Raw genomic sequence first — 132,753 nt, 5'->3', positions numbered from 1 at the left:
CTATGCCTTTCCTCGCCTATTCTGTCAGCTTTAAAATTCTCTTTCAGTTGCCACCCTCACAGATGGATTAGGAAACTCTTTCCGGTGCACTCATTAGTGAAATGACCTCAATGAAGCTGGAATCCAATATCTAATCGCCGATTTTTAGCGAGTCCACACGCCAGGGGGGTCGGGGTCCAATGCAGCCCCGGCCAGGCCCAGGCCCCTAGGACTGGGCCACAGGAGGACACAGAGGAGGGTCCCGGCCCCCACGGTCGCGTTGCCGGCAGTTCTCCAAGGGCTTGGGCGTTTTCCAGAGGTAGGAGATGGAGGGGACTGATTTCTTCAGCGCCCCACTAACCACGCCACCCCACCCATGGGACACATCCCAAGAGAGAGAGAGAGAGACGCCCCATACACTCGCTCCCCTCCCCCATGCGCTGTGCCCCAGCCCGGGCCCGGGGGAATAGGCGGCAGCCCACCCACAGGGTGGGGGGCGCAGCTGAGAGGGGTTGTCGGGGAGGGCGGCCCCTGCCTGGGGTCAAAGGGCGGGCGACCCGCGCGTGCGCAATCGGCGGCGGCGGCGGCGGCGGCGGCGGCGGCGGCGGCGGGGGCGGCCACGAGCTGGGGGTGGGCCAGGCGAGGAGAGGAAGGGGGCTGGAAGGTCTCCACCTTGGCGAGTCCAGCCGTGGAGGCGCATCTTGTGTGAGTGTGAGTGAGTGAGTGTGAGTGTGTGTGTGTGTGTGTGTGTGTGTGTATAGAGAGACAGCCCCCCACCCCGGCCCGCCGCTCCCTGCCCGCCCCGCCCCGCCCCGCCTGTCACCCCCGTCCCTCGGAGCCCGCCGGACCCGGCCGGTGAACTCAACAGGCCCGCCCGGTGCGGGTCAGCGCCGGCGCGGGGCCTGGGGCGGGAGGAGGCGGCGGGGAAGCGCAGAGAGGCTCGGCTTCTTGAGCGGGGCAGGGGCGCCCTCCGCCGTCTAGGGCCACACCACCCTGAACGCGCCCGATCTCGTCTGGTCTCGGAAGCTAAGCAGGGTCGGGCCTGGTTAGTACTTGGATGGGAGACCGCCTGGGAATACCGGGTGCCGTAGGCTTCTTTTTTTTTTTTTTTTTTGTTTTGTTTTGCCTCTTGTTCTGTCCCCTCTCTGGGAGCGAGGCGGCGGCCCGGGGCGGGGGTCTCCCCCACCCTCAGCGCCCGCCGCGGTGCCTGGCGCCCCAGCCCGCACCGTGGGGCCTCCTCTTGTCCCAAGCCGCGACACCGCCGTCACGCGGCAGCATGCGTGGCTTCTGGACTGTCAGGTCTCAGACCAAAGGTCTGCTCTGTGGGAACCGACACGCTGGAGGAAACCTTGAGAGTCTGAGAGGGGAGGGAGTTCCAGAAGAAGGCCAGGATGTCATTTTGAGGGAGTATGTGACCAGAACTCGTCCCGTTGCTTTTGGGGTTCTATGGGCTACACGTAGGAATCTTTGGTGGTGGCACCTGATGTTGGGGGATCCGGAGTCACACCCAGACCTGCTCCACAGGCCTCCTTTTACTTTTCTCTTCGGATTCATTATGTTTAAAAAGTGTCTCTTATCTCTATGATTGCATTTTCTTTTCTCTCTCTTTTCAAGCAGATGATGGGAGTCCAAGTATTAAGGTGACATGTGTTGCCCGTGCCCCCCTCCCCCCTGTGTTCTTATTCATTAACCTCTGATGTTGTTCCAGCGTATTGTGGGGGTACCAATGTTAAGGTCGGGTACGTTGCCCTCTCCCAGCCTCCCCCCTCGGGTCAGAGCCTCAAGTGCGCCCATCCCCCAGTCGGTGCGCACCCACCCCATTCCTAATGGAGGTGTATGCCCATCCCCTCCCCCCACCCGCCCGACACCCACCCGATGAAGGTGATTCCTCTGTGTCCACTTGGGTGTCCGTCGGTTCGTACCCATTTGCTGGTGAGCGCGAGCACGTGGTGCTCGTGTGTCCATTCTTGGGCTACCTGGCTTACTGGAACGGGTTCCAGCTCTGGCCAGGAGAACCACGAGAGGTGCCCTCTCACCGCTGCTCCTCCTAGCTGAATAGCACTCCGTGGTGTCCACGCGCCACATTTCATTTACGCACTCGTGGGTCGATGGGCACTCGGGTCGCTTCCAGGTCTTTGCGATTGTGACTTGTGCCCTGACTCTAACCCTAACCCTTACCCAGCCCCGTCTCCTCCTCGGCCCCTGCCTGACTGACTCCTTCCCGCCCGGCCTGTCACCTGTCACCGTCCTCTGCCCCTGCCTGACACGCTCCTCCCCGCCCGGGCCGTCACCGTCCTCGGCCCCTGCCTGACGGGGCTCCTCCGTCGCCTGGGCCTTCCAAGGGCTTGGTGTGGACGCTGGTTCCAGGACGCCCTCCCAGGAACCCGGTAGCAGGGCGGCCGCAGCGTCTCGCGCCACCCAACCGTCCGCCGGCCGGCGGCCGTCGCTAAGTGGCCTGCGGGGGACGTGCCCCCACTGTGGGGCGGGCGCCCAGCCTGGTGTCTTCTCTGAGGCCCCGTGGCTGCTTTTCCCCCCCGCAAGGGGAGAGCCGCGGAGGTGGGGACCGCCTCCTCGTGGGGACGTACACCCAGCTCTCCACGTCGGATTCCGGGGCTCTCTGTCCTGCCAGAAGGCCCAGCTGGCCTGCGGGTCCTTAGAGTGGCAAAAACATCCGAAAACTGAGATTGAGGGTCCGGTGGTTGTCTGCACTTTTGTGCTGGGCACCCCAGGGAGGCCCGGGGGCTGGCTGGACAACGCGGTCTGCTGGGCGGGGGGGGGGGGGTTTGGAGGAGCAACTGATGCCCTTTGCACTTTGGGTAGCAAGTGTCTGAGGTGTCTCTGAGCCCTGCGCCATGTCGGGGGTGGGGGTGGGAGGTCGGGGGGGGGGGTGGAGGAGCAGGAGGAGGAGGAGGAGGAGGAGGTGGGAAGGGCCGTGGCCTGCAGTCGTGTTCCCGGGGTGGCTTCTTCCACAGGCTGCTTGGCCTGGGCTCCCTGCACCTGGGCCTTTGGAGGACTGGCCCTGTGCTTGCCAACGCTTCCCCTGCAGGGACCCAGAGCTGGGAGGTTGCATCTCTCAGCCCTGGGTCGGGCAGAGCCCCAGCGGGCCATGCCCACAACCTCTCTCAGCACGGGTCCCCCAGAAGGCTCCTTTGGGACCAGGATTCTCTTGCGGGTGACTCTTTAAGGTCTGGCCCCTGGATGGAGGGGCACCAGGAGTAGAGGAGCAGGAAGGGGAAGGGGGTGGCCGTGCGAGGGGACACTTTCAGGCCAAGTCCCAGCTTCAGCCTGATCCTCCTGGGAACCCCGGGGTGTACGTCACACCTCCTGGTTGTCCCGCTCTGAGACAAGGAGCCGGGCTTCGCATTCCCCCAGCAGCCAGTCGTGGGCTGAGGACACCTGGGGCGTTGGGAACTCCCTGGCTTCTCCTTGGCTTAACATCTGGAGCTGCTTGTGAATCGTGCCGCCACACACACCCGAGTGCAGGTGTCTTCTGCACAGACTGCGGGCCTCGCTCTTCTGAATGCCGCTAGCTCGCCACCCACCCACGGGTGAACCTGGTCAGGGTACTTTCTCTCGGGGGCAGACTCTGATCCTGGCGGGCTACCGGTGTCTCTGTTTGCTCCTTTCTTTCTTCCATTTCGGGAAAGGCTTCCTTACTGGGTGTGGAAATCTCCTATGCCTTTCCTCGCCTATTCTGTCAGCTTTAAAATTCTCTTTCAGTTGCCACCCTCACAGATGGATTAGGAAACTCTTTCCGGTGCACTCATTAGTGAAATGACCTCAATGAAGCTGGAATCCAATATCTAATCGCCGATTTTTAGCGAGTCCACACGCCAGGGGGGTCGGGGTCCAATGCAGCCCCGGCCAGGCCCAGGCCCCTAGGACTGGGCCACAGGAGGACACAGAGGAGGGTCCCGGCCCCCACGGTCGCGTTGCCGGCAGTTCTCCAAGGGCTTGGGCGTTTTCCAGAGGTAGGAGATGGAGGGGACTGATTTCTTCAGCGCCCCACTAACCACGCCACCCCACCCATGGGACACATCCCAAGAGAGAGAGAGAGAGACGCCCCATACACTCGCTCCCCTCCCCCATGCGCTGTGCCCCAGCCCGGGCCCGGGGGAATAGGCGGCAGCCCACCCACAGGGTGGGGGGCGCAGCTGAGAGGGGTTGTCGGGGAGGGCGGCCCCTGCCTGGGGTCAAAGGGCGGGCGACCCGCGCGTGCGCAATCGGCGGCGGCGGCGGCGGCGGCGGCGGCGGCGGCGGGGGCGGCCACGAGCTGGGGGTGGGCCAGGCGAGGAGAGGAAGGGGGCTGGAAGGTCTCCACCTTGGCGAGTACAGCCGTGGAGGCGCATCTTGTGTGAGTGTGAGTGAGTGAGTGTGAGTGTGTGTGTGTGTGTGTGTGTGTGTGTATAGAGAGACAGCCCCCCACCCCGGCCCGCCGCTCCCTGCCCGCCCCGCCCCGCCCCGCCTGTCACCCCCGTCCCTCGGAGCCCGCCGGACCCGGCCGGTGAACTCAACAGGCCCGCCCGGTGCGGGTCAGCGCCGGCGCGGGGCCTGGGGCGGGAGGAGGCGGCGGGGAAGCGCAGAGAGGCTCGGCTTCTTGAGCGGGGCAGGGGCGCCCTCCGCCGTCTAGGGCCACACCACCCTGAACGCGCCCGATCTCGTCTGGTCTCGGAAGCTAAGCAGGGTCGGGCCTGGTTAGTACTTGGATGGGAGACCGCCTGGGAATACCGGGTGCCGTAGGCTTCTTTTTTTTTTTTTTTTTTGTTTTGTTTTGCCTCTTGTTCTGTCCCCTCTCTGGGAGCTAGGCGGCGGCCCGGGGCGGGGGTCTCCCCCACCCTCAGCGCCCGCCGCGGTGCCTGGCGCCCCAGCCCGCACCGTGGGGCCTCCTCTTGTCCCAAGCCGCGACACCGCCGTCACGCGGCAGCATGCGTGGCTTCTGGACTGTCAGGTCTCAGACCAAAGGTCTGCTCTGTGGGAACCGACACGCTGGAGGAAACCTTGAGAGTCTGAGAGGGGAGGGAGTTCCAGAAGAAGGCCAGGATGTCATTTTGAGGGAGTATGTGACCAGAACTCGTCCCGTTGCTTTTGGGGTTCTATGGGCTACACGTAGGAATCTTTGGTGGTGGCACCTGATGTTGGGGGATCCGGAGTCACACCCAGACCTGCTCCACAGGCCTCCTTTTACTTTTCTCTTCGGATTCATTATGTTTAAAAAGTGTCTCTTATCTCTATGATTGCATTTTCTTTTCTCTCTCTTTTCAAGCAGATGATGGGAGTCCAAGTATTAAGGTGACATGTGTTGCCCGTGCCCCCCTCCCCCCTGTGTTCTTATTCATTAACCTCTGATGTTGTTCCAGCGTATTGTGGGGGTACCAATGTTAAGGTCGGGTACGTTGCCCTCTCCCAGCCTCCCCCCTCGGGTCAGAGCCTCAAGTGCGCCCATCCCCCAGTCGGTGCGCACCCACCCCATTCCTAATGGAGGTGTATGCCCATCCCCTCCCCCCACCCGCCCGACACCCACCCGATGAAGGTGATTCCTCTGTGTCCACTTGGGTGTCCGTCGGTTCGTACCCATTTGCTGGTGAGCGCGAGCACGTGGTGCTCGTGTGTCCATTCTTGGGCTACCTGGCTTACTGGAACGGGTTCCAGCTCTGGCCAGGAGAACCACGAGAGGTGCCCTCTCACCGCTGCTCCTCCTAGCTGAATAGCACTCCGTGGTGTCCACGCGCCACATTTCATTTACGCACTCGTGGGTCGATGGGCACTCGGGTCGCTTCCAGGTCTTTGCGATTGTGACTTGTGCCCTGACTCTAACCCTAACCCTTACCCAGCCCCGTCTCCTCCTCGGCCCCTGCCTGACTGACTCCTTCCCGCCCGGCCTGTCACCTGTCACCGTCCTCTGCCCCTGCCTGACACGCTCCTCCCCGCCCGGGCCGTCACCGTCCTCGGCCCCTGCCTGACGGGGCTCCTCCGTCGCCTGGGCCTTCCAAGGGCTTGGTGTGGACGCTGGTTCCAGGACGCCCTCCCAGGAACCCGGTAGCAGGGCGGCCGCAGCGTCTCGCGCCACCCAACCGTCCGCCGGCCGGCGGCCGTCGCTAAGTGGCCTGCGGGGGACGTGCCCCCACTGTGGGGCGGGCGCCCAGCCTGGTGTCTTCTCTGAGGCCCCGTGGCTGCTTTTCCCCCCCGCAAGGGGAGAGCCGCGGAGGTGGGGACCGCCTCCTCGTGGGGACGTACACCCAGCTCTCCACGTCGGATTCCGGGGCTCTCTGTCCTGCCAGAAGGCCCAGCTGGCCTGCGGGTCCTTAGAGTGGCAAAAACATCCGAAAACTGAGATTGAGGGTCCGGTGGTTGTCTGCACTTTTGTGCTGGGCACCCCAGGGAGGCCCGGGGGCTGGCTGGACAACGCGGTCTGCTGGGCGGGGGGGGGGGTTTGGAGGAGCAACTGATGCCCTTTGCACTTTGGGTAGCAAGTGTCTGAGGTGTCTCTGAGCCCTGCGCCATGTCGGGGGTGGGGGTGGGAGGTCGGGGGGGGGGTGGAGGAGCAGGAGGAGGAGGAGGAGGAGGAGGTGGGAAGGGCCGTGGCCTGCAGTCGTGTTCCCGGGGTGGCTTCTTCCACAGGCTGCTTGGCCTGGGCTCCCTGCACCTGGGCCTTTGGAGGACTGGCCCTGTGCTTGCCAACGCTTCCCCTGCAGGGACCCAGAGCTGGGAGGTTGCATCTCTCAGCCCTGGGTCGGGCAGAGCCCCAGCGGGCCATGCCCACAACCTCTCTCAGCACGGGTCCCCCAGAAGGCTCCTTTGGGACCAGGATTCTCTTGCGGGTGACTCTTTAAGGTCTGGCCCCTGGATGGAGGGGCACCAGGAGTAGAGGAGCAGGAAGGGGAAGGGGGTGGCCGTGCGAGGGGACACTTTCAGGCCAAGTCCCAGCTTCAGCCTGATCCTCCTGGGAACCCCGGGGTGTACGTCACACCTCCTGGTTGTCCCGCTCTGAGACAAGGAGCCGGGCTTCGCATTCCCCCAGCAGCCAGTCGTGGGCTGAGGACACCTGGGGCGTTGGGAACTCCCTGGCTTCTCCTTGGCTTAACATCTGGAGCTGCTTGTGAATCGTGCCGCCACACACACCCGAGTGCAGGTGTCTTCTGCACAGACTGCGGGCCTCGCTCTTCTGAATGCCGCTAGCTCGCCACCCACCCACGGGTGAACCTGGTCAGGGTACTTTCTCTCGGGGGCAGACTCTGATCCTGGCGGGCTACCGGTGTCTCTGTTTGCTCCTTTCTTTCTTCCATTTCGGGAAAGGCTTCCTTACTGGGTGTGGAAATCTCCTATGCCTTTCCTCGCCTATTCTGTCAGCTTTAAAATTCTCTTTCAGTTGCCACCCTCACAGATGGATTAGGAAACTCTTTCCGGTGCACTCATTAGTGAAATGACCTCAATGAAGCTGGAATCCAATATCTAATCGCCGATTTTTAGCGAGTCCACACGCCAGGGGGGTCGGGGTCCAATGCAGCCCCGGCCAGGCCCAGGCCCCTAGGACTGGGCCACAGGAGGACACAGAGGAGGGTCCCGGCCCCCACGGTCGCGTTGCCGGCAGTTCTCCAAGGGCTTGGGCGTTTTCCAGAGGTAGGAGATGGAGGGGACTGATTTCTTCAGCGCCCCACTAACCACGCCACCCCACCCATGGGACACATCCCAAGAGAGAGAGAGAGAGACGCCCCATACACTCGCTCCCCTCCCCCATGCGCTGTGCCCCAGCCCGGGCCCGGGGGAATAGGCGGCAGCCCACCCACAGGGTGGGGGGCGCAGCTGAAAGGGGTTGTCGGGGAGGGCGGCCCCTGCCTGGGGTCAAAGGGCGGGCGACCCGCGCGTGCGCAATCGGCGGCGGCGGCGGCGGCGGCGGGGGCGGCGGGGGCGGCCACGAGCTGGGGGTGGGCCAGGCGAGGAGAGGAAGGGGGCTGGAAGGTCTCCACCTTGGCGAGTCCAGCCGTGGAGGCGCATCTTGTGTGAGTGTGAGTGAGTGAGTGTGAGTGTGTGTGTGTGTGTGTGTGTGTGTGTATAGAGAGACAGCCCCCCACCCCGGCCCGCCGCTCCCTGCCCGCCCCGCCCCGCCCCGCCTGTCACCCCCGTCCCTCGGAGCCCGCCGGACCCGGCCGGTGAACTCAACAGGCCCGCCCGGTGCGGGTCAGCGCCGGCGCGGGGCCTGGGGCGGGAGGAGGCGGCGGGGAAGCGCAGAGAGGCTCGGCTTCTTGAGCGGGGCAGGGGCGCCCTCCGCCGTCTAGGGCCACACCACCCTGAACGCGCCCGATCTCGTCTGGTCTCGGAAGCTAAGCAGGGTCGGGCCTGGTTAGTACTTGGATGGGAGACCGCCTGGGAATACCGGGTGCCGTAGGCTTCTTTTTTTTTTTTTTTTTTGTTTTGTTTTGCCTCTTGTTCTGTCCCCTCTCTGGGAGCGAGGCGGCGGCCCGGGGCGGGGGTCACCCCCACCCTCAGCGCCCGCCGCGGTGCCTGGCGCCCCAGCCCGCACCGTGGGGCCTCCTCTTGTCCCAAGCCGCGACACCGCCGTCACGCGGCAGCATGCGTGGCTTCTGGACTGTCAGGTCTCAGACCAAAGGTCTGCTCTGTGGGAACCGACACGCTGGAGGAAACCTTGAGAGTCTGAGAGGGGAGGGAGTTCCAGAAGAAGGCCAGGATGTCATTTTGAGGGAGTATGTGACCAGAACTCGTCCCGTTGCTTTTGGGGTTCTATGGGCTACACGTAGGAATCTTTGGTGGTGGCACCTGATGTTGGGGGATCCGGAGTCACACCCAGACCTGCTCCACAGGCCTCCTTTTACTTTTCTCTTCGGATTCATTATGTTTAAAAAGTGTCTCTTATCTCTATGATTGCATTTTCTTTTCTCTCTCTTTTCAAGCAGATGATGGGAGTCCAAGTATTAAGGTGACATGTGTTGCCCGTGCCCCCCTCCCCCCTGTGTTCTTATTCATTAACCTCTGATGTTGTTCCAGCGTATTGTGGGGGTACCAATGTTAAGGTCGGGTACGTTGCCCTCTCCCAGCCTCCCCCCTCGGGTCAGAGCCTCAAGTGCGCCCATCCCCCAGTCGGTGCGCACCCACCCCATTCCTAATGGAGGTGTATGCCCATCCCCTCCCCCCACCCGCCCGACACCCACCCGATGAAGGTGATTCCTCTGTGTCCACTTGGGTGTCCGTCGGTTCGTACCCATTTGCTGGTGAGCGCGAGCACGTGGTGCTCGTGTGTCCATTCTTGGGCTACCTGGCTTACTGGAACGGGTTCCAGCTCTGGCCAGGAGAACCACGAGAGGTGCCCTCTCACCGCTGCTCCTCCTAGCTGAATAGCACTCCGTGGTGTCCACGCGCCACATTTCATTTACGCACTCGTGGGTCGATGGGCACTCGGGTCGCTTCCAGGTCTTTGCGATTGTGACTTGTGCCCTGACTCTAACCCTAACCCTTACCCAGCCCCGTCTCCTCCTCGGCCCCTGCCTGACTGACTCCTTCCCGCCCGGCCTGTCACCTGTCACCGTCCTCTGCCCCTGCCTGACACGCTCCTCCCCGCCCGGGCCGTCACCGTCCTCGGCCCCTGCCTGACGGGGCTCCTCCGTCGCCTGGGCCTTCCAAGGGCTTGGTGTGGACGCTGGTTCCAGGACGCCCTCCCAGGAACCCGGTAGCAGGGCGGCCGCAGCGTCTCGCGCCACCCAACCGTCCGCCGGCCGGCGGCCGTCGCTAAGTGGCCTGCGGGGGACGTGCCCCCACTGTGGGGCGGGCGCCCAGCCTGGTGTCTTCTCTGAGGCCCCGTGGCTGCTTTTCCCCCCCGCAAGGGGAGAGCCGCGGAGGTGGGGACCGCCTCCTCGTGGGGACGTACACCCAGCTCTCCACGTCGGATTCCGGGGCTCTCTGTCCTGCCAGAAGGCCCAGCTGGCCTGCGGGTCCTTAGAGTGGCAAAAACATCCGAAAACTGAGATTGAGGGTCCGGTGGTTGTCTGCACTTTTGTGCTGGGCACCCCAGGGAGGCCCGGGGGCTGGCTGGACAACGCGGTCTGCTGGGCGGGGGGGGGGGGTTTGGAGGAGCAACTGATGCCCTTTGCACTTTGGGTAGCAAGTGTCTGAGGTGTCTCTGAGCCCTGCGCCATGTCGGGGGTGGGGGTGGGAGGTCGGGGGGGGGGTGGAGGAGCAGGAGGAGGAGGAGGAGGAGGAGGTGGGAAGGGCCGTGGCCTGCAGTCGTGTTCCCGGGGTGGCTTCTTCCACAGGCTGCTTGGCCTGGGCTCCCTGCACCTGGGCCTTTGGAGGACTGGCCCTGTGCTTGCCAACGCTTCCCCTGCAGGGACCCAGAGCTGGGAGGTTGCATCTCTCAGCCCTGGGTCGGGCAGAGCCCCAGCGGGCCATGCCCACAACCTCTCTCAGCACGGGTCCCCCAGAAGGCTCCTTTGGGACCAGGATTCTCTTGCGGGTGACTCTTTAAGGTCTGGCCCCTGGATGGAGGGGCACCAGGAGTAGAGGAGCAGGAAGGGGAAGGGGGTGGCCGTGCGAGGGGACACTTTCAGGCCAAGTCCCAGCTTCAGCCTGATCCTCCTGGGAACCCCGGGGTGTACGTCACACCTCCTGGTTGTCCCGCTCTGAGACAAGGAGCCGGGCTTCGCATTCCCCCAGCAGCCAGTCGTGGGCTGAGGACACCTGGGGCGTTGGGAACTCCCTGGCTTCTCCTTGGCTTAACATCTGGAGCTGCTTGTGAATCGTGCCGCCACACACACCCGAGTGCAGGTGTCTTCTGCACAGACTGCGGGCCTCGCTCTTCTGAATGCCGCTAGCTCGCCACCCACCCACGGGTGAACCTGGTCAGGGTACTTTCTCTCGGGGGCAGACTCTGATCCTGGCGGGCTACCGGTGTCTCTGTTTGCTCGTTTCTTTCTTCCATTTCGGGAAAGGCTTCCTTACTGGGTGTGGAAATCTCCTATGCCTTTCCTCGCCTATTCTGTCAGCTTTAAAATTCTCTTTCAGTTGCCACCCTCACAGATGGATTAGGAAACTCTTTCCGGTGCACTCATTAGTGAAATGACCTCAATGAAGCTGGAATCCAATATCTAATCGCCGATTTTTAGCGAGTCCACACGCCAGGGGGGTCGGGGTCCAATGCAGCCCCGGCCAGGCCCAGGCCCCTAGGACTGGGCCACAGGAGGACACAGAGGAGGGTCCCGGCCCCCACGGTCGCGTTGCCGGCAGTTCTCCAAGGGCTTGGGCGTTTTCCAGAGGTAGGAGATGGAGGGGACTGATTTCTTCAGCGCCCCACTAACCACGCCACCCCACCCATGGGACACATCCCAAGAGAGAGAGAGAGAGACGCCCCATACACTCGCTCCCCTCCCCCATGCGCTGTGCCCCAGCCCGGGCCCGGGGGAATAGGCGGCAGCCCACCCACAGGGTGGGGGGCGCAGCTGAAAGGGGTTGTCGGGGAGGGCGGCCCCTGCCTGGGGTCAAAGGGCGGGCGACCCGCGCGTGCGCAATCGGCGGCGGCGGCGGCGGCGGCGGCGGCGGCGGCGGCGGCGGCGGGGGCGGCGGGGGCGGCCACGAGCTGGGGGTGGGCCAGGCGAGGAGAGGAAGGGGGCTGGAAGGTCTCCACCTTGGCGAGTCCAGCCGTGGAGGCGCATCTTGTGTGAGTGTGAGTGAGTGAGTGTGAGTGTGTGTGTGTGTGTGTGTGTGTGTGTATAGAGAGACAGCCCCCCACCCCGGCCCGCCGCTCCCTGCCCGCCCCGCCCCGCCCCGCCTGTCACCCCCGTCCCTCGGAGCCCGCCGGACCCGGCCGGTGAACTCAACAGGCCCGCCCGGTGCGGGTCAGCGCCGGCGCGGGGCCTGGGGCGGGAGGAGGCGGCGGGGAAGCGCAGAGAGGCTCGGCTTCTTGAGCGGGGCAGGGGCGCCCTCCGCCGTCTAGGGCCACACCACCCTGAACGCGCCCGATCTCGTCTGGTCTCGGAAGCTAAGCAGGGTCGGGCCTGGTTAGTACTTGGATGGGAGACCGCCTGGGAATACCGGGTGCCGTAGGCTTCTTTTTTTTTTTTTTTTTTGTTTTGTTTTGCCTCTTGTTCTGTCCCCTCTCTGGGAGCGAGGCGGCGGCCCGGGGCGGGGGTCACCCCCACCCTCAGCGCCCGCCGCGGTGCCTGGCGCCCCAGCCCGCACCGTGGGGCCTCCTCTTGTCCCAAGCCGCGACACCGCCGTCACGCGGCAGCATGCGTGGCTTCTGGACTGTCAGGTCTCAGACCAAAGGTCTGCTCTGTGGGAACCGACACGCTGGAGGAAACCTTGAGAGTCTGAGAGGGGAGGGAGTTCCAGAAGAAGGCCAGGATGTCATTTTGAGGGAGTATGTGACCAGAACTCGTCCCGTTGCTTTTGGGGTTCTATGGGCTACACGTAGGAATCTTTGGTGGTGGCACCTGATGTTGGGGGATCCGGAGTCACACCCAGACCTGCTCCACAGGCCTCCTTTTACTTTTCTCTTCGGATTCATTATGTTTAAAAAGTGTCTCTTATCTCTATGATTGCATTTTCTTTTCTCTCTCTTTTCAAGCAGATGATGGGAGTCCAAGTATTAAGGTGACATGTGTTGCCCGTGCCCCCCTCCCCCCTGTGTTCTTATTCATTAACCTCTGATGTTGTTCCAGCGTATTGTGGGGGTACCAATGTTAAGGTCGGGTACGTTGCCCTCTCCCAGCCTCCCCCCTCGGGTCAGAGCCTCAAGTGCGCCCATCCCCCAGTCGGTGCGCACCCACCCCATTCCTAATGGAGGTGTATGCCCATCCCCTCCCCCCACCCGCCCGACACCCACCCGATGAAGGTGATTCCTCTGTGTCCACTTGGGTGTCCGTCGGTTCGTACCCATTTGCTGGTGAGCGCGAGCACGTGGTGCTCGTGTGTCCATTCTTGGGCTACCTGGCTTACTGGAACGGGTTCCAGCTCTGGCCAGGAGAACCACGAGAGGTGCCCTCTCACCGCTGCTCCTCCTAGCTGAATAGCACTCCGTGGTGTCCACGCGCCACATTTCATTTACGCACTCGTGGGTCGATGGGCACTCGGGTCGCTTCCAGGTCTTTGCGATTGTGACTTGTGCCCTGACTCTAACCCTAACCCTTACCCAGCCCCGTCTCCTCCTCGGCCCCTGCCTGACTGACTCCTTCCCGCCCGGCCTGTCACCTGTCACCGTCCTCTGCCCCTGCCTGACACGCTCCTCCCCGCCCGGGCCGTCACCGTCCTCGGCCCCTGCCTGACGGGGCTCCTCCGTCGCCTGGGCCTTCCAAGGGCTTGGTGTGGACGCTGGTTCCAGGACGCCCTCCCAGGAACCCGGTAGCAGGGCGGCCGCAGCGTCTCGCGCCACCCAACCGTCCGCCGGCCGGCGGCCGTCGCTAAGTGGCCTGCGGGGGACGTGCCCCCACTGTGGGGCGGGCGCCCAGCCTGGTGTCTTCTCTGAGGCCCCGTGGCTGCTTTTCCCCCCCGCAAGGGGAGAGCCGCGGAGGTGGGGACCGCCTCCTCGTGGGGACGTACACCCAGCTCTCCACGTCGGATTCCGGGGCTCTCTGTCCTGCCAGAAGGCCCAGCTGGCCTGCGGGTCCTTAGAGTGGCAAAAACATCCGAAAACTGAGATTGAGGGTCCGGTGGTTGTCTGCACTTTTGTGCTGGGCACCCCAGGGAGGCCCGGGGGCTGGCTGGACAACGCGGTCTGCTGGGCGGGGGGGGGGGGTTTGGAGGAGCAACTGATGCCCTTTGCACTTTGGGTAGCAAGTGTCTGAGGTGTCTCTGAGCCCTGCGCCATGTCGGGGGTGGGGGTGGGAGGTCGGGGGGGGGGGTGGAGGAGCAGGAGGAGGAGGAGGAGGAGGAGGTGGGAAGGGCCGTGGCCTGCAGTCGTGTTCCCGGGGTGGCTTCTTCCACAGGCTGCTTGGCCTGGGCTCCCTGCACCTGGGCCTTTGGAGGACTGGCCCTGTGCTTGCCAACGCTTCCCCTGCAGGGACCCAGAGCTGGGAGGTTGCATCTCTCAGCCCTGGGTCGGGCAGAGCCCCAGCGGGCCATGCCCACAACCTCTCTCAGCACGGGTCCCCCAGAAGGCTCCTTTGGGACCAGGATTCTCTTGCGGGTGACTCTTTAAGGTCTGGCCCCTGGATGGAGGGGCACCAGGAGTAGAGGAGCAGGAAGGGGAAGGGGGTGGCCGTGCGAGGGGACACTTTCAGGCCAAGTCCCAGCTTCAGCCTGATCCTCCTGGGAACCCCGGGGTGTACGTCACACCTCCTGGTTGTCCCGCTCTGAGACAAGGAGCCGGGCTTCGCATTCCCCCAGCAGCCAGTCGTGGGCTGAGGACACCTGGGGCGTTGGGAACTCCCTGGCTTCTCCTTGGCTTAACATCTGGAGCTGCTTGTGAATCGTGCCGCCACACACACCCGAGTGCAGGTGTCTTCTGCACAGACTGCGGGCCTCGCTCTTCTGAATGCCGCTAGCTCGCCACCCACCCACGGGTGAACCTGGTCAGGGTACTTTCTCTCGGGGGCAGACTCTGATCCTGGCGGGCTACCGGTGTCTCTGTTTGCTCCTTTCTTTCTTCCATTTCGGGAAAGGCTTCCTTACTGGGTGTGGAAATCTCCTATGCCTTTCCTCGCCTATTCTGTCAGCTTTAAAATTCTCTTTCAGTTGCCACCCTCACAGATGGATTAGGAAACTCTTTCCGGTGCACTCATTAGTGAAATGACCTCAATGAAGCTGGAATCCAATATCTAATCGCCGATTTTTAGCGAGTCCACACGCCAGGGGGGTCGGGGTCCAATGCAGCCCCGGCCAGGCCCAGGCCCCTAGGACTGGGCCACAGGAGGACACAGAGGAGGGTCCCGGCCCCCACGGTCGCGTTGCCGGCAGTTCTCCAAGGGCTTGGGCGTTTTCCAGAGGTAGGAGATGGAGGGGACTGATTTCTTCAGCGCCCCACTAACCACGCCACCCCACCCATGGGACACATCCCAAGAGAGAGAGAGAGAGACGCCCCATACACTCGCTCCCCTCCCCCATGCGCTGTGCCCCAGCCCGGGCCCGGGGGAATAGGCGGCAGCCCACCCACAGGGTGGGGGGCGCAGCTGAAAGGGGTTGTCGGGGAGGGCGGCCCCTGCCTGGGGTCAAAGGGCGGGCGACCCGCGCGTGCGCAATCGGCGGCGGCGGCGGCGGCGGCGGCGGCGGCGGCGGCGGGGGCGGCCACGAGCTGGGGGTGGGCCAGGCGAGGAGAGGAAGGGGGCTGGAAGGTCTCCACCTTGGCGAGTCCAGCCGTGGAGGCGCATCTTGTGTGAGTGTGAGTGAGTGAGTGTGAGTGTGTGTGTGTGTGTGTGTGTGTGTGTATAGAGAGACAGCCCCCCACCCCGGCCCGCCGCTCCCTGCCCGCCCCGCCCCGCCCCGCCTGTCACCCCCGTCCCTCGGAGCCCGCCGGACCCGGCCGGTGAACTCAACAGGCCCGCCCGGTGCGGGTCAGCGCCGGCGCGGGGCCTGGGGCGGGAGGAGGCGGCGGGGAAGCGCAGAGAGGCTCGGCTTCTTGAGCGGGGCAGGGGCGCCCTCCGCCGTCTAGGGCCACACCACCCTGAACGCGCCCGATCTCGTCTGGTCTCGGAAGCTAAGCAGGGTCGGGCCTGGTTAGTACTTGGATGGGAGACCGCCTGGGAATACCGGGTGCCGTAGGCTTCTTTTTTTTTTTTTTTTTGTTTTGTTTTGCCTCTTGTTCTGTCCCCTCTCTGGGAGCGAGGCGGCGGCCCGGGGCGGGGGTCACCCCCACCCTCAGCGCCCGCCGCGGTGCCTGGCGCCCCAGCCCGCACCGTGGGGCCTCCTCTTGTCCCAAGCCGCGACACCGCCGTCACGCGGCAGCATGCGTGGCTTCTGGACTGTCAGGTCTCAGACCAAAGGTCTGCTCTGTGGGAACCGACACGCTGGAGGAAACCTTGAGAGTCTGAGAGGGGAGGGAGTTCCAGAAGAAGGCCAGGATGTCATTTTGAGGGAGTATGTGACCAGAACTCGTCCCGTTGCTTTTGGGGTTCTATGGGCTACACGTAGGAATCTTTGGTGGTGGCACCTGATGTTGGGGGATCCGGAGTCACACCCAGACCTGCTCCACAGGCCTCCTTTTACTTTTCTCTTCGGATTCATTATGTTTAAAAAGTGTCTCTTATCTCTATGATTGCATTTTCTTTTCTCTCTCTTTTCAAGCAGATGATGGGAGTCCAAGTATTAAGGTGACATGTGTTGCCCGTGCCCCCCTCCCCCCTGTGTTCTTATTCATTAACCTCTGATGTTGTTCCAGCGTATTGTGGGGGTACCAATGTTAAGGTCGGGTACGTTGCCCTCTCCCAGCCTCCCCCCTCGGGTCAGAGCCTCAAGTGCGCCCATCCCCCAGTCGGTGCGCACCCACCCCATTCCTAATGGAGGTGTATGCCCATCCCCTCCCCCCACCCGCCCGACACCCACCCGATGAAGGTGATTCCTCTGTGTCCACTTGGGTGTCCGTCGGTTCGTACCCATTTGCTGGTGAGCGCGAGCACGTGGTGCTCGTGTGTCCATTCTTGGGCTACCTGGCTTACTGGAACGGGTTCCAGCTCTGGCCAGGAGAACCACGAGAGGTGCCCTCTCACCGCTGCTCCTCCTAGCTGAATAGCACTCCGTGGTGTCCACGCGCCACATTTCATTTACGCACTCGTGGGTCGATGGGCACTCGGGTCGCTTCCAGGTCTTTGCGATTGTGACTTGTGCCCTGACTCTAACCCTAACCCTTACCCAGCCCCGTCTCCTCCTCGGCCCCTGCCTGACTGACTCCTTCCCGCCCGGCCTGTCACCTGTCACCGTCCTCTGCCCCTGCCTGACACGCTCCTCCCCGCCCGGGCCGTCACCGTCCTCGGCCCCTGCCTGACGGGGCTCCTCCGTCGCCTGGGCCTTCCAAGGGCTTGGTGTGGACGCTGGTTCCAGGACGCCCTCCCAGGAACCCGGTAGCAGGGCGGCCGCAGCGTCTCGCGCCACCCAACCGTCCGCCGGCCGGCGGCCGTCGCTAAGTGGCCTGCGGGGGACGTGCCCCCACTGTGGGGCGGGCGCCCAGCCTGGTGTCTTCTCTGAGGCCCCGTGGCTGCTTTTCCCCCCCGCAAGGGGAGAGCCGCGGAGGTGGGGACCGCCTCCTCGTGGGGACGTACACCCAGCTCTCCACGTCGGATTCCGGGGCTCTCTGTCCTGCCAGAAGGCCCAGCTGGCCTGCGGGTCCTTAGAGTGGCAAAAACATCCGAAAACTGAGATTGAGGGTCCGGTGGTTGTCTGCACTTTTGTGCTGGGCACCCCAGGGAGGCCCGGGGGCTGGCTGGACAACGCGGTCTGCTGGGCGGGGGGGGGGGGGTTTGGAGGAGCAACTGATGCCCTTTGCACTTTGGGTAGCAAGTGTCTGAGGTGTCTCTGAGCCCTGCGCCATGTCGGGGGTGGGGGTGGGAGGTCGGGGGGGGGGGTGGAGGAGCAGGAGGAGGAGGAGGAGGAGGAGGTGGGAAGGGCCGTGGCCTGCAGTCGTGTTCCCGGGGTGGCTTCTTCCACAGGCTGCTTGGCCTGGGCTCCCTGCACCTGGGCCTTTGGAGGACTGGCCCTGTGCTTGCCAACGCTTCCCCTGCAGGGACCCAGAGCTGGGAGGTTGCATCTCTCAGCCCTGGGTCGGGCAGAGCCCCAGCGGGCCATGCCCACAACCTCTCTCAGCACGGGTCCCCCAGAAGGCTCCTTTGGGACCAGGATTCTCTTGCGGGTGACTCTTTAAGGTCTGGCCCCTGGATGGAGGGGCACCAGGAGTAGAGGAGCAGGAAGGGGAAGGGGGTGGCCGTGCGAGGGGACACTTTCAGGCCAAGTCCCAGCTTCAGCCTGATCCTCCTGGGAACCCCGGGGTGTACGTCACACCTCCTGGTTGTCCCGCTCTGAGACAAGGAGCCGGGCTTCGCATTCCCCCAGCAGCCAGTCGTGGGCTGAGGACACCTGGGGCGTTGGGAACTCCCTGGCTTCTCCTTGGCTTAACATCTGGAGCTGCTTGTGAATCGTGCCGCCACACACACCCGAGTGCAGGTGTCTTCTGCACAGACTGCGGGCCTCGCTCTTCTGAATGCCGCTAGCTCGCCACCCACCCACGGGTGAACCTGGTCAGGGTACTTTCTCTCGGGGGCAGACTCTGATCCTGGCGGGCTACCGGTGTCTCTGTTTGCTCCTTTCTTTCTTCCATTTCGGGAAAGGCTTCCTTACTGGGTGTGGAAATCTCCTATGCCTTTCCTCGCCTATTCTGTCAGCTTTAAAATTCTCTTTCAGTTGCCACCCTCACAGATGGATTAGGAAACTCTTTCCGGTGCACTCATTAGTGAAATGACCTCAATGAAGCTGGAATCCAATATCTAATCGCCGATTTTTAGCGAGTCCACACGCCAGGGGGGTCGGGGTCCAATGCAGCCCCGGCCAGGCCCAGGCCCCTAGGACTGGGCCACAGGAGGACACAGAGGAGGGTCCCGGCCCCCACGGTCGCGTTGCCGGCAGTTCTCCAAGGGCTTGGGCGTTTTCCAGAGGTAGGAGATGGAGGGGACTGATTTCTTCAGCGCCCCACTAACCACGCCACCCCACCCATGGGACACATCCCAAGAGAGAGAGAGAGAGACGCCCCATACACTCGCTCCCCTCCCCCATGCGCTGTGCCCCAGCCCGGGCCCGGGGGAATAGGCGGCAGCCCACCCACAGGGTGGGGGGCGCAGCTGAAAGGGGTTGTCGGGGAGGGCGGCCCCTGCCTGGGGTCAAAGGGCGGGCGACCCGCGCGTGCGCAATCGGCGGCGGCGGCGGCGGCGGCGGCGGCGGCGGCGGCGGCGGCGGCGGCGGCGGGGGCGGCCACGAGCTGGGGGTGGGCCAGGCGAGGAGAGGAAGGGGGCTGGAAGGTCTCCACCTTGGCGAGTCCAGCCGTGGAGGCGCATCTTGTGTGAGTGTGAGTGAGTGAGTGTGAGTGTGTGTGTGTGTGTGTGTGTGTGTGTATAGAGAGACAGCCCCCCACCCCGGCCCGCCGCTCCCTGCCCGCCCCGCCCCGCCCCGCCTGTCACCCCCGTCCCTCGGAGCCCGCCGGACCCGGCCGGTGAACTCAACAGGCCCGCCCGGTGCGGGTCAGCGCCGGCGCGGGGCCTGGGGCGGGAGGAGGCGGCGGGGAAGCGCAGAGAGGCTCGGCTTCTTGAGCGGGGCAGGGGCGCCCTCCGCCGTCTAGGGCCACACCACCCTGAACGCGCCCGATCTCGTCTGGTCTCGGAAGCTAAGCAGGGTCGGGCCTGGTTAGTACTTGGATGGGAGACCGCCTGGGAATACCGGGTGCCGTAGGCTTCTTTTTTTTTTTTTTTTTTGTTTTGTTTTGCCTCTTGTTCTGTCCCCTCTCTGGGAGCGAGGCGGCGGCCCGGGGCGGGGGTCTCCCCCACCCTCAGCGCCCGCCGCGGTGCCTGGCGCCCCAGCCCGCACCGTGGGGCCTCCTCTTGTCCCAAGCCGCGACACCGCCGTCACGCGGCAGCATGCGTGGCTTCTGGACTGTCAGGTCTCAGACCAAAGGTCTGCTCTGTGGGAACCGACACGCTGGAGGAAACCTTGAGAGTCTGAGAGGGGAGGGAGTTCCAGAAGAAGGCCAGGATGTCATTTTGAGGGAGTATGTGACCAGAACTCGTCCCGTTGCTTTTGGGGTTCTATGGGCTACACGTAGGAATCTTTGGTGGTGGCACCTGATGTTGGGGGATCCGGAGTCACACCCAGACCTGCTCCACAGGCCTCCTTTTACTTTTCTCTTCGGATTCATTATGTTTAAAAAGTGTCTCTTATCTCTATGATTGCATTTTCTTTTCTCTCTCTTTTCAAGCAGATGATGGGAGTCCAAGTATTAAGGTGACATGTGTTGCCCGTGCCCCCCTCCCCCCTGTGTTCTTATTCATTAACCTCTGATGTTGTTCCAGCGTATTGTGGGGGTACCAATGTTAAGGTCGGGTACGTTGCCCTCTCCCAGCCTCCCCCCTCGGGTCAGAGCCTCAAGTGCGCCCATCCCCCAGTCGGTGCGCACCCACCCCATTCCTAATGGAGGTGTATGCCCATCCCCTCCCCCCACCCGCCCGACACCCACCCGATGAAGGTGATTCCTCTGTGTCCACTTGGGTGTCCGTCGGTTCGTACCCATTTGCTGGTGAGCGCGAGCACGTGGTGCTCGTGTGTCCATTCTTGGGCTACCTGGCTTACTGGAACGGGTTCCAGCTCTGGCCAGGAGAACCACGAGAGGTGCCCTCTCACCGCTGCTCCTCCTAGCTGAATAGCACTCCGTGGTGTCCACGCGCCACATTTCATTTACGCACTCGTGGGTCGATGGGCACTCGGGTCGCTTCCAGGTCTTTGCGATTGTGACTTGTGCCCTGACTCTAACCCTAACCCTTACCCAGCCCCGTCTCCTCCTCGGCCCCTGCCTGACTGACTCCTTCCCGCCCGGCCTGTCACCTGTCACCGTCCTCTGCCCCTGCCTGACACGCTCCTCCCCGCCCGGGCCGTCACCGTCCTCGGCCCCTGCCTGACGGGGCTCCTCCGTCGCCTGGGCCTTCCAAGGGCTTGGTGTGGACGCTGGTTCCAGGACGCCCTCCCAGGAACCCGGTAGCAGGGCGGCCGCAGCGTCTCGCGCCACCCAACCGTCCGCCGGCCGGCGGCCGTCGCTAAGTGGCCTGCGGGGGACGTGCCCCCACTGTGGGGCGGGCGCCCAGCCTGGTGTCTTCTCTGAGGCCCCGTGGCTGCTTTTCCCCCCCGCAAGGGGAGAGCCGCGGAGGTGGGGACCGCCTCCTCGTGGGGACGTACACCCAGCTCTCCACGTCGGATTCCGGGGCTCTCTGTCCTGCCAGAAGGCCCAGCTGGCCTGCGGGTCCTTAGAGTGGCAAAAACATCCGAAAACTGAGATTGAGGGTCCGGTGGTTGTCTGCACTTTTGTGCTGGGCACCCCAGGGAGGCCCGGGGGCTGGCTGGACAACGCGGTCTGCTGGGCGGGGGGGGGGGGGGTTTGGAGGAGCAACTGATGCCCTTTGCACTTTGGGTAGCAAGTGTCTGAGGTGTCTCTGAGCCCTGCGCCATGTCGGGGGTGGGGGTGGGAGGTCGGGGGGGGGGGTGGAGGAGCAGGAGGAGGAGGAGGAGGAGGAGGTGGGAAGGGCCGTGGCCTGCAGTCGTGTTCCCGGGGTGGCTTCTTCCACAGGCTGCTTGGCCTGGGCTCCCTGCACCTGGGCCTTTGGAGGACTGGCCCTGTGCTTGCCAACGCTTCCCCTGCAGGGACCCAGAGCTGGGAGGTTGCATCTCTCAGCCCTGGGTCGGGCAGAGCCCCAGCGGGCCATGCCCACAACCTCTCTCAGCACGGGTCCCCCAGAAGGCTCCTTTGGGACCAGGATTCTCTTGCGGGTGACTCTTTAAGGTCTGGCCCCTGGATGGAGGGGCACCAGGAGTAGAGGAGCAGGAAGGGGAAGGGGGTGGCCGTGCGAGGGGACACTTTCAGGCCAAGTCCCAGCTTCAGCCTGATCCTCCTGGGAACCCCGGGGTGTACGTCACACCTCCTGGTTGTCCCGCTCTGAGACAAGGAGCCGGGCTTCGCATTCCCCCAGCAGCCAGTCGTGGGCTGAGGACACCTGGGGCGTTGGGAACTCCCTGGCTTCTCCTTGGCTTAACATCTGGAGCTGCTTGTGAATCGTGCCGCCACACACACCCGAGTGCAGGTGTCTTCTGCACAGACTGCGGGCCTCGCTCTTCTGAATGCCGCTAGCTCGCCACCCACCCACGGGTGAACCTGGTCAGGGTACTTTCTCTCGGGGGCAGACTCTGATCCTGGCGGGCTACCGGTGTCTCTGTTTGCTCGTTTCTTTCTTCCATTTCGGGAAAGGCTTCCTTACTGGGTGTGGAAATCTCCTATGCCTTTCCTCGCCTATTCTGTCAGCTTTAAAATTCTCTTTCAGTTGCCACCCTCACAGATGGATTAGGAAACTCTTTCCGGTGCACTCATTAGTGAAATGACCTCAATGAAGCTGGAATCCAATATCTAATCGCCGATTTTTAGCGAGTCCACACGCCAGGGGGGTCGGGGTCCAATGCAGCCCCGGCCAGGCCCAGGCCCCTAGGACTGGGCCACAGGAGGACACAGAGGAGGGTCCCGGCCCCCACGGTCGCGTTGCCGGCAGTTCTCCAAGGGCTTGGGCGTTTTCCAGAGGTAGGAGATGGAGGGGACTGATTTCTTCAGCGCCCCACTAACCACGCCACCCCACCCATGGGACACATCCCAAGAGAGAGAGAGAGAGACGCCCCATACACTCGCTCCCCTCCCCCATGCGCTGTGCCCCAGCCCGGGCCCGGGGGAATAGGCGGCAGCCCACCCACAGGGTGGGGGGCGCAGCTGAGAGGGGTTGTCGGGGAGGGCGGCCCCTGCCTGGGGTCAAAGGGCGGGCGACCCGCGCGTGCGCAATCGGCGGCGGCGGCGGCGGCGGCGGCGGCGGCGGCGGCGGGGGCGGCCACGAGCTGGGGGTGGGCCAGGCGAGGAGAGGAAGGGGGCTGGAAGGTCTCCACCTTGGCGAGTCCAGCCGTGGAGGCGCATCTTGTGTGAGTGTGAGTGAGTGAGTGTGAGTGTGTGTGTGTGTGTGTGTGTGTGTGTGTATAGAGAGACAGCCCCCCACCCCGGCCCGCCGCTCCCTGCCCGCCCCGCCCCGCCCCGCCTGTCACCCCCGTCCCTCGGAGCCCGCCGGACCCGGCCGGTGAACTCAACAGGCCCGCCCGGTGCGGGTCAGCGCCGGCGCGGGGCCTGGGGCGGGAGGAGGCGGCGGGGAAGCGCAGAGAGGCTCGGCTTCTTGAGCGGGGCAGGGGCGCCCTCCGCCGTCTAGGGCCACACCACCCTGAACGCGCCCGATCTCGTCTGGTCTCGGAAGCTAAGCAGGGTCGGGCCTGGTTAGTACTTGGATGGGAGACCGCCTGGGAATACCGGGTGCCGTAGGCTTCTTTTTTTTTTTTTTTTTTGTTTTGTTTTGCCTCTTGTTCTGTCCCCTCTCTGGGAGCGAGGCGGCGGCCCGGGGCGGGGGTCTCCCCCACCCTCAGCGCCCGCCGCGGTGCCTGGCGCCCCAGCCCGCACCGTGGGGCCTCCTCTTGTCCCAAGCCGCGACACCGCCGTCACGCGGCAGCATGCGTGGCTTCTGGACTGTCAGGTCTCAGACCAAAGGTCTGCTCTGTGGGAACCGACACGCTGGAGGAAACCTTGAGAGTCTGAGAGGGGAGGGAGTTCCAGAAGAAGGCCAGGATGTCATTTTGAGGGAGTATGTGACCAGAACTCGTCCCGTTGCTTTTGGGGTTCTATGGGCTACACGTAGGAATCTTTGGTGGTGGCACCTGATGTTGGGGGATCCGGAGTCACACCCAGACCTGCTCCACAGGCCTCCTTTTACTTTTCTCTTCGGATTCATTATGTTTAAAAAGTGTCTCTTATCTCTATGATTGCATTTTCTTTTCTCTCTCTTTTCAAGCAGATGATGGGAGTCCAAGTATTAAGGTGACATGTGTTGCCCGTGCCCCCCTCCCCCCTGTGTTCTTATTCATTAACCTCTGATGTTGTTCCAGCGTATTGTGGGGGTACCAATGTTAAGGTCGGGTACGTTGCCCTCTCCCAGCCTCCCCCCTCGGGTCAGAGCCTCAAGTGCGCCCATCCCCCAGTCGGTGCGCACCCACCCCATTCCTAATGGAGGTGTATGCCCATCCCCTCCCCCCACCCGCCCGACACCCACCCGATGAAGGTAATTCCTCTGTGTCCACTTGGGTGTCCGTCGGTTCGTACCCATTTGCTGGTGAGCGCGAGCACGTGGTGCTCGTGTGTCCATTCTTGGGCTACCTGGCTTACTGGAACGGGTTCCAGCTCTGGCCAGGAGAACCACGAGAGGTGCCCTCTCACCGCTGCTCCTCCTAGCTGAATAGCACTCCGTGGTGTCCACGCGCCACATTTCATTTACGCACTCGTGGGTCGATGGGCACTCGGGTCGCTTCCAGGTCTTTGCGATTGTGACTTGTGCCCTGACTCTAACCCTAACCCTTACCCAGCCCCGTCTCCTCCTCGGCCCCTGCCTGACTGACTCCTTCCCGCCCGGCCTGTCACCTGTCACCGTCCTCTGCCCCTGCCTGACACGCTCCTCCCCGCCCGGGCCGTCACCGTCCTCGGCCCCTGCCTGACGGGGCTCCTCCGTCGCCTGGGCCTTCCAAGGGCTTGGTGTGGACGCTGGTTCCAGGACGCCCTCCCAGGAACCCGGTAGCAGGGCGGCCGCAGCGTCTCGCGCCACCCAACCGTCCGCCGGCCGGCGGCCGTCGCTAAGTGGCCTGCGGGGGACGTGCCCCCACTGTGGGGCGGGCGCCCAGCCTGGTGTCTTCTCTGAGGCCCCGTGGCTGCTTTTCCCCCCCGCAAGGGGAGAGCCGCGGAGGTGGGGACCGCCTCCTCGTGGGGACGTACACCCAGCTCTCCACGTCGGATTCCGGGGCTCTCTGTCCTGCCAGAAGGCCCAGCTGGCCTGCGGGTCCTTAGAGTGGCAAAAACATCCGAAAACTGAGATTGAGGGTCCGGTGGTTGTCTGCACTTTTGTGCTGGGCACCCCAGGGAGGCCCGGGGGCTGGCTGGACAACGCGGTCTGCTGGGCGGGGGGGGGGGGTTTGGAGGAGCAACTGATGCCCTTTGCACTTTGGGTAGCAAGTGTCTGAGGTGTCTCTGAGCCCTGCGCCATGTCGGGGGTGGGGGTGGGAGGTCGGGGGGGGGTGGAGGAGCAGGAGGAGGAGGAGGAGGAGGAGGTGGGAAGGGCCGTGGCCTGCAGTCGTGTTCCCGGGGTGGCTTCTTCCACAGGCTGCTTGGCCTGGGCTCCCTGCACCTGGGCCTTTGGAGGACTGGCCCTGTGCTTGCCAACGCTTCCCCTGCAGGGACCCAGAGCTGGGAGGTTGCATCTCTCAGCCCTGGGTCGGGCAGAGCCCCAGCGGGCCATGCCCACAACCTCTCTCAGCACGGGTCCCCCAGAAGGCTCCTTTGGGACCAGGATTCTCTTGCGGGTGACTCTTTAAGGTCTGGCCCCTGGATGGAGGGGCACCAGGAGTAGAGGAGCAGGAAGGGGAAGGGGGTGGCCGTGCGAGGGGACACTTTCAGGCCAAGTCCCAGCTTCAGCCTGATCCTCCTGGGAACCCCGGGGTGTACGTCACACCTCCTGGTTGTCCCGCTCTGAGACAAGGAGCCGGGCTTCGCATTCCCCCAGCAGCCAGTCGTGGGCTGAGGACACCTGGGGCGTTGGGAACTCCCTGGCTTCTCCTTGGCTTAACATCTGGAGCTGCTTGTGAATCGTGCCGCCACACACACCCGAGTGCAGGTGTCTTCTGCACAGACTGCGGGCCTCGCTCTTCTGAATGCCGCTAGCTCGCCACCCACCCACGGGTGAACCTGGTCAGGGTACTTTCTCTCGGGGGCAGACTCTGATCCTGGCGGGCTACCGGTGTCTCTGTTTGCTCCTTTCTTTCTTCCATTTCGGGAAAGGCTTCCTTACTGGGTGTGGAAATCTCCTATGCCTTTCCTCGCCTATTCTGTCAGCTTTAAAATTCTCTTTCAGTTGCCACCCTCACAGATGGATTAGGAAACTCTTTCCGGTGCACTCATTAGTGAAATGACCTCAATGAAGCTGGAATCCAATATCTAATCGCCGATTTTTAGCGAGTCCACACGCCAGGGGGGTCGGGGTCCAATGCAGCCCCGGCCAGGCCCAGGCCCCTAGGACTGGGCCACAGGAGGACACAGAGGAGGGTCCCGGCCCCCACGGTCGCGTTGCCGGCAGTTCTCCAAGGGCTTGGGCGTTTTCCAGAGGTAGGAGATGGAGGGGACTGATTTCTTCAGCGCCCCACTAACCACGCCACCCCACCCATGGGACACATCCCAAGAGAGAGAGAGAGAGACGCCCCATACACTCGCTCCCCTCCCCCATGCGCTGTGCCCCAGCCCGGGCCCGGGGGAATAGGCGGCAGCCCACCCACAGGGTGGGGGGCGCAGCTGAGAGGGGTTGTCGGGGAGGGCGGCCCCTGCCTGGGGTCAAAGGGCGGGCGACCCGCGCGTGCGCAATCGGCGGCGGCGGCGGCGGCGGCGGCGGCGGCGGCGGCGGCGGCGGCGGGGGCGGCCACGAGCTGGGGGTGGGCCAGGCGAGGAGAGGAAGGGGGCTGGAAGGTCTCCACCTTGGCGAGTCCAGCCGTGGAGGCGCATCTTGTGTGAGTGTGAGTGAGTGAGTGTGAGTGTGTGTGTGTGTGTGTGTGTGTGTGTATAGAGAGACAGCCCCCCACCCCGGCCCGCCGCTCCCTGCCCGCCCCGCCCCGCCCCGCCTGTCACCCCCGTCCCTCGGAGCCCGCCGGACCCGGCCGGTGAACTCAACAGGCCCGCCCGGTGCGGGTCAGCGCCGGCGCGGGGCCTGGGGCGGGAGGAGGCGGCGGGGAAGCGCAGAGAGGCTCGGCTTCTTGAGCGGGGCAGGGGCGCCCTCCGCCGTCTAGGGCCACACCACCCTGAACGCGCCCGATCTCGTCTGGTCTCGGAAGCTAAGCAGGGTCGGGCCTGGTTAGTACTTGGATGGGAGACCGCCTGGGAATACCGGGTGCCGTAGGCTTCTTTTTTTTTTTTTTTTTTGTTTTGTTTTGCCTCTTGTTCTGTCCCCTCTCTGGGAGCGAGGCGGCGGCCCGGGGCGGGGGTCTCCCCCACCCTCAGCGCCCGCCGCGGTGCCTGGCGCCCCAGCCCGCACCGTGGGGCCTCCTCTTGTCCCAAGCCGCGACACCGCCGTCACGCGGCAGCATGCGTGGCTTCTGGACTGTCAGGTCTCAGACCAAAGGTCTGCTCTGTGGGAACCGACACGCTGGAGGAAACCTTGAGAGTCTGAGAGGGGAGGGAGTTCCAGAAGAAGGCCAGGATGTCATTTTGAGGGAGTATGTGACCAGAACTCGTCCCGTTGCTTTTGGGGTTCTATGGGCTACACGTAGGAATCTTTGGTGGTGGCACCTGATGTTGGGGGATCCGGAGTCACACCCAGACCTGCTCCACAGGCCTCCTTTTACTTTTCTCTTCGGATTCATTATGTTTAAAAAGTGTCTCTTATCTCTATGATTGCATTTTCTTTTCTCTCTCTTTTCAAGCAGATGATGGGAGTCCAAGTATTAAGGTGACATGTGTTGCCCGTGCCCCCCTCCCCCCTGTGTTCTTATTCATTAACCTCTGATGTTGTTCCAGCGTATTGTGGGGGTACCAATGTTAAGGTCGGGTACGTTGCCCTCTCCCAGCCTCCCCCCTCGGGTCAGAGCCTCAAGTGCGCCCATCCCCCAGTCGGTGCGCACCCACCCCATTCCTAATGGAGGTGTATGCCCATCCCCTCCCCCCACCCGCCCGACACCCACCCGATGAAGGTGATTCCTCTGTGTCCACTTGGGTGTCCGTCGGTTCGTACCCATTTGCTGGTGAGCGCGAGCACGTGGTGCTCGTGTGTCCATTCTTGGGCTACCTGGCTTACTGGAACGGGTTCCAGCTCTGGCCAGGAGAACCACGAGAGGTGCCCTCTCACCGCTGCTCCTCCTAGCTGAATAGCACTCCGTGGTGTCCACGCGCCACATTTCATTTACGCACTCGTGGGTCGATGGGCACTCGGGTCGCTTCCAGGTCTTTGCGATTGTGACTTGTGCCCTGACTCTAACCCTAACCCTTACCCAGCCCCGTCTCCTCCTCGGCCCCTGCCTGACTGACTCCTTCCCGCCCGGCCTGTCACCTGTCACCGTCCTCTGCCCCTGCCTGACACGCTCCTCCCCGCCCGGGCCGTCACCGTCCTCGGCCCCTGCCTGACGGGGCTCCTCCGTCGCCTGGGCCTTCCAAGGGCTTGGTGTGGACGCTGGTTCCAGGACGCCCTCCCAGGAACCCGGTAGCAGGGCGGCCGCAGCGTCTCGCGCCACCCAACCGTCCGCCGGCCGGCGGCCGTCGCTAAGTGGCCTGCGGGGGACGTGCCCCCACTGTGGGGCGGGCGCCCAGCCTGGTGTCTTCTCTGAGGCCCCGTGGCTGCTTTTCCCCCCCGCAAGGGGAGAGCCGCGGAGGTGGGGACCGCCTCCTCGTGGGGACGTACACCCAGCTCTCCACGTCGGATTCCGGGGCTCTCTGTCCTGCCAGAAGGCCCAGCTGGCCTGCGGGTCCTTAGAGTGGCAAAAACATCCGAAAACTGAGATTGAGGGTCCGGTGGTTGTCTGCACTTTTGTGCTGGGCACCCCAGGGAGGCCCGGGGGCTGGCTGGACAACGCGGTCTGCTGGGCGGGGGGGGGGGGTTTGGAGGAGCAACTGATGCCCTTTGCACTTTGGGTAGCAAGTGTCTGAGGTGTCTCTGAGCCCTGCGCCATGTCGGGGGTGGGGGTGGGAGGTCGGGGGGGGGTGGAGGAGCAGGAGGAGGAGGAGGAGGAGGAGGTGGGAAGGGCCGTGGCCTGCAGTCGTGTTCCCGGGGTGGCTTCTTCCACAGGCTGCTTGGCCTGGGCTCCCTGCACCTGGGCCTTTGGAGGACTGGCCCTGTGCTTGCCAACGCTTCCCCTGCAGGGACCCAGAGCTGGGAGGTTGCATCTCTCAGCCCTGGGTCGGGCAGAGCCCCAGCGGGCCATGCCCACAACCTCTCTCAGCACGGGTCCCCCAGAAGGCTCCTTTGGGACCAGGATTCTCTTGCGGGTGACTCTTTAAGGTCTGGCCCCTGGATGGAGGGGCACCAGGAGTAGAGGAGCAGGAAGGGGAAGGGGGTGGCCGTGCGAGGGGACACTTTCAGGCCAAGTCCCAGCTTCAGCCTGATCCTCCTGGGAACCCCGGGGTGTACGTCACACCTCCTGGTTGTCCCGCTCTGAGACAAGGAGCCGGGCTTCGCATTCCCCCAGCAGCCAGTCGTGGGCTGAGGACACCTGGGGCGTTGGGAACTCCCTGGCTTCTCCTTGGCTTAACATCTGGAGCTGCTTGTGAATCGTGCCGCCACACACACCCGAGTGCAGGTGTCTTCTGCACAGACTGCGGGCCTCGCTCTTCTGAATGCCGCTAGCTCGCCACCCACCCACGGGTGAACCTGGTCAGGGTACTTTCTCTCGGGGGCAGACTCTGATCCTGGCGGGCTACCGGTGTCTCTGTTTGCTCCTTTCTTTCTTCCATTTCGGGAAAGGCTTCCTTACTGGGTGTGGAAATCTCCTATGCCTTTCCTCGCCTATTCTGTCAGCTTTAAAATTCTCTTTCAGTTGCCACCCTCACAGATGGATTAGGAAACTCTTTCCGGTGCACTCATTAGTGAAATGACCTCAATGAAGCTGGAATCCAATATCTAATCGCCGATTTTTAGCGAGTCCACACGCCAGGGGGGTCGGGGTCCAATGCAGCCCCGGCCAGGCCCAGGCCCCTAGGACTGGGCCACAGGAGGACACAGAGGAGGGTCCCGGCCCCCACGGTCGCGTTGCCGGCAGTTCTCCAAGGGCTTGGGCGTTTTCCAGAGGTAGGAGATGGAGGGGACTGATTTCTTCAGCGCCCCACTAACCACGCCACCCCACCCATGGGACACATCCCAAGAGAGAGAGAGAGAGACGCCCCATACACTCGCTCCCCTCCCCCATGCGCTGTGCCCCAGCCCGGGCCCGGGGGAATAGGCGGCAGCCCACCCACAGGGTGGGGGGCGCAGCTGAAAGGGGTTGTCGGGGAGGGCGGCCCCTGCCTGGGGTCAAAGGGCGGGCGACCCGCGCGTGCGCAATCGGCGGCGGCGGCGGCGGCGGCGGCGGCGGCGGCGGGGGCGGCCACGAGCTGGGGGTGGGCCAGGCGAGGAGAGGAAGGGGGCTGGAAGGTCTCCACCTTGGCGAGTCCAGCCGTGGAGGCGCATCTTGTGTGAGTGTGAGTGAGTGAGTGTGAGTGTGTGTGTGTGTGTGTGTGTGTGTGTATAGAGAGACAGCCCCCCACCCCGGCCCGCCGCTCCCTGCCCGCCCCGCCCCGCCTGTCACCCCCGTCCCTCGGAGCCCGCCGGACCCGGCCGGTGAACTCAACAGGCCCGCCCGGTGCGGGTCAGCGCCGGCGCGGGGCCTGGGGCGGGAGGAGGCGGCGGGGAAGCGCAGAGAGGCTCGGCTTCTTGAGCGGGGCAGGGGCGCCCTCCGCCGTCTAGGGCCACACCACCCTGAACGCGCCCGATCTCGTCTGGTCTCGGAAGCTAAGCAGGGTCGGGCCTGGTTAGTACTTGGATGGGAGACCGCCTGGGAATACCGGGTGCCGTAGGCTTCTTTTTTTTTTTTTTTTTTGTTTTGTTTTGCCTCTTGTTCTGTCCCCTCTCTGGGAGCGAGGCGGCGGCCCGGGGCGGGGGTCTCCCCCACCCTCAGCGCCCGCCGCGGTGCCTGGCGCCCCAGCCCGCACCGTGGGGCCTCCTCTTGTCCCAAGCCGCGACACCGCCGTCACGCGGCAGCATGCGTGGCTTCTGGACTGTCAGGTCTCAGACCAAAGGTCTGCTCTGTGGGAACCGACACGCTGGAGGAAACCTTGAGAGTCTGAGAGGGGAGGGAGTTCCAGAAGAAGGCCAGGATGTCATTTTGAGGGAGTATGTGACCAGAACTCGTCCCGTTGCTTTTGGGGTTCTATGGGCTACACGTAGGAATCTTTGGTGGTGGCACCTGATGTTGGGGGATCCGGAGTCACACCCAGACCTGCTCCACAGGCCTCCTTTTACTTTTCTCTTCGGATTCATTATGTTTAAAAAGTGTCTCTTATCTCTATGATTGCATTTTCTTTTCTCTCTCTTTTCAAGCAGATGATGGGAGTCCAAGTATTAAGGTGACATGTGTTGCCCGTGCCCCCCTCCCCCCTGTGTTCTTATTCATTAACCTCTGATGTTGTTCCAGCGTATTGTGGGGGTACCAATGTTAAGGTCGGGTACGTTGCCCTCTCCCAGCCTCCCCCCTCGGGTCAGAGCCTCAAGTGCGCCCATCCCCCAGTCGGTGCGCACCCACCCCATTCCTAATGGAGGTGTATGCCCATCCCCTCCCCCCACCCGCCCGACACCCACCCGATGAAGGTGATTCCTCTGTGTCCACTTGGGTGTCCGTCGGTTCGTACCCATTTGCTGGTGAGCGCGAGCACGTGGTGCTCGTGTGTCCATTCTTGGGCTACCTGGCTTACTGGAACGGGTTCCAGCTCTGGCCAGGAGAACCACGAGAGGTGCCCTCTCACCGCTGCTCCTCCTAGCTGAATAGCACTCCGTGGTGTCCACGCGCCACATTTCATTTACGCACTCGTGGGTCGATGGGCACTCGGGTCGCTTCCAGGTCTTTGCGATTGTGACTTGTGCCCTGACTCTAACCCTAACCCTTACCCAGCCCCGTCTCCTCCTCGGCCCCTGCCTGACTGACTCCTTCCCGCCCGGCCTGTCACCTGTCACCGTCCTCTGCCCCTGCCTGACACGCTCCTCCCCGCCCGGGCCGTCACCGTCCTCGGCCCCTGCCTGACGGGGCTCCTCCGTCGCCTGGGCCTTCCAAGGGCTTGGTGTGGACGCTGGTTCCAGGACGCCCTCCCAGGAACCCGGTAGCAGGGCGGCCGCAGCGTCTCGCGCCACCCAACCGTCCGCCGGCCGGCGGCCGTCGCTAAGTGGCCTGCGGGGGACGTGCCCCCACTGTGGGGCGGGCGCCCAGCCTGGTGTCTTCTCTGAGGCCCCGTGGCTGCTTTTCCCCCCCGCAAGGGGAGAGCCGCGGAGGTGGGGACCGCCTCCTCGTGGGGACGTACACCCAGCTCTCCACGTCGGATTCCGAGGCTCTCTGTCCTGCCAGAAGGCCCAGCTGGCCTGCGGGTCCTTAGAGTGGCAAAAACATCCGAAAACTGAGATTGAGGGTCCGGTGGTTGTCTGCACTTTTGTGCTGGGCACCCCAGGGAGGCCCGGGGGCTGGCTGGACAACGCGGTCTGCTGGGCGGGGGGGGGGGGGTTTGGAGGAGCAACTGATGCCCTTTGCACTTTGGGTAGCAAGTGTCTGAGGTGTCTCTGAGCCCTGCGCCATGTCGGGGGTGGGGGTGGGAGGTCAGGGGGGGGTGGAGGAGCAGGAGGAGGAGGAGGAGGAGGAGGTGGGAAGGGCCGTGGCCTGCAGTCGTGTTCCCGGGGTGGCTTCTTCCACAGGCTGCTTGGCCTGGGCTCCCTGCACCTGGGCCTTTGGAGGACTGGCCCTGTGCTTGCCAACGCTTCCCCTGCAGGGACCCAGAGCTGGGAGGTTGCATCTCTCAGCCCTGGGTCGGGCAGAGCCCCAGCGGGCCATGCCCACAACCTCTCTCAGCACGGGTCCCCCAGAAGGCTCCTTTGGGACCAGGATTCTCTTGCGGGTGACTCTTTAAGGTCTGGCCCCTGGATGGAGGGGCACCAGGAGTAGAGGAGCAGGAAGGGGAAGGGGGTGGCCGTGCGAGGGGACACTTTCAGGCCAAGTCCCAGCTTCAGCCTGATCCTCCTGGGAACCCCGGGGTGTACGTCACACCTCCTGGTTGTCCCGCTCTGAGACAAGGAGCCGGGCTTCGCATTCCCCCAGCAGCCAGTCGTGGGCTGAGGACACCTGGGGCGTTGGGAACTCCCTGGCTTCTCCTTGGCTTAACATCTGGAGCTGCTTGTGAATCGTGCCGCCACACACACCCGAGTGCAGGTGTCTTCTGCACAGACTGCGGGCCTCGCTCTTCTGAATGCCGCTAGCTCGCCACCCACCCACGGGTGAACCTGGTCAGGGTACTTTCTCTCGGGGGCAGACTCTGATCCTGGCGGGCTACCGGTGTCTCTGTTTGCTCGTTTCTTTCTTCCATTTCGGGAAAGGCTTCCTTACTGGGTGTGGAAATCTCCTATGCCTTTCCTCGCCTATTCTGTCAGCTTTAAAATTCTCTTTCAGTTGCCACCCTCACAGATGGATTAGGAAACTCTTTCCGGTGCACTCATTAGTGAAATGACCTCAATGAAGCTGGAATCCAATATCTAATCGCCGATTTTTAGCGAGTCCACACGCCAGGGGGGTCGGGGTCCAATGCAGCCCCGGCCAGGCCCAGGCCCCTTGGACTGGGCCACAGGAGGACACAGAGGAGGGTCCCGGCCCCCACGGTCGCGTTGCCGGCAGTTCTCCAAGGGCTTGGGCGTTTTCCGGAGGTAGGAGATGGAGGGGACTGATTTCTTCAGCGCCCCACTAACCACGCCACCCCACCCATGGGACACATCCCAAGAGAGAGAGAGAGACGCCCCATACACTCGCTCCCCTCCCCCATGCGCTGTGCCCCAGCCCGGGCCCGGGGGAATAGGCGGCAGCCCACCCACAGGGTGGGGGGCGCAGCTGAAAGGGGTTGTCGGGGAGGGCGGCCCCTGCCTGGGGTCAAAGGGCGGGCGACCCGCGCGTGCGCAATCGGCGGCGGCGGCGGCGGCGGCGGCGGCGGCGGCGGCGGCGGCGGCGGCGGCGGCGGGGGCGGCCACGAGCTGGGGGTGGGCCAGGCGAGGAGAGGAAGGGGGCTGGAAGGTCTCCACCTTGGCGAGTCCAGCCGTGGAGGCGCATCTTGTGTGAGTGTGAGTGAGTGAGTGTGAGTGTGTGTGTGTGTGTGTGTGTGTGTATAGAGAGACAGCCCCCCACCCCGGCCCGCCGCTCCCTGCCCGCCCCGCCCCGCCCCGCCTGTCACCCCCGTCCCTCGGAGCCCGCCGGACCCGGCCGGTGAACTCAACAGGCCCGCCCGGTGCGGGTCAGCGCCGGCGCGGGGCCTGGGGCGGGAGGAGGCGGCGGGGAAGCGCAGAGAGGCTCGGCTTCTTGAGCGGGGCAGGGGCGCCCTCCGCCGTCTAGGGCCACACCACCCTGAACGCGCCCGATCTCGTCTGGTCTCGGAAGCTAAGCAGGGTCGGGCCTGGTTAGTACTTGGATGGGAGACCGCCTGGGAATACCGGGTGCCGTAGGCTTCTTTTTTTTTTTTTTTTTTGTTTTGTTTTGCCTCTTGTTCTGTCCCCTCTCTGGGAGCGAGGCGGCGGCCCGGGGCGGGGGTCACCCCCACCCTCAGCGCCCGCCGCGGTGCCTGGCGCCCCAGCCCGCACCGTGGGGCCTCCTCTTGTCCCAAGCCGCGACACCGCCGTCACGCGGCAGCATGCGTGGCTTCTGGACTGTCAGGTCTCAGACCAAAGGTCTGCTCTGTGGGAACCGACACGCTGGAGGAAACCTTGAGAGTCTGAGAGGGGAGGGAGTTCCAGAAGAAGGCCAGGATGTCATTTTGAGGGAGTATGTGACCAGAACTCGTCCCGTTGCTTTTGGGGTTCTATGGGCTACACGTAGGAATCTTTGGTGGTGGCACCTGATGTTGGGGGATCCGGAGTCACACCCAGACCTGCTCCACAGGCCTCCTTTTACTTTTCTCTTCGGATTCATTATGTTTAAAAAGTGTCTCTTATCTCTATGATTGCATTTTCTTTTCTCTCTCTTTTCAAGCAGATGATGGGAGTCCAAGTATTAAGGTGACATGTGTTGCCCGTGCCCCCCTCCCCCCTGTGTTCTTATTCATTAACCTCTGATGTTGTTCCAGCGTATTGTGGGGGTACCAATGTTAAGGTCGGGTACGTTGCCCTCTCCCAGCCTCCCCCCTCGGGTCAGAGCCTCAAGTGCGCCCATCCCCCAGTCGGTGCGCACCCACCCCATTCCTAATGGAGGTGTATGCCCATCCCCTCCCCCCACCCGCCCGACACCCACCCGATGAAGGTGATTCCTCTGTGTCCACTTGGGTGTCCGTCGGTTCGTACCCATTTGCTGGTGAGCGCGAGCACGTGGTGCTCGTGTGTCCATTCTTGGGCTACCTGGCTTACTGGAACGGGTTCCAGCTCTGGCCAGGAGAACCACGAGAGGTGCCCTCTCACCGCTGCTCCTCCTAGCTGAATAGCACTCCGTGGTGTCCACGCGCCACATTTCATTTACGCACTCGTGGGTCGATGGGCACTCGGGTCGCTTCCAGGTCTTTGCGATTGTGACTTGTGCCCTGACTCTAACCCTAACCCTTACCCAGCCCCGTCTCCTCCTCGGCCCCTGCCTGACTGACTCCTTCCCGCCCGGCCTGTCACCTGTCACCGTCCTCTGCCCCTGCCTGACACGCTCCTCCCCGCCCGGGCCGTCACCGTCCTCGGCCCCTGCCTGACGGGGCTCCTCCGTCGCCTGGGCCTTCCAAGGGCTTGGTGTGGACGCTGGTTCCAGGACGCCCTCCCAGGAACCCGGTAGCAGGGCGGCCGCAGCGTCTCGCGCCACCCAACCGTCCGCCGGCCGGCGGCCGTCGCTAAGTGGCCTGCGGGGGACGTGCCCCCACTGTGGGGCGGGCGCCCAGCCTGGTGTCTTCTCTGAGGCCCCGTGGCTGCTTTTCCCCCCCGCAAGGGGAGAGCCGCGGAGGTGGGGACCGCCTCCTCGTGGGGACGTACACCCAGTTCTCCACGTCGGATTCCGGGGCTCTCTGTCCTGCCAGAAGGCCCAGCTGGCCTGCGGGTCCTTAGAGTGGCAAAAACATCCGAAAACTGAGATTGAGGGTCCGGTGGTTGTCTGCACTTTTGTGCTGGGCACCCCAGGGAGGCCCGGGGGCTGGCTGGACAACGCGGTCTGCTGGGCGGGGGGGGGGGTTTGGAGGAGCAACTGATGCCCTTTGCACTTTGGGTAGCAAGTGTCTGAGGTGTCTCTGAGCCCTGCGCCATGTCGGGGGTGGGGGTGGGAGGTCGGGGGGGGGGGTGGAGGAGCAGGAGGAGGAGGAGGAGGAGGAGGTGGGAAGGGCCGTGGCCTGCAGTCGTGTTCCCGGGGTGGCTTCTTCCACAGGCTGCTTGGCCTGGGCTCCCTGCACCTGGGCCTTTGGAGGACTGGCCCTGTGCTTGCCAACGCTTCCCCTGCAGGGACCCAGAGCTGGGAGGTTGCATCTCTCAGCCCTGGGTCGGGCAGAGCCCCAGCGGGCCATGCCCACAACCTCTCTCAGCACGGGTCCCCCAGAAGGCTCCTTTGGGACCAGGATTCTCTTGCGGGTGACTCTTTAAGGTCTGGCCCCTGGATGGAGGGGCACCAGGAGTAGAGGAGCAGGAAGGGGAAGGGGGTGGCCGTGCGAGGGGACACTTTCAGGCCAAGTCCCAGCTTCAGCCTGATCCTCCTGGGAACCCCGGGGTGTACGTCACACCTCCTGGTTGTCCCGCTCTGAGACAAGGAGCCGGGCTTCGCATTCCCCCAGCAGCCAGTCGTGGGCTGAGGACACCTGGGGCGTTGGGAACTCCCTGGCTTCTCCTTGGCTTAACATCTGGAGCTGCTTGTGAATCGTGCCGCCACACACACCCGAGTGCAGGTGTCTTCTGCACAGACTGCGGGCCTCGCTCTTCTGAATGCCGCTAGCTCGCCACCCACCCACGGGTGAACCTGGTCAGGGTACTTTCTCTCGGGGGCAGACTCTGATCCTGGCGGGCTACCGGTGTCTCTGTTTGCTCCTTTCTTTCTTCCATTTCGGGAAAGGCTTCCTTACTGGGTGTGGAAATCTCCTATGCCTTTCCTCGCCTATTCTGTCAGCTTTAAAATTCTCTTTCAGTTGCCACCCTCACAGATGGATTAGGAAACTCTTTCCGGTGCACTCATTAGTGAAATGACCTCAATGAAGCTGGAATCCAATATCTAATCGCCGATTTTTAGCGAGTCCACACGCCAGGGGGGTCGGGGTCCAATGCAGCCCCGGCCAGGCCCAGGCCCCTAGGACTGGGCCACAGGAGGACACAGAGGAGGGTCCCGGCCCCCACGGTCGCGTTGCCGGCAGTTCTCCAAGGGCTTGGGCGTTTTCCAGAGGTAGGAGATGGAGGGGACTGATTTCTTCAGCGCCCCACTAACCACGCCACCCCACCCATGGGACACATCCCAAGAGAGAGAGAGAGAGACGCCCCATACACTCGCTCCCCTCCCCCATGCGCTGTGCCCCAGCCCGGGCCCGGGGGAATAGGCGGCAGCCCACCCACAGGGTGGGGGGCGCAGCTGAAAGGGGTTGTCGGGGAGGGCGGCCCCTGCCTGGGGTCAAAGGGCGGGCGACCCGCGCGTGCGCAATCGGCGGCGGCGGCGGCGGCGGCGGCGGCGGCGGCGGCGGGGGCGGCCACGAGCTGGGGGTGGGCCAGGCGAGGAGAGGAAGGGGGCTGGAAGGTCTCCACCTTGGCGAGTCCAGCCGTGGAGGCGCATCTTGTGTGAGTGTGAGTGAGTGAGTGTGAGTGTGTGTGTGTGTGTGTGTGTGTGTGTATAGAGAGACAGCCCCCCACCCCGGCCCGCCGCTCCCTGCCCGCCCCGCCCCGCCCCGCCTGTCACCCCCGTCCCTCGGAGCCCGCCGGACCCGGCCGGTGAACTCAACAGGCCCGCCCGGTGCGGGTCAGCGCCGGCGCGGGGCCTGGGGCGGGAGGAGGCGGCGGGGAAGCGCAGAGAGGCTCGGCTTCTTGAGCGGGGCAGGGGCGCCCTCCGCCGTCTAGGGCCACACCACCCTGAACGCGCCCGATCTCGTCTGGTCTCGGAAGCTAAGCAGGGTCGGGCCTGGTTAGTACTTGGATGGGAGACCGCCTGGGAATACCGGGTGCCGTAGGCTTCTTTTTTTTTTTTTTTTTGTTTTGTTTTGCCTCTTGTTCTGTCCCCTCTCTGGGAGCGAGGCGGCGGCCCGGGGCGGGGGTCACCCCCACCCTCAGCGCCCGCCGCGGTGCCTGGCGCCCCAGCCCGCACCGTGGGGCCTCCTCTTGTCCCAAGCCGCGACACCGCCGTCACGCGGCAGCATGCGTGGCTTCTGGACTGTCAGGTCTCAGACCAAAGGTCTGCTCTGTGGGAACCGACACGCTGGAGGAAACCTTGAGAGTCTGAGAGGGGAGGGAGTTCCAGAAGAAGGCCAGGATGTCATTTTGAGGGAGTATGTGACCAGAACTCGTCCCGTTGCTTTTGGGGTTCTATGGGCTACACGTAGGAATCTTTGGTGGTGGCACCTGATGTTGGGGGATCCGGAGTCACACCCAGACCTGCTCCACAGGCCTCCTTTTACTTTTCTCTTCGGATTCATTATGTTTAAAAAGTGTCTCTTATCTCTATGATTGCATTTTCTTTTCTCTCTCTTTTCAAGCAGATGATGGGAGTCCAAGTATTAAGGTGACATGTGTTGCCCGTGCCCCCCTCCCCCCTGTGTTCTTATTCATTAACCTCTGATGTTGTTCCAGCGTATTGTGGGGGTACCAATGTTAAGGTCGGGTACGTTGCCCTCTCCCAGCCTCCCCCCTCGGGTCAGAGCCTCAAGTGCGCCCATCCCCCAGTCGGTGCGCACCCACCCCATTCCTAATGGAGGTGTATGCCCATCCCCTCCCCCCACCCGCCCGACACCCACCCGATGAAGGTGATTCCTCTGTGTCCACTTGGGTGTCCGTCGGTTCGTACCCATTTGCTGGTGAGCGCGAGCACGTGGTGCTCGTGTGTCCATTCTTGGGCTACCTGGCTTACTGGAACGGGTTCCAGCTCTGGCCAGGAGAACCACGAGAGGTGCCCTCTCACCGCTGCTCCTCCTAGCTGAATAGCACTCCGTGGTGTCCACGCGCCACATTTCATTTACGCACTCGTGGGTCGATGGGCACTCGGGTCGCTTCCAGGTCTTTGCGATTGTGACTTGTGCCCTGACTCTAACCCTAACCCTTACCCAGCCCCGTCTCCTCCTCGGCCCCTGCCTGACTGACTCCTTCCCGCCCGGCCTGTCACCTGTCACCGTCCTCTGCCCCTGCCTGACACGCTCCTCCCCGCCCGGGCCGTCACCGTCCTCGGCCCCTGCCTGACGGGGCTCCTCCGTCGCCTGGGCCTTCCAAGGGCTTGGTGTGGACGCTGGTTCCAGGACGCCCTCCCAGGAACCCGGTAGCAGGGCGGCCGCAGCGTCTCGCGCCACCCAACCGTCCGCCGGCCGGCGGCCGTCGCTAAGTGGCCTGCGGGGGACGTGCCCCCACTGTGGGGCGGGCGCCCAGCCTGGTGTCTTCTCTGAGGCCCCGTGGCTGCTTTTCCCCCCCGCAAGGGGAGAGCCGCGGAGGTGGGGACCGCCTCCTCGTGGGGACGTACACCCAGCTCTCCACGTCGGATTCCGGGGCTCTCTGTCCTGCCAGAAGGCCCAGCTGGCCTGCGGGTCCTTAGAGTGGCAAAAACATCCGAAAACTGAGATTGAGGGTCCGGTGGTTGTCTGCACTTTTGTGCTGGGCACCCCAGGGAGGCCCGGGGGCTGGCTGGACAACGCGGTCTGCTGGGCGGGGGGGGGGGGGTTTGGAGGAGCAACTGATGCCCTTTGCACTTTGGGTAGCAAGTGTCTGAGGTGTCTCTGAGCCCTGCGCCATGTCGGGGGTGGGGGTGGGAGGTCGGGGGGGGGGGGGTGGAGGAGCAGGAGGAGGAGGAGGAGGAGGAGGTGGGAAGGGCCGTGGCCTGCAGTCGTGTTCCCGGGGTGGCTTCTTCCACAGGCTGCTTGGCCTGGGCTCCCTGCACCTGGGCCTTTGGAGGACTGGCCCTGTGCTTGCCAACGCTTCCCCTGCAGGGACCCAGAGCTGGGAGGTTGCATCTCTCAGCCCTGGGTCGGGCAGAGCCCCAGCGGGCCATGCCCACAACCTCTCTCAGCACGGGTCCCCCAGAAGGCTCCTTTGGGACCAGGATTCTCTTGCGGGTGACTCTTTAAGGTCTGGCCCCTGGATGGAGGGGCACCAGGAGTAGAGGAGCAGGAAGGGGAAGGGGGTGGCCGTGCGAGGGGACACTTTCAGGCCAAGTCCCAGCTTCAGCCTGATCCTCCTGGGAACCCCGGGGTGTACGTCACACCTCCTGGTTGTCCCGCTCTGAGACAAGGAGCCGGGCTTCGCATTCCCCCAGCAGCCAGTCGTGGGCTGAGGACACCTGGGGCGTTGGGAACTCCCTGGCTTCTCCTTGGCTTAACATCTGGAGCTGCTTGTGAATCGTGCCGCCACACACACCCGAGTGCAGGTGTCTTCTGCACAGACTGCGGGCCTCGCTCTTCTGAATGCCGCTAGCTCGCCACCCACCCACGGGTGAACCTGGTCAGGGTACTTTCTCTCGGGGGCAGACTCTGATCCTGGCGGGCTACCGGTGTCTCTGTTTGCTCCTTTCTTTCTTCCATTTCGGGAAAGGCTTCCTTACTGGGTGTGGAAATCTCCTATGCCTTTCCTCGCCTATTCTGTCAGCTTTAAAATTCTCTTTCAGTTGCCACCCTCACAGATGGATTAGGAAACTCTTTCCGGTGCACTCATTAGTGAAATGACCTCAATGAAGCTGGAATCCAATATCTAATCGCCGATTTTTAGCGAGTCCACACGCCAGGGGGGTCGGGGTCCAATGCAGCCCCGGCCAGGCCCAGGCCCCTAGGACTGGGCCACAGGAGGACACAGAGGAGGGTCCCGGCCCCCACGGTCGCGTTGCCGGCAGTTCTCCAAGGGCTTGGGCGTTTTCCAGAGGTAGGAGATGGAGGGGACTGATTTCTTCAGCGCCCCACTAACCACGCCACCCCACCCATGGGACACATCCCAAGAGAGAGAGAGAGAGACGCCCCATACACTCGCTCCCCTCCCCCATGCGCTGTGCCCCAGCCCGGGCCCGGGGGAATAGGCGGCAGCCCACCCACAGGGTGGGGGGCGCAGCTGAAAGGGGTTGTCGGGGAGGGCGGCCCCTGCCTGGGGTCAAAGGGCGGGCGACCCGCGCGTGCGCAATCGGCGGCGGCGGCGGCGGCGGCGGCGGCGGCGGCGGCGGCGGCGGCGGCGGCGGGGGCGGCCACGAGCTGGGGGTGGGCCAGGCGAGGAGAGGAAGGGGGCTGGAAGGTCTCCACCTTGGCGAGTCCAGCCGTGGAGGCGCATCTTGTGTGAGTGTGAGTGAGTGAGTGTGAGTGTGTGTGTGTGTGTGTGTGTGTGTGTATAGAGAGACAGCCCCCCACCCCGGCCCGCCGCTCCCTGCCCGCCCCGCCCCGCCCCGCCTGTCACCCCCGTCCCTCGGAGCCCGCCGGACCCGGCCGGTGAACTCAACAGGCCCGCCCGGTGCGGGTCAGCGCCGGCGCGGGGCCTGGGGCGGGAGGAGGCGGCGGGGAAGCGCAGAGAGGCTCGGCTTCTTGAGCGGGGCAGGGGCGCCCTCCGCCGTCTAGGGCCACACCACCCTGAACGCGCCCGATCTCGTCTGGTCTCGGAAGCTAAGCAGGGTCGGGCCTGGTTAGTACTTGGATGGGAGACCGCCTGGGAATACCGGGTGCCGTAGGCTTCTTTTTTTTTTTTTTTTTTGTTTTGTTTTGCCTCTTGTTCTGTCCCCTCTCTGGGAGCGAGGCGGCGGCCCGGGGCGGGGGTCTCCCCCACCCTCAGCGCCCGCCGCGGTGCCTGGCGCCCCAGCCCGCACCGTGGGGCCTCCTCTTGTCCCAAGCCGCGACACCGCCGTCACGCGGCAGCATGCGTGGCTTCTGGACTGTCAGGTCTCAGACCAAAGGTCTGCTCTGTGGGAACCGACACGCTGGAGGAAACCTTGAGAGTCTGAGAGGGGAGGGAGTTCCAGAAGAAGGCCAGGATGTCATTTTGAGGGAGTATGTGACCAGAACTCGTCCCGTTGCTTTTGGGGTTCTATGGGCTACACGTAGGAATCTTTGGTGGTGGCACCTGATGTTGGGGGATCCGGAGTCACACCCAGACCTGCTCCACAGGCCTCCTTTTACTTTTCTCTTCGGATTCATTATGTTTAAAAAGTGTCTCTTATCTCTATGATTGCATTTTCTTTTCTCTCTCTTTTCAAGCAGATGATGGGAGTCCAAGTATTAAGGTGACATGTGTTGCCCGTGCCCCCCTCCCCCCTGTGTTCTTATTCATTAACCTCTGATGTTGTTCCAGCGTATTGTGGGGGTACCAATGTTAAGGTCGGGTACGTTGCCCTCTCCCAGCCTCCCCCCTCGGGTCAGAGCCTCAAGTGCGCCCATCCCCCAGTCGGTGCGCACCCACCCCATTCCTAATGGAGGTGTATGCCCATCCCCTCCCCCCACCCGCCCGACACCCACCCGATGAAGGTGATTCCTCTGTGTCCACTTGGGTGTCCGTCGGTTCGTACCCATTTGCTGGTGAGCGCGAGCACGTGGTGCTCGTGTGTCCATTCTTGGGCTACCTGGCTTACTGGAACGGGTTCCAGCTCTGGCCAGGAGAACCACGAGAGGTGCCCTCTCACCGCTGCTCCTCCTAGCTGAATAGCACTCCGTGGTGTCCACGCGCCACATTTCATTTACGCACTCGTGGGTCGATGGGCACTCGGGTCGCTTCCAGGTCTTTGCGATTGTGACTTGTGCCCTGACTCTAACCCTAACCCTTACCCAGCCCCGTCTCCTCCTCGGCCCCTGCCTGACTGACTCCTTCCCGCCCGGCCTGTCACCTGTCACCGTCCTCTGCCCCTGCCTGACACGCTCCTCCCCGCCCGGGCCGTCACCGTCCTCGGCCCCTGCCTGACGGGGCTCCTCCGTCGCCTGGGCCTTCCAAGGGCTTGGTGTGGACGCTGGTTCCAGGACGCCCTCCCAGGAACCCGGTAGCAGGGCGGCCGCAGCGTCTCGCGCCACCCAACCGTCCGCCGGCCGGCGGCCGTCGCTAAGTGGCCTGCGGGGGACGTGCCCCCACTGTGGGGCGGGCGCCCAGCCTGGTGTCTTCTCTGAGGCCCCGTGGCTGCTTTTCCCCCCCGCAAGGGGAGAGCCGCGGAGGTGGGGACCGCCTCCTCGTGGGGACGTACACCCAGCTCTCCACGTCGGATTCCGGGGCTCTCTGTCCTGCCAGAAGGCCCAGCTGGCCTGCGGGTCCTTAGAGTGGCAAAAACATCCGAAAACTGAGATTGAGGGTCCGGTGGTTGTCTGCACTTTTGTGCTGGGCACCCCAGGGAGGCCCGGGGGCTGGCTGGACAACGCGGTCTGCTGGGCGGGGGGGGGGGGGGTTTGGAGGAGCAACTGATGCCCTTTGCACTTTGGGTAGCAAGTGTCTGAGGTGTCTCTGAGCCCTGCGCCATGTCGGGGGTGGGGGTGGGAGGTCGGGGGGGGGTGGAGGAGCAGGAGGAGGAGGAGGAGGAGGAGGTGGGAAGGGCCGTGGCCTGCAGTCGTGTTCCCGGGGTGGCTTCTTCCACAGGCTGCTTGGCCTGGGCTCCCTGCACCTGGGCCTTTGGAGGACTGGCCCTGTGCTTGCCAACGCTTCCCCTGCAGGGACCCAGAGCTGGGAGGTTGCATCTCTCAGCCCTGGGTCGGGCAGAGCCCCAGCGGGCCATGCCCACAACCTCTCTCAGCACGGGTCCCCCAGAAGGCTCCTTTGGGACCAGGATTCTCTTGCGGGTGACTCTTTAAGGTCTGGCCCCTGGATGGAGGGGCACCAGGAGTAGAGGAGCAGGAAGGGGAAGGGGGTGGCCGTGCGAGGGGACACTTTCAGGCCAAGTCCCAGCTTCAGCCTGATCCTCCTGGGAACCCCGGGGTGTACGTCACACCTCCTGGTTGTCCCGCTCTGAGACAAGGAGCCGGGCTTCGCATTCCCCCAGCAGCCAGTCGTGGGCTGAGGACACCTGGGGCGTTGGGAACTCCCTGGCTTCTCCTTGGCTTAACATCTGGAGCTGCTTGTGAATCGTGCCGCCACACACACCCGAGTGCAGGTGTCTTCTGCACAGACTGCGGGCCTCGCTCTTCTGAATGCCGCTAGCTCGCCACCCACCCACGGGTGAACCTGGTCAGGGTACTTTCTCTCGGGGGCAGACTCTGATCCTGGCGGGCTACCGGTGTCTCTGTTTGCTCGTTTCTTTCTTCCATTTCGGGAAAGGCTTCCTTACTGGGTGTGGAAATCTCCTATGCCTTTCCTCGCCTATTCTGTCAGCTTTAAAATTCTCTTTCAGTTGCCACCCTCACAGATGGATTAGGAAACTCTTTCCGGTGCACTCATTAGTGAAATGACCTCAATGAAGCTGGAATCCAATATCTAATCGCCGATTTTTAGCGAGTCCACACGCCAGGGGGGTCGGGGTCCAATGCAGCCCCGGCCAGGCCCAGGCCCCTAGGACTGGGCCACAGGAGGACACAGAGGAGGGTCCCGGCCCCCACGGTCGCGTTGCCGGCAGTTCTCCAAGGGCTTGGGCGTTTTCCAGAGGTAGGAGATGGAGGGGACTGATTTCTTCAGCGCCCCACTAACCACGCCACCCCACCCATGGGACACATCCCAAGAGAGAGAGAGAGAGACGCCCCATACACTCGCTCCCCTCCCCCATGCGCTGTGCCCCAGCCCGGGCCCGGGGGAATAGGCGGCAGCCCACCCACAGGGTGGGGGGCGCAGCTGAGAGGGGTTGTCGGGGAGGGCGGCCCCTGCCTGGGGTCAAAGGGCGGGCGACCCGCGCGTGCGCAATCGGCGGCGGCGGCGGCGGCGGCGGCGGCGGCGGCGGCGGGGGCGGCCACGAGCTGGGGGTGGGCCAGGCGAGGAGAGGAAGGGGGCTGGAAGGTCTCCACCTTGGCGAGTCCAGCCGTGGAGGCGCATCTTGTGTGAGTGTGAGTGAGTGAGTGTGAGTGTGTGTGTGTGTGTGTGTGTGTGTGTATAGAGAGACAGCCCCCCACCCCGGCCCGCCGCTCCCTGCCCGCCCCGCCCCGCCCCGCCTGTCACCCCCGTCCCTCGGAGCCCGCCGGACCCGGCCGGTGAACTCAACAGGCCCGCCCGGTGCGGGTCAGCGCCGGCGCGGGGCCTGGGGCGGGAGGAGGCGGCGGGGAAGCGCAGAGAGGCTCGGCTTCTTGAGCGGGGCAGGGGCGCCCTCCGCCGTCTAGGGCCACACCACCCTGAACGCGCCCGATCTCGTCTGGTCTCGGAAGCTAAGCAGGGTCGGGCCTGGTTAGTACTTGGATGGGAGACCGCCTGGGAATACCGGGTGCCGTAGGCTTCTTTTTTTTTTTTTTTTTTGTTTTGTTTTGCCTCTTGTTCTGTCCCCTCTCTGGGAGCGAGGCGGCGGCCCGGGGCGGGGGTCTCCCCCACCCTCAGCGCCCGCCGCGGTGCCTGGCGCCCCAGCCCGCACCGTGGGGCCTCCTCTTGTCCCAAGCCGCGACACCGCCGTCACGCGGCAGCATGCGTGGCTTCTGGACTGTCAGGTCTCAGACCAAAGGTCTGCTCTGTGGGAACCGACACGCTGGAGGAAACCTTGAGAGTCTGAGAGGGGAGGGAGTTCCAGAAGAAGGCCAGGATGTCATTTTGAGGGAGTATGTGACCAGAACTCGTCCCGTTGCTTTTGGGGTTCTATGGGCTACACGTAGGAATCTTTGGTGGTGGCACCTGATGTTGGGGGATCCGGAGTCACACCCAGACCTGCTCCACAGGCCTCCTTTTACTTTTCTCTTCGGATTCATTATGTTTAAAAAGTGTCTCTTATCTCTATGATTGCATTTTCTTTTCTCTCTCTTTTCAAGCAGATGATGGGAGTCCAAGTATTAAGGTGACATGTGTTGCCCGTGCCCCCCTCCCCCCTGTGTTCTTATTCATTAACCTCTGATGTTGTTCCAGCGTATTGTGGGGGTACCAATGTTAAGGTCGGGTACGTTGCCCTCTCCCAGCCTCCCCCCTCGGGTCAGAGCCTCAAGTGCGCCCATCCCCCAGTCGGTGCGCACCCACCCCATTCCTAATGGAGGTGTATGCCCATCCCCTCCCCCCACCCGCCCGACACCCACCCGATGAAGGTGATTCCTCTGTGTCCACTTGGGTGTCCGTCGGTTCGTACCCATTTGCTGGTGAGCGCGAGCACGTGGTGCTCGTGTGTCCATTCTTGGGCTACCTGGCTTACTGGAACGGGTTCCAGCTCTGGCCAGGAGAACCACGAGAGGTGCCCTCTCACCGCTGCTCCTCCTAGCTGAATAGCACTCCGTGGTGTCCACGCGCCACATTTCATTTACGCACTCGTGGGTCGATGGGCACTCGGGTCGCTTCCAGGTCTTTGCGATTGTGACTTGTGCCCTGACTCTAACCCTAACCCTTACCCAGCCCCGTCTCCTCCTCGGCCCCTGCCTGACTGACTCCTTCCCGCCCGGCCTGTCACCTGTCACCGTCCTCTGCCCCTGCCTGACACGCTCCTCCCCGCCCGGGCCGTCACCGTCCTCGGCCCCTGCCTGACGGGGCTCCTCCGTCGCCTGGGCCTTCCAAGGGCTTGGTGTGGACGCTGGTTCCAGGACGCCCTCCCAGGAACCCGGTAGCAGGGCGGCCGCAGCGTCTCGCGCCACCCAACCGTCCGCCGGCCGGCGGCCGTCGCTAAGTGGCCTGCGGGGGACGTGCCCCCACTGTGGGGCGGGCGCCCAGCCTGGTGTCTTCTCTGAGGCCCCGTGGCTGCTTTTCCCCCCCGCAAGGGGAGAGCCGCGGAGGTGGGGACCGCCTCCTCGTGGGGACGTACACCCAGCTCTCCACGTCGGATTCCGGGGCTCTCTGTCCTGCCAGAAGGCCCAGCTGGCCTGCGGGTCCTTAGAGTGGCAAAAACATCCGAAAACTGAGATTGAGGGTCCGGTGGTTGTCTGCACTTTTGTGCTGGGCACCCCAGGGAGGCCCGGGGGCTGGCTGGACAACGCGGTCTGCTGGGCGGGGGGGGGGGGTTTGGAGGAGCAACTGATGCCCTTTGCACTTTGGGTAGCAAGTGTCTGAGGTGTCTCTGAGCCCTGCGCCATGTCGGGGGTGGGGGTGGGAGGTCGGGGGGGGGTGGAGGAGCAGGAGGAGGAGGAGGAGGAGGAGGTGGGAAGGGCCGTGGCCTGCAGTCGTGTTCCCGGGGTGGCTTCTTCCACAGGCTGCTTGGCCTGGGCTCCCTGCACCTGGGCCTTTGGAGGACTGGCCCTGTGCTTGCCAACGCTTCCCCTGCAGGGACCCAGAGCTGGGAGGTTGCATCTCTCAGCCCTGGGTCGGGCAGAGCCCCAGCGGGCCATGCCCACAACCTCTCTCAGCACGGGTCCCCCAGAAGGCTCCTTTGGGACCAGGATTCTCTTGCGGGTGACTCTTTAAGGTCTGGCCCCTGGATGGAGGGGCACCAGGAGTAGAGGAGCAGGAAGGGGAAGGGGGTGGCCGTGCGAGGGGACACTTTCAGGCCAAGTCCCAGCTTCAGCCTGATCCTCCTGGGAACCCCGGGGTGTACGTCACACCTCCTGGTTGTCCCGCTCTGAGACAAGGAGCCGGGCTTCGCATTCCCCCAGCAGCCAGTCGTGGGCTGAGGACACCTGGGGCGTTGGGAACTCCCTGGCTTCTCCTTGGCTTAACATCTGGAGCTGCTTGTGAATCGTGCCGCCACACACACCCGAGTGCAGGTGTCTTCTGCACAGACTGCGGGCCTCGCTCTTCTGAATGCCGCTAGCTCGCCACCCACCCACGGGTGAACCTGGTCAGGGTACTTTCTCTCGGGGGCAGACTCTGATCCTGGCGGGCTACCGGTGTCTCTGTTTGCTCGTTTCTTTCTTCCATTTCGGGAAAGGCTTCCTTACTGGGTGTGGAAATCTCCTATGCCTTTCCTCGCCTATTCTGTCAGCTTTAAAATTCTCTTTCAGTTGCCACCCTCACAGATGGATTAGGAAACTCTTTCCGGTGCACTCATTAGTGAAATGACCTCAATGAAGCTGGAATCCAATATCTAATCGCCGATTTTTAGCGAGTCCACACGCCAGGGGGGTCGGGGTCCAATGCAGCCCCGGCCAGGCCCAGGCCCCTAGGACTGGGCCACAGGAGGACACAGAGGAGGGTCCCGGCCCCCACGGTCGCGTTGCCGGCAGTTCTCCAAGGGCTTGGGCGTTTTCCAGAGGTAGGAGATGGAGGGGACTGATTTCTTCAGCGCCCCACTAACCACGCCACCCCACCCATGGGACACATCCCAAGAGAGAGAGAGAGAGACGCCCCATACACTCGCTCCCCTCCCCCATGCGCTGTGCCCCAGCCCGGGCCCGGGGGAATAGGCGGCAGCCCACCCACAGGGTGGGGGGCGCAGCTGAGAGGGGTTGTCGGGGAGGGCGGCCCCTGCCTGGGGTCAAAGGGCGGGCGACCCGCGCGTGCGCAATCGGCGGCGGCGGCGGCGGCGGCGGCGGCGGCGGCGGCGGCGGCGGCGGGGGCGGCCACGAGCTGGGGGTGGGCCAGGCGAGGAGAGGAAGGGGGCTGGAAGGTCTCCACCTTGGCGAGTCCAGCCGTGGAGGCGCATCTTGTGTGAGTGTGAGTGAGTGAGTGTGAGTGTGTGTGTGTGTGTGTGTGTGTGTGTATAGAGAGACAGCCCCCCACCCCGGCCCGCCGCTCCCTGCCCGCCCCGCCCCGCCCCGCCTGTCACCCCCGTCCCTCGGAGCCCGCCGGACCCGGCCGGTGAACTCAACAGGCCCGCCCGGTGCGGGTCAGCGCCGGCGCGGGGCCTGGGGCGGGAGGAGGCGGCGGGGAAGCGCAGAGAGGCTCGGCTTCTTGAGCGGGGCAGGGGCGCCCTCCGCCGTCTAGGGCCACACCACCCTGAACGCGCCCGATCTCGTCTGGTCTCGGAAGCTAAGCAGGGTCGGGCCTGGTTAGTACTTGGATGGGAGACCGCCTGGGAATACCGGGTGCCGTAGGCTTCTTTTTTTTTTTTTTTTTTGTTTTGTTTTGCCTCTTGTTCTGTCCCCTCTCTGGGAGCGAGGCGGCGGCCCGGGGCGGGGGTCTCCCCCACCCTCAGCGCCCGCCGCGGTGCCTGGCGCCCCAGCCCGCACCGTGGGGCCTCCTCTTGTCCCAAGCCGCGACACCGCCGTCACGCGGCAGCATGCGTGGCTTCTGGACTGTCAGGTCTCAGACCAAAGGTCTGCTCTGTGGGAACCGACACGCTGGAGGAAACCTTGAGAGTCTGAGAGGGGAGGGAGTTCCAGAAGAAGGCCAGGATGTCATTTTGAGGGAGTATGTGACCAGAACTCGTCCCGTTGCTTTTGGGGTTCTATGGGCTACACGTAGGAATCTTTGGTGGTGGCACCTGATGTTGGGGGATCCGGAGTCACACCCAGACCTGCTCCACAGGCCTCCTTTTACTTTTCTCTTCGGATTCATTATGTTTAAAAAGTGTCTCTTATCTCTATGATTGCATTTTCTTTTCTCTCTCTTTTCAAGCAGATGATGGGAGTCCAAGTATTAAGGTGACATGTGTTGCCCGTGCCCCCCTCCCCCCTGTGTTCTTATTCATTAACCTCTGATGTTGTTCCAGCGTATTGTGGGGGTACCAATGTTAAGGTCGGGTACGTTGCCCTCTCCCAGCCTCCCCCCTCGGGTCAGAGCCTCAAGTGCGCCCATCCCCCAGTCGGTGCGCACCCACCCCATTCCTAATGGAGGTGTATGCCCATCCCCTCCCCCCACCCGCCCGACACCCACCCGATGAAGGTGATTCCTCTGTGTCCACTTGGGTGTCCGTCGGTTCGTACCCATTTGCTGGTGAGCGCGAGCACGTGGTGCTCGTGTGTCCATTCTTGGGCTACCTGGCTTACTGGAACGGGTTCCAGCTCTGGCCAGGAGAACCACGAGAGGTGCCCTCTCACCGCTGCTCCTCCTAGCTGAATAGCACTCCGTGGTGTCCACGCGCCACATTTCATTTACGCACTCGTGGGTCGATGGGCACTCGGGTCGCTTCCAGGTCTTTGCGATTGTGACTTGTGCCCTGACTCTAACCCTAACCCTTACCCAGCCCCGTCTCCTCCTCGGCCCCTGCCTGACTGACTCCTTCCCGCCCGGCCTGTCACCTGTCACCGTCCTCTGCCCCTGCCTGACACGCTCCTCCCCGCCCGGGCCGTCACCGTCCTCGGCCCCTGCCTGACGGGGCTCCTCCGTCGCCTGGGCCTTCCAAGGGCTTGGTGTGGACGCTGGTTCCAGGACGCCCTCCCAGGAACCCGGTAGCAGGGCGGCCGCAGCGTCTCGCGCCACCCAACCGTCCGCCGGCCGGCGGCCGTCGCTAAGTGGCCTGCGGGGGACGTGCCCCCACTGTGGGGCGGGCGCCCAGCCTGGTGTCTTCTCTGAGGCCCCGTGGCTGCTTTTCCCCCCCGCAAGGGGAGAGCCGCGGAGGTGGGGACCGCCTCCTCGTGGGGACGTACACCCAGCTCTCCACGTCGGATTCCGGGGCTCTCTGTCCTGCCAGAAGGCCCAGCTGGCCTGCGGGTCCTTAGAGTGGCAAAAACATCCGAAAACTGAGATTGAGGGTCCGGTGGTTGTCTGCACTTTTGTGCTGGGCACCCCAGGGAGGCCCGGGGGCTGGCTGGACAACGCGGTCTGCTGGGCGGGGGGGGGGGGTTTGGAGGAGCAACTGATGCCCTTTGCACTTTGGGTAGCAAGTGTCTGAGGTGTCTCTGAGCCCTGCGCCATGTCGGGGGTGGGGGTGGGAGGTCGGGGGGGGGTGGAGGAGCAGGAGGAGGAGGAGGAGGAGGAGGTGGGAAGGGCCGTGGCCTGCAGTCGTGTTCCCGGGGTGGCTTCTTCCACAGGCTGCTTGGCCTGGGCTCCCTGCACCTGGGCCTTTGGAGGACTGGCCCTGTGCTTGCCAACGCTTCCCCTGCAGGGACCCAGAGCTGGGAGGTTGCATCTCTCAGCCCTGGGTCGGGCAGAGCCCCAGCGGGCCATGCCCACAACCTCTCTCAGCACGGGTCCCCCAGAAGGCTCCTTTGGGACCAGGATTCTCTTGCGGGTGACTCTTTAAGGTCTGGCCCCTGGATGGAGGGGCACCAGGAGTAGAGGAGCAGGAAGGGGAAGGGGGTGGCCGTGCGAGGGGACACTTTCAGGCCAAGTCCCAGCTTCAGCCTGATCCTCCTGGGAACCCCGGGGTGTACGTCACACCTCCTGGTTGTCCCGCTCTGAGACAAGGAGCCGGGCTTCGCATTCCCCCAGCAGCCAGTCGTGGGCTGAGGACACCTGGGGCGTTGGGAACTCCCTGGCTTCTCCTTGGCTTAACATCTGGAGCTGCTTGTGAATCGTGCCGCCACACACACCCGAGTGCAGGTGTCTTCTGCACAGACTGCGGGCCTCGCTCTTCTGAATGCCGCTAGCTCGCCACCCACCCACGGGTGAACCTGGTCAGGGTACTTTCTCTCGGGGGCAGACTCTGATCCTGGCGGGCTACCGGTGTCTCTGTTTGCTCCTTTCTTTCTTCCATTTCGGGAAAGGCTTCCTTACTGGGTGTGGAAATCTCCTATGCCTTTCCTCGCCTATTCTGTCAGCTTTAAAATTCTCTTTCAGTTGCCACCCTCACAGATGGATTAGGAAACTCTTTCCGGTGCACTCATTAGTGAAATGACCTCAATGAAGCTGGAATCCAATATCTAATCGCCGATTTTTAGCGAGTCCACACGCCAGGGGGGTCGGGGTCCAATGCAGCCCCGGCCAGGCCCAGGCCCCTAGGACTGGGCCACAGGAGGACACAGAGGAGGGTCCCGGCCCCCACGGTCGCGTTGCCGGCAGTTCTCCAAGGGCTTGGGCGTTTTCCAGAGGTAGGAGATGGAGGGGACTGATTTCTTCAGCGCCCCACTAACCACGCCACCCCACCCATGGGACACATCCCAAGAGAGAGAGAGAGAGACGCCCCATACACTCGCTCCCCTCCCCCATGCGCTGTGCCCCAGCCCGGGCCCGGGGGAATAGGCGGCAGCCCACCCACAGGGTGGGGGGCGCAGCTGAAAGGGGTTGTCGGGGAGGGCGGCCCCTGCCTGGGGTCAAAGGGCGGGCGACCCGCGCGTGCGCAATCGGCGGCGGCGGCGGCGGCGGCGGCGGCGGCGGCGGGGGCGGCCACGAGCTGGGGGTGGGCCAGGCGAGGAGAGGAAGGGGGCTGGAAGGTCTCCACCTTGGCGAGTCCAGCCGTGGAGGCGCATCTTGTGTGAGTGTGAGTGAGTGAGTGTGAGTGTGTGTGTGTGTGTGTGTGTGTGTGTATAGAGAGACAGCCCCCCACCCCGGCCCGCCGCTCCCTGCCCGCCCCGCCCCGCCTGTCACCCCCGTCCCTCGGAGCCCGCCGGACCCGGCCGGTGAACTCAACAGGCCCGCCCGGTGCGGGTCAGCGCCGGCGCGGGGCCTGGGGCGGGAGGAGGCGGCGGGGAAGCGCAGAGAGGCTCGGCTTCTTGAGCGGGGCAGGGGCGCCCTCCGCCGTCTAGGGCCACACCACCCTGAACGCGCCCGATCTCGTCTGGTCTCGGAAGCTAAGCAGGGTCGGGCCTGGTTAGTACTTGGATGGGAGACCGCCTGGGAATACCGGGTGCCGTAGGCTTCTTTTTTTTTTTTTTTTTTGTTTTGTTTTGCCTCTTGTTCTGTCCCCTCTCTGGGAGCGAGGCGGCGGCCCGGGGCGGGGGTCTCCCCCACCCTCAGCGCCCGCCGCGGTGCCTGGCGCCCCAGCCCGCACCGTGGGGCCTCCTCTTGTCCCAAGCCGCGACACCGCCGTCACGCGGCAGCATGCGTGGCTTCTGGACTGTCAGGTCTCAGACCAAAGGTCTGCTCTGTGGGAACCGACACGCTGGAGGAAACCTTGAGAGTCTGAGAGGGGAGGGAGTTCCAGAAGAAGGCCAGGATGTCATTTTGAGGGAGTATGTGACCAGAACTCGTCCCGTTGCTTTTGGGGTTCTATGGGCTACACGTAGGAATCTTTGGTGGTGGCACCTGATGTTGGGGGATCCGGAGTCACACCCAGACCTGCTCCACAGGCCTCCTTTTACTTTTCTCTTCGGATTCATTATGTTTAAAAAGTGTCTCTTATCTCTATGATTGCATTTTCTTTTCTCTCTCTTTTCAAGCAGATGATGGGAGTCCAAGTATTAAGGTGACATGTGTTGCCCGTGCCCCCCTCCCCCCTGTGTTCTTATTCATTAACCTCTGATGTTGTTCCAGCGTATTGTGGGGGTACCAATGTTAAGGTCGGGTACGTTGCCCTCTCCCAGCCTCCCCCCTCGGGTCAGAGCCTCAAGTGCGCCCATCCCCCAGTCGGTGCGCACCCACCCCATTCCTAATGGAGGTGTATGCCCATCCCCTCCCCCCACCCGCCCGACACCCACCCGATGAAGGTGATTCCTCTGTGTCCACTTGGGTGTCCGTCGGTTCGTACCCATTTGCTGGTGAGCGCGAGCACGTGGTGCTCGTGTGTCCATTCTTGGGCTACCTGGCTTACTGGAACGGGTTCCAGCTCTGGCCAGGAGAACCACGAGAGGTGCCCTCTCACCGCTGCTCCTCCTAGCTGAATAGCACTCCGTGGTGTCCACGCGCCACATTTCATTTACGCACTCGTGGGTCGATGGGCACTCGGGTCGCTTCCAGGTCTTTGCGATTGTGACTTGTGCCCTGACTCTAACCCTAACCCTTACCCAGCCCCGTCTCCTCCTCGGCCCCTGCCTGACTGACTCCTTCCCGCCCGGCCTGTCACCTGTCACCGTCCTCTGCCCCTGCCTGACACGCTCCTCCCCGCCCGGGCCGTCACCGTCCTCGGCCCCTGCCTGACGGGGCTCCTCCGTCGCCTGGGCCTTCCAAGGGCTTGGTGTGGACGCTGGTTCCAGGACGCCCTCCCAGGAACCCGGTAGCAGGGCGGCCGCAGCGTCTCGCGCCACCCAACCGTCCGCCGGCCGGCGGCCGTCGCTAAGTGGCCTGCGGGGGACGTGCCCCCACTGTGGGGCGGGCGCCCAGCCTGGTGTCTTCTCTGAGGCCCCGTGGCTGCTTTTCCCCCCCGCAAGGGGAGAGCCGCGGAGGTGGGGACCGCCTCCTCGTGGGGACGTACACCCAGCTCTCCACGTCGGATTCCGAGGCTCTCTGTCCTGCCAGAAGGCCCAGCTGGCCTGCGGGTCCTTAGAGTGGCAAAAACATCCGAAAACTGAGATTGAGGGTCCGGTGGTTGTCTGCACTTTTGTGCTGGGCACCCCAGGGAGGCCCGGGGGCTGGCTGGACAACGCGGTCTGCTGGGCGGGGGGGGGGGGGTTTGGAGGAGCAACTGATGCCCTTTGCACTTTGGGTAGCAAGTGTCTGAGGTGTCTCTGAGCCCTGCGCCATGTCGGGGGTGGGGGTGGGAGGTCAGGGGGGGGTGGAGGAGCAGGAGGAGGAGGAGGAGGAGGAGGTGGGAAGGGCCGTGGCCTGCAGTCGTGTTCCCGGGGTGGCTTCTTCCACAGGCTGCTTGGCCTGGGCTCCCTGCACCTGGGCCTTTGGAGGACTGGCCCTGTGCTTGCCAACGCTTCCCCTGCAGGGACCCAGAGCTGGGAGGTTGCATCTCTCAGCCCTGGGTCGGGCAGAGCCCCAGCGGGCCATGCCCACAACCTCTCTCAGCACGGGTCCCCCAGAAGGCTCCTTTGGGACCAGGATTCTCTTGCGGGTGACTCTTTAAGGTCTGGCCCCTGGATGGAGGGGCACCAGGAGTAGAGGAGCAGGAAGGGGAAGGGGGTGGCCGTGCGAGGGGACACTTTCAGGCCAAGTCCCAGCTTCAGCCTGATCCTCCTGGGAACCCCGGGGTGTACGTCACACCTCCTGGTTGTCCCGCTCTGAGACAAGGAGCCGGGCTTCGCATTCCCCCAGCAGCCAGTCGTGGGCTGAGGACACCTGGGGCGTTGGGAACTCCCTGGCTTCTCCTTGGCTTAACATCTGGAGCTGCTTGTGAATCGTGCCGCCACACACACCCGAGTGCAGGTGTCTTCTGCACAGACTGCGGGCCTCGCTCTTCTGAATGCCGCTAGCTCGCCACCCACCCACGGGTGAACCTGGTCAGGGTACTTTCTCTCGGGGGCAGACTCTGATCCTGGCGGGCTACCGGTGTCTCTGTTTGCTCGTTTCTTTCTTCCATTTCGGGAAAGGCTTCCTTACTGGGTGTGGAAATCTCCTATGCCTTTCCTCGCCTATTCTGTCAGCTTTAAAATTCTCTTTCAGTTGCCACCCTCACAGATGGATTAGGAAACTCTTTCCGGTGCACTCATTAGTGAAATGACCTCAATGAAGCTGGAATCCAATATCTAATCGCCGATTTTTAGCGAGTCCACACGCCAGGGGGGTCGGGGTCCAATGCAGCCCCGGCCAGGCCCAGGCCCCTTGGACTGGGCCACAGGAGGACACAGAGGAGGGTCCCGGCCCCCACGGTCGCGTTGCCGGCAGTTCTCCAAGGGCTTGGGCGTTTTCCGGAGGTAGGAGATGGAGGGGACTGATTTCTTCAGCGCCCCACTAACCACGCCACCCCACCCATGGGACACATCCCAAGAGAGAGAGAGAGACGCCCCATACACTCGCTCCCCTCCCCCATGCGCTGTGCCCCAGCCCGGGCCCGGGGGAATAGGCGGCAGCCCACCCACAGGGTGGGGGGCGCAGCTGAAAGGGGTTGTCGGGGAGGGCGGCCCCTGCCTGGGGTCAAAGGGCGGGCGACCCGCGCGTGCGCAATCGGCGGCGGCGGCGGCGGCGGCGGCGGCGGCGGCGGCGGCGGCGGCGGCGGCGGGGGCGGCCACGAGCTGGGGGTGGGCCAGGCGAGGAGAGGAAGGGGGCTGGAAGGTCTCCACCTTGGCGAGTCCAGCCGTGGAGGCGCATCTTGTGTGAGTGTGAGTGAGTGAGTGTGAGTGTGTGTGTGTGTGTGTGTGTGTGTATAGAGAGACAGCCCCCCACCCCGGCCCGCCGCTCCCTGCCCGCCCCGCCCCGCCCCGCCTGTCACCCCCGTCCCTCGGAGCCCGCCGGACCCGGCCGGTGAACTCAACAGGCCCGCCCGGTGCGGGTCAGCGCCGGCGCGGGGCCTGGGGCGGGAGGAGGCGGCGGGGAAGCGCAGAGAGGCTCGGCTTCTTGAGCGGGGCAGGGGCGCCCTCCGCCGTCTAGGGCCACACCACCCTGAACGCGCCCGATCTCGTCTGGTCTCGGAAGCTAAGCAGGGTCGGGCCTGGTTAGTACTTGGATGGGAGACCGCCTGGGAATACCGGGTGCCGTAGGCTTCTTTTTTTTTTTTTTTTTTGTTTTGTTTTGCCTCTTGTTCTGTCCCCTCTCTGGGAGCGAGGCGGCGGCCCGGGGCGGGGGTCACCCCCACCCTCAGCGCCCGCCGCGGTGCCTGGCGCCCCAGCCCGCACCGTGGGGCCTCCTCTTGTCCCAAGCCGCGACACCGCCGTCACGCGGCAGCATGCGTGGCTTCTGGACTGTCAGGTCTCAGACCAAAGGTCTGCTCTGTGGGAACCGACACGCTGGAGGAAACCTTGAGAGTCTGAGAGGGGAGGGAGTTCCAGAAGAAGGCCAGGATGTCATTTTGAGGGAGTATGTGACCAGAACTCGTCCCGTTGCTTTTGGGGTTCTATGGGCTACACGTAGGAATCTTTGGTGGTGGCACCTGATGTTGGGGGATCCGGAGTCACACCCAGACCTGCTCCACAGGCCTCCTTTTACTTTTCTCTTCGGATTCATTATGTTTAAAAAGTGTCTCTTATCTCTATGATTGCATTTTCTTTTCTCTCTCTTTTCAAGCAGATGATGGGAGTCCAAGTATTAAGGTGACATGTGTTGCCCGTGCCCCCCTCCCCCCTGTGTTCTTATTCATTAACCTCTGATGTTGTTCCAGCGTATTGTGGGGGTACCAATGTTAAGGTCGGGTACGTTGCCCTCTCCCAGCCTCCCCCCTCGGGTCAGAGCCTCAAGTGCGCCCATCCCCCAGTCGGTGCGCACCCACCCCATTCCTAATGGAGGTGTATGCCCATCCCCTCCCCCCACCCGCCCGACACCCACCCGATGAAGGTGATTCCTCTGTGTCCACTTGGGTGTCCGTCGGTTCGTACCCATTTGCTGGTGAGCGCGAGCACGTGGTGCTCGTGTGTCCATTCTTGGGCTACCTGGCTTACTGGAACGGGTTCCAGCTCTGGCCAGGAGAACCACGAGAGGTGCCCTCTCACCGCTGCTCCTCCTAGCTGAATAGCACTCCGTGGTGTCCACGCGCCACATTTCATTTACGCACTCGTGGGTCGATGGGCACTCGGGTCGCTTCCAGGTCTTTGCGATTGTGACTTGTGCCCTGACTCTAACCCTAACCCTTACCCAGCCCCGTCTCCTCCTCGGCCCCTGCCTGACTGACTCCTTCCCGCCCGGCCTGTCACCTGTCACCGTCCTCTGCCCCTGCCTGACACGCTCCTCCCCGCCCGGGCCGTCACCGTCCTCGGCCCCTGCCTGACGGGGCTCCTCCGTCGCCTGGGCCTTCCAAGGGCTTGGTGTGGACGCTGGTTCCAGGACGCCCTCCCAGGAACCCGGTAGCAGGGCGGCCGCAGCGTCTCGCGCCACCCAACCGTCCGCCGGCCGGCGGCCGTCGCTAAGTGGCCTGCGGGGGACGTGCCCCCACTGTGGGGCGGGCGCCCAGCCTGGTGTCTTCTCTGAGGCCCCGTGGCTGCTTTTCCCCCCCGCAAGGGGAGAGCCGCGGAGGTGGGGACCGCCTCCTCGTGGGGACGTACACCCAGCTCTCCACGTCGGATTCCGGGGCTCTCTGTCCTGCCAGAAGGCCCAGCTGGCCTGCGGGTCCTTAGAGTGGCAAAAACATCCGAAAACTGAGATTGAGGGTCCGGTGGTTGTCTGCACTTTTGTGCTGGGCACCCCAGGGAGGCCCGGGGGCTGGCTGGACAACGCGGTCTGCTGGGCGGGGGGGGGGGGGTTTGGAGGAGCAACTGATGCCCTTTGCACTTTGGGTAGCAAGTGTCTGAGGTGTCTCTGAGCCCTGCGCCATGTCGGGGGTGGGGGTGGGAGGTCAGGGGGGGGTGGAGGAGCAGGAGGAGGAGGAGGAGGAGGAGGTGGGAAGGGCCGTGGCCTGCAGTCGTGTTCCCGGGGTGGCTTCTTCCACAGGCTGCTTGGCCTGGGCTCCCTGCACCTGGGCCTTTGGAGGACTGGCCCTGTGCTTGCCAACGCTTCCCCTGCAGGGACCCAGAGCTGGGAGGTTGCATCTCTCAGCCCTGGGTCGGGCAGAGCCCCAGCGGGCCATGCCCACAACCTCTCTCAGCACGGGTCCCCCAGAAGGCTCCTTTGGGACCAGGATTCTCTTGCGGGTGACTCTTTAAGGTCTGGCCCCTGGATGGAGGGGCACCAGGAGTAGAGGAGCAGGAAGGGGAAGGGGGTGGCCGTGCGAGGGGACACTTTCAGGCCAAGTCCCAGCTTCAGCCTGATCCTCCTGGGAACCCCGGGGTGTACGTCACACCTCCTGGTTGTCCCGCTCTGAGACAAGGAGCCGGGCTTCGCATTCCCCCAGCAGCCAGTCGTGGGCTGAGGACACCTGGGGCGTTGGGAACTCCCTGGCTTCTCCTTGGCTTAACATCTGGAGCTGCTTGTGAATCGTGCCGCCACACACACCCGAGTGCAGGTGTCTTCTGCACAGACTGCGGGCCTCGCTCTTCTGAATGCCGCTAGCTCGCCACCCACCCACGGGTGAACCTGGTCAGGGTACTTTCTCTCGGGGGCAGACTCTGATCCTGGCGGGCTACCGGTGTCTCTGTTTGCTCCTTTCTTTCTTCCATTTCGGGAAAGGCTTCCTTACTGGGTGTGGAAATCTCCTATGCCTTTCCTCGCCTATTCTGTCAGCTTTAAAATTCTCTTTCAGTTGCCACCCTCACAGATGGATTAGGAAACTCTTTCCGGTGCACTCATTAGTGAAATGACCTCAATGAAGCTGGAATCCAATATCTAATCGCCGATTTTTAGCGAGTCCACACGCCAGGGGGGTCGGGGTCCAATGCAGCCCCGGCCAGGCCCAGGCCCCTAGGACTGGGCCACAGGAGGACACAGAGGAGGGTCCCGGCCCCCACGGTCGCGTTGCCGGCAGTTCTCCAAGGGCTTGGGCGTTTTCCAGAGGTAGGAGATGGAGGGGACTGATTTCTTCAGCGCCCCACTAACCACGCCACCCCACCCATGGGACACATCCCAAGAGAGAGAGAGAGAGACGCCCCATACACTCGCTCCCCTCCCCCATGCGCTGTGCCCCAGCCCGGGCCCGGGGGAATAGGCGGCAGCCCACCCACAGGGTGGGGGGCGCAGCTGAAAGGGGTTGTCGGGGAGGGCGGCCCCTGCCTGGGGTCAAAGGGCGGGCGACCCGCGCGTGCGCAATCGGCGGCGGCGGCGGCGGCGGCGGCGGCGGCGGCGGCGGCGGCGGCGGCGGGGGCGGCCACGAGCTGGGGGTGGGCCAGGCGAGGAGAGGAAGGGGGCTGGAAGGTCTCCACCTTGGCGAGTCCAGCCGTGGAGGCGCATCTTGTGTGAGTGTGAGTGAGTGAGTGTGAGTGTGTGTGTGTGTGTGTGTGTGTGTGTATAGAGAGACAGCCCCCCACCCCGGCCCGCCGCTCCCTGCCCGCCCCGCCCCGCCCCGCCTGTCACCCCCGTCCCTCGGAGCCCGCCGGACCCGGCCGGTGAACTCAACAGGCCCGCCCGGTGCGGGTCAGCGCCGGCGCGGGGCCTGGGGCGGGAGGAGGCGGCGGGGAAGCGCAGAGAGGCTCGGCTTCTTGAGCGGGGCAGGGGCGCCCTCCGCCGTCTAGGGCCACACCACCCTGAACGCGCCCGATCTCGTCTGGTCTCGGAAGCTAAGCAGGGTCGGGCCTGGTTAGTACTTGGATGGGAGACCGCCTGGGAATACCGGGTGCCGTAGGCTTCTTTTTTTTTTTTTTTTTTGTTTTGTTTTGCCTCTTGTTCTGTCCCCTCTCTGGGAGCGAGGCGGCGGCCCGGGGCGGGGGTCTCCCCCACCCTCAGCGCCCGCCGCGGTGCCTGGCGCCCCAGCCCGCACCGTGGGGCCTCCTCTTGTCCCAAGCCGCGACACCGCCGTCACGCGGCAGCATGCGTGGCTTCTGGACTGTCAGGTCTCAGACCAAAGGTCTGCTCTGTGGGAACCGACACGCTGGAGGAAACCTTGAGAGTCTGAGAGGGGAGGGAGTTCCAGAAGAAGGCCAGGATGTCATTTTGAGGGAGTATGTGACCAGAACTCGTCCCGTTGCTTTTGGGGTTCTATGGGCTACACGTAGGAATCTTTGGTGGTGGCACCTGATGTTGGGGGATCCGGAGTCACACCCAGACCTGCTCCACAGGCCTCCTTTTACTTTTCTCTTCGGATTCATTATGTTTAAAAAGTGTCTCTTATCTCTATGATTGCATTTTCTTTTCTCTCTCTTTTCAAGCAGATGATGGGAGTCCAAGTATTAAGGTGACATGTGTTGCCCGTGCCCCCCTCCCCCCTGTGTTCTTATTCATTAACCTCTGATGTTGTTCCAGCGTATTGTGGGGGTACCAATGTTAAGGTCGGGTACGTTGCCCTCTCCCAGCCTCCCCCCTCGGGTCAGAGCCTCAAGTGCGCCCATCCCCCAGTCGGTGCGCACCCACCCCATTCCTAATGGAGGTGTATGCCCATCCCCTCCCCCCACCCGCCCGACACCCACCCGATGAAGGTGATTCCTCTGTGTCCACTTGGGTGTCCGTCGGTTCGTACCCATTTGCTGGTGAGCGCGAGCACGTGGTGCTCGTGTGTCCATTCTTGGGCTACCTGGCTTACTGGAACGGGTTCCAGCTCTGGCCAGGAGAACCACGAGAGGTGCCCTCTCACCGCTGCTCCTCCTAGCTGAATAGCACTCCGTGGTGTCCACGCGCCACATTTCATTTACGCACTCGTGGGTCGATGGGCACTCGGGTCGCTTCCAGGTCTTTGCGATTGTGACTTGTGCCCTGACTCTAACCCTAACCCTTACCCAGCCCCGTCTCCTCCTCGGCCCCTGCCTGACTGACTCCTTCCCGCCCGGCCTGTCACCTGTCACCGTCCTCTGCCCCTGCCTGACACGCTCCTCCCCGCCCGGGCCGTCACCGTCCTCGGCCCCTGCCTGACGGGGCTCCTCCGTCGCCTGGGCCTTCCAAGGGCTTGGTGTGGACGCTGGTTCCAGGACGCCCTCCCAGGAACCCGGTAGCAGGGCGGCCGCAGCGTCTCGCGCCACCCAACCGTCCGCCGGCCGGCGGCCGTCGCTAAGTGGCCTGCGGGGGACGTGCCCCCACTGTGGGGCGGGCGCCCAGCCTGGTGTCTTCTCTGAGGCCCCGTGGCTGCTTTTCCCCCCCGCAAGGGGAGAGCCGCGGAGGTGGGGACCGCCTCCTCGTGGGGACGTACACCCAGCTCTCCACGTCGGATTCCGGGGCTCTCTGTCCTGCCAGAAGGCCCAGCTGGCCTGCGGGTCCTTAGAGTGGCAAAAACATCCGAAAACTGAGATTGAGGGTCCGGTGGTTGTCTGCACTTTTGTGCTGGGCACCCCAGGGAGGCCCGGGGGCTGGCTGGACAACGCGGTCTGCTGGGCGGGGGGGGGGGGGGTTTGGAGGAGCAACTGATGCCCTTTGCACTTTGGGTAGCAAGTGTCTGAGGTGTCTCTGAGCCCTGCGCCATGTCGGGGGTGGGGGTGGGAGGTCGGGGGGGGGGTGGAGGAGCAGGAGGAGGAGGAGGAGGAGGAGGTGGGAAGGGCCGTGGCCTGCAGTCGTGTTCCCGGGGTGGCTTCTTCCACAGGCTGCTTGGCCTGGGCTCCCTGCACCTGGGCCTTTGGAGGACTGGCCCTGTGCTTGCCAACGCTTCCCCTGCAGGGACCCAGAGCTGGGAGGTTGCATCTCTCAGCCCTGGGTCGGGCAGAGCCCCAGCGGGCCATGCCCACAACCTCTCTCAGCACGGGTCCCCCAGAAGGCTCCTTTGGGACCAGGATTCTCTTGCGGGTGACTCTTTAAGGTCTGGCCCCTGGATGGAGGGGCACCAGGAGTAGAGGAGCAGGAAGGGGAAGGGGGTGGCCGTGCGAGGGGACACTTTCAGGCCAAGTCCCAGCTTCAGCCTGATCCTCCTGGGAACCCCGGGGTGTACGTCACACCTCCTGGTTGTCCCGCTCTGAGACAAGGAGCCGGGCTTCGCATTCCCCCAGCAGCCAGTCGTGGGCTGAGGACACCTGGGGCGTTGGGAACTCCCTGGCTTCTCCTTGGCTTAACATCTGGAGCTGCTTGTGAATCGTGCCGCCACACACACCCGAGTGCAGGTGTCTTCTGCACAGACTGCGGGCCTCGCTCTTCTGAATGCCGCTAGCTCGCCACCCACCCACGGGTGAACCTGGTCAGGGTACTTTCTCTCGGGGGCAGACTCTGATCCTGGCGGGCTACCGGTGTCTCTGTTTGCTCCTTTCTTTCTTCCATTTCGGGAAAGGCTTCCTTACTGGGTGTGGAAATCTCCTATGCCTTTCCTCGCCTATTCTGTCAGCTTTAAAATTCTCTTTCAGTTGCCACCCTCACAGATGGATTAGGAAACTCTTTCCGGTGCACTCATTAGTGAAATGACCTCAATGAAGCTGGAATCCAATATCTAATCGCCGATTTTTAGCGAGTCCACACGCCAGGGGGGTCGGGGTCCAATGCAGCCCCGGCCAGGCCCAGGCCCCTAGGACTGGGCCACAGGAGGACACAGAGGAGGGTCCCGGCCCCCACGGTCGCGTTGCCGGCAGTTCTCCAAGGGCTTGGGCGTTTTCCAGAGGTAGGAGATGGAGGGGACTGATTTCTTCAGCGCCCCACTAACCACGCCACCCCACCCATGGGACACATCCCAAGAGAGAGAGAGAGAGACGCCCCATACACTCGCTCCCCTCCCCCATGCGCTGTGCCCCAGCCCGGGCCCGGGGGAATAGGCGGCAGCCCACCCACAGGGTGGGGGGCGCAGCTGAGAGGGGTTGTCGGGGAGGGCGGCCCCTGCCTGGGGTCAAAGGGCGGGCGACCCGCGCGTGCGCAATCGGCGGCGGCGGCGGCGGCGGCGGCGGCGGCGGCGGCGGCGGCGGGGGCGGCCACGAGCTGGGGGTGGGCCAGGCGAGGAGAGGAAGGGGGCTGGAAGGTCTCCACCTTGGCGAGTCCAGCCGTGGAGGCGCATCTTGTGTGAGTGTGAGTGAGTGAGTGTGAGTGTGTGTGTGTGTGTGTGTGTGTGTGTATAGAGAGACAGCCCCCCACCCCGGCCCGCCGCTCCCTGCCCGCCCCGCCCCGCCCCGCCTGTCACCCCCGTCCCTCGGAGCCCGCCGGACCCGGCCGGTGAACTCAACAGGCCCGCCCGGTGCGGGTCAGCGCCGGCGCGGGGCCTGGGGCGGGAGGAGGCGGCGGGGAAGCGCAGAGAGGCTCGGCTTCTTGAGCGGGGCAGGGGCGCCCTCCGCCGTCTAGGGCCACACCACCCTGAACGCGCCCGATCTCGTCTGGTCTCGGAAGCTAAGCAGGGTCGGGCCTGGTTAGTACTTGGATGGGAGACCGCCTGGGAATACCGGGTGCCGTAGGCTTCTTTTTTTTTTTTTTTTTTGTTTTGTTTTGCCTCTTGTTCTGTCCCCTCTCTGGGAGCGAGGCGGCGGCCCGGGGCGGGGGTCTCCCCCACCCTCAGCGCCCGCCGCGGTGCCTGGCGCCCCAGCCCGCACCGTGGGGCCTCCTCTTGTCCCAAGCCGCGACACCGCCGTCACGCGGCAGCATGCGTGGCTTCTGGACTGTCAGGTCTCAGACCAAAGGTCTGCTCTGTGGGAACCGACACGCTGGAGGAAACCTTGAGAGTCTGAGAGGGGAGGGAGTTCCAGAAGAAGGCCAGGATGTCATTTTGAGGGAGTATGTGACCAGAACTCGTCCCGTTGCTTTTGGGGTTCTATGGGCTACACGTAGGAATCTTTGGTGGTGGCACCTGATGTTGGGGGATCCGGAGTCACACCCAGACCTGCTCCACAGGCCTCCTTTTACTTTTCTCTTCGGATTCATTATGTTTAAAAAGTGTCTCTTATCTCTATGATTGCATTTTCTTTTCTCTCTCTTTTCAAGCAGATGATGGGAGTCCAAGTATTAAGGTGACATGTGTTGCCCGTGCCCCCCTCCCCCCTGTGTTCTTATTCATTAACCTCTGATGTTGTTCCAGCGTATTGTGGGGGTACCAATGTTAAGGTCGGGTACGTTGCCCTCTCCCAGCCTCCCCCCTCGGGTCAGAGCCTCAAGTGCGCCCATCCCCCAGTCGGTGCGCACCCACCCCATTCCTAATGGAGGTGTATGCCCATCCCCTCCCCCCACCCGCCCGACACCCACCCGATGAAGGTGATTCCTCTGTGTCCACTTGGGTGTCCGTCGGTTCGTACCCATTTGCTGGTGAGCGCGAGCACGTGGTGCTCGTGTGTCCATTCTTGGGCTACCTGGCTTACTGGAACGGGTTCCAGCTCTGGCCAGGAGAACCACGAGAGGTGCCCTCTCACCGCTGCTCCTCCTAGCTGAATAGCACTCCGTGGTGTCCACGCGCCACATTTCATTTACGCACTCGTGGGTCGATGGGCACTCGGGTCGCTTCCAGGTCTTTGCGATTGTGACTTGTGCCCTGACTCTAACCCTAACCCTTACCCAGCCCCGTCTCCTCCTCGGCCCCTGCCTGACTGACTCCTTCCCGCCCGGCCTGTCACCTGTCACCGTCCTCTGCCCCTGCCTGACACGCTCCTCCCCGCCCGGGCCGTCACCGTCCTCGGCCCCTGCCTGACGGGGCTCCTCCGTCGCCTGGGCCTTCCAAGGGCTTGGTGTGGACGCTGGTTCCAGGACGCCCTCCCAGGAACCCGGTAGCAGGGCGGCCGCAGCGTCTCGCGCCACCCAACCGTCCGCCGGCCGGCGGCCGTCGCTAAGTGGCCTGCGGGGGACGTGCCCCCACTGTGGGGCGGGCGCCCAGCCTGGTGTCTTCTCTGAGGCCCCGTGGCTGCTTTTCCCCCCCGCAAGGGGAGAGCCGCGGAGGTGGGGACCGCCTCCTCGTGGGGACGTACACCCAGCTCTCCACGTCGGATTCCGGGGCTCTCTGTCCTGCCAGAAGGCCCAGCTGGCCTGCGGGTCCTTAGAGTGGCAAAAACATCCGAAAACTGAGATTGAGGGTCCGGTGGTTGTCTGCACTTTTGTGCTGGGCACCCCAGGGAGGCCCGGGGGCTGGCTGGACAACGCGGTCTGCTGGGCGGGGGGGGGGGGGTTTGGAGGAGCAACTGATGCCCTTTGCACTTTGGGTAGCAAGTGTCTGAGGTGTCTCTGAGCCCTGCGCCATGTCGGGGGTGGGGGTGGGAGGTCGGGGGGGGGGTGGAGGAGCAGGAGGAGGAGGAGGAGGAGGAGGTGGGAAGGGCCGTGGCCTGCAGTCGTGTTCCCGGGGTGGCTTCTTCCACAGGCTGCTTGGCCTGGGCTCCCTGCACCTGGGCCTTTGGAGGACTGGCCCTGTGCTTGCCAACGCTTCCCCTGCAGGGACCCAGAGCTGGGAGGTTGCATCTCTCAGCCCTGGGTCGGGCAGAGCCCCAGCGGGCCATGCCCACAACCTCTCTCAGCACGGGTCCCCCAGAAGGCTCCTTTGGGACCAGGATTCTCTTGCGGGTGACTCTTTAAGGTCTGGCCCCTGGATGGAGGGGCACCAGGAGTAGAGGAGCAGGAAGGGGAAGGGGGTGGCCGTGCGAGGGGACACTTTCAGGCCAAGTCCCAGCTTCAGCCTGATCCTCCTGGGAACCCCGGGGTGTACGTCACACCTCCTGGTTGTCCCGCTCTGAGACAAGGAGCCGGGCTTCGCATTCCCCCAGCAGCCAGTCGTGGGCTGAGGACACCTGGGGCGTTGGGAACTCCCTGGCTTCTCCTTGGCTTAACATCTGGAGCTGCTTGTGAATCGTGCCGCCACACACACCCGAGTGCAGGTGTCTTCTGCACAGACTGCGGGCCTCGCTCTTCTGAATGCCGCTAGCTCGCCACCCACCCACGGGTGAACCTGGTCAGGGTACTTTCTCTCGGGGGCAGACTCTGATCCTGGCGGGCTACCGGTGTCTCTGTTTGCTCCTTTCTTTCTTCCATTTCGGGAAAGGCTTCCTTACTGGGTGTGGAAATCTCCTATGCCTTTCCTCGCCTATTCTGTCAGCTTTAAAATTCTCTTTCAGTTGCCACCCTCACAGATGGATTAGGAAACTCTTTCCGGTGCACTCATTAGTGAAATGACCTCAATGAAGCTGGAATCCAATATCTAATCGCCGATTTTTAGCGAGTCCACACGCCAGGGGGGTCGGGGTCCAATGCAGCCCCGGCCAGGCCCAGGCCCCTAGGACTGGGCCACAGGAGGACACAGAGGAGGGTCCCGGCCCCCACGGTCGCGTTGCCGGCAGTTCTCCAAGGGCTTGGGCGTTTTCCAGAGGTAGGAGATGGAGGGGACTGATTTCTTCAGCGCCCCACTAACCACGCCACCCCACCCATGGGACACATCCCAAGAGAGAGAGAGAGAGACGCCCCATACACTCGCTCCCCTCCCCCATGCGCTGTGCCCCAGCCCGGGCCCGGGGGAATAGGCGGCAGCCCACCCACAGGGTGGGGGGCGCAGCTGAAAGGGGTTGTCGGGGAGGGCGGCCCCTGCCTGGGGTCAAAGGGCGGGCGACCCGCGCGTGCGCAATCGGCGGCGGCGGCGGCGGCGGCGGCGGCGGGGGCGGCCACGAGCTGGGGGTGGGCCAGGCGAGGAGAGGAAGGGGGCTGGAAGGTCTCCACCTTGGCGAGTCCAGCCGTGGAGGCGCATCTTGTGTGAGTGTGAGTGAGTGAGTGTGAGTGTGTGTGTGTGTGTGTGTGTGTGTGTATAGAGAGACAGCCCCCCACCCCGGCCCGCCGCTCCCTGCCCGCCCCGCCCCGCCCCGCCTGTCACCCCCGTCCCTCGGAGCCCGCCGGACCCGGCCGGTGAACTCAACAGGCCCGCCCGGTGCGGGTCAGCGCCGGCGCGGGGCCTGGGGCGGGAGGAGGCGGCGGGGAAGCGCAGAGAGGCTCGGCTTCTTGAGCGGGGCAGGGGCGCCCTCCGCCGTCTAGGGCCACACCACCCTGAACGCGCCCGATCTCGTCTGGTCTCGGAAGCTAAGCAGGGTCGGGCCTGGTTAGTACTTGGATGGGAGACCGCCTGGGAATACCGGGTGCCGTAGGCTTCTTTTTTTTTTTTTTTTTTGTTTTGTTTTGCCTCTTGTTCTGTCCCCTCTCTGGGAGCGAGGCGGCGGCCCGGGGCGGGGGTCTCCCCCACCCTCAGCGCCCGCCGCGGTGCCTGGCGCCCCAGCCCGCACCGTGGGGCCTCCTCTTGTCCCAAGCCGCGACACCGCCGTCACGCGGCAGCATGCGTGGCTTCTGGACTGTCAGGTCTCAGACCAAAGGTCTGCTCTGTGGGAACCGACACGCTGGAGGAAACCTTGAGAGTCTGAGAGGGGAGGGAGTTCCAGAAGAAGGCCAGGATGTCATTTTGAGGGAGTATGTGACCAGAACTCGTCCCGTTGCTTTTGGGGTTCTATGGGCTACACGTAGGAATCTTTGGTGGTGGCACCTGATGTTGGGGGATCCGGAGTCACACCCAGACCTGCTCCACAGGCCTCCTTTTACTTTTCTCTTCGGATTCATTATGTTTAAAAAGTGTCTCTTATCTCTATGATTGCATTTTCTTTTCTCTCTCTTTTCAAGCAGATGATGGGAGTCCAAGTATTAAGGTGACATGTGTTGCCCGTGCCCCCCTCCCCCCTGTGTTCTTATTCATTAACCTCTGATGTTGTTCCAGCGTATTGTGGGGGTACCAATGTTAAGGTCGGGTACGTTGCCCTCTCCCAGCCTCCCCCCTCGGGTCAGAGCCTCAAGTGCGCCCATCCCCCAGTCGGTGCGCACCCACCCCATTCCTAATGGAGGTGTATGCCCATCCCCTCCCCCCACCCGCCCGACACCCACCCGATGAAGGTGATTCCTCTGTGTCCACTTGGGTGTCCGTCGGTTCGTACCCATTTGCTGGTGAGCGCGAGCACGTGGTGCTCGTGTGTCCATTCTTGGGCTACCTGGCTTACTGGAACGGGTTCCAGCTCTGGCCAGGAGAACCACGAGAGGTGCCCTCTCACCGCTGCTCCTCCTAGCTGAATAGCACTCCGTGGTGTCCACGCGCCACATTTCATTTACGCACTCGTGGGTCGATGGGCACTCGGGTCGCTTCCAGGTCTTTGCGATTGTGACTTGTGCCCTGACTCTAACCCTAACCCTTACCCAGCCCCGTCTCCTCCTCGGCCCCTGCCTGACTGACTCCTTCCCGCCCGGCCTGTCACCTGTCACCGTCCTCTGCCCCTGCCTGACACGCTCCTCCCCGCCCGGGCCGTCACCGTCCTCGGCCCCTGCCTGACGGGGCTCCTCCGTCGCCTGGGCCTTCCAAGGGCTTGGTGTGGACGCTGGTTCCAGGACGCCCTCCCAGGAACCCGGTAGCAGGGCGGCCGCAGCGTCTCGCGCCACCCAACCGTCCGCCGGCCGGCGGCCGTCGCTAAGTGGCCTGCGGGGGACGTGCCCCCACTGTGGGGCGGGCGCCCAGCCTGGTGTCTTCTCTGAGGCCCCGTGGCTGCTTTTCCCCCCCGCAAGGGGAGAGCCGCGGAGGTGGGGACCGCCTCCTCGTGGGGACGTACACCCAGCTCTCCACGTCGGATTCCGGGGCTCTCTGTCCTGCCAGAAGGCCCAGCTGGCCTGCGGGTCCTTAGAGTGGCAAAAACATCCGAAAACTGAGATTGAGGGTCCGGTGGTTGTCTGCACTTTTGTGCTGGGCACCCCAGGGAGGCCCGGGGGCTGGCTGGACAACGCGGTCTGCTGGGCGGGGGGGGGGGGGGTTTGGAGGAGCAACTGATGCCCTTTGCACTTTGGGTAGCAAGTGTCTGAGGTGTCTCTGAGCCCTGCGCCATGTCGGGGGTGGGGGTGGGAGGTCGGGGGGGGGGTGGAGGAGCAGGAGGAGGAGGAGGAGGAGGAGGTGGGAAGGGCCGTGGCCTGCAGTCGTGTTCCCGGGGTGGCTTCTTCCACAGGCTGCTTGGCCTGGGCTCCCTGCACCTGGGCCTTTGGAGGACTGGCCCTGTGCTTGCCAACGCTTCCCCTGCAGGGACCCAGAGCTGGGAGGTTGCATCTCTCAGCCCTGGGTCGGGCAGAGCCCCAGCGGGCCATGCCCACAACCTCTCTCAGCACGGGTCCCCCAGAAGGCTCCTTTGGGACCAGGATTCTCTTGCGGGTGACTCTTTAAGGTCTGGCCCCTGGATGGAGGGGCACCAGGAGTAGAGGAGCAGGAAGGGGAAGGGGGTGGCCGTGCGAGGGGACACTTTCAGGCCAAGTCCCAGCTTCAGCCTGATCCTCCTGGGAACCCCGGGGTGTACGTCACACCTCCTGGTTGTCCCGCTCTGAGACAAGGAGCCGGGCTTCGCATTCCCCCAGCAGCCAGTCGTGGGCTGAGGACACCTGGGGCGTTGGGAACTCCCTGGCTTCTCCTTGGCTTAACATCTGGAGCTGCTTGTGAATCGTGCCGCCACACACACCCGAGTGCAGGTGTCTTCTGCACAGACTGCGGGCCTCGCTCTTCTGAATGCCGCTAGCTCGCCACCCACCCACGGGTGAACCTGGTCAGGGTACTTTCTCTCGGGGGCAGACTCTGATCCTGGCGGGCTACCGGTGTCTCTGTTTGCTCCTTTCTTTCTTCCATTTCGGGAAAGGCTTCCTTACTGGGTGTGGAAATCTCCTATGCCTTTCCTCGCCTATTCTGTCAGCTTTAAAATTCTCTTTCAGTTGCCACCCTCACAGATGGATTAGGAAACTCTTTCCGGTGCACTCATTAGTGAAATGACCTCAATGAAGCTGGAATCCAATATCTAATCGCCGATTTTTAGCGAGTCCACACGCCAGGGGGGTCGGGGTCCAATGCAGCCCCGGCCAGGCCCAGGCCCCTAGGACTGGGCCACAGGAGGACACAGAGGAGGGTCCCGGCCCCCACGGTCGCGTTGCCGGCAGTTCTCCAAGGGCTTGGGCGTTTTCCAGAGGTAGGAGATGGAGGGGACTGATTTCTTCAGCGCCCCACTAACCACGCCACCCCACCCATGGGACACATCCCAAGAGAGAGAGAGAGAGACGCCCCATACACTCGCTCCCCTCCCCCATGCGCTGTGCCCCAGCCCGGGCCCGGGGGAATAGGCGGCAGCCCACCCACAGGGTGGGGGGCGCAGCTGAGAGGGGTTGTCGGGGAGGGCGGCCCCTGCCTGGGGTCAAAGGGCGGGCGACCCGCGCGTGCGCAATCGGCGGCGGCGGCGGCGGCGGCGGCGGCGGCGGCGGCGGCGGCGGGGGCGGCCACGAGCTGGGGGTGGGCCAGGCGAGGAGAGGAAGGGGGCTGGAAGGTCTCCACCTTGGCGAGTCCAGCCGTGGAGGCGCATCTTGTGTGAGTGTGAGTGAGTGAGTGTGAGTGTGTGTGTGTGTGTGTGTGTGTGTGTATAGAGAGACAGCCCCCCACCCCGGCCCGCCGCTCCCTGCCCGCCCCGCCCCGCCCCGCCTGTCACCCCCGTCCCTCGGAGCCCGCCGGACCCGGCCGGTGAACTCAACAGGCCCGCCCGGTGCGGGTCAGCGCCGGCGCGGGGCCTGGGGCGGGAGGAGGCGGCGGGGAAGCGCAGAGAGGCTCGGCTTCTTGAGCGGGGCAGGGGCGCCCTCCGCCGTCTAGGGCCACACCACCCTGAACGCGCCCGATCTCGTCTGGTCTCGGAAGCTAAGCAGGGTCGGGCCTGGTTAGTACTTGGATGGGAGACCGCCTGGGAATACCGGGTGCCGTAGGCTTCTTTTTTTTTTTTTTTTTTGTTTTGTTTTGCCTCTTGTTCTGTCCCCTCTCTGGGAGCGAGGCGGCGGCCCGGGGCGGGGGTCTCCCCCACCCTCAGCGCCCGCCGCGGTGCCTGGCGCCCCAGCCCGCACCGTGGGGCCTCCTCTTGTCCCAAGCCGCGACACCGCCGTCACGCGGCAGCATGCGTGGCTTCTGGACTGTCAGGTCTCAGACCAAAGGTCTGCTCTGTGGGAACCGACACGCTGGAGGAAACCTTGAGAGTCTGAGAGGGGAGGGAGTTCCAGAAGAAGGCCAGGATGTCATTTTGAGGGAGTATGTGACCAGAACTCGTCCCGTTGCTTTTGGGGTTCTATGGGCTACACGTAGGAATCTTTGGTGGTGGCACCTGATGTTGGGGGATCCGGAGTCACACCCAGACCTGCTCCACAGGCCTCCTTTTACTTTTCTCTTCGGATTCATTATGTTTAAAAAGTGTCTCTTATCTCTATGATTGCATTTTCTTTTCTCTCTCTTTTCAAGCAGATGATGGGAGTCCAAGTATTAAGGTGACATGTGTTGCCCGTGCCCCCCTCCCCCCTGTGTTCTTATTCATTAACCTCTGATGTTGTTCCAGCGTATTGTGGGGGTACCAATGTTAAGGTCGGGTACGTTGCCCTCTCCCAGCCTCCCCCCTCGGGTCAGAGCCTCAAGTGCGCCCATCCCCCAGTCGGTGCGCACCCACCCCATTCCTAATGGAGGTGTATGCCCATCCCCTCCCCCCACCCGCCCGACACCCACCCGATGAAGGTGATTCCTCTGTGTCCACTTGGGTGTCCGTCGGTTCGTACCCATTTGCTGGTGAGCGCGAGCACGTGGTGCTCGTGTGTCCATTCTTGGGCTACCTGGCTTACTGGAACGGGTTCCAGCTCTGGCCAGGAGAACCACGAGAGGTGCCCTCTCACCGCTGCTCCTCCTAGCTGAATAGCACTCCGTGGTGTCCACGCGCCACATTTCATTTACGCACTCGTGGGTCGATGGGCACTCGGGTCGCTTCCAGGTCTTTGCGATTGTGACTTGTGCCCTGACTCTAACCCTAACCCTTACCCAGCCCCGTCTCCTCCTCGGCCCCTGCCTGACTGACTCCTTCCCGCCCGGCCTGTCACCTGTCACCGTCCTCTGCCCCTGCCTGACACGCTCCTCCCCGCCCGGGCCGTCACCGTCCTCGGCCCCTGCCTGACGGGGCTCCTCCGTCGCCTGGGCCTTCCAAGGGCTTGGTGTGGACGCTGGTTCCAGGACGCCCTCCCAGGAACCCGGTAGCAGGGCGGCCGCAGCGTCTCGCGCCACCCAACCGTCCGCCGGCCGGCGGCCGTCGCTAAGTGGCCTGCGGGGGACGTGCCCCCACTGTGGGGCGGGCGCCCAGCCTGGTGTCTTCTCTGAGGCCCCGTGGCTGCTTTTCCCCCCCGCAAGGGGAGAGCCGCGGAGGTGGGGACCGCCTCCTCGTGGGGACGTACACCCAGCTCTCCACGTCGGATTCCGGGGCTCTCTGTCCTGCCAGAAGGCCCAGCTGGCCTGCGGGTCCTTAGAGTGGCAAAAACATCCGAAAACTGAGATTGAGGGTCCGGTGGTTGTCTGCACTTTTGTGCTGGGCACCCCAGGGAGGCCCGGGGGCTGGCTGGACAACGCGGTCTGCTGGGCGGGGGGGGGGGGGTTTGGAGGAGCAACTGATGCCCTTTGCACTTTGGGTAGCAAGTGTCTGAGGTGTCTCTGAGCCCTGCGCCATGTCGGGGGTGGGGGTGGGAGGTCGGGGGGGGGTGGAGGAGCAGGAGGAGGAGGAGGAGGAGGAGGTGGGAAGGGCCGTGGCCTGCAGTCGTGTTCCCGGGGTGGCTTCTTCCACAGGCTGCTTGGCCTGGGCTCCCTGCACCTGGGCCTTTGGAGGACTGGCCCTGTGCTTGCCAACGCTTCCCCTGCAGGGACCCAGAGCTGGGAGGTTGCATCTCTCAGCCCTGGGTCGGGCAGAGCCCCAGCGGGCCATGCCCACAACCTCTCTCAGCACGGGTCCCCCAGAAGGCTCCTTTGGGACCAGGATTCTCTTGCGGGTGACTCTTTAAGGTCTGGCCCCTGGATGGAGGGGCACCAGGAGTAGAGGAGCAGGAAGGGGAAGGGGGTGGCCGTGCGAGGGGACACTTTCAGGCCAAGTCCCAGCTTCAGCCTGATCCTCCTGGGAACCCCGGGGTGTACGTCACACCTCCTGGTTGTCCCGCTCTGAGACAAGGAGCCGGGCTTCGCATTCCCCCAGCAGCCAGTCGTGGGCTGAGGACACCTGGGGCGTTGGGAACTCCCTGGCTTCTCCTTGGCTTAACATCTGGAGCTGCTTGTGAATCGTGCCGCCACACACACCCGAGTGCAGGTGTCTTCTGCACAGACTGCGGGCCTCGCTCTTCTGAATGCCGCTAGCTCGCCACCCACCCACGGGTGAACCTGGTCAGGGTACTTTCTCTCGGGGGCAGACTCTGATCCTGGCGGGCTACCGGTGTCTCTGTTTGCTCCTTTCTTTCTTCCATTTCGGGAAAGGCTTCCTTACTGGGTGTGGAAATCTCCTATGCCTTTCCTCGCCTATTCTGTCAGCTTTAAAATTCTCTTTCAGTTGCCACCCTCACAGATGGATTAGGAAACTCTTTCCGGTGCACTCATTAGTGAAATGACCTCAATGAAGCTGGAATCCAATATCTAATCGCCGATTTTTAGCGAGTCCACACGCCAGGGGGGTCGGGGTCCAATGCAGCCCCGGCCAGGCCCAGGCCCCTAGGACTGGGCCACAGGAGGACACAGAGGAGGGTCCCGGCCCCCACGGTCGCGTTGCCGGCAGTTCTCCAAGGGCTTGGGCGTTTTCCAGAGGTAGGAGATGGAGGGGACTGATTTCTTCAGCGCCCCACTAACCACGCCACCCCACCCATGGGACACATCCCAAGAGAGAGAGAGAGAGACGCCCCATACACTCGCTCCCCTCCCCCATGCGCTGTGCCCCAGCCCGGGCCCGGGGGAATAGGCGGCAGCCCACCCACAGGGTGGGGGGCGCAGCTGAAAGGGGTTGTCGGGGAGGGCGGCCCCTGCCTGGGGTCAAAGGGCGGGCGACCCGCGCGTGCGCAATCGGCGGCGGCGGCGGCGGCGGCGGCGGCGGCGGCGGCGGCGGCGGCGGCGGCGGGGGCGGCCACGAGCTGGGGGTGGGCCAGGCGAGGAGAGGAAGGGGGCTGGAAGGTCTCCACCTTGGCGAGTCCAGCCGTGGAGGCGCATCTTGTGTGAGTGTGAGTGAGTGAGTGTGAGTGTGTGTGTGTGTGTGTGTGTGTGTATAGAGAGACAGCCCCCCACCCCGGCCCGCCGCTCCCTGCCCGCCCCGCCCCGCCCCGCCTGTCACCCCCGTCCCTCGGAGCCCGCCGGACCCGGCCGGTGAACTCAACAGGCCCGCCCGGTGCGGGTCAGCGCCGGCGCGGGGCCTGGGGCGGGAGGAGGCGGCGGGGAAGCGCAGAGAGGCTCGGCTTCTTGAGCGGGGCAGGGGCGCCCTCCGCCGTCTAGGGCCACACCACCCTGAACGCGCCCGATCTCGTCTGGTCTCGGAAGCTAAGCAGGGTCGGGCCTGGTTAGTACTTGGATGGGAGACCGCCTGGGAATACCGGGTGCCGTAGGCTTCTTTTTTTTTTTTTTTTTTGTTTTGTTTTGCCTCTTGTTCTGTCCCCTCTCTGGGAGCGAGGCGGCGGCCCGGGGCGGGGGTCACCCCCACCCTCAGCGCCCGCCGCGGTGCCTGGCGCCCCAGCCCGCACCGTGGGGCCTCCTCTTGTCCCAAGCCGCGACACCGCCGTCACGCGGCAGCATGCGTGGCTTCTGGACTGTCAGGTCTCAGACCAAAGGTCTGCTCTGTGGGAACCGACACGCTGGAGGAAACCTTGAGAGTCTGAGAGGGGAGGGAGTTCCAGAAGAAGGCCAGGATGTCATTTTGAGGGAGTATGTGACCAGAACTCGTCCCGTTGCTTTTGGGGTTCTATGGGCTACACGTAGGAATCTTTGGTGGTGGCACCTGATGTTGGGGGATCCGGAGTCACACCCAGACCTGCTCCACAGGCCTCCTTTTACTTTTCTCTTCGGATTCATTATGTTTAAAAAGTGTCTCTTATCTCTATGATTGCATTTTCTTTTCTCTCTCTTTTCAAGCAGATGATGGGAGTCCAAGTATTAAGGTGACATGTGTTGCCCGTGCCCCCCTCCCCCCTGTGTTCTTATTCATTAACCTCTGATGTTGTTCCAGCGTATTGTGGGGGTACCAATGTTAAGGTCGGGTACGTTGCCCTCTCCCAGCCTCCCCCCTCGGGTCAGAGCCTCAAGTGCGCCCATCCCCCAGTCGGTGCGCACCCACCCCATTCCTAATGGAGGTGTATGCCCATCCCCTCCCCCCACCCGCCCGACACCCACCCGATGAAGGTGATTCCTCTGTGTCCACTTGGGTGTCCGTCGGTTCGTACCCATTTGCTGGTGAGCGCGAGCACGTGGTGCTCGTGTGTCCATTCTTGGGCTACCTGGCTTACTGGAACGGGTTCCAGCTCTGGCCAGGAGAACCACGAGAGGTGCCCTCTCACCGCTGCTCCTCCTAGCTGAATAGCACTCCGTGGTGTCCACGCGCCACATTTCATTTACGCACTCGTGGGTCGATGGGCACTCGGGTCGCTTCCAGGTCTTTGCGATTGTGACTTGTGCCCTGACTCTAACCCTAACCCTTACCCAGCCCCGTCTCCTCCTCGGCCCCTGCCTGACTGACTCCTTCCCGCCCGGCCTGTCACCTGTCACCGTCCTCTGCCCCTGCCTGACACGCTCCTCCCCGCCCGGGCCGTCACCGTCCTCGGCCCCTGCCTGACGGGGCTCCTCCGTCGCCTGGGCCTTCCAAGGGCTTGGTGTGGACGCTGGTTCCAGGACGCCCTCCCAGGAACCCGGTAGCAGGGCGGCCGCAGCGTCTCGCGCCACCCAACCGTCCGCCGGCCGGCGGCCGTCGCTAAGTGGCCTGCGGGGGACGTGCCCCCACTGTGGGGCGGGCGCCCAGCCTGGTGTCTTCTCTGAGGCCCCGTGGCTGCTTTTCCCCCCCGCAAGGGGAGAGCCGCGGAGGTGGGGACCGCCTCCTCGTGGGGACGTACACCCAGCTCTCCACGTCGGATTCCGGGGCTCTCTGTCCTGCCAGAAGGCCCAGCTGGCCTGCGGGTCCTTAGAGTGGCAAAAACATCCGAAAACTGAGATTGAGGGTCCGGTGGTTGTCTGCACTTTTGTGCTGGGCACCCCAGGGAGGCCCGGGGGCTGGCTGGACAACGCGGTCTGCTGGGCGGGGGGGGGGGGTTTGGAGGAGCAACTGATGCCCTTTGCACTTTGGGTAGCAAGTGTCTGAGGTGTCTCTGAGCCCTGCGCCATGTCGGGGGTGGGGGTGGGAGGTCGGGGGGGGGGGGTGGAGGAGCAGGAGGAGGAGGAGGAGGAGGAGGTGGGAAGGGCCGTGGCCTGCAGTCGTGTTCCCGGGGTGGCTTCTTCCACAGGCTGCTTGGCCTGGGCTCCCTGCACCTGGGCCTTTGGAGGACTGGCCCTGTGCTTGCCAACGCTTCCCCTGCAGGGACCCAGAGCTGGGAGGTTGCATCTCTCAGCCCTGGGTCGGGCAGAGCCCCAGCGGGCCATGCCCACAACCTCTCTCAGCACGGGTCCCCCAGAAGGCTCCTTTGGGACCAGGATTCTCTTGCGGGTGACTCTTTAAGGTCTGGCCCCTGGATGGAGGGGCACCAGGAGTAGAGGAGCAGGAAGGGGAAGGGGGTGGCCGTGCGAGGGGACACTTTCAGGCCAAGTCCCAGCTTCAGCCTGATCCTCCTGGGAACCCCGGGGTGTACGTCACACCTCCTGGTTGTCCCGCTCTGAGACAAGGAGCCGGGCTTCGCATTCCCCCAGCAGCCAGTCGTGGGCTGAGGACACCTGGGGCGTTGGGAACTCCCTGGCTTCTCCTTGGCTTAACATCTGGAGCTGCTTGTGAATCGTGCCGCCACACACACCCGAGTGCAGGTGTCTTCTGCACAGACTGCGGGCCTCGCTCTTCTGAATGCCGCTAGCTCGCCACCCACCCACGGGTGAACCTGGTCAGGGTACTTTCTCTCGGGGGCAGACTCTGATCCTGGCGGGCTACCGGTGTCTCTGTTTGCTCGTTTCTTTCTTCCATTTCGGGAAAGGCTTCCTTACTGGGTGTGGAAATCTCCTATGCCTTTCCTCGCCTATTCTGTCAGCTTTAAAATTCTCTTTCAGTTGCCACCCTCACAGATGGATTAGGAAACTCTTTCCGGTGCACTCATTAGTGAAATGACCTCAATGAAGCTGGAATCCAATATCTAATCGCCGATTTTTAGCGAGTCCACACGCCAGGGGGGTCGGGGTCCAATGCAGCCCCGGCCAGGCCCAGGCCCCTAGGACTGGGCCACAGGAGGACACAGAGGAGGGTCCCGGCCCCCACGGTCGCGTTGCCGGCAGTTCTCCAAGGGCTTGGGCGTTTTCCAGAGGTAGGAGATGGAGGGGACTGATTTCTTCAGCGCCCCACTAACCACGCCACCCCACCCATGGGACACATCCCAAGAGAGAGAGAGAGAGACGCCCCATACACTCGCTCCCCTCCCCCATGCGCTGTGCCCCAGCCCGGGCCCGGGGGAATAGGCGGCAGCCCACCCACAGGGTGGGGGGCGCAGCTGAAAGGGGTTGTCGGGGAGGGCGGCCCCTGCCTGGGGTCAAAGGGCGGGCGACCCGCGCGTGCGCAATCGGCGGCGGCGGCGGCGGCGGCGGCGGCGGGGGCGGCCACGAGCTGGGGGTGGGCCAGGCGAGGAGAGGAAGGGGGCTGGAAGGTCTCCACCTTGGCGAGTCCAGCCGTGGAGGCGCATCTTGTGTGAGTGTGAGTGAGTGAGTGTGAGTGTGTGTGTGTGTGTGTGTGTGTGTGTATAGAGAGACAGCCCCCCACCCCGGCCCGCCGCTCCCTGCCCGCCCCGCCCCGCCTGTCACCCCCGTCCCTCGGAGCCCGCCGGACCCGGCCGGTGAACTCAACAGGCCCGCCCGGTGCGGGTCAGCGCCGGCGCGGGGCCTGGGGCGGGAGGAGGCGGCGGGGAAGCGCAGAGAGGCTCGGCTTCTTGAGCGGGGCAGGGGCGCCCTCTGCCGTCTAGGGCCACACCACCCTGAACGCGCCCGATCTCGTCTGGTCTCGGAAGCTAAGCAGGGTCGGGCCTGGTTAGTACTTGGATGGGAGACCGCCTGGGAATACCGGGTGCCGTAGGCTTCTTTTTTTTTTTTTTTTTTGTTTTGTTTTGCCTCTTGTTCTGTCCCCTCTCTGGGAGCGAGGCGGCGGCCCGGGGCGGGGGTCTCCCCCACCCTCAGCGCCCGCCGCGGTGCCTGGCGCCCCAGCCCGCACCGTGGGGCCTCCTCTTGTCCCAAGCCGCGACACCGCCGTCACGCGGCAGCATGCGTGGCTTCTGGACTGTCAGGTCTCAGACCAAAGGTCTGCTCTGTGGGAACCGACACGCTGGAGGAAACCTTGAGAGTCTGAGAGGGGAGGGAGTTCCAGAAGAAGGCCAGGATGTCATTTTGAGGGAGTATGTGACCAGAACTCGTCCCGTTGCTTTTGGGGTTCTATGGGCTACACGTAGGAATCTTTGGTGGTGGCACCTGATGTTGGGGGATCCGGAGTCACACCCAGACCTGCTCCACAGGCCTCCTTTTACTTTTCTCTTCGGATTCATTATGTTTAAAAAGTGTCTCTTATCTCTATGATTGCATTTTCTTTTCTCTCTCTTTTCAAGCAGATGATGGGAGTCCAAGTATTAAGGTGACATGTGTTGCCCGTGCCCCCCTCCCCCCTGTGTTCTTATTCATTAACCTCTGATGTTGTTCCAGCGTATTGTGGGGGTACCAATGTTAAGGTCGGGTACGTTGCCCTCTCCCAGCCTCCCCCCTCGGGTCAGAGCCTCAAGTGCGCCCATCCCCCAGTCGGTGCGCACCCACCCCATTCCTAATGGAGGTGTATGCCCATCCCCTCCCCCCACCCGCCCGACACCCACCCGATGAAGGTGATTCCTCTGTGTCCACTTGGGTGTCCGTCGGTTCGTACCCATTTGCTGGTGAGCGCGAGCACGTGGTGCTCGTGTGTCCATTCTTGGGCTACCTGGCTTACTGGAACGGGTTCCAGCTCTGGCCAGGAGAACCACGAGAGGTGCCCTCTCACCGCTGCTCCTCCTAGCTGAATAGCACTCCGTGGTGTCCACGCGCCACATTTCATTTACGCACTCGTGGGTCGATGGGCACTCGGGTCGCTTCCAGGTCTTTGCGATTGTGACTTGTGCCCTGACTCTAACCCTAACCCTTACCCAGCCCCGTCTCCTCCTCGGCCCCTGCCTGACTGACTCCTTCCCGCCCGGCCTGTCACCTGTCACCGTCCTCTGCCCCTGCCTGACACGCTCCTCCCCGCCCGGGCCGTCACCGTCCTCGGCCCCTGCCTGACGGGGCTCCTCCGTCGCCTGGGCCTTCCAAGGGCTTGGTGTGGACGCTGGTTCCAGGACGCCCTCCCAGGAACCCGGTAGCAGGGCGGCCGCAGCGTCTCGCGCCACCCAACCGTCCGCCGGCCGGCGGCCGTCGCTAAGTGGCCTGCGGGGGACGTGCCCCCACTGTGGGGCGGGCGCCCAGCCTGGTGTCTTCTCTGAGGCCCCGTGGCTGCTTTTCCCCCCCGCAAGGGGAGAGCCGCGGAGGTGGGGACCGCCTCCTCGTGGGGACGTACACCCAGCTCTCCACGTCGGATTCCGGGGCTCTCTGTCCTGCCAGAAGGCCCAGCTGGCCTGCGGGTCCTTAGAGTGGCGAAAACATCCGAAAACTGAGATTGAGGGTCCGGTGGTTGTCTGCACTTTTGTGCTGGGCACCCCAGGGAGGCCCGGGGGCTGGCTGGACAACGCGGTCTGCTGGGCGGGGGGGGGGGGTTTGGAGGAGCAACTGATGCCCTTTGCACTTTGGGTAGCAAGTGTCTGAGGTGTCTCTGAGCCCTGCGCCATGTCGGGGGTGGGGGTGGGAGGTCGGGGGGGGTGGAGGAGCAGGAGGAGGAGGAGGAGGAGGAGGTGGGAAGGGCCGTGGCCTGCAGTCGTGTTCCCGGGGTGGCTTCTTCCACAGGCTGCTTGGCCTGGGCTCCCTGCACCTGGGCCTTTGGAGGACTGGCCCTGTGCTTGCCAACGCTTCCCCTGCAGGGACCCAGAGCTGGGAGGTTGCATCTCTCAGCCCTGGGTCGGGCAGAGCCCCAGCGGGCCATGCCCACAACCTCTCTCAGCACGGGTCCCCCAGAAGGCTCCTTTGGGACCAGGATTCTCTTGCGGGTGACTCTTTAAGGTCTGGCCCCTGGATGGAGGGGCACCAGGAGTAGAGGAGCAGGAAGGGGAAGGGGGTGGCCGTGCGAGGGGACACTTTCAGGCCAAGTCCCAGCTTCAGCCTGATCCTCCTGGGAACCCCGGGGTGTACGTCACACCTCCTGGTTGTCCCGCTCTGAGACAAGGAGCCGGGCTTCGCATTCCCCCAGCAGCCAGTCGTGGGCTGAGGACACCTGGGGCGTTGGGAACTCCCTGGCTTCTCCTTGGCTTAACATCTGGAGCTGCTTGTGAATCGTGCCGCCACACACACCCGAGTGCAGGTGTCTTCTGCACAGACTGCGGGCCTCGCTCTTCTGAATGCCGCTAGCTCGCCACCCACCCACGGGTGAACCTGGTCAGGGTACTTTCTCTCGGGGGCAGACTCTGATCCTGGCGGGCTACCGGTGTTTCTGTTTGCTCGTTTCTTTCTTCCATTTCGGGAAAGGCTTCCTTACTGGGTGTGGAAATCTCCTATGCCTTTCCTCGCCTATTCTGTCAGCTTTAAAATTCTCTTTCAGTTGCCACCCTCACAGATGGATTAGGAAACTCTTTCCGGTGCACTCATTAGTGAAATGACCTCAATGAAGCTGGAATCCAATATCTAATCGCCGATTTTTAGCGAGTCCACACGCCAGGGGGGTCGGGGTCCAATGCAGCCCCGGCCAGGCCCAGGCCCCTAGGACTGGGCCACAGGAGGACACAGAGGAGGGTCCCGGCCCCCACGGTCGCGTTGCCGGCAGTTCTCCAAGGGCTTGGGCGTTTTCCGGAGGTAGGAGATGGAGGGGACTGATTTCTTCAGCGCCCCACTAACCACGCCACCCCACCCATGGGACACATCCCAAGAGAGAGAGAGAGAGACGCCCCATACACTCGCTCCCCTCCCCCATGCGCTGTGCCCCAGCCCGGGCCCGGGGGAATAGGCGGCAGCCCACCCACAGGGTGGGGGGCGCAGCTGAAAGGGGTTGTCGGGGAGGGCGGCCCCTGCCTGGGGTCAAAGGGCGGGCGACCCGCGCGTGCGCAATCGGCGGCGGCGGCGGCGGCGGCGGCGGCGGGGGCGGCCACGAGCTGGGGGTGGGCCAGGCGAGGAGAGGAAGGGGGCTGGAAGGTCTCCACCTTGGCGAGTCCAGCCGTGGAGGCGCATCTTGTGTGAGTGTGAGTGAGTGAGTGTGAGTGTGTGTGTGTGTGTGTGTGTGTATAGAGAGACAGCCCCCCACCCCGGCCCGCCGCTCCCTGCCCGCCCCGCCCCGCCCCGCCTGTCACCCCCGTCCCTCGGAGCCCGCCGGACCCGGCCGGTGAACTCAACAGGCCCGCCCGGTGCGGGTCAGCGCCGGCGCGGGGCCTGGGGCGGGAGGAGGCGGCGGGGAAGCGCAGAGAGGCTCGGCTTCTTGAGCGGGGCAGGGGCGCCCTCCGCCGTCTAGGGCCACACCACCCTGAACGCGCCCGATCTCGTCTGGTCTCGGAAGCTAAGCAGGGTCGGGCCTGGTTAGTACTTGGATGGGAGACCGCCTGGGAATACCGGGTGCCGTAGGCTTCTTTTTTTTTTTTTTTTTTGTTTTGTTTTGCCTCTTGTTCTGTCCCCTCTCTGGGAGCGAGGCGGCGGCCCGGGGCGGGGGTCACCCCCACCCTCAGCGCCCGCCGCGGTGCCTGGCGCCCCAGCCCGCACCGTGGGGCCTCCTCTTGTCCCAAGCCGCGACACCGCCGTCACGCGGCAGCATGCGTGGCTTCTGGACTGTCAGGTCTCAGACCAAAGGTCTGCTCTGTGGGAACCGACACGCTGGAGGAAACCTTGAGAGTCTGAGAGGGGAGGGAGTTCCAGAAGAAGGCCAGGATGTCATTTTGAGGGAGTATGTGACCAGAACTCGTCCCGTTGCTTTTGGGGTTCTATGGGCTACACGTAGGAATCTTTGGTGGTGGCACCTGATGTTGGGGGATCCGGAGTCACACCCAGACCTGCTCCACAGGCCTCCTTTTACTTTTCTCTTCGGATTCATTATGTTTAAAAAGTGTCTCTTATCTCTATGATTGCATTTTCTTTTCTCTCTCTTTTCAAGCAGATGATGGGAGTCCAAGTATTAAGGTGACATGTGTTGCCCGTGCCCCCCTCCCCCCTGTGTTCTTATTCATTAACCTCTGATGTTGTTCCAGCGTATTGTGGGGGTACCAATGTTAAGGTCGGGTACGTTGCCCTCTCCCAGCCTCCCCCCTCGGGTCAGAGCCTCAAGTGCGCCCATCCCCCAGTCGGTGCGCACCCACCCCATTCCTAATGGAGGTGTATGCCCATCCCCTCCCCCCACCCGCCCGACACCCACCCGATGAAGGTGATTCCTCTGTGTCCACTTGGGTGTCCGTCGGTTCGTACCCATTTGCTGGTGAGCGCGAGCACGTGGTGCTCGTGTGTCCATTCTTGGGCTACCTGGCTTACTGGAACGGGTTCCAGCTCTGGCCAGGAGAACCACGAGAGGTGCCCTCTCACCGCTGCTCCTCCTAGCTGAATAGCACTCCGTGGTGTCCACGCGCCACATTTCATTTACGCACTCGTGGGTCGATGGGCACTCGGGTCGCTTCCAGGTCTTTGCGATTGTGACTTGTGCCCTGACTCTAACCCTAACCCTTACCCAGCCCCGTCTCCTCCTCGGCCCCTGCCTGACTGACTCCTTCCCGCCCGGCCTGTCACCTGTCACCGTCCTCTGCCCCTGCCTGACACGCTCCTCCCCGCCCGGGCCGTCACCGTCCTCGGCCCCTGCCTGACGGGGCTCCTCCGTCGCCTGGGCCTTCCAAGGGCTTGGTGTGGACGCTGGTTCCAGGACGCCCTCCCAGGAACCCGGTAGCAGGGCGGCCGCAGCGTCTCGCGCCACCCAACCGTCCGCCGGCCGGCGGCCGTCGCTAAGTGGCCTGCGGGGGACGTGCCCCCACTGTGGGGCGGGCGCCCAGCCTGGTGTCTTCTCTGAGGCCCCGTGGCTGCTTTTCCCCCCCGCAAGGGGAGAGCCGCGGAGGTGGGGACCGCCTCCTCGTGGGGACGTACACCCAGCTCTCCACGTCGGATTCCGGGGCTCTCTGTCCTGCCAGAAGGCCCAGCTGGCCTGCGGGTCCTTAGAGTGGCAAAAACATCCGAAAACTGAGATTGAGGGTCCGGTGGTTGTCTGCACTTTTGTGCTGGGCACCCCAGGGAGGCCCGGGGGCTGGCTGGACAACGCGGTCTGCTGGGCGGGGGGGGGGGGGGTTTGGAGGAGCAACTGATGCCCTTTGCACTTTGGGTAGCAAGTGTCTGAGGTGTCTCTGAGCCCTGCGCCATGTCGGGGGTGGGGGTGGGAGGTCGGGGGGGGGGTGGAGGAGCAGGAGGAGGAGGAGGAGGAGGAGGTGGGAAGGGCCGTGGCCTGCAGTCGTGTTCCCGGGGTGGCTTCTTCCACAGGCTGCTTGGCCTGGGCTCCCTGCACCTGGGCCTTTGGAGGACTGGCCCTGTGCTTGCCAACGCTTCCCCTGCAGGGACCCAGAGCTGGGAGGTTGCATCTCTCAGCCCTGGGTCGGGCAGAGCCCCAGCGGGCCATGCCCACAACCTCTCTCAGCACGGGTCCCCCAGAAGGCTCCTTTGGGACCAGGATTCTCTTGCGGGTGACTCTTTAAGGTCTGGCCCCTGGATGGAGGGGCACCAGGAGTAGAGGAGCAGGAAGGGGAAGGGGGTGGCCGTGCGAGGGGACACTTTCAGGCCAAGTCCCAGCTTCAGCCTGATCCTCCTGGGAACCCCGGGGTGTACGTCACACCTCCTGGTTGTCCCGCTCTGAGACAAGGAGCCGGGCTTCGCATTCCCCCAGCAGCCAGTCGTGGGCTGAGGACACCTGGGGCGTTGGGAACTCCCTGGCTTCTCCTTGGCTTAACATCTGGAGCTGCTTGTGAATCGTGCCGCCACACACACCCGAGTGCAGGTGTCTTCTGCACAGACTGCGGGCCTCGCTCTTCTGAATGCCGCTAGCTCGCCACCCACCCACGGGTGAACCTGGTCAGGGTACTTTCTCTCGGGGGCAGACTCTGATCCTGGCGGGCTACCGGTGTCTCTGTTTGCTCGTTTCTTTCTTCCATTTCGGGAAAGGCTTCCTTACTGGGTGTGGAAATCTCCTATGCCTTTCCTCGCCTATTCTGTCAGCTTTAAAATTCTCTTTCAGTTGCCACCCTCACAGATGGATTAGGAAACTCTTTCCGGTGCACTCATTAGTGAAATGACCTCAATGAAGCTGGAATCCAATATCTAATCGCCGATTTTTAGCGAGTCCACACGCCAGGGGGGTCGGGGTCCAATGCAGCCCCGGCCAGGCCCAGGCCCCTAGGACTGGGCCACAGGAGGACACAGAGGAGGGTCCCGGCCCCCACGGTCGCGTTGCCGGCAGTTCTCCAAGGGCTTGGGCGTTTTCCAGAGGTAGGAGATGGAGGGGACTGATTTCTTCAGCGCCCCACTAACCACGCCACCCCACCCATGGGACACATCCCAAGAGAGAGAGAGAGAGACGCCCCATACACTCGCTCCCCTCCCCCATGCGCTGTGCCCCAGCCCGGGCCCGGGGGAATAGGCGGCAGCCCACCCACAGGGTGGGGGGCGCAGCTGAAAGGGGTTGTCGGGGAGGGCGGCCCCTGCCTGGGGTCAAAGGGCGGGCGACCCGCGCGTGCGCAATCGGCGGCGGCGGCGGCGGCGGCGGCGGCGGGGGCGGCCACGAGCTGGGGGTGGGCCAGGCGAGGAGAGGAAGGGGGCTGGAAGGTCTCCACCTTGGCGAGTCCAGCCGTGGAGGCGCATCTTGTGTGAGTGTGAGTGAGTGAGTGTGAGTGTGTGTGTGTGTGTGTGTGTGTGTGTATAGAGAGACAGCCCCCCACCCCGGCCCGCCGCTCCCTGCCCGCCCCGCCCCGCCCCGCCTGTCACCCCCGTCCCTCGGAGCCCGCCGGACCCGGCCGGTGAACTCAACAGGCCCGCCCGGTGCGGGTCAGCGCCGGCGCGGGGCCTGGGGCGGGAGGAGGCGGCGGGGAAGCGCAGAGAGGCTCGGCTTCTTGAGCGGGGCAGGGGCGCCCTCCGCCGTCTAGGGCCACACCACCCTGAACGCGCCCGATCTCGTCTGGTCTCGGAAGCTAAGCAGGGTCGGGCCTGGTTAGTACTTGGATGGGAGACCGCCTGGGAATACCGGGTGCCGTAGGCTTCTTTTTTTTTTTTTTTTTTGTTTTGTTTTGCCTCTTGTTCTGTCCCCTCTCTGGGAGCGAGGCGGCGGCCCGGGGCGGGGGTCACCCCCACCCTCAGCGCCCGCCGCGGTGCCTGGCGCCCCAGCCCGCACCGTGGGGCCTCCTCTTGTCCCAAGCCGCGACACCGCCGTCACGCGGCAGCATGCGTGGCTTCTGGACTGTCAGGTCTCAGACCAAAGGTCTGCTCTGTGGGAACCGACACGCTGGAGGAAACCTTGAGAGTCTGAGAGGGGAGGGAGTTCCAGAAGAAGGCCAGGATGTCATTTTGAGGGAGTATGTGACCAGAACTCGTCCCGTTGCTTTTGGGGTTCTATGGGCTACACGTAGGAATCTTTGGTGGTGGCACCTGATGTTGGGGGATCCGGAGTCACACCCAGACCTGCTCCACAGGCCTCCTTTTACTTTTCTCTTCGGATTCATTATGTTTAAAAAGTGTCTCTTATCTCTATGATTGCATTTTCTTTTCTCTCTCTTTTCAAGCAGATGATGGGAGTCCAAGTATTAAGGTGACATGTGTTGCCCGTGCCCCCCTCCCCCCTGTGTTCTTATTCATTAACCTCTGATGTTGTTCCAGCGTATTGTGGGGGTACCAATGTTAAGGTCGGGTACGTTGCCCTCTCCCAGCCTCCCCCCTCGGGTCAGAGCCTCAAGTGCGCCCATCCCCCAGTCGGTGCGCACCCACCCCATTCCTAATGGAGGTGTATGCCCATCCCCTCCCCCCACCCGCCCGACACCCACCCGATGAAGGTGATTCCTCTGTGTCCACTTGGGTGTCCGTCGGTTCGTACCCATTTGCTGGTGAGCGCGAGCACGTGGTGCTCGTGTGTCCATTCTTGGGCTACCTGGCTTACTGGAACGGGTTCCAGCTCTGGCCAGGAGAACCACGAGAGGTGCCCTCTCACCGCTGCTCCTCCTAGCTGAATAGCACTCCGTGGTGTCCACGCGCCACATTTCATTTACGCACTCGTGGGTCGATGGGCACTCGGGTCGCTTCCAGGTCTTTGCGATTGTGACTTGTGCCCTGACTCTAACCCTAACCCTTACCCAGCCCCGTCTCCTCCTCGGCCCCTGCCTGACTGACTCCTTCCCGCCCGGCCTGTCACCTGTCACCGTCCTCTGCCCCTGCCTGACACGCTCCTCCCCGCCCGGGCCGTCACCGTCCTCGGCCCCTGCCTGACGGGGCTCCTCCGTCGCCTGGGCCTTCCAAGGGCTTGGTGTGGACGCTGGTTCCAGGACGCCCTCCCAGGAACCCGGTAGCAGGGCGGCCGCAGCGTCTCGCGCCACCCAACCGTCCGCCGGCCGGCGGCCGTCGCTAAGTGGCCTGCGGGGGACGTGCCCCCACTGTGGGGCGGGCGCCCAGCCTGGTGTCTTCTCTGAGGCCCCGTGGCTGCTTTTCCCCCCCGCAAGGGGAGAGCCGCGGAGGTGGGGACCGCCTCCTCGTGGGGACGTACACCCAGCTCTCCACGTCGGATTCCGGGGCTCTCTGTCCTGCCAGAAGGCCCAGCTGGCCTGCGGGTCCTTAGAGTGGCAAAAACATCCGAAAACTGAGATTGAGGGTCCGGTGGTTGTCTGCACTTTTGTGCTGGGCACCCCAGGGAGGCCCGGGGGCTGGCTGGACAACGCGGTCTGCTGGGCGGGGGGGGGGGGGTTTGGAGGAGCAACTGATGCCCTTTGCACTTTGGGTAGCAAGTGTCTGAGGTGTCTCTGAGCCCTGCGCCATGTCGGGGGTGGGGGTGGGAGGTCGGGGGGGGGTGGAGGAGCAGGAGGAGGAGGAGGAGGAGGAGGTGGGAAGGGCCGTGGCCTGCAGTCGTGTTCCCGGGGTGGCTTCTTCCACAGGCTGCTTGGCCTGGGCTCCCTGCACCTGGGCCTTTGGAGGACTGGCCCTGTGCTTGCCAACGCTTCCCCTGCAGGGACCCAGAGCTGGGAGGTTGCATCTCTCAGCCCTGGGTCGGGCAGAGCCCCAGCGGGCCATGCCCACAACCTCTCTCAGCACGGGTCCCCCAGAAGGCTCCTTTGGGACCAGGATTCTCTTGCGGGTGACTCTTTAAGGTCTGGCCCCTGGATGGAGGGGCACCAGGAGTAGAGGAGCAGGAAGGGGAAGGGGGTGGCCGTGCGAGGGGACACTTTCAGGCCAAGTCCCAGCTTCAGCCTGATCCTCCTGGGAACCCCGGGGTGTACGTCACACCTCCTGGTTGTCCCGCTCTGAGACAAGGAGCCGGGCTTCGCATTCCCCCAGCAGCCAGTCGTGGGCTGAGGACACCTGGGGCGTTGGGAACTCCCTGGCTTCTCCTTGGCTTAACATCTGGAGCTGCTTGTGAATCGTGCCGCCACACACACCCGAGTGCAGGTGTCTTCTGCACAGACTGCGGGCCTCGCTCTTCTGAATGCCGCTAGCTCGCCACCCACCCACGGGTGAACCTGGTCAGGGTACTTTCTCTCGGGGGCAGACTCTGATCCTGGCGGGCTACCGGTGTCTCTGTTTGCTCCTTTCTTTCTTCCATTTCGGGAAAGGCTTCCTTACTGGGTGTGGAAATCTCCTATGCCTTTCCTCGCCTATTCTGTCAGCTTTAAAATTCTCTTTCAGTTGCCACCCTCACAGATGGATTAGGAAACTCTTTCCGGTGCACTCATTAGTGAAATGACCTCAATGAAGCTGGAATCCAATATCTAATCGCCGATTTTTAGCGAGTCCACACGCCAGGGGGGTCGGGGTCCAATGCAGCCCCGGCCAGGCCCAGGCCCCTAGGACTGGGCCACAGGAGGACACAGAGGAGGGTCCCGGCCCCCACGGTCGCGTTGCCGGCAGTTCTCCAAGGGCTTGGGCGTTTTCCAGAGGTAGGAGATGGAGGGGACTGATTTCTTCAGCGCCCCACTAACCACGCCACCCCACCCATGGGACACATCCCAAGAGAGAGAGAGAGAGACGCCCCATACACTCGCTCCCCTCCCCCATGCGCTGTGCCCCAGCCCGGGCCCGGGGGAATAGGCGGCAGCCCACCCACAGGGTGGGGGGCGCAGCTGAAAGGGGTTGTCGGGGAGGGCGGCCCCTGCCTGGGGTCAAAGGGCGGGCGACCCGCGCGTGCGCAATCGGCGGCGGCGGCGGCGGCGGCGGCGGCGGGGGCGGCCACGAGCTGGGGGTGGGCCAGGCGAGGAGAGGAAGGGGGCTGGAAGGTCTCCACCTTGGCGAGTCCAGCCGTGGAGGCGCATCTTGTGTGAGTGTGAGTGAGTGAGTGTGAGTGTGTGTGTGTGTGTGTGTGTGTGTGTATAGAGAGACAGCCCCCCACCCCGGCCCGCCGCTCCCTGCCCGCCCCGCCCCGCCCCGCCTGTCACCCCCGTCCCTCGGAGCCCGCCGGACCCGGCCGGTGAACTCAACAGGCCCGCCCGGTGCGGGTCAGCGCCGGCGCGGGGCCTGGGGCGGGAGGAGGCGGCGGGGAAGCGCAGAGAGGCTCGGCTTCTTGAGCGGGGCAGGGGCGCCCTCCGCCGTCTAGGGCCACACCACCCTGAACGCGCCCGATCTCGTCTGGTCTCGGAAGCTAAGCAGGGTCGGGCCTGGTTAGTACTTGGATGGGAGACCGCCTGGGAATACCGGGTGCCGTAGGCTTCTTTTTTTTTTTTTTTTTTGTTTTGTTTTGCCTCTTGTTCTGTCCCCTCTCTGGGAGCGAGGCGGCGGCCCGGGGCGGGGGTCACCCCCACCCTCAGCGCCCGCCGCGGTGCCTGGCGCCCCAGCCCGCACCGTGGGGCCTCCTCTTGTCCCAAGCCGCGACACCGCCGTCACGCGGCAGCATGCGTGGCTTCTGGACTGTCAGGTCTCAGACCAAAGGTCTGCTCTGTGGGAACCGACACGCTGGAGGAAACCTTGAGAGTCTGAGAGGGGAGGGAGTTCCAGAAGAAGGCCAGGATGTCATTTTGAGGGAGTATGTGACCAGAACTCGTCCCGTTGCTTTTGGGGTTCTATGGGCTACACGTAGGAATCTTTGGTGGTGGCACCTGATGTTGGGGGATCCGGAGTCACACCCAGACCTGCTCCACAGGCCTCCTTTTACTTTTCTCTTCGGATTCATTATGTTTAAAAAGTGTCTCTTATCTCTATGATTGCATTTTCTTTTCTCTCTCTTTTCAAGCAGATGATGGGAGTCCAAGTATTAAGGTGACATGTGTTGCCCGTGCCCCCCTCCCCCCTGTGTTCTTATTCATTAACCTCTGATGTTGTTCCAGCGTATTGTGGGGGTACCAATGTTAAGGTCGGGTACGTTGCCCTCTCCCAGCCTCCCCCCTCGGGTCAGAGCCTCAAGTGCGCCCATCCCCCAGTCGGTGCGCACCCACCCCATTCCTAATGGAGGTGTATGCCCATCCCCTCCCCCCACCCGCCCGACACCCACCCGATGAAGGTGATTCCTCTGTGTCCACTTGGGTGTCCGTCGGTTCGTACCCATTTGCTGGTGAGCGCGAGCACGTGGTGCTCGTGTGTCCATTCTTGGGCTACCTGGCTTACTGGAACGGGTTCCAGCTCTGGCCAGGAGAACCACGAGAGGTGCCCTCTCACCGCTGCTCCTCCTAGCTGAATAGCACTCCGTGGTGTCCACGCGCCACATTTCATTTACGCACTCGTGGGTCGATGGGCACTCGGGTCGCTTCCAGGTCTTTGCGATTGTGACTTGTGCCCTGACTCTAACCCTAACCCTTACCCAGCCCCGTCTCCTCCTCGGCCCCTGCCTGACTGACTCCTTCCCGCCCGGCCTGTCACCTGTCACCGTCCTCTGCCCCTGCCTGACACGCTCCTCCCCGCCCGGGCCGTCACCGTCCTCGGCCCCTGCCTGACGGGGCTCCTCCGTCGCCTGGGCCTTCCAAGGGCTTGGTGTGGACGCTGGTTCCAGGACGCCCTCCCAGGAACCCGGTAGCAGGGCGGCCGCAGCGTCTCGCGCCACCCAACCGTCCGCCGGCCGGCGGCCGTCGCTAAGTGGCCTGCGGGGGACGTGCCCCCACTGTGGGGCGGGCGCCCAGCCTGGTGTCTTCTCTGAGGCCCCGTGGCTGCTTTTCCCCCCCGCAAGGGGAGAGCCGCGGAGGTGGGGACCGCCTCCTCGTGGGGACGTACACCCAGCTCTCCACGTCGGATTCCGGGGCTCTCTGTCCTGCCAGAAGGCCCAGCTGGCCTGCGGGTCCTTAGAGTGGCGAAAACATCCGAAAACTGAGATTGAGGGTCCGGTGGTTGTCTGCACTTTTGTGCTGGGCACCCCAGGGAGGCCCGGGGGCTGGCTGGACAACGCGGTCTGCTGGGCGGGGGGGGGGGGTTTGGAGGAGCAACTGATGCCCTTTGCACTTTGGGTAGCAAGTGTCTGAGGTGTCTCTGAGCCCTGCGCCATGTCGGGGGTGGGGGTGGGAGGTCGGGGGGGGGTGGAGGAGCAGGAGGAGGAGGAGGAGGAGGAGGTGGGAAGGGCCGTGGCCTGCAGTCGTGTTCCCGGGGTGGCTTCTTCCACAGGCTGCTTGGCCTGGGCTCCCTGCACCTGGGCCTTTGGAGGACTGGCCCTGTGCTTGCCAACGCTTCCCCTGCAGGGACCCAGAGCTGGGAGGTTGCATCTCTCAGCCCTGGGTCGGGCAGAGCCCCAGCGGGCCATGCCCACAACCTCTCTCAGCACGGGTCCCCCAGAAGGCTCCTTTGGGACCAGGATTCTCTTGCGGGTGACTCTTTAAGGTCTGGCCCCTGGATGGAGGGGCACCAGGAGTAGAGGAGCAGGAAGGGGAAGGGGGTGGCCGTGCGAGGGGACACTTTCAGGCCAAGTCCCAGCTTCAGCCTGATCCTCCTGGGAACCCCGGGGTGTACGTCACACCTCCTGGTTGTCCCGCTCTGAGACAAGGAGCCGGGCTTCGCATTCCCCCAGCAGCCAGTCGTGGGCTGAGGACACCTGGGGCGTTGGGAACTCCCTGGCTTCTCCTTGGCTTAACATCTGGAGCTGCTTGTGAATCGTGCCGCCACACACACCCGAGTGCAGGTGTCTTCTGCACAGACTGCGGGCCTCGCTCTTCTGAATGCCGCTAGCTCGCCACCCACCCACGGGTGAACCTGGTCAGGGTACTTTCTCTCGGGGGCAGACTCTGATCCTGGCGGGCTACCGGTGTTTCTGTTTGCTCGTTTCTTTCTTCCATTTCGGGAAAGGCTTCCTTACTGGGTGTGGAAATCTCCTATGCCTTTCCTCGCCTATTCTGTCAGCTTTAAAATTCTCTTTCAGTTGCCACCCTCACAGATGGATTAGGAAACTCTTTCCGGTGCACTCATTAGTGAAATGACCTCAATGAAGCTGGAATCCAATATCTAATCGCCGATTTTTAGCGAGTCCACACGCCAGGGGGGTCGGGGTCCAATGCAGCCCCGGCCAGGCCCAGGCCCCTTGGACTGGGCCACAGGAGGACACAGAGGAGGGTCCCGGCCCCCACGGTCGCGTTGCCGGCAGTTCTCCAAGGGCTTGGGCGTTTTCCGGAGGTAGGAGATGGAGGGGACTGATTTCTTCAGCGCCCCACTAACCACGCCACCCCACCCATGGGACACATCCCAAGAGAGAGAGAGAGACGCCCCATACACTCGCTCCCCTCCCCCATGCGCTGTGCCCCAGCCCGGGCCCGGGGGAATAGGCGGCAGCCCACCCACAGGGTGGGGGGCGCAGCTGAAAGGGGTTGTCGGGGAGGGCGGCCCCTGCCTGGGGTCAAAGGGCGGGCGACCCGCGCGTGCGCAATCGGCGGCGGCGGCGGCGGCGGCGGCGGCGGCGGCGGGGGCGGCCACGAGCTGGGGGTGGGCCAGGCGAGGAGAGGAAGGGGGCTGGAAGGTCTCCACCTTGGCGAGTCCAGCCGTGGAGGCGCATCTTGTGTGAGTGTGAGTGAGTGAGTGTGAGTGTGTGTGTGTGTGTGTGTGTGTGTGTATAGAGAGACAGCCCCCCACCCCGGCCCGCCGCTCCCTGCCCGCCCCGCCCCGCCTGTCACCCCCGTCCCTCGGAGCCCGCCGGACCCGGCCGGTGAACTCAACAGGCCCGCCCGGTGCGGGTCAGCGCCGGCGCGGGGCCTGGGGCGGGAGGAGGCGGCGGGGAAGCGCAGAGAGGCTCGGCTTCTTGAGCGGGGCAGGGGCGCCCTCCGCCGTCTAGGGCCACACCACCCTGAACGCGCCCGATCTCGTCTGGTCTCGGAAGCTAAGCAGGGTCGGGCCTGGTTAGTACTTGGATGGGAGACCGCCTGGGAATACCGGGTGCCGTAGGCTTCTTCTTTTTTTTTTTTTTTGTTTTGTTTTGCCTCTTGTTCTGTCCCCTCTCTGGGAGCGAGGCGGCGGCCCGGGGCGGGGGTCTCCCCCACCCTCAGCGCCCGCCGCGGTGCCTGGCGCCCCAGCCCGCACCGTGGGGCCTCCTCTTGTCCCAAGCCGCGACACCGCCGTCACGCGGCAGCATGCGTGGCTTCTGGACTGTCAGGTCTCAGACCAAAGGTCTGCTCTGTGGGAACCGACACGCTGGAGGAAACCTTGAGAGTCTGAGAGGGGAGGGAGTTCCAGAAGAAGGCCAGGATGTCATTTTGAGGGAGTATGTGACCAGAACTCGTCCCGTTGCTTTTGGGGTTCTATGGGCTACACGTAGGAATCTTTGGTGGTGGCACCTGATGTTGGGGGATCCGGAGTCACACCCAGACCTGCTCCACAGGCCTCCTTTTACTTTTCTCTTCGGATTCATTATGTTTAAAAAGTGTCTCTTATCTCTATGATTGCATTTTCTTTTCTCTCTCTTTTCAAGCAGATGATGGGAGTCCAAGTATTAAGGTGACATGTGTTGCCCGTGCCCCCCTCCCCCCTGTGTTCTTATTCATTAACCTCTGATGTTGTTCCAGCGTATTGTGGGGGTACCAATGTTAAGGTCGGGTACGTTGCCCTCTCCCAGCCTCCCCCCTCGGGTCAGAGCCTCAAGTGCGCCCATCCCCCAGTCGGTGCGCACCCACCCCATTCCTAATGGAGGTGTATGCCCATCCCCTCCCCCCACCCGCCCGACACCCACCCGATGAAGGTGATTCCTCTGTGTCCACTTGGGTGTCCGTCGGTTCGTACCCATTTGCTGGTGAGCGCGAGCACGTGGTGCTCGTGTGTCCATTCTTGGGCTACCTGGCTTACTGGAACGGGTTCCAGCTCTGGCCAGGAGAACCACGAGAGGTGCCCTCTCACCGCTGCTCCTCCTAGCTGAATAGCACTCCGTGGTGTCCACGCGCCACATTTCATTTACGCACTCGTGGGTCGATGGGCACTCGGGTCGCTTCCAGGTCTTTGCGATTGTGACTTGTGCCCTGACTCTAACCCTAACCCTTACCCAGCCCCGTCTCCTCCTCGGCCCCTGCCTGACTGACTCCTTCCCGCCCGGCCTGTCACCTGTCACCGTCCTCTGCCCCTGCCTGACACGCTCCTCCCCGCCCGGGCCGTCACCGTCCTCGGCCCCTGCCTGACGGGGCTCCTCCGTCGCCTGGGCCTTCCAAGGGCTTGGTGTGGACGCTGGTTCCAGGACGCCCTCCCAGGAACCCGGTAGCAGGGCGGCCGCAGCGTCTCGCGCCACCCAACCGTCCGCCGGCCGGCGGCCGTCGCTAAGTGGCCTGCGGGGGACGTGCCCCCACTGTGGGGCGGGCGCCCAGCCTGGTGTCTTCTCTGAGGCCCCGTGGCTGCTTTTCCCCCCCGCAAGGGGAGAGCCGCGGAGGTGGGGACCGCCTCCTCGTGGGGACGTACACCCAGCTCTCCACGTCGGATTCCGGGGCTCTCTGTCCTGCCAGAAGGCCCAGCTGGCCTGCGGGTCCTTAGAGTGGCAAAAACATCCGAAAACTGAGATTGAGGGTCCGGTGGTTGTCTGCACTTTTGTGCTGGGCACCCCAGGGAGGCCCGGGGGCTGGCTGGACAACGCGGTCTGCTGGGCGGGGGGGGGGGGGTTTGGAGGAGCAACTGATGCCCTTTGCACTTTGGGTAGCAAGTGTCTGAGGTGTCTCTGAGCCCTGCGCCATGTCGGGGGTGGGGGTGGGAGGTCGGGGGGGGGGTGGAGGAGCAGGAGGAGGAGGAGGAGGAGGAGGTGGGAAGGGCCGTGGCCTGCAGTCGTGTTCCCGGGGTGGCTTCTTCCACAGGCTGCTTGGCCTGGGCTCCCTGCACCTGGGCCTTTGGAGGACTGGCCCTGTGCTTGCCAACGCTTCCCCTGCAGGGACCCAGAGCTGGGAGGTTGCATCTCTCAGCCCTGGGTCGGGCAGAGCCCCAGCGGGCCATGCCCACAACCTCTCTCAGCACGGGTCCCCCAGAAGGCTCCTTTGGGACCAGGATTCTCTTGCGGGTGACTCTTTAAGGTCTGGCCCCTGGATGGAGGGGCACCAGGAGTAGAGGAGCAGGAAGGGGAAGGGGGTGGCCGTGCGAGGGGACACTTTCAGGCCAAGTCCCAGCTTCAGCCTGATCCTCCTGGGAACCCCGGGGTGTACGTCACACCTCCTGGTTGTCCCGCTCTGAGACAAGGAGCCGGGCTTCGCATTCCCCCAGCAGCCAGTCGTGGGCTGAGGACACCTGGGGCGTTGGGAACTCCCTGGCTTCTCCTTGGCTTAACATCTGGAGCTGCTTGTGAATCGTGCCGCCACACACACCCGAGTGCAGGTGTCTTCTGCACAGACTGCGGGCCTCGCTCTTCTGAATGCCGCTAGCTCGCCACCCACCCACGGGTGAACCTGGTCAGGGTACTTTCTCTCGGGGGCAGACTCTGATCCTGGCGGGCTACCGGTGTCTCTGTTTGCTCGTTTCTTTCTTCCATTTCGGGAAAGGCTTCCTTACTGGGTGTGGAAATCTCCTATGCCTTTCCTCGCCTATTCTGTCAGCTTTAAAATTCTCTTTCAGTTGCCACCCTCACAGATGGATTAGGAAACTCTTTCCGGTGCACTCATTAGTGAAATGACCTCAATGAAGCTGGAATCCAATATCTAATCGCCGATTTTTAGCGAGTCCACACGCCAGGGGGGTCGGGGTCCAATGCAGCCCCGGCCAGGCCCAGGCCCCTAGGACTGGGCCACAGGAGGACACAGAGGAGGGTCCCGGCCCCCACGGTCGCGTTGCCGGCAGTTCTCCAAGGGCTTGGGCGTTTTCCAGAGGTAGGAGATGGAGGGGACTGATTTCTTCAGCGCCCCACTAACCACGCCACCCCACCCATGGGACACATCCCAAGAGAGAGAGAGAGAGACGCCCCATACACTCGCTCCCCTCCCCCATGCGCTGTGCCCCAGCCCGGGCCCGGGGGAATAGGCGGCAGCCCACCCACAGGGTGGGGGGCGCAGCTGAAAGGGGTTGTCGGGGAGGGCGGCCCCTGCCTGGGGTCAAAGGGCGGGCGACCCGCGCGTGCGCAATCGGCGGCGGCGGCGGCGGCGGCGGCGGCGGCGGGGGCGGCCACGAGCTGGGGGTGGGCCAGGCGAGGAGAGGAAGGGGGCTGGAAGGTCTCCACCTTGGCGAGTCCAGCCGTGGAGGCGCATCTTGTGTGAGTGTGAGTGAGTGAGTGTGAGTGTGTGTGTGTGTGTGTGTGTGTGTGTATAGAGAGACAGCCCCCCACCCCGGCCCGCCGCTCCCTGCCCGCCCCGCCCCGCCCCGCCTGTCACCCCCGTCCCTCGGAGCCCGCCGGACCCGGCCGGTGAACTCAACAGGCCCGCCCGGTGCGGGTCAGCGCCGGCGCGGGGCCTGGGGCGGGAGGAGGCGGCGGGGAAGCGCAGAGAGGCTCGGCTTCTTGAGCGGGGCAGGGGCGCCCTCCGCCGTCTAGGGCCACACCACCCTGAACGCGCCCGATCTCGTCTGGTCTCGGAAGCTAAGCAGGGTCGGGCCTGGTTAGTACTTGGATGGGAGACCGCCTGGGAATACCGGGTGCCGTAGGCTTCTTTTTTTTTTTTTTTTTTGTTTTGTTTTGCCTCTTGTTCTGTCCCCTCTCTGGGAGCGAGGCGGCGGCCCGGGGCGGGGGTCACCCCCACCCTCAGCGCCCGCCGCGGTGCCTGGCGCCCCAGCCCGCACCGTGGGGCCTCCTCTTGTCCCAAGCCGCGACACCGCCGTCACGCGGCAGCATGCGTGGCTTCTGGACTGTCAGGTCTCAGACCAAAGGTCTGCTCTGTGGGAACCGACACGCTGGAGGAAACCTTGAGAGTCTGAGAGGGGAGGGAGTTCCAGAAGAAGGCCAGGATGTCATTTTGAGGGAGTATGTGACCAGAACTCGTCCCGTTGCTTTTGGGGTTCTATGGGCTACACGTAGGAATCTTTGGTGGTGGCACCTGATGTTGGGGGATCCGGAGTCACACCCAGACCTGCTCCACAGGCCTCCTTTTACTTTTCTCTTCGGATTCATTATGTTTAAAAAGTGTCTCTTATCTCTATGATTGCATTTTCTTTTCTCTCTCTTTTCAAGCAGATGATGGGAGTCCAAGTATTAAGGTGACATGTGTTGCCCGTGCCCCCCTCCCCCCTGTGTTCTTATTCATTAACCTCTGATGTTGTTCCAGCGTATTGTGGGGGTACCAATGTTAAGGTCGGGTACGTTGCCCTCTCCCAGCCTCCCCCCTCGGGTCAGAGCCTCAAGTGCGCCCATCCCCCAGTCGGTGCGCACCCACCCCATTCCTAATGGAGGTGTATGCCCATCCCCTCCCCCCACCCGCCCGACACCCACCCGATGAAGGTGATTCCTCTGTGTCCACTTGGGTGTCCGTCGGTTCGTACCCATTTGCTGGTGAGCGCGAGCACGTGGTGCTCGTGTGTCCATTCTTGGGCTACCTGGCTTACTGGAACGGGTTCCAGCTCTGGCCAGGAGAACCACGAGAGGTGCCCTCTCACCGCTGCTCCTCCTAGCTGAATAGCACTCCGTGGTGTCCACGCGCCACATTTCATTTACGCACTCGTGGGTCGATGGGCACTCGGGTCGCTTCCAGGTCTTTGCGATTGTGACTTGTGCCCTGACTCTAACCCTAACCCTTACCCAGCCCCGTCTCCTCCTCGGCCCCTGCCTGACTGACTCCTTCCCGCCCGGCCTGTCACCTGTCACCGTCCTCTGCCCCTGCCTGACACGCTCCTCCCCGCCCGGGCCGTCACCGTCCTCGGCCCCTGCCTGACGGGGCTCCTCCGTCGCCTGGGCCTTCCAAGGGCTTGGTGTGGACGCTGGTTCCAGGACGCCCTCCCAGGAACCCGGTAGCAGGGCGGCCGCAGCGTCTCGCGCCACCCAACCGTCCGCCGGCCGGCGGCCGTCGCTAAGTGGCCTGCGGGGGACGTGCCCCCACTGTGGGGCGGGCGCCCAGCCTGGTGTCTTCTCTGAGGCCCCGTGGCTGCTTTTCCCCCCCGCAAGGGGAGAGCCGCGGAGGTGGGGACCGCCTCCTCGTGGGGACGTACACCCAGCTCTCCACGTCGGATTCCGGGGCTCTCTGTCCTGCCAGAAGGCCCAGCTGGCCTGCGGGTCCTTAGAGTGGCAAAAACATCCGAAAACTGAGATTGAGGGTCCGGTGGTTGTCTGCACTTTTGTGCTGGGCACCCCAGGGAGGCCCGGGGGCTGGCTGGACAACGCGGTCTGCTGGGCGGGGGGGGGGGTTTGGAGGAGCAACTGATGCCCTTTGCACTTTGGGTAGCAAGTGTCTGAGGTGTCTCTGAGCCCTGCGCCATGTCGGGGGTGGGGGTGGGAGGTCGGGGGGGGGGGGTGGAGGAGCAGGAGGAGGAGGAGGAGGAGGAGGTGGGAAGGGCCGTGGCCTGCAGTCGTGTTCCCGGGGTGGCTTCTTCCACAGGCTGCTTGGCCTGGGCTCCCTGCACCTGGGCCTTTGGAGGACTGGCCCTGTGCTTGCCAACGCTTCCCCTGCAGGGACCCAGAGCTGGGAGGTTGCATCTCTCAGCCCTGGGTCGGGCAGAGCCCCAGCGGGCCATGCCCACAACCTCTCTCAGCACGGGTCCCCCAGAAGGCTCCTTTGGGACCAGGATTCTCTTGCGGGTGACTCTTTAAGGTCTGGCCCCTGGATGGAGGGGCACCAGGAGTAGAGGAGCAGGAAGGGGAAGGGGGTGGCCGTGCGAGGGGACACTTTCAGGCCAAGTCCCAGCTTCAGCCTGATCCTCCTGGGAACCCCGGGGTGTACGTCACACCTCCTGGTTGTCCCGCTCTGAGACAAGGAGCCGGGCTTCGCATTCCCCCAGCAGCCAGTCGTGGGCTGAGGACACCTGGGGCGTTGGGAACTCCCTGGCTTCTCCTTGGCTTAACATCTGGAGCTGCTTGTGAATCGTGCCGCCACACACACCCGAGTGCAGGTGTCTTCTGCACAGACTGCGGGCCTCGCTCTTCTGAATGCCGCTAGCTCGCCACCCACCCACGGGTGAACCTGGTCAGGGTACTTTCTCTCGGGGGCAGACTCTGATCCTGGCGGGCTACCGGTGTCTCTGTTTGCTCGTTTCTTTCTTCCATTTCGGGAAAGGCTTCCTTACTGGGTGTGGAAATCTCCTATGCCTTTCCTCGCCTATTCTGTCAGCTTTAAAATTCTCTTTCAGTTGCCACCCTCACAGATGGATTAGGAAACTCTTTCCGGTGCACTCATTAGTGAAATGACCTCAATGAAGCTGGAATCCAATATCTAATCGCCGATTTTTAGCGAGTCCACACGCCAGGGTGGTCGGGGTCCAATGCAGCCCCGGCCAGGCCCAGGCCCCTTGGACTGGGCCACAGGAGGACACAGAGGAGGGTCCCGGCCCCCACGGTCGCGTTGCCGGCAGTTCTCCAAGGGCTTGGGCGTTTTCCGGAGGTAGGAGATGGAGGGGACTGATTTCTTCAGCGCCCCACTAACCACGCCACCCCACCCATGGGACACATCCCAAGAGAGAGAGAGAGACGCCCCATACACTCGCTCCCCTCCCCCATGCGCTGTGCCCCAGCCCGGGCCCGGGGGAATAGGCGGCAGCCCACCCACAGGGTGGGGGGCGCAGCTGAAAGGGGTTGTCGGGGAGGGCGGCCCCTGCCTGGGGTCAAAGGGCGGGCGACCCGCGCGTGCGCAATCGGCGGCGGCGGCGGCGGCGGCGGCGGCGGCGGCGGGGGCGGCCACGAGCTGGGGGTGGGCCAGGCGAGGAGAGGAAGGGGGCTGGAAGGTCTCCACCTTGGCGAGTCCAGCCGTGGAGGCGCATCTTGTGTGAGTGTGAGTGAGTGAGTGTGAGTGTGTGTGTGTGTGTGTGTGTGTGTGTATAGAGAGACAGCCCCCCACCCCGGCCCGCCGCTCCCTGCCCGCCCCGCCCCGCCTGTCACCCCCGTCCCTCGGAGCCCGCCGGACCCGGCCGGTGAACTCAACAGGCCCGCCCGGTGCGGGTCAGCGCCGGCGCGGGGCCTGGGGCGGGAGGAGGCGGCGGGGAAGCGCAGAGAGGCTCGGCTTCTTGAGCGGGGCAGGGGCGCCCTCCGCCGTCTAGGGCCACACCACCCTGAACGCGCCCGATCTCGTCTGGTCTCGGAAGCTAAGCAGGGTCGGGCCTGGTTAGTACTTGGATGGGAGACCGCCTGGGAATACCGGGTGCCGTAGGCTTCTTTTTTTTTTTTTTTTTTGTTTTGTTTTGCCTCTTGTTCTGTCCCCTCTCTGGGAGCGAGGCGGCGGCCCGGGGCGGGGGTCTCCCCCACCCTCAGCGCCCGCCGCGGTGCCTGGCGCCCCAGCCCGCACCGTGGGGCCTCCTCTTGTCCCAAGCCGCGACACCGCCGTCACGCGGCAGCATGCGTGGCTTCTGGACTGTCAGGTCTCAGACCAAAGGTCTGCTCTGTGGGAACCGACACGCTGGAGGAAACCTTGAGAGTCTGAGAGGGGAGGGAGTTCCAGAAGAAGGCCAGGATGTCATTTTGAGGGAGTATGTGACCAGAACTCGTCCCGTTGCTTTTGGGGTTCTATGGGCTACACGTAGGAATCTTTGGTGGTGGCACCTGATGTTGGGGGATCCGGAGTCACACCCAGACCTGCTCCACAGGCCTCCTTTTACTTTTCTCTTCGGATTCATTATGTTTAAAAAGTGTCTCTTATCTCTATGATTGCATTTTCTTTTCTCTCTCTTTTCAAGCAGATGATGGGAGTCCAAGTATTAAGGTGACATGTGTTGCCCGTGCCCCCCTCCCCCCTGTGTTCTTATTCATTAACCTCTGATGTTGTTCCAGCGTATTGTGGGGGTACCAATGTTAAGGTCGGGTACGTTGCCCTCTCCCAGCCTCCCCCCTCGGGTCAGAGCCTCAAGTGCGCCCATCCCCCAGTCGGTGCGCACCCACCCCATTCCTAATGGAGGTGTATGCCCATCCCCTCCCCCCACCCGCCCGACACCCACCCGATGAAGGTGATTCCTCTGTGTCCACTTGGGTGTCCGTCGGTTCGTACCCATTTGCTGGTGAGCGCGAGCACGTGGTGCTCGTGTGTCCATTCTTGGGCTACCTGGCTTACTGGAACGGGTTCCAGCTCTGGCCAGGAGAACCACGAGAGGTGCCCTCTCACCGCTGCTCCTCCTAGCTGAATAGCACTCCGTGGTGTCCACGCGCCACATTTCATTTACGCACTCGTGGGTCGATGGGCACTCGGGTCGCTTCCAGGTCTTTGCGATTGTGACTTGTGCCCTGACTCTAACCCTAACCCTTACCCAGCCCCGTCTCCTCCTCGGCCCCTGCCTGACTGACTCCTTCCCGCCCGGCCTGTCACCTGTCACCGTCCTCTGCCCCTGCCTGACACGTTCCTCCCCGCCCGGGCCGTCACCGTCCTCGGCCCCTGCCTGACGGGGCTCCTCCGTCGCCTGGGCCTTCCAAGGGCTTGGTGTGGACGCTGGTTCCAGGACGCCCTCCCAGGAACCCGGTAGCAGGGCGGCCGCAGCGTCTCGCGCCACCCAACCGTCCGCCGGCCGGCGGCCGTCGCTAAGTGGCCTGCGGGGGACGTGCCCCCACTGTGGGGCGGGCGCCCAGCCTGGTGTCTTCTCTGAGGCCCCGTGGCTGCTTTTCCCCCCCGCAAGGGGAGAGCCGCGGAGGTGGGGACCGCCTCCTCGTGGGGACGTACACCCAGCTCTCCACGTCGGATTCCGGGGCTCTCTGTCCTGCCAGAAGGCCCAGCTGGCCTGCGGGTCCTTAGAGTGGCAAAAACATCCGAAAACTGAGATTGAGGGTCCGGTGGTTGTCTGCACTTTTGTGCTGGGCACCCCAGGGAGGCCCGGGGGCTGGCTGGACAACGCGGTCTGCTGGGCGGGGGGGGGGGGTTTGGAGGAGCAACTGATGCCCTTTGCACTTTGGGTAGCAAGTGTCTGAGGTGTCTCTGAGCCCTGCGCCATGTCGGGGGTGGGGGTGGGAGGTCGGGGGGGGGGGTGGAGGAGCAGGAGGAGGAGGAGGAGGAGGAGGTGGGAAGGGCCGTGGCCTGCAGTCGTGTTCCCGGGGTGGCTTCTTCCACAGGCTGCTTGGCCTGGGCTCCCTGCACCTGGGCCTTTGGAGGACTGGCCCTGTGCTTGCCAACGCTTCCCCTGCAGGGACCCAGAGCTGGGAGGTTGCATCTCTCAGCCCTGGGTCGGGCAGAGCCCCAGCGGGCCATGCCCACAACCTCTCTCAGCACGGGTCCCCCAGAAGGCTCCTTTGGGACCAGGATTCTCTTGCGGGTGACTCTTTAAGGTCTGGCCCCTGGATGGAGGGGCACCAGGAGTAGAGGAGCAGGAAGGGGAAGGGGGTGGCCGTGCGAGGGGACACTTTCAGGCCAAGTCCCAGCTTCAGCCTGATCCTCCTGGGAACCCCGGGGTGTACGTCACACCTCCTGGTTGTCCCGCTCTGAGACAAGGAGCCGGGCTTCGCATTCCCCCAGCAGCCAGTCGTGGGCTGAGGACACCTGGGGCGTTGGGAACTCCCTGGCTTCTCCTTGGCTTAACATCTGGAGCTGCTTGTGAATCGTGCCGCCACACACACCCGAGTGCAGGTGTCTTCTGCACAGACTGCGGGCCTCGCTCTTCTGAATGCCGCTAGCTCGCCACCCACCCACGGGTGAACCTGGTCAGGGTACTTTCTCTCGGGGGCAGACTCTGATCCTGGCGGGCTACCGGTGTCTCTGTTTGCTCGTTTCTTTCTTCCATTTCGGGAAAGGCTTCCTTACTGGGTGTGGAAATCTCCTATGCCTTTCCTCGCCTATTCTGTCAGCTTTAAAATTCTCTTTCAGTTGCCACCCTCACAGATGGATTAGGAAACTCTTTCCGGTGCACTCATTAGTGAAATGACCTCAATGAAGCTGGAATCCAATATCTAATCGCCGATTTTTACCGAGTCCACACGCCAGGGGGGTCGGGGTCCAATGCAGCCCCGGCCAGGCCCAGGCCCCTTGGACTGGGCCACAGGAGGACACAGAGGAGGGTCCCGGCCCCCACGGTCGCGTTGCCGGCAGTTCTCCAAGGGCTTGGGCGTTTTCCGGAGGTAGGAGATGGAGGGGACTGATTTCTTCAGCGCCCCACTAACCACGCCACCCCACCCATGGGACACATCCCAAGAGAGAGAGAGAGACGCCCCATACACTCGCTCCCCTCCCCCATGCGCTGTGCCCCAGCCCGGGCCCGGGGGAATAGGCGGCAGCCCACCCACAGGGTGGGTGGCGCAGCTGAAAGTGGTTGTCGGGGAGGGCGGCCCCTGCCTGGGGTCAAAGGGCGGGCGACCCGCGCGTGCGCAATCGGCGGCGGCGGCGGCGGCGGCGGCGGCGGGGGCGGCCACGAGCTGGGGGTGGGCCAGGCGAGGAGAGGAAGGGGGCTGGAAGGTCTCCACCTTGGCGAGTCCAGCCGTGGAGGCGCATCTTGTGTGAGTGTGAGTGAGTGAGTGTGAGTGTGTGTGTGTGTGTGTGTGTGTGTGTATAGAGAGACAGCCCCCCACCCCGGCCCGCCGCTCCCTGCCCGCCCCGCCCCGCCTGTCACCCCCGTCCCTCGGAGCCCGCCGGACCCGGCCGGTGAACTCAACAGGCCCGCCCGGTGCGGGTCAGCGCCGGCGCGGGGCCTGGGGCGGGAGGAGGCGGCGGGGAAGCGCAGAGAGGCTCGGCTTCTTGAGCGGGGCAGGGGCGCCCTCCGCCGTCTAGGGCCACACCACCCTGAACGCGCCCGATCTCGTCTGGTCTCGGAAGCTAAGCAGGGTCGGGCCTGGTTAGTACTTGGATGGGAGACCGCCTGGGAATACCGGGTGCCGTAGGCTTCTTCTTTTTTTTTTTTTTTGTTTTGTTTTGCCTCTTGTTCTGTCCCCTCTCTGGGAGCGAGGCGGCGGCCCGGGGCGGGGGTCTCCCCCACCCTCAGCGCCCGCCGCGGTGCCTGGCGCCCCAGCCCGCACCGTGGGGCCTCCTCTTGTCCCAAGCCGCGACACCGCCGTCACGCGGCAGCATGCGTGGCTTCTGGACTGTCAGGTCTCAGACCAAAGGTCTGCTCTGTGGGAACCGACACGCTGGAGGAAACCTTGAGAGTCTGAGAGGGGAGGGAGTTCCAGAAGAAGGCCAGGATGTCATTTTGAGGGAGTATGTGACCAGAACTCGTCCCGTTGCTTTTGGGGTTCTATGGGCTACACGTAGGAATCTTTGGTGGTGGCACCTGATGTTGGGGGATCCGGAGTCACACCCAGACCTGCTCCACAGGCCTCCTTTTACTTTTCTCTTCGGATTCATTATGTTTAAAAAGTGTCTCTTATCTCTATGATTGCATTTTCTTTTCTCTCTCTTTTCAAGCAGATGATGGGAGTCCAAGTATTAAGGTGACATGTGTTGCCCGTGCCCCCCTCCCCCCTGTGTTCTTATTCATTAACCTCTGATGTTGTTCCAGCGTATTGTGGGGGTACCAATGTTAAGGTCGGGTACGTTGCCCTCTCCCAGCCTCCCCCCTCGGGTCAGAGCCTCAAGTGCGCCCATCCCCCAGTCGGTGCGCACCCACCCCATTCCTAATGGAGGTGTATGCCCATCCCCTCCCCCCACCCGCCCGACACCCACCCGATGAAGGTGATTCCTCTGTGTCCACTTGGGTGTCCGTCGGTTCGTACCCATTTGCTGGTGAGCGCGAGCACGTGGTGCTCGTGTGTCCATTCTTGGGCTACCTGGCTTACTGGAACGGGTTCCAGCTCTGGCCAGGAGAACCACGAGAGGTGCCCTCTCACCGCTGCTCCTCCTAGCTGAATAGCACTCCGTGGTGTCCACGCGCCACATTTCATTTACGCACTCGTGGGTCGATGGGCACTCGGGTCGCTTCCAGGTCTTTGCGATTGTGACTTGTGCCCTGACTCTAACCCTAACCCTTACCCAGCCCCGTCTCCTCCTCGGCCCCTGCCTGACTGACTCCTTCCCGCCCGGCCTGTCACCTGTCACCGTCCTCTGCCCCTGCCTGACACGCTCCTCCCCGCCCGGGCCGTCACCGTCCTCGGCCCCTGCCTGACGGGGCTCCTCCGTCGCCTGGGCCTTCCAAGGGCTTGGTGTGGACGCTGGTTCCAGGACGCCCTCCCAGGAACCCGGTAGCAGGGCGGCCGCAGCGTCTCGCGCCACCCAACCGTCCGCCGGCCGGCGGCCGTCGCTAAGTGGCCTGCGGGGGACGTGCCCCCACTGTGGGGCGGGCGCCCAGCCTGGTGTCTTCTCTGAGGCCCCGTGGCTGCTTTTCCCCCCCGCAAGGGGAGAGCCGCGGAGGTGGGGACCGCCTCCTCGTGGGGACGTACACCCAGCTCTCCACGTCGGATTCCGGGGCTCTCTGTCCTGCCAGAAGGCCCAGCTGGCCTGCGGGTCCTTAGAGTGGCAAAAACATCCGAAAACTGAGATTGAGGGTCCGGTGGTTGTCTGCACTTTTGTGCTGGGCACCCCAGGGAGGCCCGGGGGCTGGCTGGACAACGCGGTCTGCTGGGCGGGGGGGGGGGGGGGTTTGGAGGAGCAACTGATGCCCTTTGCACTTTGGGTAGCAAGTGTCTGAGGTGTCTCTGAGCCCTGCGCCATGTCGGGGGTGGGGGTGGGAGGTCGGGGGGGGGGTGGAGGAGCAGGAGGAGGAGGAGGAGGAGGAGGTGGGAAGGGCCGTGGCCTGCAGTCGTGTTCCCGGGGTGGCTTCTTCCACAGGCTGCTTGGCCTGGGCTCCCTGCACCTGGGCCTTTGGAGGACTGGCCCTGTGCTTGCCAACGCTTCCCCTGCAGGGACCCAGAGCTGGGAGGTTGCATCTCTCAGCCCTGGGTCGGGCAGAGCCCCAGCGGGCCATGCCCACAACCTCTCTCAGCACGGGTCCCCCAGAAGGCTCCTTTGGGACCAGGATTCTCTTGCGGGTGACTCTTTAAGGTCTGGCCCCTGGATGGAGGGGCACCAGGAGTAGAGGAGCAGGAAGGGGAAGGGGGTGGCCGTGCGAGGGGACACTTTCAGGCCAAGTCCCAGCTTCAGCCTGATCCTCCTGGGAACCCCGGGGTGTACGTCACACCTCCTGGTTGTCCCGCTCTGAGACAAGGAGCCGGGCTTCGCATTCCCCCAGCAGCCAGTCGTGGGCTGAGGACACCTGGGGCGTTGGGAACTCCCTGGCTTCTCCTTGGCTTAACATCTGGAGCTGCTTGTGAATCGTGCCGCCACACACACCCGAGTGCAGGTGTCTTCTGCACAGACTGCGGGCCTCGCTCTTCTGAATGCCGCTAGCTCGCCACCCACCCACGGGTGAACCTGGTCAGGGTACTTTCTCTCGGGGGCAGACTCTGATCCTGGCGGGCTACCGGTGTCTCTGTTTGCTCGTTTCTTTCTTCCATTTCGGGAAAGGCTTCCTTACTGGGTGTGGAAATCTCCTATGCCTTTCCTCGCCTATTCTGTCAGCTTTAAAATTCTCTTTCAGTTGCCACCCTCACAGATGGATTAGGAAACTCTTTCCGGTGCACTCATTAGTGAAATGACCTCAATGAAGCTGGAATCCAATATCTAATCGCCGATTTTTAGCGAGTCCACACGCCAGGGGGGTCGGGGTCCAATGCAGCCCCGGCCAGGCCCAGGCCCCTAGGACTGGGCCACAGGAGGACACAGAGGAGGGTCCCGGCCCCCACGGTCGCGTTGCCGGCAGTTCTCCAAGGGCTTGGGCGTTTTCCAGAGGTAGGAGATGGAGGGGACTGATTTCTTCAGCGCCCCACTAACCACGCCACCCCACCCATGGGACACATCCCAAGAGAGAGAGAGAGAGACGCCCCATACACTCGCTCCCCTCCCCCATGCGCTGTGCCCCAGCCCGGGCCCGGGGGAATAGGCGGCAGCCCACCCACAGGGTGGGGGGCGCAGCTGAAAGGGGTTGTCGGGGAGGGCGGCCCCTGCCTGGGGTCAAAGGGCGGGCGACCCGCGCGTGCGCAATCGGCGGCGGCGGCGGCGGCGGCGGCGGCGGGGGCGGCCACGAGCTGGGGGTGGGCCAGGCGAGGAGAGGAAGGGGGCTGGAAGGTCTCCACCTTGGCGAGTCCAGCCGTGGAGGCGCATCTTGTGTGAGTGTGAGTGAGTGAGTGTGAGTGTGTGTGTGTGTGTGTGTGTGTGTGTATAGAGAGACAGCCCCCCACCCCGGCCCGCCGCTCCCTGCCCGCCCCGCCCCGCCCCGCCTGTCACCCCCGTCCCTCGGAGCCCGCCGGACCCGGCCGGTGAACTCAACAGGCCCGCCCGGTGCGGGTCAGCGCCGGCGCGGGGCCTGGGGCGGGAGGAGGCGGCGGGGAAGCGCAGAGAGGCTCGGCTTCTTGAGCGGGGCAGGGGCGCCCTCCGCCGTCTAGGGCCACACCACCCTGAACGCGCCCGATCTCGTCTGGTCTCGGAAGCTAAGCAGGGTCGGGCCTGGTTAGTACTTGGATGGGAGACCGCCTGGGAATACCGGGTGCCGTAGGCTTCTTTTTTTTTTTTTTTTTTTGTTTTGTTTTGCCTCTTGTTCTGTCCCCTCTCTGGGAGCGAGGCGGCGGCCCGGGGCGGGGGTCACCCCCACCCTCAGCGCCCGCCGCGGTGCCTGGCGCCCCAGCCCGCACCGTGGGGCCTCCTCTTGTCCCAAGCCGCGACACCGCCGTCACGCGGCAGCATGCGTGGCTTCTGGACTGTCAGGTCTCAGACCAAAGGTCTGCTCTGTGGGAACCGACACGCTGGAGGAAACCTTGAGAGTCTGAGAGGGGAGGGAGTTCCAGAAGAAGGCCAGGATGTCATTTTGAGGGAGTATGTGACCAGAACTCGTCCCGTTGCTTTTGGGGTTCTATGGGCTACACGTAGGAATCTTTGGTGGTGGCACCTGATGTTGGGGGATCCGGAGTCACACCCAGACCTGCTCCACAGGCCTCCTTTTACTTTTCTCTTCGGATTCATTATGTTTAAAAAGTGTCTCTTATCTCTATGATTGCATTTTCTTTTCTCTCTCTTTTCAAGCAGATGATGGGAGTCCAAGTATTAAGGTGACATGTGTTGCCCGTGCCCCCCTCCCCCCTGTGTTCTTATTCATTAACCTCTGATGTTGTTCCAGCGTATTGTGGGGGTACCAATGTTAAGGTCGGGTACGTTGCCCTCTCCCAGCCTCCCCCCTCGGGTCAGAGCCTCAAGTGCGCCCATCCCCCAGTCGGTGCGCACCCACCCCATTCCTAATGGAGGTGTATGCCCATCCCCTCCCCCCACCCGCCCGACACCCACCCGATGAAGGTGATTCCTCTGTGTCCACTTGGGTGTCCGTCGGTTCGTACCCATTTGCTGGTGAGCGCGAGCACGTGGTGCTCGTGTGTCCATTCTTGGGCTACCTGGCTTACTGGAACGGGTTCCAGCTCTGGCCAGGAGAACCACGAGAGGTGCCCTCTCACCGCTGCTCCTCCTAGCTGAATAGCACTCCGTGGTGTCCACGCGCCACATTTCATTTACGCACTCGTGGGTCGATGGGCACTCGGGTCGCTTCCAGGTCTTTGCGATTGTGACTTGTGCCCTGACTCTAACCCTAACCCTTACCCAGCCCCGTCTCCTCCTCGGCCCCTGCCTGACTGACTCCTTCCCGCCCGGCCTGTCACCTGTCACCGTCCTCTGCCCCTGCCTGACACGCTCCTCCCCGCCCGGGCCGTCACCGTCCTCGGCCCCTGCCTGACGGGGCTCCTCCGTCGCCTGGGCCTTCCAAGGGCTTGGTGTGGACGCTGGTTCCAGGACGCCCTCCCAGGAACCCGGTAGCAGGGCGGCCGCAGCGTCTCGCGCCACCCAACCGTCCGCCGGCCGGCGGCCGTCGCTAAGTGGCCTGCGGGGGACGTGCCCCCACTGTGGGGCGGGCGCCCAGCCTGGTGTCTTCTCTGAGGCCCCGTGGCTGCTTTTCCCCCCCGCAAGGGGAGAGCCGCGGAGGTGGGGACCGCCTCCTCGTGGGGACGTACACCCAGCTCTCCACGTCGGATTCCGGGGCTCTCTGTCCTGCCAGAAGGCCCAGCTGGCCTGCGGGTCCTTAGAGTGGCAAAAACATCCGAAAACTGAGATTGAGGGTCCGGTGGTTGTCTGCACTTTTGTGCTGGGCACCCCAGGGAGGCCCGGGGGCTGGCTGGACAACGCGGTCTGCTGGGCGGGGGGGGGGGGTTTGGAGGAGCAACTGATGCCCTTTGCACTTTGGGTAGCAAGTGTCTGAGGTGTCTCTGAGCCCTGCGCCATGTCGGGGGTGGGGGTGGGAGGTCGGGGGGGGGGGTGGAGGAGCAGGAGGAGGAGGAGGAGGAGGAGGTGGGAAGGGCCGTGGCCTGCAGTCGTGTTCCCGGGGTGGCTTCTTCCACAGGCTGCTTGGCCTGGGCTCCCTGCACCTGGGCCTTTGGAGGACTGGCCCTGTGCTTGCCAACGCTTCCCCTGCAGGGACCCAGAGCTGGGAGGTTGCATCTCTCAGCCCTGGGTCGGGCAGAGCCCCAGCGGGCCATGCCCACAACCTCTCTCAGCACGGGTCCCCCAGAAGGCTCCTTTGGGACCAGGATTCTCTTGCGGGTGACTCTTTAAGGTCTGGCCCCTGGATGGAGGGGCACCAGGAGTAGAGGAGCAGGAAGGGGAAGGGGGTGGCCGTGCGAGGGGACACTTTCAGGCCAAGTCCCAGCTTCAGCCTGATCCTCCTGGGAACCCCGGGGTGTACGTCACACCTCCTGGTTGTCCCGCTCTGAGACAAGGAGCCGGGCTTCGCATTCCCCCAGCAGCCAGTCGTGGGCTGAGGACACCTGGGGCGTTGGGAACTCCCTGGCTTCTCCTTGGCTTAACATCTGGAGCTGCTTGTGAATCGTGCCGCCACACACACCCGAGTGCAGGTGTCTTCTGCACAGACTGCGGGCCTCGCTCTTCTGAATGCCGCTAGCTCGCCACCCACCCACGGGTGAACCTGGTCAGGGTACTTTCTCTCGGGGGCAGACTCTGATCCTGGCGGGCTACCGGTGTCTCTGTTTGCTCGTTTCTTTCTTCCATTTCGGGAAAGGCTTCCTTACTGGGTGTGGAAATCTCCTATGCCTTTCCTCGCCTATTCTGTCAGCTTTAAAATTCTCTTTCAGTTGCCACCCTCACAGATGGATTAGGAAACTCTTTCCGGTGCACTCATTAGTGAAATGACCTCAATGAAGCTGGAATCCAATATCTAATCGCCGATTTTTAGCGAGTCCACACGCCAGGGGGGTCGGGGTCCAATGCAGCCCCGGCCAGGCCCAGGCCCCTAGGACTGGGCCACAGGAGGACACAGAGGAGGGTCCCGGCCCCCACGGTCGCGTTGCCGGCAGTTCTCCAAGGGCTTGGGCGTTTTCCAGAGGTAGGAGATGGAGGGGACTGATTTCTTCAGCGCCCCACTAACCACGCCACCCCACCCATGGGACACATCCCAAGAGAGAGAGAGAGAGACGCCCCATACACTCGCTCCCCTCCCCCATGCGCTGTGCCCCAGCCCGGGCCCGGGGGAATAGGCGGCAGCCCACCCACAGGGTGGGGGGCGCAGCTGAAAGGGGTTGTCGGGGAGGGCGGCCCCTGCCTGGGGTCAAAGGGCGGGCGACCCGCGCGTGCGCAATCGGCGGCGGCGGCGGCGGCGGCGGCGGCGGGGGCGGCCACGAGCTGGGGGTGGGCCAGGCGAGGAGAGGAAGGGGGCTGGAAGGTCTCCACCTTGGCGAGTCCAGCCGTGGAGGCGCATCTTGTGTGAGTGTGAGTGAGTGAGTGTGAGTGTGTGTGTGTGTGTGTGTGTGTGTGTATAGAGAGACAGCCCCCCACCCCGGCCCGCCGCTCCCTGCCCGCCCCGCCCCGCCCCGCCTGTCACCCCCGTCCCTCGGAGCCCGCCGGACCCGGCCGGTGAACTCAACAGGCCCGCCCGGTGCGGGTCAGCGCCGGCGCGGGGCCTGGGGCGGGAGGAGGCGGCGGGGAAGCGCAGAGAGGCTCGGCTTCTTGAGCGGGGCAGGGGCGCCCTCCGCCGTCTAGGGCCACACCACCCTGAACGCGCCCGATCTCGTCTGGTCTCGGAAGCTAAGCAGGGTCGGGCCTGGTTAGTACTTGGATGGGAGACCGCCTGGGAATACCGGGTGCCGTAGGCTTCTTTTTTTTTTTTTTTTTTTGTTTTGTTTTGCCTCTTGTTCTGTCCCCTCTCTGGGAGCGAGGCGGCGGCCCGGGGCGGGTGTCACCCCCACCCTCAGCGCCCGCCGCGGTGCCTGGCGCCCCAGCCCGCACCGTGGGGCCTCCTCTTGTCCCAAGCCGCGACACCGCCGTCACGCGGCAGCATGCGTGGCTTCTGGACTGTCAGGTCTCAGACCAAAGGTCTGCTCTGTGGGAACCGACACGCTGGAGGAAACCTTGAGAGTCTGAGAGGGGAGGGAGTTCCAGAAGAAGGCCAGGATGTCATTTTGAGGGAGTATGTGACCAGAACTCGTCCCGTTGCTTTTGGGGTTCTATGGGCTACACGTAGGAATCTTTGGTGGTGGCACCTGATGTTGGGGGATCCGGAGTCACACCCAGACCTGCTCCACAGGCCTCCTTTTACTTTTCTCTTCGGATTCATTATGTTTAAAAAGTGTCTCTTATCTCTATGATTGCATTTTCTTTTCTCTCTCTTTTCAAGCAGATGATGGGAGTCCAAGTATTAAGGTGACATGTGTTGCCCGTGCCCCCCTCCCCCCTGTGTTCTTATTCATTAACCTCTGATGTTGTTCCAGCGTATTGTGGGGGTACCAATGTTAAGGTCGGGTACGTTGCCCTCTCCCAGCCTCCCCCCTCGGGTCAGAGCCTCAAGTGCGCCCATCCCCCAGTCGGTGCGCACCCACCCCATTCCTAATGGAGGTGTATGCCCATCCCCTCCCCCCACCCGCCCGACACCCACCCGATGAAGGTGATTCCTCTGTGTCCACTTGGGTGTCCGTCGGTTCGTACCCATTTGCTGGTGAGCGCGAGCACGTGGTGCTCGTGTGTCCATTCTTGGGCTACCTGGCTTACTGGAACGGGTTCCAGCTCTGGCCAGGAGAACCACGAGAGGTGCCCTCTCACCGCTGCTCCTCCTAGCTGAATAGCACTCCGTGGTGTCCACGCGCCACATTTCATTTACGCACTCGTGGGTCGATGGGCACTCGGGTCGCTTCCAGGTCTTTGCGATTGTGACTTGTGCCCTGACTCTAACCCTAACCCTTACCCAGCCCCGTCTCCTCCTCGGCCCCTGCCTGACTGACTCCTTCCCGCCCGGCCTGTCACCTGTCACCGTCCTCTGCCCCTGCCTGACACGCTCCTCCCCGCCCGGGCCGTCACCGTCCTCGGCCCCTGCCTGACGGGGCTCCTCCGTCGCCTGGGCCTTCCAAGGGCTTGGTGTGGACGCTGGTTCCAGGACGCCCTCCCAGGAACCCGGTAGCAGGGCGGCCGCAGCGTCTCGCGCCACCCAACCGTCCGCCGGCCGGCGGCCGTCGCTAAGTGGCCTGCGGGGGACGTGCCCCCACTGTGGGGCGGGCGCCCAGCCTGGTGTCTTCTCTGAGGCCCCGTGGCTGCTTTTCCCCCCCGCAAGGGGAGAGCCGCGGAGGTGGGGACCGCCTCCTCGTGGGGACGTACACCCAGCTCTCCACGTCGGATTCCGGGGCTCTCTGTCCTGCCAGAAGGCCCAGCTGGCCTGCGGGTCCTTAGAGTGGCAAAAACATCCGAAAACTGAGATTGAGGGTCCGGTGGTTGTCTGCACTTTTGTGCTGGGCACCCCAGGGAGGCCCGGGGGCTGGCTGGACAACGCGGTCTGCTGGGCGGGGGGGGGGGTTTGGAGGAGCAACTGATGCCCTTTGCACTTTGGGTAGCAAGTGTCTGAGGTGTCTCTGAGCCCTGCGCCATGTCGGGGGTGGGGGTGGGAGGTCGGGGGGGGGGTGGAGGAGCAGGAGGAGGAGGAGGAGGAGGAGGTGGGAAGGGCCGTGGCCTGCAGTCGTGTTCCCGGGGTGGCTTCTTCCACAGGCTGCTTGGCCTGGGCTCCCTGCACCTGGGCCTTTGGAGGACTGGCCCTGTGCTTGCCAACGCTTCCCCTGCAGGGACCCAGAGCTGGGAGGTTGCATCTCTCAGCCCTGGGTCGGGCAGAGCCCCAGCGGGCCATGCCCACAACCTCTCTCAGCACGGGTCCCCCAGAAGGCTCCTTTGGGACCAGGATTCTCTTGCGGGTGACTCTTTAAGGTCTGGCCCCTGGATGGAGGGGCACCAGGAGTAGAGGAGCAGGAAGGGGAAGGGGGTGGCCGTGCGAGGGGACACTTTCAGGCCAAGTCCCAGCTTCAGCCTGATCCTCCTGGGAACCCCGGGGTGTACGTCACACCTCCTGGTTGTCCCGCTCTGAGACAAGGAGCCGGGCTTCGCATTCCCCCAGCAGCCAGTCGTGGGCTGAGGACACCTGGGGCGTTGGGAACTCCCTGGCTTCTCCTTGGCTTAACATCTGGAGCTGCTTGTGAATCGTGCCGCCACACACACCCGAGTGCAGGTGTCTTCTGCACAGACTGCGGGCCTCGCTCTTCTGAATGCCGCTAGCTCGCCACCCACCCACGGGTGAACCTGGTCAGGGTACTTTCTCTCGGGGGCAGACTCTGATCCTGGCGGGCTACCGGTGTCTCTGTTTGCTCGTTTCTTTCTTCCATTTCGGGAAAGGCTTCCTTACTGGGTGTGGAAATCTCCTATGCCTTTCCTCGCCTATTCTGTCAGCTTTAAAATTCTCTTTCAGTTGCCACCCTCACAGATGGATTAGGAAACTCTTTCCGGTGCACTCATTAGTGAAATGACCTCAATGAAGCTGGAATCCAATATCTAATCGCCGATTTTTAGCGAGTCCACACGCCAGGGGGGTCGGGGTCCAATGCAGCCCCGGCCAGGCCCAGGCCCCTAGGACTGGGCCACAGGAGGACACAGAGGAGGGTCCCGGCCCCCACGGTCGCGTTGCCGGCAGTTCTCCAAGGGCTTGGGCGTTTTCCAGAGGTAGGAGATGGAGGGGACTGATTTCTTCAGCGCCCCACTAACCACGCCACCCCACCCATGGGACACATCCCAAGAGAGAGAGAGAGAGACGCCCCATACACTCGCTCCCCTCCCCCATGCGCTGTGCCCCAGCCCGGGCCCGGGGGAATAGGCGGCAGCCCACCCACAGGGTGGGGGGCGCAGCTGAAAGGGGTTGTCGGGGAGGGCGGCCCCTGCCTGGGGTCAAAGGGCGGGCGACCCGCGCGTGCGCAATCGGCGGCGGCGGCGGCGGCGGCGGCGGCGGGGGCGGCCACGAGCTGGGGGTGGGCCAGGCGAGGAGAGGAAGGGGGCTGGAAGGTCTCCACCTTGGCGAGTCCAGCCGTGGAGGCGCATCTTGTGTGAGTGTGAGTGAGTGAGTGTGAGTGTGTGTGTGTGTGTGTGTGTGTGTGTATAGAGAGACAGCCCCCCACCCCGGCCCGCCGCTCCCTGCCCGCCCCGCCCCGCCCCGCCTGTCACCCCCGTCCCTCGGAGCCCGCCGGACCCGGCCGGTGAACTCAACAGGCCCGCCCGGTGCGGGTCAGCGCCGGCGCGGGGCCTGGGGCGGGAGGAGGCGGCGGGGAAGCGCAGAGAGGCTCGGCTTCTTGAGCGGGGCAGGGGCGCCCTCCGCCGTCTAGGGCCACACCACCCTGAACGCGCCCGATCTCGTCTGGTCTCGGAAGCTAAGCAGGGTCGGGCCTGGTTAGTACTTGGATGGGAGACCGCCTGGGAATACCGGGTGCCGTAGGCTTCTTTTTTTTTTTTTTTTTTGTTTTGTTTTGCCTCTTGTTCTGTCCCCTCTCTGGGAGCGAGGCGGCGGCCCGGGGCGGGGGTCACCCCCACCCTCAGCGCCCGCCGCGGTGCCTGGCGCCCCAGCCCGCACCGTGGGGCCTCCTCTTGTCCCAAGCCGCGACACCGCCGTCACGCGGCAGCATGCGTGGCTTCTGGACTGTCAGGTCTCAGACCAAAGGTCTGCTCTGTGGGAACCGACACGCTGGAGGAAACCTTGAGAGTCTGAGAGGGGAGGGAGTTCCAGAAGAAGGCCAGGATGTCATTTTGAGGGAGTATGTGACCAGAACTCGTCCCGTTGCTTTTGGGGTTCTATGGGCTACACGTAGGAATCTTTGGTGGTGGCACCTGATGTTGGGGGATCCGGAGTCACACCCAGACCTGCTCCACAGGCCTCCTTTTACTTTTCTCTTCGGATTCATTATGTTTAAAAAGTGTCTCTTATCTCTATGATTGCATTTTCTTTTCTCTCTCTTTTCAAGCAGATGATGGGAGTCCAAGTATTAAGGTGACATGTGTTGCCCGTGCCCCCCTCCCCCCTGTGTTCTTATTCATTAACCTCTGATGTTGTTCCAGCGTATTGTGGGGGTACCAATGTTAAGGTCGGGTACGTTGCCCTCTCCCAGCCTCCCCCCTCGGGTCAGAGCCTCAAGTGCGCCCATCCCCCAGTCGGTGCGCACCCACCCCATTCCTAATGGAGGTGTATGCCCATCCCCTCCCCCCACCCGCCCGACACCCACCCGATGAAGGTGATTCCTCTGTGTCCACTTGGGTGTCCGTCGGTTCGTACCCATTTGCTGGTGAGCGCGAGCACGTGGTGCTCGTGTGTCCATTCTTGGGCTACCTGGCTTACTGGAACGGGTTCCAGCTCTGGCCAGGAGAACCACGAGAGGTGCCCTCTCACCGCTGCTCCTCCTAGCTGAATAGCACTCCGTGGTGTCCACGCGCCACATTTCATTTACGCACTCGTGGGTCGATGGGCACTCGGGTCGCTTCCAGGTCTTTGCGATTGTGACTTGTGCCCTGACTCTAACCCTAACCCTTACCCAGCCCCGTCTCCTCCTCGGCCCCTGCCTGACTGACTCCTTCCCGCCCGGCCTGTCACCTGTCACCGTCCTCTGCCCCTGCCTGACACGCTCCTCCCCGCCCGGGCCGTCACCGTCCTCGGCCCCTGCCTGACGGGGCTCCTCCGTCGCCTGGGCCTTCCAAGGGCTTGGTGTGGACGCTGGTTCCAGGACGCCCTCCCAGGAACCCGGTAGCAGGGCGGCCGCAGCGTCTCGCGCCACCCAACCGTCCGCCGGCCGGCGGCCGTCGCTAAGTGGCCTGCGGGGGACGTGCCCCCACTGTGGGGCGGGCGCCCAGCCTGGTGTCTTCTCTGAGGCCCCGTGGCTGCTTTTCCCCCCCGCAAGGGGAGAGCCGCGGAGGTGGGGACCGCCTCCTCGTGGGGACGTACACCCAGCTCTCCACGTCGGATTCCGGGGCTCTCTGTCCTGCCAGAAGGCCCAGCTGGCCTGCGGGTCCTTAGAGTGGCAAAAACATCCGAAAACTGAGATTGAGGGTCCGGTGGTTGTCTGCACTTTTGTGCTGGGCACCCCAGGGAGGCCCGGGGGCTGGCTGGACAACGCGGTCTGCTGGGCGGGGGGGGGGGTTTGGAGGAGCAACTGATGCCCTTTGCACTTTGGGTAGCAAGTGTCTGAGGTGTCTCTGAGCCCTGCGCCATGTCGGGGGTGGGGGTGGGAGGTCGGGGGGGGGGGGTGGAGGAGCAGGAGGAGGAGGAGGAGGAGGAGGTGGGAAGGGCCGTGGCCTGCAGTCGTGTTCCCGGGGTGGCTTCTTCCACAGGCTGCTTGGCCTGGGCTCCCTGCACCTGGGCCTTTGGAGGACTGGCCCTGTGCTTGCCAACGCTTCCCCTGCAGGGACCCAGAGCTGGGAGGTTGCATCTCTCAGCCCTGGGTCGGGCAGAGCCCCAGCGGGCCATGCCCACAACCTCTCTCAGCACGGGTCCCCCAGAAGGCTCCTTTGGGACCAGGATTCTCTTGCGGGTGACTCTTTAAGGTCTGGCCCCTGGATGGAGGGGCACCAGGAGTAGAGGAGCAGGAAGGGGAAGGGGGTGGCCGTGCGAGGGGACACTTTCAGGCCAAGTCCCAGCTTCAGCCTGATCCTCCTGGGAACCCCGGGGTGTACGTCACACCTCCTGGTTGTCCCGCTCTGAGACAAGGAGCCGGGCTTCGCATTCCCCCAGCAGCCAGTCGTGGGCTGAGGACACCTGGGGCGTTGGGAACTCCCTGGCTTCTCCTTGGCTTAACATCTGGAGCTGCTTGTGAATCGTGCCGCCACACACACCCGAGTGCAGGTGTCTTCTGCACAGACTGCGGGCCTCGCTCTTCTGAATGCCGCTAGCTCGCCACCCACCCACGGGTGAACCTGGTCAGGGTACTTTCTCTCGGGGGCAGACTCTGATCCTGGCGGGCTACCGGTGTCTCTGTTTGCTCGTTTCTTTCTTCCATTTCGGGAAAGGCTTCCTTACTGGGTGTGGAAATCTCCTATGCCTTTCCTCGCCTATTCTGTCAGCTTTAAAATTCTCTTTCAGTTGCCACCCTCACAGATGGATTAGGAAACTCTTTCCGGTGCACTCATTAGTGAAATGACCTCAATGAAGCTGGAATCCAATATCTAATCGCCGATTTTTAGCGAGTCCACACGCCAGGGTGGTCGGGGTCCAATGCAGCCCCGGCCAGGCCCAGGCCCCTTGGACTGGGCCACAGGAGGACACAGAGGAGGGTCCCGGCCCCCACGGTCGCGTTGCCGGCAGTTCTCCAAGGGCTTGGGCGTTTTCCGGAGGTAGGAGATGGAGGGGACTGATTTCTTCAGCGCCCCACTAACCACGCCACCCCACCCATGGGACACATCCCAAGAGAGAGAGAGAGACGCCCCATACACTCGCTCCCCTCCCCCATGCGCTGTGCCCCAGCCCGGGCCCGGGGGAATAGGCGGCAGCCCACCCACAGGGTGGGGGGCGCAGCTGAAAGGGGTTGTCGGGGAGGGCGGCCCCTGCCTGGGGTCAAAGGGCGGGCGACCCGCGCGTGCGCAATCGGCGGCGGCGGCGGCGGCGGCGGGGGCGGCCACGAGCTGGGGGTGGGCCAGGCGAGGAGAGGAAGGGGGCTGGAAGGTCTCCACCTTGGCGAGTCCAGCCGTGGAGGCGCATCTTGTGTGAGTGTGAGTGAGTGAGTGTGAGTGTGTGTGTGTGTGTGTGTGTGTGTGTATAGAGAGACAGCCCCCCACCCCGGCCCGCCGCTCCCTGCCCGCCCCGCCCCGCCCCGCCTGTCACCCCCGTCCCTCGGAGCCCGCCGGACCCGGCCGGTGAACTCAACAGGCCCGCCCGGTGCGGGTCAGCGCCGGCGCGGGGCCTGGGGCGGGAGGAGGCGGCGGGGAAGCGCAGAGAGGCTCGGCTTCTTGAGCGGGGCAGGGGCGCCCTCCGCCGTCTAGGGCCACACCACCCTGAACGCGCTCGATCTCGTCTGGTCTCGGAAGCTAAGCAGGGTCGGGCCTGGTTAGTACTTGGATGGGAGACCGCCTGGGAATACCGGGTGCCGTAGGCTTCTTTTTTTTTTTTTTTTTTGTTTTGTTTTGCCTCTTGTTCTGTCCCCTCTCTGGGAGCGAGGCGGCGGCCCGGGGCGGGGGTCTCCCCCACCCTCAGCGCCCGCCGCGGTGCCTGGCGCCCCAGCCCGCACCGTGGGGCCTCCTCTTGTCCCAAGCCGCGACACCGCCGTCACGCGGCAGCATGCGTGGCTTCTGGACTGTCAGGTCTCAGACCAAAGGTCTGCTCTGTGGGAACCGACACGCTGGAGGAAACCTTGAGAGTCTGAGAGGGGAGGGAGTTCCAGAAGAAGGCCAGGATGTCATTTTGAGGGAGTATGTGACCAGAACTCGTCCCGTTGCTTTTGGGGTTCTATGGGCTACACGTAGGAATCTTTGGTGGTGGCACCTGATGTTGGGGGATCCGGAGTCACACCCAGACCTGCTCCACAGGCCTCCTTTTACTTTTCTCTTCGGATTCATTATGTTTAAAAAGAGTCTCTTATCTCTATGATTGCATTTTCTTTTCTCTCTCTTTTCAAGCAGATGATGGGAGTCCAAGTATTAAGGTGACATGTGTTGCCCGTGCCCCCCTCCCCCCTGTGTTCTTATTCATTAACCTCTGATGTTGTTCCAGCGTATTGTGGGGGTACCAATGTTAAGGTCGGGTACGTTGCCCTCTCCCAGCCTCCCCCCTCGGGTCAGAGCCTCAAGTGCGCCCATCCCCCAGTCGGTGCGCACCCACCCCATTCCTAATGGAGGTGTATGCCCATCCCCTCCCCCCACCCGCCCGACACCCACCCGATGAAGGTGATTCCTCTGTGTCCACTTGGGTGTCCGTCGGTTCGTACCCATTTGCTGGTGAGCGCGAGCACGTGGTGCTCGTGTGTCCATTCTTGGGCTACCTGGCTTACTGGAACGGGTTCCAGCTCTGGCCAGGAGAACCACGAGAGGTGCCCTCTCACCGCTGCTCCTCCTAGCTGAATAGCACTCCGTGGTGTCCACGCGCCACATTTCATTTACGCACTCGTGGGTCGATGGGCACTCGGGTCGCTTCCAGGTCTTTGCGATTGTGACTTGTGCCCTGACTCTAACCCTAACCCTTACCCAGCCCCGTCTCCTCCTCGGCCCCTGCCTGACTGACTCCTTCCCGCCCGGCCTGTCACCTGTCACCGTCCTCTGCCCCTGCCTGACACGCTCCTCCCCGCCCGGGCCGTCACCGTCCTCGGCCCCTGCCTGACGGGGCTCCTCCGTCGCCTGGGCCTTCCAAGGGCTTGGTGTGGACGCTGGTTCCAGGACGCCCTCCCAGGAACCCGGTAGCAGGGCGGCCGCAGCGTCTCGCGCCACCCAACCGTCCGCCGGCCGGCGGCCGTCGCTAAGTGGCCTGCGGGGGACGTGCCCCCACTGTGGGGCGGGCGCCCAGCCTGGTGTCTTCTCTGAGGCCCCGTGGCTGCTTTTCCCCCCCGCAAGGGGAGAGCCGCGGAGGTGGGGACCGCCTCCTCGTGGGGACGTACACCCAGCTCTCCACGTCGGATTCCGGGGCTCTCTGTCCTGCCAGAAGGCCCAGCTGGCCTGCGGGTCCTTAGAGTGGCAAAAACATCCGAAAACTGAGATTGAGGGTCCGGTGGTTGTCTGCACTTTTGTGCTGGGCACCCCAGGGAGGCCCGGGGGCTGGCTGGACAACGCGGTCTGCTGGGCGGGGGGGGGGGGGTTTGGAGGAGCAACTGATGCCCTTTGCACTTTGGGTAGCAAGTGTCTGAGGTGTCTCTGAGCCCTGCGCCATGTCGGGGGTGGGGGTGGGAGGTCGGGGGGGGGGTGGAGGAGCAGGAGGAGGAGGAGGAGGAGGAGGTGGGAAGGGCCGTGGCCTGCAGTCGTGTTCCCGGGGTGGCTTCTTCCACAGGCTGCTTGGCCTGGGCTCCCTGCACCTGGGCCTTTGGAGGACTGGCCCTGTGCTTGCCAACGCTTCCCCTGCAGGGACCCAGAGCTGGGAGGTTGCATCTCTCAGCCCTGGGTCGGGCAGAGCCCCAGCGGGCCATGCCCACAACCTCTCTCAGCACGGGTCCCCCAGAAGGCTCCTTTGGGACCAGGATTCTCTTGCGGGTGACTCTTTAAGGTCTGGCCCCTGGATGGAGGGGCACCAGGAGTAGAGGAGCAGGAAGGGGAAGGGGGTGGCCGTGCGAGGGGACACTTTCAGGCCAAGTCCCAGCTTCAGCCTGATCCTCCTGGGAACCCCGGGGTGTACGTCACACCTCCTGGTTGTCCCGCTCTGAGACAAGGAGCCGGGCTTCGCATTCCCCCAGCAGCCAGTCGTGGGCTGAGGACACCTGGGGCGTTGGGAACTCCCTGGCTTCTCCTTGGCTTAACATCTGGAGCTGCTTGTGAATCGTGCCGCCACACACACCCGAGTGCAGGTGTCTTCTGCACAGACTGCGGGCCTCGCTCTTCTGAATGCCGCTAGCTCGCCACCCACCCACGGGTGAACCTGGTCAGGGTACTTTCTCTCGGGGGCAGACTCTGATCCTGGCGGGCTACCGGTGTCTCTGTTTGCTCGTTTCTTTCTTCCATTTCGGGAAAGGCTTCCTTACTGGGTGTGGAAATCTCCTATGCCTTTCCTCGCCTATTCTGTCAGCTTTAAAATTCTCTTTCAGTTGCCACCCTCACAGATGGATTAGGAAACTCTTTCCGGTGCACTCATTAGTGAAATGACCTCAATGAAGCTGGAATCCAATATCTAATCGCCGATTTTTAGCGAGTCCACACGCCAGGGGGGTCGGGGTCCAATGCAGCCCCGGCCAGGCCCAGGCCCCTAGGACTGGGCCACAGGAGGACACAGAGGAGGGTCCCGGCCCCCACGGTCGCGTTGCCGGCAGTTCTCCAAGGGCTTGGGCGTTTTCCAGAGGTAGGAGATGGAGGGGACTGATTTCTTCAGCGCCCCACTAACCACGCCACCCCACCCATGGGACACATCCCAAGAGAGAGAGAGAGAGACGCCCCATACACTCGCTCCCCTCCCCCATGCGCTGTGCCCCAGCCCGGGCCCGGGGGAATAGGCGGCAGCCCACCCACAGGGTGGGGGGCGCAGCTGAAAGGGGTTGTCGGGGAGGGCGGCCCCTGCCTGGGGTCAAAGGGCGGGCGACCCGCGCGTGCGCAATCGGCGGCGGCGGCGGCGGCGGCGGCGGCGGGGGCGGCCACGAGCTGGGGGTGGGCCAGGCGAGGAGAGGAAGGGGGCTGGAAGGTCTCCACCTTGGCGAGTCCAGCCGTGGAGGCGCATCTTGTGTGAGTGTGAGTGAGTGAGTGTGAGTGTGTGTGTGTGTGTGTGTGTGTGTGTATAGAGAGACAGCCCCCCACCCCGGCCCGCCGCTCCCTGCCCGCCCCGCCCCGCCCCGCCTGTCACCCCCGTCCCTCAGAGCCCGCCGGACCCGGCCGGTGAACTCAACAGGCCCGCCCGGTGCGGGTCAGCGCCGGCGCGGGGCCTGGGGCGGGAGGAGGCGGCGGGGAAGCGCAGAGAGGCTCGGCTTCTTGAGCGGGGCAGGGGCGCCCTCCGCCGTCTAGGGCCACACCACCCTGAACGCGCCCGATCTCGTCTGGTCTCGGAAGCTAAGCAGGGTCGGGCCTGGTTAGTACTTGGATGGGAGACCGCCTGGGAATACCGGGTGCCGTAGGCTTCTTTTTTTTTTTTTTTTTTGTTTTGTTTTGCCTCTTGTTCTGTCCCCTCTCTGGGAGCGAGGCGGCGGCCCGGGGCGGGGGTCACCCCCACCCTCAGCGCCCGCCGCGGTGCCTGGCGCCCCAGCCCGCACCGTGGGGCCTCCTCTTGTCCCAAGCCGCGACACCGCCGTCACGCGGCAGCATGCGTGGCTTCTGGACTGTCAGGTCTCAGACCAAAGGTCTGCTCTGTGGGAACCGACACGCTGGAGGAAACCTTGAGAGTCTGAGAGGGGAGGGAGTTCCAGAAGAAGGCCAGGATGTCATTTTGAGGGAGTATGTGACCAGAACTCGTCCCGTTGCTTTTGGGGTTCTATGGGCTACACGTAGGAATCTTTGGTGGTGGCACCTGATGTTGGGGGATCCGGAGTCACACCCAGACCTGCTCCACAGGCCTCCTTTTACTTTTCTCTTCGGATTCATTATGTTTAAAAAGTGTCTCTTATCTCTATGATTGCATTTTCTTTTCTCTCTCTTTTCAAGCAGATGATGGGAGTCCAAGTATTAAGGTGACATGTGTTGCCCGTGCCCCCCTCCCCCCTGTGTTCTTATTCATTAACCTCTGATGTTGTTCCAGCGTATTGTGGGGGTACCAATGTTAAGGTCGGGTACGTTGCCCTCTCCCAGCCTCCCCCCTCGGGTCAGAGCCTCAAGTGCGCCCATCCCCCAGTCGGTGCGCACCCACCCCATTCCTAATGGAGGTGTATGCCCATCCCCTCCCCCCACCCGCCCGACACCCACCCGATGAAGGTGATTCCTCTGTGTCCACTTGGGTGTCCGTCGGTTCGTACCCATTTGCTGGTGAGCGCGAGCACGTGGTGCTCGTGTGTCCATTCTTGGGCTACCTGGCTTACTGGAACGGGTTCCAGCTCTGGCCAGGAGAACCACGAGAGGTGCCCTCTCACCGCTGCTCCTCCTAGCTGAATAGCACTCCGTGGTGTCCACGCGCCACATTTCATTTACGCACTCGTGGGTCGATGGGCACTCGGGTCGCTTCCAGGTCTTTGCGATTGTGACTTGTGCCCTGACTCTAACCCTAACCCTTACCCAGCCCCGTCTCCTCCTCGGCCCCTGCCTGACTGACTCCTTCCCGCCCGGCCTGTCACCTGTCACCGTCCTCTGCCCCTGCCTGACACGCTCCTCCCCGCCCGGGCCGTCACCGTCCTCGGCCCCTGCCTGACGGGGCTCCTCCGTCGCCTGGGCCTTCCAAGGGCTTGGTGTGGACGCTGGTTCCAGGACGCCCTCCCAGGAACCCGGTAGCAGGGCGGCCGCAGCGTCTCGCGCCACCCAACCGTCCGCCGGCCGGCGGCCGTCGCTAAGTGGCCTGCGGGGGACGTGCCCCCACTGTGGGGCGGGCGCCCAGCCTGGTGTCTTCTCTGAGGCCCCGTGGCTGCTTTTCCCCCCCGCAAGGGGAGAGCCGCGGAGGTGGGGACCGCCTCCTCGTGGGGACGTACACCCAGCTCTCCACGTCGGATTCCGGGGCTCTCTGTCCTGCCAGAAGGCCCAGCTGGCCTGCGGGTCCTTAGAGTGGCAAAAACATCCGAAAACTGAGATTGAGGGTCCGGTGGTTGTCTGCACTTTTGTGCTGGGCACCCCAGGGAGGCCCGGGGGCTGGCTGGACAACGCGGTCTGCTGGGCGGGGGGGGGGTTTGGAGGAGCAACTGATGCCCTTTGCACTTTGGGTAGCAAGTGTCTGAGGTGTCTCTGAGCCCTGCGCCATGTCGGGGGTGGGGGTGGGAGGTCGGGGGGGGGGGTGGAGGAGCAGGAGGAGGAGGAGGAGGAGGAGGTGGGAAGGGCCGTGGCCTGCAGTCGTGTTCCCGGGGTGGCTTCTTCCACAGGCTGCTTGGCCTGGGCTCCCTGCACCTGGGCCTTTGGAGGACTGGCCCTGTGCTTGCCAACGCTTCCCCTGCAGGGACCCAGAGCTGGGAGGTTGCATCTCTCAGCCCTGGGTCGGGCAGAGCCCCAGCGGGCCATGCCCACAACCTCTCTCAGCACGGGTCCCCCAGAAGGCTCCTTTGGGACCAGGATTCTCTTGCGGGTGACTCTTTAAGGTCTGGCCCCTGGATGGAGGGGCACCAGGAGTAGAGGAGCAGGAAGGGGAAGGGGGTGGCCGTGCGAGGGGACACTTTCAGGCCAAGTCCCAGCTTCAGCCTGATCCTCCTGGGAACCCCGGGGTGTACGTCACACCTCCTGGTTGTCCCGCTCTGAGACAAGGAGCCGGGCTTCGCATTCCCCCAGCAGCCAGTCGTGGGCTGAGGACACCTGGGGCGTTGGGAACTCCCTGGCTTCTCCTTGGCTTAACATCTGGAGCTGCTTGTGAATCGTGCCGCCACACACACCCGAGTGCAGGTGTCTTCTGCACAGACTGCGGGCCTCGCTCTTCTGAATGCCGCTAGCTCGCCACCCACCCACGGGTGAACCTGGTCAGGGTACTTTCTCTCGGGGGCAGACTCTGATCCTGGCGGGCTACCGGTGTCTCTGTTTGCTCGTTTCTTTCTTCCATTTCGGGAAAGGCTTCCTTACTGGGTGTGGAAATCTCCTATGCCTTTCCTCGCCTATTCTGTCAGCTTTAAAATTCTCTTTCAGTTGCCACCCTCACAGATGGATTAGGAAACTCTTTCCGGTGCACTCATTAGTGAAATGACCTCAATGAAGCTGGAATCCAATATCTAATCGCCGATTTTTAGCGAGTCCACACGCCAGGGGGGTCGGGGTCCAATGCAGCCCCGGCCAGGCCCAGGCCCCTAGGACTGGGCCACAGGAGGACACAGAGGAGGGTCCCGGCCCCCACGGTCGCGTTGCCGGCAGTTCTCCAAGGGCTTGGGCGTTTTCCAGAGGTAGGAGATGGAGGGGACTGATTTCTTCAGCGCCCCACTAACCACGCCACCCCACCCATGGGACACATCCCAAGAGAGAGAGAGAGAGACGCCCCATACACTCGCTCCCCTCCCCCATGCGCTGTGCCCCAGCCCGGGCCCGGGGGAATAGGCGGCAGCCCACCCACAGGGTGGGGGGCGCAGCTGAAAGGGGTTGTCGGGGAGGGCGGCCCCTGCCTGGGGTCAAAGGGCGGGCGACCCGCGCGTGCGCAATCGGCGGCGGCGGCGGCGGCGGCGGCGGCGGCGGGGGCGGCCACGAGCTGGGGGTGGGCCAGGCGAGGAGAGGAAGGGGGCTGGAAGGTCTCCACCTTGGCGAGTCCAGCCGTGGAGGCGCATCTTGTGTGAGTGTGAGTGAGTGAGTGTGAGTGTGTGTGTGTGTGTGTGTGTGTGTGTATAGAGAGACAGCCCCCCACCCCGGCCCGCCGCTCCCTGCCCGCCCCGCCCCGCCCCGCCTGTCACCCCCGTCCCTCGGAGCCCGCCGGACCCGGCCGGTGAACTCAACAGGCCCGCCCGGTGCGGGTCAGCGCCGGCGCGGGGCCTGGGGCGGGAGGAGGCGGCGGGGAAGCGCAGAGAGGCTCGGCTTCTTGAGCGGGGCAGGGGCGCCCTCCGCCGTCTAGGGCCACACCACCCTGAACGCGCCCGATCTCGTCTGGTCTCGGAAGCTAAGCAGGGTCGGGCCTGGTTAGTACTTGGATGGGAGACCGCCTGGGAATACCGGGTGCCGTAGGCTTCTTTTTTTTTTTTTTTTTTGTTTTGTTTTGCCTCTTGTTCTGTCCCCTCTCTGGGAGCGAGGCGGCGGCCCGGGGCGGGGGTCACCCCCACCCTCAGCGCCCGCCGCGGTGCCTGGCGCCCCAGCCCGCACCGTGGGGCCTCCTCTTGTCCCAAGCCGCGACACCGCCGTCACGCGGCAGCATGCGTGGCTTCTGGACTGTCAGGTCTCAGACCAAAGGTCTGCTCTGTGGGAACCGACACGCTGGAGGAAACCTTGAGAGTCTGAGAGGGGAGGGAGTTCCAGAAGAAGGCCAGGATGTCATTTTGAGGGAGTATGTGACCAGAACTCGTCCCGTTGCTTTTGGGGTTCTATGGGCTACACGTAGGAATCTTTGGTGGTGGCACCTGATGTTGGGGGATCCGGAGTCACACCCAGACCTGCTCCACAGGCCTCCTTTTACTTTTCTCTTCGGATTCATTATGTTTAAAAAGTGTCTCTTATCTCTATGATTGCATTTTCTTTTCTCTCTCTTTTCAAGCAGATGATGGGAGTCCAAGTATTAAGGTGACATGTGTTGCCCGTGCCCCCCTCCCCCCTGTGTTCTTATTCATTAACCTCTGATGTTGTTCCAGCGTATTGTGGGGGTACCAATGTTAAGGTCGGGTACGTTGCCCTCTCCCAGCCTCCCCCCTCGGGTCAGAGCCTCAAGTGCGCCCATCCCCCAGTCGGTGCGCACCCACCCCATTCCTAATGGAGGTGTATGCCCATCCCCTCCCCCCACCCGCCCGACACCCACCCGATGAAGGTGATTCCTCTGTGTCCACTTGGGTGTCCGTCGGTTCGTACCCATTTGCTGGTGAGCGCGAGCACGTGGTGCTCGTGTGTCCATTCTTGGGCTACCTGGCTTACTGGAACGGGTTCCAGCTCTGGCCAGGAGAACCACGAGAGGTGCCCTCTCACCGCTGCTCCTCCTAGCTGAATAGCACTCCGTGGTGTCCACGCGCCACATTTCATTTACGCACTCGTGGGTCGATGGGCACTCGGGTCGCTTCCAGGTCTTTGCGATTGTGACTTGTGCCCTGACTCTAACCCTAACCCTTACCCAGCCCCGTCTCCTCCTCGGCCCCTGCCTGACTGACTCCTTCCCGCCCGGCCTGTCACCTGTCACCGTCCTCTGCCCCTGCCTGACACGCTCCTCCCCGCCCGGGCCGTCACCGTCCTCGGCCCCTGCCTGACGGGGCTCCTCCGTCGCCTGGGCCTTCCAAGGGCTTGGTGTGGACGCTGGTTCCAGGACGCCCTCCCAGGAACCCGGTAGCAGGGCGGCCGCAGCGTCTCGCGCCACCCAACCGTCCGCCGGCCGGCGGCCGTCGCTAAGTGGCCTGCGGGGGACGTGCCCCCACTGTGGGGCGGGCGCCCAGCCTGGTGTCTTCTCTGAGGCCCCGTGGCTGCTTTTCCCCCCCGCAAGGGGAGAGCCGCGGAGGTGGGGACCGCCTCCTCGTGGGGACGTACACCCAGCTCTCCACGTCGGATTCCGGGGCTCTCTGTCCTGCCAGAAGGCCCAGCTGGCCTGCGGGTCCTTAGAGTGGCAAAAACATCCGAAAACTGAGATTGAGGGTCCGGTGGTTGTCTGCACTTTTGTGCTGGGCACCCCAGGGAGGCCCGGGGGCTGGCTGGACAACGCGGTCTGCTGGGCGGGGGGGGGGGTTTGGAGGAGCAACTGATGCCCTTTGCACTTTGGGTAGCAAGTGTCTGAGGTGTCTCTGAGCCCTGCGCCATGTCGGGGGTGGGGGTGGGAGGTCGGGGGGGGGGTGGAGGAGCAGGAGGAGGAGGAGGAGGAGGAGGTGGGAAGGGCCGTGGCCTGCAGTCGTGTTCCCGGGGTGGCTTCTTCCACAGGCTGCTTGGCCTGGGCTCCCTGCACCTGGGCCTTTGGAGGACTGGCCCTGTGCTTGCCAACGCTTCCCCTGCAGGGACCCAGAGCTGGGAGGTTGCATCTCTCAGCCCTGGGTCGGGCAGAGCCCCAGCGGGCCATGCCCACAACCTCTCTCAGCACGGGTCCCCCAGAAGGCTCCTTTGGGACCAGGATTCTCTTGCGGGTGACTCTTTAAGGTCTGGCCCCTGGATGGAGGGGCACCAGGAGTAGAGGAGCAGGAAGGGGAAGGGGGTGGCCGTGCGAGGGGACACTTTCAGGCCAAGTCCCAGCTTCAGCCTGATCCTCCTGGGAACCCCGGGGTGTACGTCACACCTCCTGGTTGTCCCGCTCTGAGACAAGGAGCCGGGCTTCGCATTCCCCCAGCAGCCAGTCGTGGGCTGAGGACACCTGGGGCGTTGGGAACTCCCTGGCTTCTCCTTGGCTTAACATCTGGAGCTGCTTGTGAATCGTGCCGCCACACACACCCGAGTGCAGGTGTCTTCTGCACAGACTGCGGGCCTCGCTCTTCTGAATGCCGCTAGCTCGCCACCCACCCACGGGTGAACCTGGTCAGGGTACTTTCTCTCGGGGGCAGACTCTGATCCTGGCGGGCTACCGGTGTCTCTGTTTGCTCGTTTCTTTCTTCCATTTCGGGAAAGGCTTCCTTACTGGGTGTGGAAATCTCCTATGCCTTTCCTCGCCTATTCTGTCAGCTTTAAAATTCTCTTTCAGTTGCCACCCTCACAGATGGATTAGGAAACTCTTTCCGGTGCACTCATTAGTGAAATGACCTCAATGAAGCTGGAATCCAATATCTAATCGCCGATTTTTAGCGAGTCCACACGCCAGGGGGGTCGGGGTCCAATGCAGCCCCGGCCAGGCCCAGGCCCCTAGGACTGGGCCACAGGAGGACACAGAGGAGGGTCCCGGCCCCCACGGTCGCGTTGCCGGCAGTTCTCCAAGGGCTTGGGCGTTTTCCAGAGGTAGGAGATGGAGGGGACTGATTTCTTCAGCGCCCCACTAACCACGCCACCCCACCCATGGGACACATCCCAAGAGAGAGAGAGAGAGACGCCCCATACACTCGCTCCCCTCCCCCATGCGCTGTGCCCCAGCCCGGGCCCGGGGGAATAGGCGGCAGCCCACCCACAGGGTGGGGGGCGCAGCTGAAAGGGGTTGTCGGGGAGGGCGGCCCCTGCCTGGGGTCAAAGGGCGGGCGACCCGCGCGTGCGCAATCGGCGGCGGCGGCGGCGGCGGCGGCGGCGGCGGGGGCGGCCACGAGCTGGGGGTGGGCCAGGCGAGGAGAGGAAGGGGGCTGGAAGGTCTCCACCTTGGCGAGTCCAGCCGTGGAGGCGCATCTTGTGTGAGTGTGAGTGAGTGAGTGTGAGTGTGTGTGTGTGTGTGTGTGTGTGTGTATAGAGAGACAGCCCCCCACCCCGGCCCGCCGCTCCCTGCCCGCCCCGCCCCGCCCCGCCTGTCACCCCCGTCCCTCGGAGCCCGCCGGACCCGGCCGGTGAACTCAACAGGCCCGCCCGGTGCGGGTCAGCGCCGGCGCGGGGCCTGGGGCGGGAGGAGGCGGCGGGGAAGCGCAGAGAGGCTCGGCTTCTTGAGCGGGGCAGGGGCGCCCTCCGCCGTCTAGGGCCACACCACCCTGAACGCGCCCGATCTCGTCTGGTCTCGGAAGCTAAGCAGGGTCGGGCCTGGTTAGTACTTGGATGGGAGACCGCCTGGGAATACCGGGTGCCGTAGGCTTCTTTTTTTTTTTTTTTTTTGTTTTGTTTTGCCTCTTGTTCTGTCCCCTCTCTGGGAGCGAGGCGGCGGCCCGGGGCGGGGGTCACCCCCACCCTCAGCGCCCGCCGCGGTGCCTGGCGCCCCAGCCCGCACCGTGGGGCCTCCTCTTGTCCCAAGCCGCGACACCGCCGTCACGCGGCAGCATGCGTGGCTTCTGGACTGTCAGGTCTCAGACCAAAGGTCTGCTCTGTGGGAACCGACACGCTGGAGGAAACCTTGAGAGTCTGAGAGGGGAGGGAGTTCCAGAAGAAGGCCAGGATGTCATTTTGAGGGAGTATGTGACCAGAACTCGTCCCGTTGCTTTTGGGGTTCTATGGGCTACACGTAGGAATCTTTGGTGGTGGCACCTGATGTTGGGGGATCCGGAGTCACACCCAGACCTGCTCCACAGGCCTCCTTTTACTTTTCTCTTCGGATTCATTATGTTTAAAAAGTGTCTCTTATCTCTATGATTGCATTTTCTTTTCTCTCTCTTTTCAAGCAGATGATGGGAGTCCAAGTATTAAGGTGACATGTGTTGCCCGTGCCCCCCTCCCCCCTGTGTTCTTATTCATTAACCTCTGATGTTGTTCCAGCGTATTGTGGGGGTACCAATGTTAAGGTCGGGTACGTTGCCCTCTCCCAGCCTCCCCCCTCGGGTCAGAGCCTCAAGTGCGCCCATCCCCCAGTCGGTGCGCACCCACCCCATTCCTAATGGAGGTGTATGCCCATCCCCTCCCCCCACCCGCCCGACACCCACCCGATGAAGGTGATTCCTCTGTGTCCACTTGGGTGTCCGTCGGTTCGTACCCATTTGCTGGTGAGCGCGAGCACGTGGTGCTCGTGTGTCCATTCTTGGGCTACCTGGCTTACTGGAACGGGTTCCAGCTCTGGCCAGGAGAACCACGAGAGGTGCCCTCTCACCGCTGCTCCTCCTAGCTGAATAGCACTCCGTGGTGTCCACGCGCCACATTTCATTTACGCACTCGTGGGTCGATGGGCACTCGGGTCGCTTCCAGGTCTTTGCGATTGTGACTTGTGCCCTGACTCTAACCCTAACCCTTACCCAGCCCCGTCTCCTCCTCGGCCCCTGCCTGACTGACTCCTTCCCGCCCGGCCTGTCACCTGTCACCGTCCTCTGCCCCTGCCTGACACGCTCCTCCCCGCCCGGGCCGTCACCGTCCTCGGCCCCTGCCTGACGGGGCTCCTCCGTCGCCTGGGCCTTCCAAGGGCTTGGTGTGGACGCTGGTTCCAGGACGCCCTCCCAGGAACCCGGTAGCAGGGCGGCCGCAGCGTCTCGCGCCACCCAACCGTCCGCCGGCCGGCGGCCGTCGCTAAGTGGCCTGCGGGGGACGTGCCCCCACTGTGGGGCGGGCGCCCAGCCTGGTGTCTTCTCTGAGGCCCCGTGGCTGCTTTTCCCCCCCGCAAGGGGAGAGCCGCGGAGGTGGGGACCGCCTCCTCGTGGGGACGTACACCCAGCTCTCCACGTCGGATTCCGGGGCTCTCTGTCCTGCCAGAAGGCCCAGCTGGCCTGCGGGTCCTTAGAGTGGCAAAAACATCCGAAAACTGAGATTGAGGGTCCGGTGGTTGTCTGCACTTTTGTGCTGGGCACCCCAGGGAGGCCCGGGGGCTGGCTGGACAACGCGGTCTGCTGGGCGGGGGGGGGGGTTTGGAGGAGCAACTGATGCCCTTTGCACTTTGGGTAGCAAGTGTCTGAGGTGTCTCTGAGCCCTGCGCCATGTCGGGGGTGGGGGTGGGAGGTCGGGGGGGGGGGTGGAGGAGCAGGAGGAGGAGGAGGAGGAGGAGGTGGGAAGGGCCGTGGCCTGCAGTCGTGTTCCCGGGGTGGCTTCTTCCACAGGCTGCTTGGCCTGGGCTCCCTGCACCTGGGCCTTTGGAGGACTGGCCCTGTGCTTGCCAACGCTTCCCCTGCAGGGACCCAGAGCTGGGAGGTTGCATCTCTCAGCCCTGGGTCGGGCAGAGCCCCAGCGGGCCATGCCCACAACCTCTCTCAGCACGGGTCCCCCAGAAGGCTCCTTTGGGACCAGGATTCTCTTGCGGGTGACTCTTTAAGGTCTGGCCCCTGGATGGAGGGGCACCAGGAGTAGAGGAGCAGGAAGGGGAAGGGGGTGGCCGTGCGAGGGGACACTTTCAGGCCAAGTCCCAGCTTCAGCCTGATCCTCCTGGGAACCCCGGGGTGTACGTCACACCTCCTGGTTGTCCCGCTCTGAGACAAGGAGCCGGGCTTCGCATTCCCCCAGCAGCCAGTCGTGGGCTGAGGACACCTGGGGCGTTGGGAACTCCCTGGCTTCTCCTTGGCTTAACATCTGGAGCTGCTTGTGAATCGTGCCGCCACACACACCCGAGTGCAGGTGTCTTCTGCACAGACTGCGGGCCTCGCTCTTCTGAATGCCGCTAGCTCGCCACCCACCCACGGGTGAACCTGGTCAGGGTACTTTCTCTCGGGGGCAGACTCTGATCCTGGCGGGCTACCGGTGTCTCTGTTTGCTCGTTTCTTTCTTCCATTTCGGGAAAGGCTTCCTTACTGGGTGTGGAAATCTCCTATGCCTTTCCTCGCCTATTCTGTCAGCTTTAAAATTCTCTTTCAGTTGCCACCCTCACAGATGGATTAGGAAACTCTTTCCGGTGCACTCATTAGTGAAATGACCTCAATGAAGCTGGAATCCAATATCTAATCGCCGATTTTTAGCGAGTCCACACGCCAGGGGGGTCGGGGTCCAATGCAGCCCCGGCCAGGCCCAGGCCCCTAGGACTGGGCCACAGGAGGACACAGAGGAGGGTCCCGGCCCCCACGGTCGCGTTGCCGGCAGTTCTCCAAGGGCTTGGGCGTTTTCCGGAGGTAGGAGATGGAGGGGACTGATTTCTTCAGCGCCCCACTAACCACGCCACCCCACCCATGGGACACATCCCAAGAGAGAGAGAGAGACGCCCCATACACTCGCTCCCCTCCCCCATGCGCTGTGCCCCAGCCCGGGCCCGGGGGAATAGGCGGCAGCCCACCCACAGGGTGGGGGGCGCAGCTGAAAGGGGTTGTCGGGGAGGGCGGCCCCTGCCTGGGGTCAAAGGGCGGGCGACCCGCGCGTGCGCAATCGGCGGCGGCGGCGGCGGCGGCGGCGGCGGCGGCGGGGGCGGCCACGAGCTGGGGGTGGGCCAGGCGAGGAGAGGAAGGGGGCTGGAAGGTCTCCACCTTGGCGAGTCCAGCCGTGGAGGCGCATCTTGTGTGAGTGTGAGTGAGTGAGTGTGAGTGTGTGTGTGTGTGTGTGTGTGTGTGTATAGAGAGACAGCCCCCCACCCCGGCCCGCCGCTCCCTGCCCGCCCCGCCCCGCCTGTCACCCCCGTCCCTCGGAGCCCGCCGGACCCGGCCGGTGAACTCAACAGGCCCGCCCGGTGCGGGTCAGCGCCGGCGCGGGGCCTGGGGCGGGAGGAGGCGGCGGGGAAGCGCAGAGAGGCTCGGCTTCTTGAGCGGGGCAGGGGCGCCCTCCGCCGTCTAGGGCCACACCACCCTGAACGCGCCCGATCTCGTCTGGTCTCGGAAGCTAAGCAGGGTCGGGCCTGGTTAGTACTTGGATGGGAGACCGCCTGGGAATACCGGGTGCCGTAGGCTTCTTTTTTTTTTTTTTTTTGTTTTGTTTTGCCTCTTGTTCTGTCCCCTCTCTGGGAGCGAGGCGGCGGCCCGGGGCGGGGGTCTCCCCCACCCTCAGCGCCCGCCGCGGTGCCTGGCGCCCCAGCCCGCACCGTGGGGCCTCCTCTTGTCCCAAGCCGCGACACCGCCGTCACGCGGCAGCATGCGTGGCTTCTGGACTGTCAGGTCTCAGACCAAAGGTCTGCTCTGTGGGAACCGACACGCTGGAGGAAACCTTGAGAGTCTGAGAGGGGAGGGAGTTCCAGAAGAAGGCCAGGATGTCATTTTGAGGGAGTATGTGACCAGAACTC

At 63.9% G+C, this 132,753-nt stretch overlaps 37 non-coding genes across 37 annotated transcripts; all 37 read left to right on the top strand.

Annotated features, from left to right (window-relative positions):
• Positions 1 to 954: 954 nt before the first annotated feature.
• On the top strand, positions 955 to 1,073 carry LOC142872503 (5S ribosomal RNA). Its single transcript, XR_012920760.1, has one exon. It is a non-coding gene; the product is annotated as a 5S ribosomal RNA (ribosomal RNA).
• Positions 1,074 to 4,603: 3,530 nt separating this feature from the next.
• Positions 4,604 to 4,722, top strand: LOC142872502 (5S ribosomal RNA). The gene has a single exon (XR_012920759.1). It is a non-coding gene; the product is annotated as a 5S ribosomal RNA (ribosomal RNA).
• A 3,524-nt stretch (positions 4,723 to 8,246) lies between these two features.
• On the top strand, positions 8,247 to 8,365 carry LOC142872500 (5S ribosomal RNA). Its single transcript, XR_012920757.1, has one exon. It is a non-coding gene; the product is annotated as a 5S ribosomal RNA (ribosomal RNA).
• Positions 8,366 to 11,911: 3,546 nt separating this feature from the next.
• Positions 11,912 to 12,030, top strand: LOC142872499 (5S ribosomal RNA). The gene has a single exon (XR_012920756.1). It is a non-coding gene; the product is annotated as a 5S ribosomal RNA (ribosomal RNA).
• A 3,532-nt stretch (positions 12,031 to 15,562) lies between these two features.
• Positions 15,563 to 15,681, top strand: LOC142872498 (5S ribosomal RNA). Its single transcript, XR_012920755.1, has one exon. It is a non-coding gene; the product is annotated as a 5S ribosomal RNA (ribosomal RNA).
• Positions 15,682 to 19,228: 3,547 nt separating this feature from the next.
• On the top strand, positions 19,229 to 19,347 carry LOC142872497 (5S ribosomal RNA). The gene has a single exon (XR_012920754.1). It is a non-coding gene; the product is annotated as a 5S ribosomal RNA (ribosomal RNA).
• Positions 19,348 to 22,883: 3,536 nt separating this feature from the next.
• On the top strand, positions 22,884 to 23,002 carry LOC142872496 (5S ribosomal RNA). The gene has a single exon (XR_012920753.1). It is a non-coding gene; the product is annotated as a 5S ribosomal RNA (ribosomal RNA).
• A 3,539-nt stretch (positions 23,003 to 26,541) lies between these two features.
• LOC142872495 (5S ribosomal RNA) lies at positions 26,542 to 26,660 on the top strand. The gene has a single exon (XR_012920752.1). It is a non-coding gene; the product is annotated as a 5S ribosomal RNA (ribosomal RNA).
• A 3,522-nt stretch (positions 26,661 to 30,182) lies between these two features.
• LOC142872494 (5S ribosomal RNA) lies at positions 30,183 to 30,301 on the top strand. Its single transcript, XR_012920751.1, has one exon. It is a non-coding gene; the product is annotated as a 5S ribosomal RNA (ribosomal RNA).
• A 3,545-nt stretch (positions 30,302 to 33,846) lies between these two features.
• On the top strand, positions 33,847 to 33,965 carry LOC142872493 (5S ribosomal RNA). Its single transcript, XR_012920750.1, has one exon. It is a non-coding gene; the product is annotated as a 5S ribosomal RNA (ribosomal RNA).
• A 3,531-nt stretch (positions 33,966 to 37,496) lies between these two features.
• LOC142872492 (5S ribosomal RNA) lies at positions 37,497 to 37,615 on the top strand. Its single transcript, XR_012920749.1, has one exon. It is a non-coding gene; the product is annotated as a 5S ribosomal RNA (ribosomal RNA).
• Positions 37,616 to 41,164: 3,549 nt separating this feature from the next.
• On the top strand, positions 41,165 to 41,283 carry LOC142872491 (5S ribosomal RNA). Its single transcript, XR_012920748.1, has one exon. It is a non-coding gene; the product is annotated as a 5S ribosomal RNA (ribosomal RNA).
• A 3,532-nt stretch (positions 41,284 to 44,815) lies between these two features.
• On the top strand, positions 44,816 to 44,934 carry LOC142872489 (5S ribosomal RNA). Its single transcript, XR_012920746.1, has one exon. It is a non-coding gene; the product is annotated as a 5S ribosomal RNA (ribosomal RNA).
• A 3,539-nt stretch (positions 44,935 to 48,473) lies between these two features.
• LOC142872488 (5S ribosomal RNA) lies at positions 48,474 to 48,592 on the top strand. Its single transcript, XR_012920745.1, has one exon. It is a non-coding gene; the product is annotated as a 5S ribosomal RNA (ribosomal RNA).
• A 3,522-nt stretch (positions 48,593 to 52,114) lies between these two features.
• On the top strand, positions 52,115 to 52,233 carry LOC142872487 (5S ribosomal RNA). The gene has a single exon (XR_012920744.1). It is a non-coding gene; the product is annotated as a 5S ribosomal RNA (ribosomal RNA).
• A 3,542-nt stretch (positions 52,234 to 55,775) lies between these two features.
• Positions 55,776 to 55,894, top strand: LOC142872486 (5S ribosomal RNA). Its single transcript, XR_012920743.1, has one exon. It is a non-coding gene; the product is annotated as a 5S ribosomal RNA (ribosomal RNA).
• Positions 55,895 to 59,437: 3,543 nt separating this feature from the next.
• On the top strand, positions 59,438 to 59,556 carry LOC142872485 (5S ribosomal RNA). The gene has a single exon (XR_012920742.1). It is a non-coding gene; the product is annotated as a 5S ribosomal RNA (ribosomal RNA).
• A 3,539-nt stretch (positions 59,557 to 63,095) lies between these two features.
• Positions 63,096 to 63,214, top strand: LOC142872484 (5S ribosomal RNA). Its single transcript, XR_012920741.1, has one exon. It is a non-coding gene; the product is annotated as a 5S ribosomal RNA (ribosomal RNA).
• A 3,523-nt stretch (positions 63,215 to 66,737) lies between these two features.
• Positions 66,738 to 66,856, top strand: LOC142872483 (5S ribosomal RNA). The gene has a single exon (XR_012920740.1). It is a non-coding gene; the product is annotated as a 5S ribosomal RNA (ribosomal RNA).
• A 3,539-nt stretch (positions 66,857 to 70,395) lies between these two features.
• LOC142872482 (5S ribosomal RNA) lies at positions 70,396 to 70,514 on the top strand. Its single transcript, XR_012920739.1, has one exon. It is a non-coding gene; the product is annotated as a 5S ribosomal RNA (ribosomal RNA).
• Positions 70,515 to 74,058: 3,544 nt separating this feature from the next.
• LOC142872481 (5S ribosomal RNA) lies at positions 74,059 to 74,177 on the top strand. The gene has a single exon (XR_012920738.1). It is a non-coding gene; the product is annotated as a 5S ribosomal RNA (ribosomal RNA).
• A 3,519-nt stretch (positions 74,178 to 77,696) lies between these two features.
• On the top strand, positions 77,697 to 77,815 carry LOC142872480 (5S ribosomal RNA). The gene has a single exon (XR_012920737.1). It is a non-coding gene; the product is annotated as a 5S ribosomal RNA (ribosomal RNA).
• A 3,516-nt stretch (positions 77,816 to 81,331) lies between these two features.
• Positions 81,332 to 81,450, top strand: LOC142872478 (5S ribosomal RNA). Its single transcript, XR_012920735.1, has one exon. It is a non-coding gene; the product is annotated as a 5S ribosomal RNA (ribosomal RNA).
• A 3,524-nt stretch (positions 81,451 to 84,974) lies between these two features.
• On the top strand, positions 84,975 to 85,093 carry LOC142872477 (5S ribosomal RNA). Its single transcript, XR_012920734.1, has one exon. It is a non-coding gene; the product is annotated as a 5S ribosomal RNA (ribosomal RNA).
• Positions 85,094 to 88,615: 3,522 nt separating this feature from the next.
• On the top strand, positions 88,616 to 88,734 carry LOC142872476 (5S ribosomal RNA). Its single transcript, XR_012920733.1, has one exon. It is a non-coding gene; the product is annotated as a 5S ribosomal RNA (ribosomal RNA).
• A 3,520-nt stretch (positions 88,735 to 92,254) lies between these two features.
• LOC142872475 (5S ribosomal RNA) lies at positions 92,255 to 92,373 on the top strand. Its single transcript, XR_012920732.1, has one exon. It is a non-coding gene; the product is annotated as a 5S ribosomal RNA (ribosomal RNA).
• Positions 92,374 to 95,899: 3,526 nt separating this feature from the next.
• On the top strand, positions 95,900 to 96,018 carry LOC142872474 (5S ribosomal RNA). Its single transcript, XR_012920731.1, has one exon. It is a non-coding gene; the product is annotated as a 5S ribosomal RNA (ribosomal RNA).
• A 3,522-nt stretch (positions 96,019 to 99,540) lies between these two features.
• On the top strand, positions 99,541 to 99,659 carry LOC142872473 (5S ribosomal RNA). Its single transcript, XR_012920730.1, has one exon. It is a non-coding gene; the product is annotated as a 5S ribosomal RNA (ribosomal RNA).
• A 3,516-nt stretch (positions 99,660 to 103,175) lies between these two features.
• On the top strand, positions 103,176 to 103,294 carry LOC142872472 (5S ribosomal RNA). The gene has a single exon (XR_012920729.1). It is a non-coding gene; the product is annotated as a 5S ribosomal RNA (ribosomal RNA).
• A 3,525-nt stretch (positions 103,295 to 106,819) lies between these two features.
• Positions 106,820 to 106,938, top strand: LOC142872471 (5S ribosomal RNA). The gene has a single exon (XR_012920728.1). It is a non-coding gene; the product is annotated as a 5S ribosomal RNA (ribosomal RNA).
• Positions 106,939 to 110,462: 3,524 nt separating this feature from the next.
• On the top strand, positions 110,463 to 110,581 carry LOC142872470 (5S ribosomal RNA). The gene has a single exon (XR_012920727.1). It is a non-coding gene; the product is annotated as a 5S ribosomal RNA (ribosomal RNA).
• Positions 110,582 to 114,103: 3,522 nt separating this feature from the next.
• Positions 114,104 to 114,222, top strand: LOC142872462 (5S ribosomal RNA). Its single transcript, XR_012920719.1, has one exon. It is a non-coding gene; the product is annotated as a 5S ribosomal RNA (ribosomal RNA).
• A 3,515-nt stretch (positions 114,223 to 117,737) lies between these two features.
• LOC142872510 (5S ribosomal RNA) lies at positions 117,738 to 117,856 on the top strand. The gene has a single exon (XR_012920767.1). It is a non-coding gene; the product is annotated as a 5S ribosomal RNA (ribosomal RNA).
• Positions 117,857 to 121,379: 3,523 nt separating this feature from the next.
• Positions 121,380 to 121,498, top strand: LOC142872450 (5S ribosomal RNA). Its single transcript, XR_012920709.1, has one exon. It is a non-coding gene; the product is annotated as a 5S ribosomal RNA (ribosomal RNA).
• A 3,524-nt stretch (positions 121,499 to 125,022) lies between these two features.
• Positions 125,023 to 125,141, top strand: LOC142872439 (5S ribosomal RNA). Its single transcript, XR_012920698.1, has one exon. It is a non-coding gene; the product is annotated as a 5S ribosomal RNA (ribosomal RNA).
• Positions 125,142 to 128,665: 3,524 nt separating this feature from the next.
• LOC142872428 (5S ribosomal RNA) lies at positions 128,666 to 128,784 on the top strand. Its single transcript, XR_012920688.1, has one exon. It is a non-coding gene; the product is annotated as a 5S ribosomal RNA (ribosomal RNA).
• Positions 128,785 to 132,305: 3,521 nt separating this feature from the next.
• On the top strand, positions 132,306 to 132,424 carry LOC142872417 (5S ribosomal RNA). The gene has a single exon (XR_012920678.1). It is a non-coding gene; the product is annotated as a 5S ribosomal RNA (ribosomal RNA).
• Positions 132,425 to 132,753: the final 329 nt, after the last annotated feature.

The sequence above is a fragment of the Microcebus murinus genome, chromosome 8, assembly GCF_040939455.1.
Source record: "Microcebus murinus isolate Inina chromosome 8, M.murinus_Inina_mat1.0, whole genome shotgun sequence".
NCBI classification, from domain to species: Eukaryota; Metazoa; Chordata; class Mammalia; order Primates; family Cheirogaleidae; genus Microcebus; species Microcebus murinus.
The sequence above is the reverse complement of the archived record's forward strand: the minus strand, read 5'-3'. Positions and strand labels throughout refer to the sequence as shown.